At 40.5% G+C, this 118,465-nt stretch overlaps 5 protein-coding genes and 1 long non-coding RNA gene across 17 annotated transcripts; 4 read left to right on the plus strand and 2 right to left on the minus strand.

The window, feature by feature from the left end:
- The first annotated feature begins 7,429 nt into the window (after positions 1-7,429).
- On the plus strand, positions 7,430-18,143 carry hdr (hematopoietic death receptor). 3 transcript variants are annotated; one of them, XM_074637600.1, is made up of 10 exons: positions 7,430-7,661; positions 10,621-10,735; positions 10,906-11,034; positions 11,165-11,276; positions 11,439-11,536; positions 11,770-11,871; positions 16,053-16,093; positions 16,302-16,562; positions 17,497-17,533; positions 17,834-18,143. In XM_074637600.1, exons 1-10 carry the CDS (start codon positions 7,632-7,634, stop codon positions 18,121-18,123), a joined length of 1,215 nt encoding a protein of 404 aa, XP_074493701.1. In that variant the 5' UTR covers positions 7,430-7,631; the 3' UTR covers positions 18,124-18,143. The 3 variants fall into 3 exon arrangements, with proteins under 3 accessions (XP_074493701.1, XP_074493703.1, XP_074493702.1); XM_074637602.1 differs by having other exon boundaries at positions 16,302-16,391; XM_074637601.1 differs by lacking the exon at positions 10,906-11,034 and having other exon boundaries at positions 7,497-7,661.
- Positions 18,144-18,266: 123 nt separating this feature from the next.
- Positions 18,267-20,173, plus strand: LOC141768999 (uncharacterized). The gene is made up of 2 exons (XR_012594239.1): positions 18,267-18,332; positions 18,381-20,173. It is a non-coding gene; the product is annotated as an uncharacterized LOC141768999 (long non-coding RNA).
- Positions 20,174-28,959: 8,786 nt separating this feature from the next.
- cyb561a3a (cytochrome b561 family, member A3a) lies at positions 28,960-39,965 on the plus strand. 6 transcript variants are annotated; one of them, XM_074637607.1, is made up of 7 exons: positions 28,960-29,049; positions 30,683-30,812; positions 36,538-36,742; positions 38,047-38,255; positions 38,419-38,573; positions 39,465-39,627; positions 39,725-39,965. In XM_074637607.1, the coding sequence occupies exons 2-7, from the start codon at positions 30,690-30,692 to the stop codon at positions 39,749-39,751; spliced, it is 882 nt and encodes a 293-aa protein (XP_074493708.1). In that variant the 5' UTR covers positions 28,960-29,049; positions 30,683-30,689; the 3' UTR covers positions 39,752-39,965. The 6 variants fall into 6 exon arrangements, with proteins under 6 accessions (XP_074493708.1, XP_074493709.1, XP_074493710.1 ...); XM_074637608.1 differs by having other exon boundaries at positions 28,994-29,039; XM_074637609.1 differs by having other exon boundaries at positions 29,023-29,089.
- LOC141769000 (tripartite motif-containing protein 16-like) lies at positions 32,519-35,519 on the minus strand. The gene has a single exon (XM_074637603.1). It carries the CDS (start codon positions 35,405-35,407, stop codon positions 33,716-33,718), a length of 1,692 nt encoding a protein of 563 aa, XP_074493704.1. The 5' UTR covers positions 35,408-35,519; the 3' UTR covers positions 32,519-33,715.
- Positions 39,966-45,666: 5,701 nt separating the features above from the next.
- Positions 45,667-90,911, plus strand: loxl2b (lysyl oxidase-like 2b). The gene is made up of 14 exons (XM_074637618.1): positions 45,667-45,820; positions 49,449-49,808; positions 50,657-50,832; positions 66,711-66,922; positions 69,719-69,935; positions 75,493-75,676; positions 77,916-78,067; positions 78,653-78,820; positions 83,184-83,349; positions 83,839-84,079; positions 85,613-85,728; positions 86,290-86,426; positions 86,541-86,652; positions 87,805-90,911. Exons 2-14 carry the CDS (start codon positions 49,460-49,462, stop codon positions 87,873-87,875), a joined length of 2,301 nt encoding a protein of 766 aa, XP_074493719.1. The 5' UTR covers positions 45,667-45,820; positions 49,449-49,459; the 3' UTR covers positions 87,876-90,911.
- A 5,863-nt stretch (positions 90,912-96,774) lies between these two features.
- Positions 96,775-116,487, minus strand: LOC141769003 (golgin subfamily A member 7). Of its 5 annotated transcripts, none has more exons than XM_074637611.1 (6): positions 116,357-116,487; positions 114,112-114,237; positions 109,034-109,186; positions 107,010-107,111; positions 105,048-105,100; positions 96,775-99,353 (listed from the first exon to the last, which is right to left on the minus strand). In XM_074637611.1, the coding sequence occupies exons 1-5, from the start codon at positions 116,363-116,365 to the stop codon at positions 105,059-105,061; spliced, it is 432 nt and encodes a 143-aa protein (XP_074493712.1). In that variant the 5' UTR covers positions 116,366-116,487; the 3' UTR covers positions 96,775-99,353; positions 105,048-105,058. The 5 variants fall into 5 exon arrangements, 4 of the variants coding, with proteins under 4 accessions (XP_074493712.1, XP_074493713.1, XP_074493716.1 ...); XM_074637612.1 differs by having other exon boundaries at positions 96,775-99,356; XM_074637615.1 differs by lacking the exon at positions 116,357-116,487 and adding an exon at positions 115,758-115,910.
- Between the last annotated feature and the right edge of the window lie 1,978 nt (positions 116,488-118,465).

The following is a 118,465-nucleotide window of genomic DNA, read 5'->3' on the forward strand; positions in this document are numbered from 1 at the left end:
CAGCCAACACACTCAACCGCTCCACCTCTACCTGGCTGGCTTCGTAGCCTCATCATCATCATCATCTGGATTACAAAACTGTTGGATTATAGTGTTTCAGAACTCTCCACTCCATCATGTTGGGCATCAAACTCCTCATCTGGATCGCTCTGTGTTTCACCGTCACAAGCGCCACCCTGCCGCTGAAATACTCTGCAACAGAGCTGCTGTCTCTCCGATCCCACTACACGATCCCTCCAGCTCTGCTTCCACATCGGGACATCCTCAAACGACCCAGATACGTGCATCGTGGATCAAGACGGAACTTTCAGTCCACCAAGCACTACAACAACAACAACAACAACAACACAAGCATTCCCTCCTTCTGGTCCACTAAGCCCCGCCCCCCTCGCACTGCCACCCGTCCTGTCAATCATAGTGTGTTGTCCCCCCTGTACAAAGCAGCCACCTATGCACCACTTGTCTGTTTAAAACTGGCTCTTTTTAACATTAGATCCCTCACTAGCAAGGGTTTGCTGATTAATGAATTTATTATGGACAACAAACTGGACTTCTTATGCCTCACTGAGACCTGGCAACAGCTAGATGATTTCTCCCAGCTCAATGAAGCTGTCCCACCTGGCTTTAATTACACCAGCAAACCCCGTGCTTCAGGGAGGGGGGGGCGGTCTTGCTGTACTTTATCGTGACAGCATTAAAGTCTGTACAGTCACCGTGCCCCCTCATTCCACCTTTGAATGCTTAGCCATACAACTCACAGGCTCCACACCCATAATCATTATCACCATCTACAGACCCCCAAAGCCCTCTGCCCTCTTTATCACTGAACTGTCAGCATTATCAACCTCTGTGTGTGCCATGTCCCCTACTGTCATCCTTCTAGGAGACTTCAACATCCACATTGACAATTCTTCTGGTTTTACTAATGATTTCACCTCACTCCTTCAATGTCTAGATATCACCCAATATGTCAATTTCCCAACCCATAACAAAGGACACATACTTGATCTAATCTGCTGCACTGGTATCACCCCTCATAACCTCGCTAATGCTGACCTCCCCATCTCTGACCACAAAGTCATCCTGTTTGAAATCTACGCCCCCCTATCCAAAATAAAAGAGCAACGGACCATCTCCTTCAGAAACATCAAGCATATCAACCCCACAGATCTCATCACCCTTATTAACTCCTCCTCCAGTCCTCCCCCATCCTCCTCCCCTGCTGAACTGGTGAATCACTACAACAACTGTCTCTCCTCTTCCCTGGATACCCTGGCTCCCGTGAAAACCCGCACAGTCTCCTTCACCCACACCGCTCCCTGGTACACCCCTGACCTCCGCCATCTCAAAACCACCGGCCGTCAACTAGAGCGGTTATACAAAAAGACTGGACTTTCAGTGCACATCCAACTCTACACAGAACACCTCCACCGTTACAAGAACGCTCTCTCCACCGCCAAATCCTCCTACTACTCCAACCTCATCAGTACCGGTCAAGGTAACACCAGAACCCTCTTCTCAACAGTAAACCACCTTCTTCAGCCTCCGAGAACCCTCCCCCAAAATACCTCCACTGATCACTGCACTGCCTTTCTGGAATTCTTTGAAAACAAAATCAACACCATCCACCAACAGCTGGCCTCATCCTGCACCTCCCCATGTGACCCACCCTGGATGTCAACCTCCTGCCAACCACTCATCAGCACCCTCTCTAACTTCACACCCACAACGGAATTAACCATCACTGAGCTCATTCATAAAGCCAAACCCACCACCTGTCAGCTCGATCCCCTCCCCACCATCCTCGTCAAAGCCTGTCTGCCCTCCATCTCCCCCATGATCACAAGAATCATTAACTCCTCCCTCACCACTGGTATTGTACCCCCCACCCTCAAAACTGCTGCAATTACACCAACCCTCAAAAAACCCGGTGCTGACCCAGCTGATCTGAACAACTACAGGCCCATCTCCAACCTCACCTTCATCTCCAAAACCCTTGAGAGAGTGGTCGCCGCCCAACTTCAGTCCCACCTCAACTCAAACAACCTCCATGAACCCTTCCAATCTGGTTTCCGCCCCAAACACAGTACTGAAACAGCCCTGGTCAAAATCACCAACGACCTCCTCCGTGCAGCTGACTCTGGACTGCTCACCATCCTCATCCTCCTCGACCTCACTGCTGCCTTTGACACCATCTCCCACCCACTACTCATCACACGTCTGACTGATATTGGTATCACCGGTGTTGCACTCACATGGTTCTCCTCATACCTCACCGACAGACTACAATTTGTGAAACTGGGTAATCACATGTCAAGGTGCTCCGCTGTTTCACTGGGTGTCCCCCAGGTGTCAGTATTGGGTCCACTCCTGTTTATCATTTACCTCCTTCCCCCTGGCACTATCCTCCGTCATCACAATGTCCGATTCCACTGCTATGCCGATGACACACAGGTCTACATTTCAACTGCAGCCCTGCCACCCGCCTCCCTCACCACCTGCCTTCAACACATCAGGAGCTGGATGAGCAGGAACTTTTTAAAACTCAACAGCCATAAAACTGAGGCCCTGCTCATCGGCTCCAAGAACAACATCTCCAAAACTCAACACACCACTGCTCAAAACATCACCATTGATGGTTTCCCAGTACCGTTCTCCACCCATGTCAAGAGTCTTGGGGTCACCCTGGACAGCACACTCTCTTTTTCATCTCACATAAAAAACATCACCCGGACTGCCTTCTTCCACCTCCGCAACATCTCTAGACTCCGTCCATCACTATCCCACTCCAGCACTGAAATCCTGGTTCACGCTTTTGTTACATCCCGGATCGACTATTGCAACGCTGTCCTCTCTGGCATTCCCATCAAACTACTCAACAGACTCCAAATCATTCAGAACTCTGCCGCTCGGATCATCACCCGCACCAAATCCTCCGACCACATCACCCCCATCCTCATCCAGCTGCACTGGCTCCCTGTTAAATCCCGGATCGACTACAAAAACCTTCTGCTCACCTACAAAGCCCTCCATAACCTCGCCCCCACCTACCTCACAGACCTCCTCCAGGAGTACACTCCCTCCCGTTCCCTCCGTTCATCATCAGCCGGACTTCTGACCACCCCCACCTCACGCCTCAGCACCATGGGAGCCAGGGCATTCAGCTGCTCTGCTCCCAGGTTATGGAAGTCACTCCCCCCACACATCCGGCAGTCTGACAATATCACATCTTTCAAATCCCTCCTGAAAACCCACCTGTTTAAACTGGCCTACTCTCTCTAGAACTCATCATCACCCATCCTATGTGTTTGTACAAATATGTCTCTGTCATGTCCTGTTGTTTTTATATTGTTTTTTATCTGTCTATGTTTTAACAGATTTTTGTAAGGTGTCCTTGGGTGTCCAGAAAGGCGCCACTAAATAAAATGTATTATTATTATTTATTATTATTATTTTAAATTTGACAAGACAAGACCGTTTCAATTTGACAAGACAAGACATTTTAAATTTGAAAAGACAAGACATTTTAAATTTGACAAAACAAGACAGTTTCAATTTGACAAGGCATTTTAAATTTGACAAGACATTTTAAATTTGACAAGACAGTTGAAATTTGACAAAGACAAACAAAAAGAAAAGAAAAAAAAAAGAATAGACAAATAAATACCTAAACCTAAATAAGTAAACGTACCTTGTTTAGTTCAGTTGAATCGAACCCTGGTGCGTTTACCCTCTTGGTGCGGTTCGTTTGGGCAGGTCTGAACACAGCAATCGCACTCGGGTGCACACCAAAACAAGCGAACCGAGACCTCCTTGAAGGGGTGTTCTCGGTTCGCTTCCAAACCAACTGCGTTACGGTTTGGTACGCTTCATTTATGGTGAGAACATGATCCGACCTCGATCCGGCCCAACTGGAGAAAGCATTGCGCCTTTCTGGATTAAACCAGCTCCGGTAGCAAGCTGCGCTGTGCATGTCAACACCAGACACCAGACAACATTACTACAAAAAAGCCTACGCTTGCCCTCGCTATTCACATCAGTACTAAACAGTTGTAACGTCAGGCTGTGTTGAAGACCGTGGGCATACCTGATGGATCTTTGGAAATATTTTCGGCCAATGAGCATGTCAGAGTTTAGGAGGGTTAATGCACGCCTCCTCCTGAACTGTCTTGATATGCGCCTTTGGCGGCTCCAGTGCATCAATACGTTGTTTTCCAGTCGCAGCCGTGCCTCATTTTCAATCTGTATCATTTGCCTTGAGTGAAAAATTGCTACGAGGTAAAAAAAAATAAAAGATGACCAGGGCCAAGATCAAGCCGCGTAGTTGTCCCTCCATTGTTGCGTTCTGGGAGTCTGCTCTTCTTTGATTACTTCTGGGAGTTTTCCAGCATGGAAATTCTGACCAAAAGTTTGGTCCGCTCTTAAATGCTGTTGTGTGAACACAAACCAAACTCGAGGCAATATGCAACATGGTAACAATTTGGTCCCTGATTCAGACCAGAGCAAACAAACGGCCCTACTTTTATGTGGTTTGATGCCGTGTTCACATGGTGTTCAGGTTCTCTTTCCCTTTCGATAAAGGTTTGTACAATTCCAATGAAAAGGAGAGGAAACTGAATTAATGTTCACTATATCCCCTTGCACTGTGCATCAAAAAGATCCCCTTAACCCTACACAGCGTAGCTTTCCTCTCAGTATACACAGAGGACCCTGTAAGAGAAGGAAAAATGATATTTTTCCATATCATTAGAATTGATCTTGACCTCGGTGCAACAGATGAGCAGAAAGCAGCACAGTCAGCCTGAATGCAAAATTCATGTCTTATCTTAAAGGCTCAGAGGTTTCAGCCTCCTCCCTCCTTATCATCAGAAACACAAGTTGCAGCAGTGTGCCGGGGTAAACGGTGCAGAAATTCTTCCATATGCAGTAGACTCTGTGAGTCTGACACTGAATGACTGTGGAAATAAAATAGGTAAAAACAGAAATGCAGAGTTGTACTGTAAAATTTAGAACAAGTTGTCGATGAGCTGCAGTCTCTATTTCCCAGTCTGCTTAGCAGCCCATAAGGCCATCAGTCACCTCAACAACTGAGTCCATCGGACCCATCAAGTCTACGGCTTTCTCTCAAACTGCCTTCAAAATTGTAACACCATTTCATCTACAACTCCGAGTTAGCTTAGCATCACAACCGACAGACATCAACACTTTCCCAGTTGAGGTGAGCCCACTCCTTCCTGTTGGGCTGCATATCTGTGTGCTGCAGGCAACTGCTCATTAGATATTGTTAAACTGGCTCATACAGGAGGATGAGGTTAGCTAAAACACTGTGATGATGGCTGACTTCATGCAGTTTGTGATGAGAGGCTTTTCGCATTAGTTTTCCCCCATTATCCTGCCGCAGCGCCTCACAGCAGAGAGGACACTTGGAACTGTTATTCACGTTGCACTACAGCAGAACAAGTGGATCCGTCCTCATTCAGCCTGAAAGCACTTCTACTTGTGTATATCCAAAGTGACATGTGTGTAACAGCAGAAGAGGTTTTTATTTACATATTTTGCATTTGCAAATTAACTAGGGGCCCGACTTCATTTGGTCATGGAAAGGTGGAACTACTGCTTCAAATCAATCGGTTGAATGTTTCAGATCAAAACTACCCGGTAGATTTTTCAATGTGTTTCACGATAACTACTTTTGTTGGACGATATATTGTCCCAGAAATAATTACGATAAACAATATTATTGTAATTTGGAGACCACTGATATAATGATAATATAAAAGCATAATAATGCAAGTACACCCTTTCAAAGAGCAATGAACTTTTAACAACAAATACAATAAAACCACACAACCAAATCAATAAATAAATTGATTCTCAGGTTCTGGTAACAAAGATGTTCAATGCCCAAGTCTTCTAATGGTATGGAGGACTCTCGCTGTTTATTCTGGCATCATGTCGGCTGACATGTTGGAGACATTCCGGTGTAAACACAACGGGCAATATTGAGGTCAGCAAAAATGAACGAGGTCATGTCCATATATAGTGCGATAAGTGCAGTGACATAGGGTCTGGCTCACCAGGTACAGCGTGTACCTGTAAGGCTGAGTTCTCACCGCAGAGACCGGAGTTGGAGTCCGACCCGGGGCCCTGTGCTGCCTGTCATCCCCCCTCTCTCCCCTGCCTTTCCTGTCTGTCTCTCTCACTATCAAATAAAGCAGAACTGCCAAAAAATAATCCTGAAAAATGAGGGACTAAAGTCTTACCCAGCATGCACTGAGCGACAGCAAGGAAAAGCTTGGACAGGTTGTCTATTACAGAGGTAACACAGAGGCTTTACTGTATGAACAACCATTCACACACCTGTTTCGACCTATGACCTTATGCTGCCCTCCCATTTTAGTTTGTTCCATTTTGGTTTGGTCTTTCTTAACTTCCAGCCGCTAACGCTGACTATACATAATGAACACATTCAATCATCGTTAGGCTCATTTCACTCACACTACTATAAACTTCTCAAAAGTTGGAACACGTGTCCACATTTATAGGGAGGACTGAGGCCACCGACGGGTAGCATACTGTGTGTTGCTTTAGTTGCACTTAAAGGACAAATGAAAGAGAGATTGAGGCAGCCAGTGGTAACGTAGCAGGTTTTAAACATTAATAGAAATGCAAAGTTCAACAAAATTATTATAAAAACTCCATTACGGGACTTTTATGGGCTATTATCCAACTATTAATGTTGTTTTCAAGATTCAGGTGGTTCACAGCCACCTCTGTCTCTGTTGTTGTGGCTACGATCATGTCACTGATGTGACTTAATTGTGACCAAAAGTGTGCACACCTGGTTAAAACCTGTGATAAAACAGAGGCTCTATTTATTTACTTGAGTATTTCCAATGTATGCTACTTTATACTTTACTTCACTGCATTTATATTTGCATTCATTCATTTAATTTCAAAATTTATTTCGAACATGTAAAAGAAAAAAAAAGAAAAAAAAGAAAATTATCATAAAAACAAGTGGACAGCCAGAAAAAAAGTAATATTTACATACAATGGAAAACATAAGCAAAATAAATTGTCAAACACTTGATGCCTTGGTTTATATATTCGAAAAGGAGTGAGAAGAAGTACAAACTTATTTAATCCCAAGTACCCCTTCTCCATGAGTCATTCATTGATAATTAACCAGCTTCCTTATTGAGCTAAACAACATATACTCTAATTCATGTTCCTAAACTTGTCTAAATAAAATTATTATTATTACCTTTTATCTCTGTCATACAAAAATATAAATGAATTACTGATATAATTATCCTTATCGAAAATTATTTGAGGATTTGATAAGGATATAGCCTAATATATATACATATATATACATATAATTATCCTTATCAAAATAGGTATACTGTACTCCCACTGTATATATGGATGGTGTCTCTGACTGGGACATCAGCTGTGGCCCCGCCCACCTGATCCAGCCTACGTCACTGTCATTACCTCTAGTCGTCACACCTGCGCTACACTTTGAAAGAGAAGCACACGCGACGCCTGTCAACAGCATTTTGCCGCAAATAAGTGATTGTAATGATTGAGTTTAAGTCTGTGGAGTCAGTCATCTGTGCTAAAGCATGACCGGGTTCCAGACCCACGTCGTTATGGTAAGTTTTAAGCGTCTTTCTACAAGTTTGCCGACTCTTTATCCATCTGAACTTCCTTCATTAGTTGAGATCAGGTCTAACTCTCAGCCGGTGTTGGTTTTAAAGGCAGTAGCCTATATGACGTGATCTCTCTCACACAAGTCATTTAAAGGAGGATATATTACTGTAGGATTGGTGGCCACGTTTTGTCGAATTAGACTAAAATAAATTGGGTTTGGGATTTTCCGGATTGCTAGTTTGTGTCTATACAAGCCTGTTGGCAGAATGTCACATTTACCTGTCAAAGTCTCTGTTTGTGTGTCTGAGTCCAGGTGTGACATTCCTCAACAAGTAGCTCATTCATTGAAGCTCTTTTCCCCCTTCAGAGCTGCTCTGGTTTGTCATATGGACAACTGCTGGCTTTAAATGAACAATTAACATTGAATAATGAAACAAACAAAAAAACTAATAAAAGCTGCATTATGCCCTGATTAGGGTGTCTTCCTGGTGTATTGCCCCAATCTCAATGTAATATTGCGTCAATTTTAAGGTGCTCTTAGGAATTACCACACATACATTTCCTAAATTGGGGGGCAAACTGTATTTTATGAATTGTTAGTAATCTGTGTTCAATTCGGCTTGGTAGTAATCCGCCAAAAATGGCTTTTACTCACTTAACATGTCAGTTTTTAACACCTGACTTGCCGCACGTATCCCTCCACACGCTCTGATAGCGGAAGCGACAGAGAAAGTTGAAATTGTATCAAAATAAAATGCTGGGGTTGGGTTTTTTTGGAGGGGGGGATTTTACCCACTCATGTCTCCTAAATCCAATTCAATTCAAACTTTATTGCAGACTCAAGGTCCAGATAAGAAGAAAAAAACAACAACAACAATACATTACATATAAGACATTACAATACAGGAAGCACTATAAAAAGTCATGATTAAATGATTAAAAAAATCCTAAAGATTAAGAAAGTTTCTTAGATATTTCTGCTTCAGTTGTTGTGAATGGAGGTTTGTATGCTTTTTCCCATTCATGGAAGACACTATTTTAAGCACAAGGTTTTAATTTCATAATAAAGGCAGGGGAAGTAAAAGCAGGGACATGTGTGTGTGTGTGTGTGTGTGTGTGTGTGTGTGTGTGTTTGTGCTTGTTGGGAGATGTCCTGCATGTGATCTTTTAGCAAAGTAGGGCAGGGTGGATAATGGGTGTGGACAGCAATCTGGCCTGTGATTGCCTTATTTGGTTATTCAATCTGGCCAGGTAAGGCTACAGTAAGTGTGCTGTGTTTGTCCTCAGCTGACTTCCATGCTCAGAATATGGAGTTGAAGCATGTCTGAAGGAAATCCCCACCTGCCCCAGCCAGCCATGCTTGTTGCCTGATCAGAAGTGCATTTATTGGTCGGGCAAAGTCTTAAGAAATATTGCGACATCTTCACCTTATCCACAAATACAAAGGAAGAGAGAAATATGACTCATGATTGTGTTATTTGTTTGGAGTATTAAAACTTAAGATAAGTATTCCTCTATACACAAGTCATTTCCTCTAAGCGGAACTGAGTCATTGTAAGGAGCAGTCTATGAAAGATACAAATATTAATGATTAAAAACACAGTCAGGGGAAAACCAAATGAAGTAACTCTAATGCCTGCTACATTATTATGTAAAATACTAATATTTTATATAGTGGAGACAGCGGTATTGTTCCTCAAGTTTTGCTAAATCAAATAATGCAGTAATTATTTCTGAATGTAAAAAGGGATTTATAGCACCTTTTTATAGAACTGACAAGGAAATACAAACAAGTGGTTAGGGCTGCAACTAACGATTATTTTCATTACCTATGAATCTGCTGACTATTTTCTTAAATTGATTGGTAACGTGTTTAATCTGTGAAATGTCATAAAGTGGTGAAAAAAGCAGGGCTGCAACTGAGGATTATTGTCATTATTGATTAGTCTGCCGATATTTTCCTTGATTAATTGTTTAGTCTATAACATTTTAAACAGGAGTTGAGACATTTAAATGTCTTGCTCACAAAACCCCAAAAGGCTCAGCCTAAGAAAAACAGTATTCAGATTTTAGAGCTGGAGCCAAGACATTTACAGAAGTCTTTGCTTAAAATGTTTTTAATATCACCAGTGCTTGAAGTGGGAACAAAAATAGTGGCAGTAGTCCCCTTATTCGCATGATGGCGTATGCATCGGTCGGTATCAGCAATCATTATTACATCTGAATTTGTCAGTGCATAAAAGATACTAGGAGATATTGGGTTTGAAGCTCCTCCCCTAAGAAAATTTGAAGGTTTTTGACTTAAAACTACGCAATTTCACATCATTTTGGACAATTATTATTATTATGAAAGATAACGCCAAAAAAGCTTAAAGACAACACTTGCTATAGTGAGATAATTATTTTATTATTTACACACATTACAGTCTCCGCCTGGACATTTAATTCTTCTAGAAATATTTGCCCTGTAAAATCATATTCTGTAAATCAAAGGAGCAGATTTAGAAAACTTTGAAATAATGTTTCATTAATTGTATTTGTTCACAAATATAAAAAAGGTTATGAAGAACAGTTCACTAATTATTTTATAAAAAGGACGTGAATATTGTATTGATAAATTACAGCACCCTCGTCTGGCGTCTGCTCGTCCAGACGCTTCAGGTTCTTTTTATGTTCATACTACAGCAAAAACGCTGCCGTTATGAATCTCCCACAGAACCTGATATGGAGACATCCCGGTACCTCAAAGAGTAAAATGTATACCAGCCCAATTCGAGCACTGCATATTACTCATTTCTTCAAATTGTTGCTGATTCATTTTCTATCAGTTTGCGTATTGATTAATAATCGTTACAGCTCCGCAAATGGTCAATGAATTGATTCTAAAACCGAAATGGAGCAAACAATAACTACATTATTATGTTTTTAACACATTGACTGTCGTCGTCTTTTTTTCCAAAGGTTTTTTCGGTATTGATCTGGAACCTCAAACCCAGCAGGACACTGTCAGACGTCCACTGCAGAGATGACCTGGAGTACTCCAACGGCAACCTCTGCTGTTTAAAGTGTCCAGCTGGTAAGAGACACTGTGTTTAGTCCACTGAGACTGACGTTCTGTCACCACCACCAGAGCTATGAAGCATGTTGAGCTTGATCATGATTGGTTATTATTAAGCTAGAGTGACGGGTTCACTTGAAGGGTCAATTAAGTAAGTGTATGTGTGTATGTGTGTGTGTGTGTGTTAGGTACTCGTATGCTATCGGCCTGCACCAGATCGGGAGAGAAGGGAAAGTGTGTGGAATGCGATGATGGGACGTTCATTCAGCATGCCAGCGATCTAAAGCAGTGTTTCCCGTGCACACCGTGTCGCTTAGGTAATTCTGCTGGATGGCTTTACACTATCGATTGGAACCGCTGTGGAAGAGAAATCAATATTCAACCTTTTCAAAGTGCTCCAAGCATAAACTCAGACTTAACAAGGTGTTTTTCTTGTTGCTTTCTCAGATCAGGAAATTGTAAGGCCGTGCACTCACATTCAAAATGCTGAATGTCAGTGCAGATTGGGAAGATTTTGCGCTCCTGATGAAGCGTGTGAGGTGTGCAGGAAGTGTTCAAGGTGAGTCGATGCAAACCAAACAGAGAACACACCTGATGTTTGGTTCATTCAAAGTGAGTGATGGAAGAACAATTGGAGACCGTTGTTCCTAAGACAATTTCACTCATTTTTAATTCCTTCTTGCTTTCAATTATTTATTTTTTTTGCCTACCTCCAAACTAGGTGTAAACAAGATGAAGAGATAGTGAGGAACTGCACCCATGATGCCAACACGGAGTGTAAGAAAATGCAACCCAAAGATGGCTCTGGCTCAGCCTCAGGTACACGACTCAGTGGAAGCTAGAACCACTTGAAAAGACACCGGTCATCACTGGAGACATGAAAAAAAAAATATCCCACATATTCTTGTTTAAAAGGTCTGATTTCCAGGCCAAAAATGCATGACTTTACATACATGTGAAGCTGCAGCACCATGAAAGAAACAAAGTATGACATGTATTATTACCATGATATGGTGCTAATGGTTGTCATTGTGCTTCTTTTTTTTTATCAGCAAAAGCCTCTGTGATTGTGCCAACGGTGCTGGTTGCTGGCGGGATAATATTTGCGATAATTGTTGTGGTGGTCGCCGTGTACCGGCATCGCAGAGCAACAGGTAGGTCAACTATTTCTAGGAAATGGAAAAACAAAGTAGCAGTATCTTTGATGTACAAACACTACAAACTGGCTGGGAAATATTTAACATCCTTCATTTCCAAGTTCTTTAAGAATAGACTGTAGTTGAATTCCTGCCCTGCCTCCATCAGCACACACTGAAAGGAACAATGACAACATCAACAGGTGCAGGCCTAAAGGGCCTGGGCCCGCCCACTTGTACAACTGGCCCATCCTAAATGACTATTGTAGGAGAACATGAATTTTCTTTACTGGTATTTTTAATTATTAAAGTTAGCGTTTACATTCACAATAAAGACAAAAATAGTTTCCCTTTCTAAAGACGACATTTATTACACTACTATCATGTGTGAAGTCTGGACCAATCACAGCAGGCCACTGACGTTATGATTGGTTCTCCCAGCTTTTATGTTATTTTCTTGATGCAGTCACTGTCTAATGTCGTAGCTGCAAATGCACTGAGACCAGAAGAAGCTGGAGCAGACAAACGCAGGTAGAGCTGAATATTCCTGCCAGACATGATTGTGTCCATCTTACCTTGAAAACAATAGAAACATAGACAGTTTCTGTTGAGACAAGCTGATGGTTTGACACCGCATTGCGCCGCTCGCTCTCCTGTTAAGAGTCAACCCAGCTCACCCAGCAGTCCATCAAACTCAAACTGTCACGGGTAAATAATAAAGTTTTCTCGGCATTAAAAAAATATTTTGGAAAAGATTTAAAAAGTGTCATAATCAACCAGACGCGCTAGTCGCCTTCTACAGCATGTTATAAGTCATCTCTGTTGTAGCGAGAGGGAGGAAGGCAAAACACTATTAACTTCTGTAATTAAAAGGCCCCGCCAAAATTACTGTGGCCCGTCCAAAATTGAAATCCTGGCGCCGTGCCTGGTGTGACAAAACACATTTTCATTTCTGACAACCAAACTTTGGTGCACTATGGAACTGCCTGTCTTGCTTAAGAAACTCACATTCCTTTATAGCAGTAAATGAAGTGCCGTCTTGGGGCCTGATCTTTAAATCTAATGATATTCTTGTCAAGACACTAGGATGTACCAGTACACCCTGATTCATCCACCAATAGATGTTGTTCAGTTGGGACTATGAGGACATTTCAGGACACAGTCAAACATTTCTCCTGTGTCATAACTTTACATTATTTAAACCCAGTCTTAGAAAAGAAAAGTCTTATTCTTGATAAAACAAAAACTGAGTTGCATAAGGCAGTTAGTTAGTTAGTTAGTTAGTTAGTTGGTAGTTCTAGGGCTGCACCTAACCATTATTTTCACTATCTATTAATCCGTCGATTATTTTCTCGATTAATCATTTAGTCTATAAAATGTCAGAAAATAGTTAAAACTTCCTTCACACCTCCCAACATGATGTCATCAAGTTGCTCATTTTCCACGAACAAAAAGTCCAAAACGTTCAGCTTACACTCTAATCAAAGAAATACAGGAAATACTCACAACTGACCAGCTGGAACCTGTGAACGTTTACTTAATTACCTTAAGCAATTTATAAATTCTCAAAATAGTTGCTGAATAGTTTGTGTCAATCAACTAGTTGATTAATCAGACAATTATTTCAGCTGCAAATGGTTCCAGATTGATTTTAAAAAATGATGCCCATGTTGAAGGTTATTATGGAAGGGTTCAAGCACTTAAAGGGATAGTTTGGATGTTTTCAAGTGGGATTGTTTGAGATACTTCTCCATCGTTACCTACAGTAGATGGAGTTTATAGAAACAGACAGGAGTACTAGCACGGGAGCAAAGCAGTGTACTACTGTGGACGGGGGCAGCAGAAAAACAAATTTAACACACCTCCATCCATCATCTGCAACCGCTTATCCCGTTAGGGACACACCTAAAAAAATCCATTCAGTTTAAGTGTACGCTAAATTTACAATATTTTCACCACTTACCTCACCGTCAGACAGCTCTTAATATAGAGTACACTTCAACAGATTTTATTTTTTAGGTGTTTAAAATCCGTGCCCCCTGCCCCCGTCCACAGCAGTACATTGCTTTGCACCCGTGCTGCTACTCCTGTCTGTTTCTATAAACTCCTTCTTCTGTAACCCTTCTACCCTTTAAAGTAGACGCTTGAACTGTGTTTTTGGTCTCTTATCTGCAGCGATAAACTCCTCTATGGTACTTGTTACGGCTTTAACAGGTCTTCTGCTTCAATGCTGTGGGGAGCTCTTTGTGTTTCCTTCCTCCAGTAATCGATGCACTCAGGTGATACTGTTGCAAATCAGTTGGCATGTTTTATGCAGCTTGTGCTTCCAGAGACACAACATTAGCCGATGTCTACATACATACAGTTTTCATCCACTTTTCCAGTGAGGCATGTTGTCAAGCTCTGGCTAACAGGGCTAACAGGGTCAACTGCCAGAGCATTCCAGCATTCCAGGTGGAACGTTCCTTCTAAATTTGTCTTTTAATCGTCCGCAATTTATACAGTAATTAGACCTGCGAGACTAATTATTAGATTCTCAGGGCGTATCACACAGAAACGTGTTGTGTACTGAATGGTTCAGTATGAGAAGTGACGACCAGTGACGTCACTGCAGGCTTTGTGTCTTTGACACATACAGTAATGGGCAGAGCTCCACGCAGCCGTGCCAACCTACTGCATGTTTTAGCAGCAGAATGGGTGCAGAAACCTGCTGGACTGGACTGAAAGTGACTGGTATGACGTTGATGGTTTCCGCTGATGATCACACAGCAGCAGCAGCCAAGGTGTAGCAGATGATGTGCTAATCAAGCGACAACCTCCGAGGCCGAAGAGTGAAAAACTGCAGTTCCTGAAATGGCCACTTGATTCTCCATAGACCTCCATGTTAAATGAACCCACTTTACAGCAGAAATAAACATATTAATAATTAATAAATAATAATTAACATATAATTCACCAGTTTAAATTATATTAAGGCTTAAATGTATGCATAATTAAGGGCGTGGCCACTTTGAGTGACAGGTGGGTGCTGCTACATGTCACCTCAGCTAATTCCTCTCGACCGTGTTTGTGATGTTGGTGCTGCCTTTTGGAGATACTTTAATGCACATAATCGGACAAATGTTATGGCTGCTGTGTGGTTAATTGTACGACCGGCATCCTGCTGGCCTATGTGCCGGCGTTAGATGATGGGCTGCTGCTGGATGACCTTTGTGCCTTTTATGGTGAATAACATTGATGCACTAATTGAAGGAGCTGACGGGATTGCATTTCACTGGAGTTATAACGTTACCTTGTATGATTTCATGTGACAAATTAATTGCTTGATTGAAGAAATCTTTCCTGTTTTTTTTGGTGAGTGAAATTTTGACGTTAGTATTATTTTATTTATATGTTGGCACCGGTACCAACCGTCAACCAGGAGCAACAAGACCACTGAGTTAATGTTAGCCGGCTACATATAGCCTGGCTTGTTAGCCTTAGCTAGCTTGGTGAGGGTGTTTCAGAAACTAGGCTTCATTCAGCACCGCCTCAGCTCCATCCACGCTCCACCCCTTTTTCCCATTTTCCCTTTTTGGATTTGCAGCCAAGATGGCGGTGGCTGGAACCGCCCACTTTGAGCTTAATTTTGACTCTTCAGAAACCTATGGATGACGTCCAGGGGACTACGTCCATATTGTATACGGTCTATGGTGCTAACACTTCCTGCTGATGATGTTGGAATACGGTGTAGTGGGATAAACTGTTATTAGGTCGGCCTATAATCAACACGTTAAACCGCCATCTGTATCATCATTCAGACGAACTTTAAGCTGAACTGCTTCCAGTTGTTGGCAAGTACAATAAAACACCTTTCCATTTGGACTCAGCCACGACGAGCCCTGTGAAGATGGTTTTCCCAGTCTCCACTGTTTGCCATGCTGTTTGGTAAACTCCACCCAGCCCAGCACAAACTGGTGCTGCAGGGGTCAGGGGTCAGAGCTGACCTAAAATCCACTGCTTGTTGTGGTCAGAGTTGCTGCAACACATGTTAGAACCAACAGCGAGCAGCAGCAGTTTTCTACCTTTTACTGTTCTGTGTCGATTTATCCATTAAGATAAATTCAGGTCACACGTACTGTACATGCTGCCAAATAGCTGCTTGGCGCCTTTGGGGAATTCCTTTAAGTTGCATAATCCTCTCCACTTCCTTTCTTCAGACTCTCGGGGGAATCTACCTAACAGGCTGAAACCTGGACAGGTGAGTCACTAAGCAATAAAATACATTCATATATACTTTAGAATTAATTAAAACAAGTTTCCTCAGATTTTACGGATGGGTTTTAATCAAAGAGTAAAGATGAATACAGCAGCCGGTTCCTAATGTAAATACAAAGGTGTTTTAAAATGACCCTTTCTTCAGAAGGACGTAAAAGATGTCTGTTGTACATGTTCCCCGTCTTCTCCAGCATCCCTTCGACAGCTGTCCAACTGATGAAAGGAGTAACGGAGAAACCCGAAGGCCGAGCTGCTCCAATCTGATCCTGTCCCGGCAACTGGTGAGAGCCAAATCCTCCTTCGGCATGGAGGATGAGCGTAAAGTGCTGTGTGAAAGCCTCAGCAGCTCAGCCAGCAACTCCCAGCACAGTCTAACCGGCCTGCCCTCCTCTGCCTTCCCCGCACCTCCCCCCCAAGCCAGCATCGTGGTCCCCAGGCAGCCCGACAGGAGGGTGAGAGCAACAGCTGCTTCCATCCTTGCTTCCTTCCTTGCTTCCTCCCTTGCTTCCTTCCTTCTCACCTACTTACTCCTTGTGTGTTTCTATTTGGTAATGCTTTGCACTCTTAACAGCTGACCGGTTACACAGAGGCCTGTACTACGAAGCAGGATTTAGGGTTAGCGAGGTAACTTCAGGGTTAACCCTTCAGGGTTTTCAGTCCTACAACGGTGGTTCACTTCTTACCGGGGTAGATCGTCATGGTAACTCATGCTGAACACCTAACCTGCTCCGTGGCAGGTTATGTTCTGGACAAGAGTGACCTGTCAATCACAAGGTAGCCCCGCCCTAAAGCATCCCCTGCTTTATCGTTATTTTAGGGGGCTTTCACAAGCCATAGTCCAATTTGGCTAGTCCGAATCAGAGTGAAATTTATACTTTTGATACATTTTCTATGAGGTGCGAAGGAGCGAATTTATCTTTTTCATCAGCAGCTCTCGAGTGCTGCCACTTCTATACAGGGAATTGCGGACGATGAAATATTGCTGTCGAAAGTGTTTTCACTTTGACTCTGCACACGAATCCCCTCTCCAGTCTACCTCAAAGTACTTTATAAACGTCACTATATTTGTGGACTTTATTTAGCAGATTCTGTATGATCTGTTCAGCCAGCTTGTTGCACCTGTTAAAGGTTAACGTGAAGAGAGAGATCCTTATCGGCCTGCATTTCTTCCATTCAAGCCTGAAATACCTCTTTGCATTTTTTTTATACATTTATTTGACAAACACATGATTTATAATTAAAGCAAGGGAGCATGGGGTTTCTGGACATGTCACGTAACTGAATAAGAGATGAGTTATATTCGCCAGGAGTTACAATTTATGACTTCCTTTAATTTCAACAGACTTCTTTGGATATTAATGATTGTTTCTCTCATTTTTCATTCAGGAAGATGAGCAATTTCCCAAGCTTGTTCCTGTGAATGGTAAGGTGTTTTTATTCCCATTCCTTCTCTCAAACATTAGACCCTCCTGATGTCACTCAAGTGCACATGGAGCAGTGTGACATACTGGTACACTTCTGTTAAACCACAGTGGATAGTCAGCCTCAGTTGTTCATGATGCCACACTCTTGTTGGAGCCCTGCTTTGTGATTCAGTGTCTTAAGTCAGGTGTACTTAAGCACAAGTTCTTAATGTTTATAATAAATGCTATTCCTACAATGGTGACTACATACCTGAGTGAGGTCAGGGTGCTTGAATGAAGCTCTTTATCTTTGTTTGCAGGTGAAGAGTCTCTGAGGAAATGCTTTGAGTATTTTGAAGACATAGACTTCAACCACCACAAGAGATTCTTCCGTCACCTCGGGATCGTCGACAACGTGATCAAAAGCAAAGAGCACCTTCTCTACGAAGACAAGATCCATGAACTGCTGAATATTTGGGTGGAGAAAGAGGGCAGAGACGCCACCTTAAATGACCTGCTGAAGGCGTTACTCGATTTGAATCAAAGACGAACAGCTGAGACTGTGAAGGAGAAAGCTATTCTCAATGATCATTACTTCAGTGAGAACTAATGAGAGGTGAATTGTTTTTTAGAAAACATGGTCTTGCGAGTAGCACTTATGGTGTTGGTTCATTGTTGCTGAAAGCTTATGCACCATCCAGTACTGGTTGGAGTAGCATCACACACGGCTACTGCCCATAGTGGTGTTTTGGTATGAATAGTGAATCTGTTCAGCCATGGAAAAAAAAAAAAAAAAGTGAAAAAGAGAAAACATGAGTAGTGTAGTTGTTAGACTCACTTATGGTGTCAGGTCGTTGTTGGCGGTAGCTTGTTTATCGTCCAATACCGGGTGGATTAGCACCTCACAAGGCTACCTACCACCACAGTGGTGTTTTGGTAGTTAATTTATTTCAGCCAAAAAAAATCAGCGCTGGTACGCTGTTAGTGCATTCTACTTCAGTAAGGACATGTCACTGCACTTGTACAGCTCTGATGTGGAGATGCAGGGTCTTGTGTAGTCAAACCTGACTTCATTACTTTCCTGCTTGACCTTGCACACACTCCAACATGACGGCAAGTGATTGATTTCCTTCGGCTCTACATGGAGTGAAGTATTTAATTACAACAAGTGTTTGCTGTCTTGTGTACAAAGACTGCTTTTTACTTATATGAAAAATGAGCCCAAATCTCAAGACAGGCTGATTGTTTCACACAGTGACTGTGATGTTCATCACAGCTCATTGATGGTTTTGTTCCTTAAGTTGTGTTTTATTTATTCAGGGACAAATACAACTACCTGTCCTCAGGAATTAATGTATTCATGGTCACACTGATTGAGCAATGGAACAAATTACATTGAGATAAGTGTGATGACTACAAGTATATATGAAGTTATTATGGTTGAGAGAGCAGTTATGTCTGTTTTTTTATTATTTAAAAGTGTGTTGTGTGCCTGGCTCTATTGTATACGTGTTGATTGATCATGGTTCAGCTTGGCTGTTTGTTTACTAAAGCACCTGATCAAAAATAGATTCATGTGTTTTATCTCCTGTCTGTGTCGCATTTCTGGTCCGTTGTTACAATTCTGTCATAATCACTGACATGTTGGAGGTTCTAGTTCTCTAGGTTCTCTAAAGGTTCTACTGGGGGCCAATATAGCATTGTAGTACTGAGTGCCTTATCTAGTTTTTATAAAGTGGTTAGGTCAGGTCCTGTAGTTTGTGTCATATTTTTTCACATTTACTTTTGAACTGATTCTACAGACCTTTTTCAAAGTTGTTTTTTTACAGAATAATTACAACTTGGTGGGCTCTGAAATATAAAATTTAAACCAGGCTTTGATCAAATGTTTAAATATGACTTGAATGTGTAAAGAAAATAATAAAACACAATTCCAGTGAGTTCCATGTTTTTGTGGTATTCTTCCAACACAGTGGTACTGGTTGTTTTTTTGTGGGTAACTGCACTGATGCAAATTCACAGACTTGAATATAATTTAAATTTGCTGTTATATTGTTCACTGTAAATTGAGTTGACAAGTGAGCTAGCTAGAAAATTTAACCTGGCCCTTATTGGTGGATGAATAACCAAACAACATTTCCAAGGTTCATTTAAGATGACTACAAAATGAAGAACAGATGATCTACACGAGACATCCAAAGCATTATCAATTTATTTGAATGGGATATCAGTTTTCTGGTGACTTATTAATCAGCTGCCTTCATGGAGAATACAATAATAAATCAAGCTTATGGCGTATTACAAACATACAAAGACAAACTGAGTATGTGTTTTTTAAAAGATTTAGTGTTATGTGTTGTCATACTGGATATACTGTAAATATTATCTGTTAATGCGACATATTTGCAACAAATCTGTGTCGGGTAATTCAAGTCGAGCAATAGTGAAAGTGGAATCAATAACACCCCCCTCCCTCCACCAACATCCGTTATTTATTTGTCTCATTGTGTTTTTTTTGTTAGAATTGCCCTGTCCCGTTAATTCTGTTATGTCACCCGATGTATTTTATTTATTTATTTTTAACTTTTGTTTGTTTCTGTTTGTCTTGTCAAATTGTACCTGTTTTGTCTTGCTTCACTAAATAATAAAAAATTTAAAAATAGTGAATGTGGAAAAAGTGACCTTTTTCATGGCAGATGTTATGGCTCTGTTCCATTTAAGTGTCTTGGTTAAACATGACAGTGAAGCAGCATGCATCATGCCAGGGCCCTCAAGCTGCCTTAGCAATAATTAATTTCATTAATTACACCGGTGCTATGACATTTCAAAATGTCTGCCATGATAAAAGTCAATTAGTAATCTTTAGGATTGTTCTAATTATTGATAAATCTATTGAATATCTTTTAGATCGACTGTGCTGGTCTAAAACATGTCAGCAGGGAGACGTTGTCAGATGTCTTGTTTTGTCTGACTAATAGTCCAAAACCCAAAGAATAGAGCTTTAGCTCAGGTGTAAATAATAATGTTAACTCAGTTCTGTTGTTATTCCAGCATGCACAACACCAGGAGCTCCTCTGGAATACAGCCATCATTAATATAATGATTAACATATGTGCTTTTCCAGCTATGACATGGCAAAATGTCTGCTGTGAAAAAAAGGTCTATATAGAAGAGGAAGAACATATTTTATATCTGAGAAGTTGAAAGAAGTACATTTTTGCTTAAAAAACATTACTTAAACAATGACTTGATTATAAAAAAAACAGTTGCAGATTAATCGACTAATCTAAACTAAATAATCCAGTGTTTCCTATATTCTTTTAAATACTGATGAATAAAGTATAACAACACAGGACATGACTTTTAATTAATTAATTCTTGACTTCCGTATTTTGAAGCACCAAGTCAGATAGTTTGGAGCTTTCAGAAAAGTCAGAGTTTCCCAGTTGTAAGTAGGAGGACTTGAATGTTAACATGAACAATATACACAAGGTGGAAAAATGTAATAAATCGGCACAGCGCTGCTTTAATCTAAATGCCAAAGTCAGCATGTTAACATTATCACAATGACAACGCTAAGCAGGTATAATGTTTACCATGATCACACTGACATTACCATAATAATAAAAAAAAGTTATTACTATTTATCCTGCGTGGGTTATGAATATGTGTAACAACAACAATCTATCCAATAGTTTTTGAGACAGTTCGGTGTGGACTGTCGTCCCTGAAGCCATGCATGCCCCCATAGCGCGGACAAAAAGCTAGAGAACAACTAAATGGAACTTCGGGTGGGATTGTTTTGTCGTAGGTCGTGTTCTTCATTGCTCTGACTCCTGCTGTATAGTTTTGCTGTGAGCCTTATTTCGCCTCATGGTGTCCACAATGCCGTTTATCAGCAGCAGGAGCACAGTAGGCCTCAGAAACCTCTGTTCAGTAGCTTACTGCGCACCTTTGGCCCTGATAGCAGCTGCTCCTTGTTGTGACGGTGACTCAGCAGGCGACATGTAAAGCGTCCTGCTGAGCTCGTAGATATTAGCACTTCCTGCCACTGGCCAAGGTTGATGGGTGGGTGGATGCTGTGTTTGAGTTCATTCCAACGGCGTTCTGAGGGACAGGTATCAGAGGATTAGTCACATCTTTAACGCCATTTCATCTGACAAACATAAGTTCTGCATCAACACATTAATCTTTGTTCATGCTGCGCAGACTTCCCTTCATTTGCCAATCATTTCTGCTCGCCTCATTTTCTCATTCAGCACGCTGCGTTAGCTGTTCATTTACTCTGTGTCTTTGACTTACATTACCATTATGAATATTGATGGGATAACCATGTCCGTCAATTCAGATACTATAGCCCTACGGTGTGTACCTCGAAGCCACGGCGCATAATAGAGGTGTCGCGGAAACATTCAGCTAAATGATACCTCTGCTGTAACAAATCCGCTGTCTGACTCTCATGCATCAAACTAATGCTCACTGAGAAGAACATTATTAAACATTCTGTCGCGGCCGTCTCGTGTACCAGCCAAATTACCACTCAGGAAAAGGTGATTTGAAGGTACATATCTATTAAAGATCTGAGAGCTTGGCTGCTCAGCGGCCACATTACACTTTGTTACACGAAATACAAATGTGTTTGACTTTGAAAATTGAAATCAGTCTGCACTGTTAAAGAGCTCTTGCAATACAATGTATTTTTCAAAACAAATCTTTATCATCCAGTATGAATGCTGTTGGATGGTAGGGGGATGAGTGAAGGAAAAACACATAACTCTACTATTACTGTTCTCACTGAGTGGCTGTGAAATCAAAGCTGAGGAATCCAACCACATCTAAGAAAGCGCCCTCATCAAAACTTTTAATCCAAATCCCAAACAGATGCTATTAAAACCAGATGCAACTCCATATCTCAATCTGATACCACTAAAACGTGATTCATGATATGTGATTGTGGGTCGCAGCAAGGATAATGGAAATTTGAAGTTGCTCAACATAAAAGCTCTTCTGCTCTTCTGCCATGTTGACAGCTGTATGGAGGCAATAGAAATTCTCTGACTTTAGTATTAAGCACCTTTAATAAGCACTAAACACAAAGTACAGCTGAGGCTGATGGGAATGTCGTTAGTTCTGCAGGTATTTGGTCATAAAATAAAGTATTGGAGAAATTAAAATGTTGACCTGATGATATCAATCGTCCAGACATTTACAGCAAAACGAGCAGAAAAGTCAGAGGATCCCTATAGGCATAAGGATTCATCATCTGGGAACCATGAATTTGCCAATTCGTCCAGTAGGTGTTGAGATATTTCAGTGGGTAATTGATCAATTTGACCTGATTGATGGTGGACTAACAAAGTGACTATGAAGTCATCAACCAACAAACCAACTGACACCTATAGAGCCATGCCATTAGCATGGAAAAAAACTACTTTTATCCCTGCATTTTATGTGTGGTTTTGAAATCCCTCCAGCTGATTAATTAAGTCGTGATCACTCATGAATCCACTACTGCTTCCAGTATAGAACAAATGTTCATTTAGATGACTTCAGTCAGAATTGTTAGTATTTAGCTATGACCGTATCTATAGGAATCATCCTGATTTAATGATGCTAAAATGCTTTGATGCTTCAGAACCTCTGCTTGGGAGTATTTTAAGAGGATTGTTAGGTGTCTGATAACTGAAAATGATGGTAGAATGTTGGTATTCAGCACTTGGGCTCTACAAACAGTGTTTGTCAGATCAACATCAATATAAAGGCACTGTCAATGAAAAAAAAAATCAGAATGGAGCCTTTTAATGAATAGAAACCTCAGGATGTAATGTTCCAGCCTGCCAGTATGGTACTGTACAGTATTGTGACCAAAAGCAGCTGATTAACTTAAATGTCATGTCAGTGTTTCTCTTTCCTCAATGTGATCTTTACAACCAAACCCCGGTTTGAAAACATTGACCTCTGCTAGAGACCAGACACTGCTTCTCTGTGATATATACGCTCAGACACAAAGAGAGCCCAACAAATGGAAATAAGATGTGCATGTTGGCTACAGAGCTCAGGTGCAAAAATGAGATGAGGGATGAAGCACCTGCTGACCCGTCATCTCACAGAAAAAAATCCCTGCACAGGAAAATAAAGCAGAGACTGCGACTGTGAGAAAAGCACAAAGGAGTATAGATGTTGACGACTGAGTCATACGTTGATTCTGGCATGTTTACACGGATGTAATTCTGTTCAATTAAAAGGAACTGGATCACGTCACTGTAATAAAAGGGTTGAGTCATCATCTTAGGTATGCCTATTATGATTATGCTTTCAAATATTTGTAAGCTAATTGTGGGGAAACTACTTTTCTATTCTTTGTATGAGTTGTCATACTGAAATAAAACAAGGTGACGTATTTACAATATACATGTGCTTTAAACCACATTAAAAATATTGATTACAGCAGATTACTGCATACAGTATACAGTAAGATGTATGCTGCTGCAGTCATGTGTAGATGCTGTGTAGATGTGGAAAGGGTCGCTGGTGCTTTTTAGCGTATTTCAACACGTTATTTGGTTTTACAGCCCACAATGTCACTGTTTTGATTCAGTATCACCGCTCTCATCAGTGTTGTTTTCAGCAAAGAAGCTCGCACCAAACGGCTCCCAGACAGCGTTAGCAGCCAACTGGTGAACTTAGTGGAGCGTTTAGCAGCTAAAGAGTCAGATATTTCCCTCAGGAGTTGGTGGAGACCAAACACAGAGCTAAAAGGAGGGTGAATATTGGACTTAAATTCGTTGGGTGGACAGAAACATGACTCCAAATGAATTCTAATGTTGCTCAACGTGTAAATAAGCCACCGTTTGTCACATCAACTTTAGAAGGTGATGATATGTCACTGTTGCCAAACAATCATTTAATGCAGCTTTAATATTCGATTTTTATCAAGCCTTCAACAGGAACCTCATTCACCGAAACACCCTCTGACTCCTTTAGCATCGTTTGTCCCTGTTTTAGCAATTTGACTGCAGTTTCCTGTGATTACTGGTAAGACCCCAAGAAGCCCAGCTGCCACTCCAGAGAATCCATTCCCATTCTGTGATAACAGCTCCATTGGCTCTCCACAGCTGCCAAGGATTTCATGGAGCTGAAGGCAGAGAACCAAAACCTCTAGTGTGTGTGTGATCATGGACCAGAAGGCCCTGTGGGATCACATTGACATCCAGTGGCGATATTACTGCTGGATCCTTTTATTGAAGAAAACATCTCTCGGGTTGTTTCCCTGCTTCGCCACAACAACACTATACCTGTAATAAAGCCCTGTTCAGCTCGCATCCCCTCAATTTAAAATCACGTTTTCATGTACCTACGTTCATTTAAGAATAATAAATTCGATTTCCTCCAAAATGATCGTGCACAATTCCGGTCACATGCATGCAAGTGCTGTTCCAACAGGATGCTGGCTACTTCTTATGTGCAATTTTGAGTGAATAGGGCCTGATTCTGATGATCACTCCATTCAGGCCAAGTAAGAAGGCGATAAAACAGCCTGCCAGTCTTTATACTAAGAGCTCTGTTAATCAGTGTTGAGAAGGGAATAAAATGGCATTCAATCATACTTTTTTTTTGGCCTTCAGGGCTACTTCATAGGACATAAAGGACAATAGAAGTGTAATTCAGCGCTAAAATATGAAGCTACAAGAGAGAGTGTAACATACTACCTCCTTTGTCGGGAACAAGAGGGAAATTTGCCCCGTCCCCTACTCTGAATTTGTTATACTGATGTACAACACTGTGGAGGATAAATTGCAAAAAGGTAGAAAAGGTCACTGTGACAGAATTCAGGATGACTTTCTCAGAATAAGAAGGGGGTAATATCTTATTCACAAAGTCAGCCTTCTATTCACCACCATTAGAGCGGCTCCAGGCTGTAGATCAGTATGACATCACAGTTTTCAGAGTCTTGAGTTTGGTCCCGGGCAGAATCGCTCATTCCACTTATTCCACAGCATAATAACCCAAATGTCAGTATCAGTGGGATTCCCAGCGGGGGATAGTATATTTCCTCCACCTCGTCTGTGAGGACGCTGAGCTTTCTGACCTGAACTGCTGCAAAATCAAGTCAGCTGACGTGCGAATCAGCAGTTGACATAGCGTGCATTCAAGGACAAAAAAAAAAAGACGATTTGAATATGTAAATATGTGTAAACAAAACCAGCCATATGAAGGAGTCAGGAAGACTAGCTGGTGCCATTGGTATCAGCTAATGGGGATCCTTTTTAAATAAATAAATAAATAAATGTCACAGCTGGTAATTATCACCAGATGATGTGTGGTGTGACATCTTTTAACCAAATTTATTCCAAGTCATTATTACAAGTTCTTATTCTTTGGAATTTCTGCTGTATATGACCTCAGTTATCTGGAATAATACCACTCCATTTCCAGTAACTAAGTCCAGAGGAATACACATTGAGGGATTAGCACAGACTGGTCATTTTAGGGCGTGCCTCACAAATGTATAAGCATTGCATTTGTGGCAGGTGAGGCCAGTTTTGATGTCTGTTTGGACACAGATCTGGCATCTCTTCCTTTTAGCCCCTCTTTCTTGGGGGTTTGTAGGAAGCTGCTGGGGCTTTCATACTCCTCGCCTTGCTGGCACGAGAAAGAGATATGTTCCTGTTACTAATATTATATTGTTTCGTGTGGAAGGTTTGGTTCCTGTGGCATGACGAGGAGAGAAAGGGGGAATAGTTGTTATTAAAACTAATACGAGTTGACTGGAGACACCAAGCCTGATGTGCTCAAGTTCTGCATCTCTGGCTTCAGAAAACAGCGAGAGAGAGAGAAACCACCGCAGGACTGTAAGGATGAGACAAAGTCCATGCCATGCCAGAGTCCAAGAAGGAGTAAAAGGAAATACAGCACATTAACTCAGCCTAGAGCTGTCCCACCGTGTCACACAGCCAACTCTGCCCACTCGACTCAAGCCTCCTCATCCTCAACACTGCTGCTACTGCTGCTGCTGAGGCCGGTCACACTGAGGGGGGACCGAGAGAGGCATTTGAAAAAACATCACTTCAAGGAGTCTGTCAGAGGATCTGAGAGACTTTGATAATATAAAGCAGGGACGTGCACTGACAGCTTGATTCTTGTCTGTTTTAGAGAACAGTGCTGGAGGACAGGGCCTCTGTTTGGGAGATAATGTTGATGCACCTCCCCTGAACTGTTGTCAAACCATTAAATGATTCAACCTTGCCGTGTGGTTGGGGGTGAAACCAAATTGTGGTTAGATAAGTCACAATTTGGCTTTTGCAAATTTTGCAAGGTACTTGCTTTTTGCACACTCCTTTGCAGCAAAATGGGGTTAGATTTAGGTCAAGCTTGCTTTTATTTGAATGTATACCATCATCTTTATTGCTGCAACACAGAGTCTGCACACAACAGTACACATTACTCTGTACGCATACCTGCTACATCTGACTTATATGTGTGCTACTCTTTCAAATATATTTTCTTTTTATCTGTCATATTTCTTTTATATATATATATATATATATATATATATATATATGTGTGTGTGTTTTACTGATGAATGAATCTGCTTTGGTGTGTCTGTTTTTGCTGCAAGCCAAATTTCTCATACGGGACAATAAAGACTGAACTGAACTATACTGTGCATGCCATGTGCATGTGTTCCAAAAAATCACAATGCAATGTAATTATTGACTATTATAATACATTTAGCAAGTAGCAAGATAATACAGTCAGTAAAACAAATAGCCAATTTTCATATCCGTATATATGTGCTTCAAAAACTGAGCATATATATATATATATATCTTGCAGGTTTTTAGATGACACTGAGAGCAGCATATAGCCTAAGACCATTCAAATGCATGAAACATACTACTACACAGAGGAGCAAATGAGATAGTGACTAAAACTGCCTCCAGGTGGAGCTGGAAGACAACAGATCTTTAGGGGTCAGCCATCAGCAGGGTCCCTTTTACATTTCACACGTACAGTCATTGTAATCACAGCCAACTACCACACAGCCTGTTATTTGAGTAATTTCACCTGTATTAGCAATTCATATGTTCCTACAAGCCTAGACTTGTTTAGTGACTATACAGTTGAACCGTATTGTTTGTTTTAATATTGTATGTGTGTGCTTAAATTATATTTTCATTTTCCCTGCTGAGTCTTATTGCTTTAAACCTCATTTCATTTGTATCATTGGGCAAAAATCCCATAATAACCTTTCAGCATATTGTAATTCAAGTGTTCTGAGAGAAAACTAGACTTCTGCACCTCCTCATGGCTCTGTTTTCGGGCTTTAAAAAAGTTAGCCCGTGATGGGAGACTTTGGCCAATCACAGGTCATTTCAGAGAGAGTGTTCCTATTGAGCGTTCCTGTACTCCAGCTGGTGGGTGGTGCTTGCTATTTCCTCAACCGATCTCAACATGGCTGCCGGGTCACAAACTTTCTCATTTTACAGCTAAACAGTACACTACAAGATGATTCTGAAAACATTTGAGGAGAGAAATAGGCATTACAGTAACAGAATATTGATTCATATTTGATCAGCGCTGCCTGGCTTGACCGTTTGATCGCAGTTCGCGAGTGATTGACATAGACGGCAGCTGGACGGCAGGCTCCAGCTCGGCTCTGATTGGTTGTTTTTTTCTGGTCTGTGAAATCTTGCAGATGACATTAGGAGCACCGGACGACACCGGAGGACACAGAGGAACATCATTTTTTTTCAGATTACCTGTCTCATGCACCATTACGACGAGTATTAGGGCCACGTTGAGGAAAAAAAATAATTGAGATTTCGATAATAAAGTCATAATATTACGAGAGTAAATAGTTTACGAGAAAAAAAGTCGTAATATTTTGAGAATAAAGTCATGAATTTACGAGAAAAAAAAGTCATACGTTTATGAGAAAAAAAGTCGTAGTATTATGACAATAAAGTCATGATATTATAAAGTAGTAATTTGATGTGTAATAGAGTAGTGGGCTGCCTGTGTGAAAATGAAGAACGTGGAGCATCTTGTGAAGTTATACTTTAGTTTTGGTTTCACAAATCACCAAATACTTCATCTTTTGGCACATCAGCGCCATATTATCATCAGTATGAGGAACTTGAAAAGATTGTACAAGAAACTGTGTTTATTCTGAAGAAAGAACCACACGGACCTGGGGGAAATTAACTCTTTTGTGGAGGAGGAAATTCTTTTTTTTCTCGTAAAGTTATGACTTTATTCTTGTAATGTTTTTTCTTTTAAGGTTATGACTCTTTTTTCATTTAATTACGACTTTCTTCTCGTAATATTATGAATTTATTCTCGAAATGTCAGATTTTTCTTCCCTCAATGTGGCCCTAACACTCCGTCGTACACTCCTGTCAGGATATAGTGACCGTTGAATCGTGATCAGATAGTGTGGAGTGCTGCTGGGTAGGCTGGTGACAAATAAAACCACATTTCCCACAAGGCCTTGCGCTGTCAATAAGGAAATGGGTCAAGTAGGTAAATAGGGGTAAATATCGCTTCCTGAAATGAACGTGTTACCTGTTTACGTCGCTCTCGTCATATGGAGTATATGTAAATGAGGTACATTAATATGTGAATTACTCAGACTTTGTGTGAATGCTAGCAGCAGCAGCAGCAGCAGGCTGCGGGACTTATTGGGACTTTTACAAGAGTTGGTTTAAAAAGTGTGCTAATGTTGAGAGAGAAGAGACGACGTCAGGCTGCGGGATGTATTAATGTCACTCTTTAATTCTTTGCACGTCACATGTTGTCAGAATGTGAGCTGCAAAAGTTTAAATAGTTCGCTGCATTGCGTCATGTTGCAGATGTAACATTAGATAACAACCTGCCAGTGTTATAATACTGAGTCATGAGATGTGTCACTTTGCCAGAAAGCAGTTTCCTTTCCACTGACGTTTTATGACACTAACACGGTAACTTTATCACTTTTGAAAAGTCAGCAAAAAGTTTTCACTGCATTGTAATCTATTTATATTTTGTATCTTTGTTTTGGCAGAAGAAGATACGGCTTTTTGTTAGCTGGATGTTTCTTATTACTCTACACCCAAACTGGTTAAAGCAGCAGTGGGTAGAAATGGAGCAAATATGATTAAAAAAAAGTTACTTTTATAATATCCTGATAGTAGTGAATGAGATAGGTCATCTGAAAAAAATGAATGTGCGACCTTCGGTGGTGACCGCTGGTGTCCTCACAAGATGTTCCACGTTCCTAATTTTCACACAGGCAGCATGCTGCTCTATTTCCCCTCTAAAATAACACATTAAATTACTACTTTTTAATAAATATTGTGACTTTGTTCTCATAATACTACGACTTTTTTTCTCTTAAACTTATGGCTTTATTTTCATAATATTATTACTTTTTTCCCGTAAACTTATGACTTTATTCTCAGAATATTACGACTTTTTTTTTCTCGTAAACTATTTACTCTCATAATATTATGACTTTATTCCTTGAAATCTCAAATTTTTTTTTTTCTCCTCAATGTGGCCCTAATACTCAACGTAGTGGTGCATGAGACAGGTAATCTGAAAAAAAATCATGCTCCTCTGTGTCCTCCGGTGTCCTTCGGTGCTCCTATTGGCATCTGCAAGATTTCACAGACCGGAGGAAAACAACCAATCAGAGCCGAGCTGGAGCCTGCCGTCCAGTCTGCCGTCTCTGAGCAGCTGTCAATCACTCGCCAACTCCGATCAAACGGTCAAACTAGGCAGCGCTGATCAAATGAATCAATATTCTGTTACTGTAATGCCTATTTCTCTCCTCAAATGTTTTCAGATTCATCCAGTAGTGTACTGTTTAACTGTAAAATGAGAAAGTTTGTGACCCGGCAGCCATGTTGAGATCAGTTGAGGAAATACCAAGCACCGCCCACCAGCCGGAGCACAGACAATAGGAATGCTCTCTCTCTCTCTGAAATGACCTGTGATTGGTCAAAGTCTCCCGTCATGGACTATACTTTCTAAAGGCTGAAAACAGAACCATGAGGAGGTGCAGAAGTCTAGTTTTCTCTCAGAACACTTGAATTACAATATGCTGAAAGGTTATTATGGAAATTTTTGCCCAATGATGCCAAAAACTTGTTGTTTCCCACTCCCACTGTCCATCTTGTTTCTAGGCAGCAGATGCAGCAGGCTGGTCTTTCACCCACCTCTGACTGCTTCCCCCTCAGCCACCGCAGCTCAGCTCAATGTGGAAGTGAGACTGCAGCTGGAGTAGAGAAACACGAAGTGAGAGCACATAACACAGTGAGTATCAGTTAAAGAGTAACAGGGAAAATCACGAGATAAAGCCAATAACTTCTACCTGATTGGTGTTAAGTTCAGTATTAGTAGGAAGTGTTGTCGGTGTTGCAGCAGCTGCTTGACAAGGTAAGGCGAGCAACACTGGTGCACATTTCTGATGATTAATAAATGTCCAGCTTATGATAAAAGAGTTTGATTTTATGGATTTGATAGAAATAGCGGCAGTTTAAGGTTAGAAGAAAATATTGACAATGATTCAACCACTTCTGTTGCAATGTAGTATTTTCATCCAGTGGACAAGTTGACATTGTTTAAATGAATTAAAGTTAGTTTTTACACGCTTTTATATTTTTCTTTTTTCCTAATATTCGTTTCATTTAGTTAACATTCAACTGTGGCAGTTAGCTGCTGAATTGATCCTGAGGGTGAGCAAGAAGGTGTTTAACATTGATTTAGTGCATAAGCTTTTAAACAGGCTAGATCTGGTTGAAAAGTAAAAGTTTGTTTAGACATATTGCCTTTGTTTCAACACCAGTTCAATGGCAATGTGTCAATGTGAAGTTAGAATCTGTCCTATACAGAAATATAGTCTTTTAATTGCTTTTGAAACAGTGGCTGTATGTTACCCAGATGTCTAAAAACCTTTTTTCCAAAATTAGCCCAGTCTTAAAGGGATAGTTCAGATTGGGTTATATGAGGTCGGCTACTTATCTGGGCGTCACGCCTCCAGTTTGTAGAAACAGACGGGAGCAAACCAATGTACTGCTGTGGATGGGGGCAGCAGCAAAATGGATTTTACACACCTAAAAACATCAATATCAGTTTAAGTGTACGCCATATTTCGAATATTTTTCACGGCTTTACCTCGCCATCAGACAGTCCTTTCTGACGAGGAACTGAAGCCGTTATCTATGCTCACTTCTAAGCCACCAGACTCCATTGACAAAAATAGTAATTTGACCTCGCAGAAGACAGGTCTACACTGGTCTACCGCTGCCTCCATCGGTTGTTAGGGTTCAAGCCCCGACATGGTCATTATATTAAGACGGAGGTGCCGGGAGAGTGTGTATTGTCAGAACAGGGGGCCGACGTGTAGTCTGTCATGTGTCGCGGCCAAGTCACGACAAGAATTTATGGCTCTCAATCGTCTAATATGACATAATGACCATCGTATCCGTCAAAAATATTGTGTAGTCTGATCCTGGCATAAGTTAGGGTAAGACGTCATGGTTGAGCTAGAAAACCACTTAGTAGTTTCATATATCTGTAGCTTTAAAATTGAACCTGCTAGAGCCTCTGAAAGACAGTAAAGTCAGTCAGGATTGCGGGTCTCAGAGGGTTAAATAACAAATTTAATTTTAAGGACTTCTGAAGGCACAAATTATTATCTGCATAAAAGATGAAGTTATGAAATAAATGATCGGACAAAGAGCCAAATGGATTTCTTCCAAGAGAAATGCACAAAGAAAAAATGTTGGCTGTAAAACAGCAACAAGTGATTGAAAACTCTGCTCATTTCTGTGTGACGAAGCTGTTTTAGTGAGGAAAGCTGAAAGGACAGAGACTGACTGACAGGTGCTCTCCTGCTCTGAACATGAACACTGGACTTTGTGGTGTTTCAGAAGGCCTCAGTTATACTCTCATAGGAGTTTCACATTTTCTCCACCAGCTGTGTCTGATAGCCTGAAATGAAGACAGGAAGAAAAGACTTTGTTCATGTTAGTTTATTCATCATGTAAAGCGTCACTTTGTTCACACATCCCATCAGTAAAGTCTGTTAAATGATTATATGATCTCATGTTCACAATCTGTTGGTTTGACCAGAATCTCAGCCATGTGAAAGAGAATAATGAATGATCTCCTTATTGATTATGATCAGGATGATTACACTTCTAGAATACCTCAGAACAACAACAACATTTGGTCTGCCAAACACATCAATGTGATTATATATCTCTTTACAAAGAGAACAAAGTATCTACAGGATAAAGGAGGTCGTTCTCTCTTAAGAGCCATGCAGTGGAAGAGACACAACAACATACAAATACATCAATGCAAATATTCATCACACATTTAGAGCTCAGAGAGGTTTACATCTTCATGTAGAGAAACATCATCATCATGAGCAGTGAAACAGACAAAGGACGGAGCGCCACTTAAAGACACTCAAACATTTACAACTCATGAGACAATGTCAAAGTACTGCCCACAATGTTTGATTGACAGCTGATCTCTGTGCAGTGAAGACATGATGCAACAATCAGTGACGAACGTGGAGACTAAATGAGTTTCAGAGTTAAAACCAAGCAGGAACCTCCGGTGCTGAGCAGTAAAGCCAATGCAGAAGTGCCAACAAACTGCAGTTCCTCTTAACGTCCACTAAAGGCTTCAAAAGAGAGTCAATCCCCTTAGACTTCCATGTTAAAACAGTACAGCAGAAATAAACATGTTTACAGCCTGGTATAAAAAAATGTTCTGTTCATGACAACTCATTTCCCCGTTCATGATAACTGAATATTTATATAACTCACCCGTTTAAATGATATTAAAGTTATGCATAATTAAGGGCGTGACCTCTTTGAGTGACAGGTGGGCGCTGTCACAGCCGCTGTCTGCTGGGCATCGCATCAGCTAATTCCAGTCATTGAACTCGACCTCTCAGCCGTGTTTGTGGAGAATTTTTCATGCAATATCGGACGTAATAATCGCTTGCTCTGCGGGGCGTCGGATGACGGTCTGGATGACCTCCGTGTCCGCATCGGTTTCCAACAGGATATCAGAAACTCTCCTCGTTTCACGGAAACTTGGCTAAATGCTGGAATAACGTTACCGGACAGCGCAATTCGAGTCCTCGTTCAAATTAGCGATCTGACAATTTAACCCACTGTCCCTTAAATGACTTCTGTCTAGTTGAGTTTACAGAACTCAGCAGTGTCTCCACCATTAATATAATAAAACCGAAATCCAGCGTAGAGAGGCTCAGTGAATGTGGTCTGGACGCTGTGGAGGAGAGTCATGGTTTCAGAGACGCTGTAGAAGGACAGAATACCTGCACTGTAATCCAGGTACACTCCTATTCTGGAGGACAGAGGACCTGAGACGGGAGTTTTAACATCGTTGTACCGAAATGTATAACTGTTATTGTCACAATCTAACGCCCAAGATTCGTCATTGAATCCAAATCTACATTTACCCGGCAACTCTCCATCTTGGCAACACTCTCTTCTGATATTATTGTATGTGACTGCTACATAAACTCCCCATATCCCACTCCACTCCACCTCCCAGTAACAACGTCCGGTCAGAGTCTCTGTACTCAGGACCTGCAAACAATCAGCGAATCTGCCTGGGTGATTGGAATAAGCCTGACTTCGACCCACTAATGTTGCTTTTCTGTTCCCCTCAGTTAATAACAGCCATGTGTGTGCTGTGTTTGGATCCAGTGTGATTTCTCGTGAATATTTTAAGAATCCAGCTCTGGTCTTGGACTCTGGTAGTGGCAGTAAAACATCCACTTCAGTCCCTCTCAGAGAGACGGTTGTCCATTTCTCTCTCAGAACGTCCTTTAGTTTATCTCTGACTTCTGACAGAGCCGCCGTCACGTCCTCAAAGTAGCGCCGAGGATGGATATCGATGCTGGATGTAGACTCGCTGAGCGTCGACAGTGAGGCGTAGCTGTGTAGAAACTGGTTGTGATCCTCTGTGTGTGACAGCAGCTCCAGCTCAGCGTCTCTCCTCTTCAGCTCAGTGATCTCCTGCTCCAGCTTCTCCTGAAGCTCTTTGACTCGACTCACTTCGGTTTTCTGCTGGGATCTGACCTGCTGCTTCACATCACAGCTTCTTTTCTTCATGAGACGGATCAGCTCGGTGAAGATCTTCTCACTGTTCCTCACTGCTTTATCAGCAGAGTGATTGACAGCCTCCACCTCTTGCAGGAGCAGCTTCACATCATTCTGTCCGTCCTGGATCCTCTGCTGGATGTTGAGTCGACTCACCTCCAGCTCTCTCTGCCTCTCAGTCCTCTCTGCTGCAGCTGAGACGGTGTCATGGCCTTTATGTTCATCCACAGGGCAGAGATAACAGATACACTGCTGATCAGTACGACAGAACATCTTCATCACCTCGTGGTGACGAGAGCAGATGTTCTCCTGGAGCTTCTTGGAGGGCTCCACCAGCTTGTGTTTCTTTAATGGAGCCACATCATAATGAGGCTGGAGGTGTTTCTCACAGTAAGAGACCAGACACTCCAGACAGGACTTGAAGGCTTTCAGTTTCCTCCCAGTGCAGACATCGCAGGCCAAATCTTCAGGTCCAGCATAGCAGTGATCAGCAGGAGCAGCTTGGAGTCCAGTCTTCTCCAGCTGCTCCACTAAATCTGCCAACATAGTGTTTTTCATCAGGACAGGCCTCGGTGTGAAGGTCTGCCAACACTGAGGGCAGCTGTGGATTTGCCTCTGATCCTCTCCATCCCAGAAGCCTTTAATACAGTTCATGCAGTAGCTGTGTCCACAGGGAATAGCCACCGGATCCTTCAGTAGATCCAAACAGATGGAACAAGAGAACCTTTTGTGGTCCAGCTGATTTTCTTGCTGCGCCATTTCACCTCTCAGAGACAACGCTCGTCTGAGTCTCACTTCCCGAGAAGTGAAACTAGTTTGAGCTCTGATCTAAACAACATCTGCAGTGAATGGGGCCTATCAGCTTTCACTTCACCACCATTTAGGTTACACCCATCTTGAAACTGCAGATCTAAAGGGGAGGGAACAAGGAAATGGGAGCACAGAGTGCAGCTGCTGTGTTTGAGAGGAGGAAGAGGAGGGAGGGGTTATCAGGCTCTGCTTCATTACAGGAAGAGGAGCAGGACTTTGTATCCTAAGTTACAATAGACATTACAATAGTGCATAGTTGCACACTGTTAGCCCTGTAGCGGAGCTGAAAATAAATGCACTCACGAGCATGCATGACATCACATCCGTTGGATTTTCCCCAGAAGAAAACGTCCCACATTCTTCACATTAAAAGCAGTCTGCAGGCTGATCGAGGAAACCCAGAAAGCTGCTCATTTTTTGGGTTAGGTTACAACCTGTTCACATATTGGCAATAAAATATGATTAAAACATGTTTATATGTGTAAAAATGTACATACAGTCCCTTTTTAAAACACCAAAGTTACAAAATAACACAAACAAACTAACAGGCAGCAGTAGATCAGCAACTCCTGAGTTCTGCGATGTAAAATGATGACAATGACAATGTTTTTGTCAAAGGAGTCTGGTGGCTTTAAAGAGAGCATAGATTCCCCATCGGAACGGGCTGTCTGATGGTGGTCTGAAAGTCTGAAAGTGGTGAAAATATTCTAAATATAGCGTACACTTAAACTGATATTGATTTCTTTTAGGTGTCTAAAATCTGTTTTGCTGCTGCCCCCGTCCACGGCAGTACATTGCTTTGCTCCCGTGCTGGTGTGTTTCTCCAGAATCCATCTATTGTAGTAATTCACTGACCATGGAGAAGCACCTCATACAACCCCTTTTCAAAAACATCTGAACTATCCCTTCAATCCATCCATTTAGACATCCTTTGACCTGCAAATCACCAACTCAGTGCTTACTGGGCAGTGACTCCCTCATGTTGGGACTGAATCAGCAACATGTCCCTCTGTCTGTCTGACCACTTCACTGTCCTGCCACCACATCTGTTCTGATTTTGTTCGTTTGTATTGTTTTAGCCTCCAGGTCTCTCCAGGATGTTGTCCATTGTGAGCTTCTACATATGCTACCTGCTGTCCCTGGGCCTGGGCCTGGCCTGCGTGGTGTGCGTGTGTTTGTGGAATAGCCAGTGGCGTGGCGGTTTTGCGTGGGACGGTTCGGCCCTGCAGTTCAACTGGCACCCCGTCCTGATGGTAACGGGTCTGGTTGTGCTGTACGGCAATGGTGAGTGCCTTTTTTTATATTTTTGAATCGAACTGTTTCATTTCTGTTTCTCACTTCTGCTTTTCCTCGTAACAGTTGGCCTGTATTAAGATAATTACACATTACAGGTTTTATAGAGACCTAATGTATAATTAGATGCATAATTTCAGTTGCACAAATGTGAGCTAACGTCCACAGTGACTGTTTTGCTTTAAGTGCCACACCTCAGTGATTGCAGGCTCAGTTTCTTTCTGATGAAAAGTACAATTTTATCAATTTTCAGGAAGGAGCTGTAATGTGTCTCCACTGTGGTACATTATGTTGTAATGATGGCTACTGTTTGGATTTATGTGAACACAATCAGTCCATACAAGGTAGGAAGTAAAATCACAGTAGATTTGTTAGCACTTTGCTGCCTAAATGTCCATAGTAATGTGTGGAGAAAGGAATATTTGGTCATTGATGCATAATGCTTTCTGGTTGTCCATCTGTCCGTCCATCCGTCCCATCCTCGTGAACGTGATATCTCAGGAACACCTTGAGGGAATTTCTTGTCTGACTTGATTTTTGAAATTGTGTATCCCAGTATATAAACTGTGTTCACACTACTGATAACACTCGGCATTTAGACGTTTTACTGTAAACAAGAGGCACATTCACTTCATTTAGATTGTTAGGCATAGTTCATGTTTTTGTTTTATTTGTCATTTCAATTACAAAATATACAGTTGATATATATATGCAAATGTTCGTATTTGCTGAACGACGGTACTACAACTTCTGTGTCCGTCACATGATGCCATTGGGCCTAAAACGACTTTTTCCACTAGAGTTACATTGGGAAAGAGACGTCTGTAACTCAGAGGATAATTTATTTTGAGGTGAATCAACTTCCCAGTATGAACACTCTAATAGTTCTTATTTAAATCATTAGGTCCTAAAAGTTGTAAAATGCACTAATAGCTGTATCCAGAGTTATTTCCCTTCCTCCGTTCATGTGAATGAGACCCTGACCGAGGCTGGAGCGAGGGCTCGGAGGGGGAGTTAGCAAGCTGTGACGACAGCGTGACGGCTGTGACCCCGTGAACGAGCCATGTGACCTAGCGGACGCTACTGCGCCTGCTCCATGGGCTCAATGGATGCGGAAAATCGCTGGAAGATCCGGGTACTTTTCTACTCGGAAGTCGCGCGATTTTGTCTTCATGCACCACTTCATAGGAATGAACGGGGCACCGCCTCCAACGCTGTATCCAGTTCTCTTTATACATCTACGCAATATACAAATGAAACTTTGCATCTTTTCTGTTGTTGCCTCCTCCCTGCAGGAGCTGTGTTGTACCGCATCCCCCTGACCTGGGGCCAGAATAAACTCCCCTGGAAGCTGTTGCATGCTGCAGTGATGCTCACCGCCCTGGTCTTGTCAATTGTGGGGCTTTGTGCTGTGTTTGGCAATCACAATGCTCAAAACATTCCCAACCTCTACTCTTTGCACAGCTGGATTGGAATCGCTGCTACAGCTCTTTTTGCCATACAGGTATACGACTTTACATGCAGAAACTGAATCCCTGTATTAGTCAATGCAATAAGGTGGACATGATTTTTTTCTTTTTTTTCTTCATTTTTATCTCATTCTGAGACATGATTGGGCTTTGGTTATGTGCCTTTGTGTTCACTGTCCCTTGTATTCGTCCATCCAGTGGGTGGTGGGTATGGCTGGCTTCCTCCTGCCCTGGTCCCCCATATCACTACGAGCCCTCCTGAAACCCGTCCATGTGTGGATGGGAGGCAGCATATTAGTGCTCAGCATTGCTGCCTGCATCTCCGGAATCAACGAGAAACTCTTCTTTGTTCTGTGAGTGCCATATTTCCAAGTTAGGGATGTCACGATACCAGAAATCTAGTAGTCGATACCAATACCAGTGAATTTCCACGATTCTCGATACCAATTTGATACCACGCTAAAAAAAACAAAAAAACAACAACAATAAATCCCCTGTACTGTAATTCAACACGCACTCTTTTATCAAAAACATTTGAACATTACAAAAAACAGAGGCATGTAGCCTTTAAGTAATAAATACAAATAATTGACCCATTTTGTTCAATTGATAGTCAGACGACGGACACTACATACTGACCGTGAACGCATCTGGTCCGTCAGCTCAGAGTAGTAGGAGCAGGAGGCAGAGTGTTTATTGTTGAAGCAAAAAGCAAACGCACCTATTTGGCAATATTTCATGTTTAATCCCAATGCTATAAGGGAACCATAACGTTAATGAGGTAATCGCCGCGAGGTGGATGGAGCCATCACAGCCGGTGTGCACGGAGCAGCAGCGCCAGGTAGACCCCCGCAGCGGAGCCCCGCAGCAAAAGCGCTACCGGAGAGGCCAGACACACCGTCACACGACGGCAAAGATTAGAGTCAGCGCTCTGCACATATTGACCGTCATCTTTTCTTTTAAAATGTCCGGTGTAATCGGTGACACCGGTGTTGTCACAAGTTTATTAAACGGTGGGAAAATTTTCCTCACTGTCACATCCCTACCAATGACCATTACAGGCATCGTACGGTACCTTCAGTACTGTAGAAAAAGAGTACCGTCACTTTTTAAAAATTTTGGCATCGACTTGGTACCGAAGTATCGGTTCTCGTGACATCCCTATTCCAAGAGTTACTTTTTATTTATATTTTCCTTAAAGATAAAGTGATAAAATTGCCCTCTTGAATGTGTTTTTTCCACAGCAAAGGCAGTGGAGGTACGGCGTATTCTGCCCTTCCACCCGAGGCTGTGTTGGGAAACACATTGGGAGTTTTGATCGTAGCCTTCGGCTTGGTTGTCCTGAAGATTTTGTCCAACCCTAAATGGCAGCGACCAGACTCCACGCCTGAGGATCTGGTTTACACGGTGAGAATATCAGTGCAGTTGATATGCAATAAAAGAGATTAGAGGTTATATTTTAATCAAGTATTTAATAATCATCTTTATCTACTCTCTCTTACAGCCATTGCTTCAAGAAGAAAATGAATGAAAGGAATTAAAAAAAAAATGCTCACTGCATCAAATCCGTCCATGCAGAATCACTTCAACCATCACAAATCACAATCCAAAAGTTCCACTTTGAATGCACAAGCAGCTGTCTGAATCCTGTGAGAATTATCTAAGTCTGTTGTGGGTGTAAATATTTATTTGAAATTATATTTAAGATTGCTTTTTTGACAAAGAATAAAAATGTGTGCTTCATCAAAGTTGTGACATTTTTCCTTTTGCTCTGTATAAGCTCTCCCATGACGCACTCTAGCTAGCTAGCAACGGGAACCTTGAGTTTTAGAATAGTTTACCAGAGAGGTATGTTCTTCTTTGGTGAAGAATTAATCGCCAAGCTAAAAAATATCCAAAGCTGGTGTTGGTTCATATTGTGAGTTTAATTGCCTGACTAATGCCTCTGACCAAATATTAGTGACAGCGTACAGCAGTCCACTCCCTTCTGCAAAGAAATTTGCACAATCACTACATTATGAGTCACCCCGAGGTCCTGCAAGGTTACTACGAGACCTGCCCCAAGGCTGTCCATTAGAATAGTAGTTCTGAGTCGACACCCAGTGGTGTCCTGCTGTAACCCTCCTGTGTTGTACATATTACATTACATGCATTCGCTGTAGACTTCCCTGTGGGGTTTTCTCTACTTCTACCTTTTGTGGTTTTGTCTAACAGAGTACCTCAGCAATGATTTGTTATTAAAGTCGACCTATTGTGCATATTTTCAGGTTCATAATTGTATTTTGGGTTTCTTCTAGAACATGTTTACATGCTTTAATGTTTAAAAAAATAAATAATTTGACGTCTCTCATAGCGGCTCACTCTTGTGATTGGTCAACCGAATCAAACTCTTCGGACTCCGCTCCGCTCTAACTAGCTTTGTTTGGGGGTGGGCCAAACTAGCCACTAGCTAAAGTGTGTTACTTTATGACATCACCAAGTTACAGAAGAAAGGCAGGACTTTGTAACTTTGCAGACCTTTTACATGCACAAATACCTATATAACCCCCTAAAGGAAAGGGGAAAAAGCACGAAAACATAATAGTACCCCTTTAAGGTAAACTTTTACAGCAAACTCTTGTATGTACTGTATGTGTTCAGGTCAAGGGACCCCCTGATAATGGCTATGACAGTTTTTCCTTGCTAAAATTTAGCTTAACTTTGGAGCACTATCTAGCCTCCTTCGCGACAAGCTAGTATGACATGACAAGATCGATTGTGTTATGCGTTAAAGAAATTAGTGGCGTTAAAACAAATTTGCGTTAACACGTTACTATCGTGTTAACTTTGACAGCCCTAGTGTGTATATATATATATATATACAGTATATGTGTGTGTGTATGTATATATGTGTATATGCGTATGCATGTATAAATATATGTTTTTATGTATTTAAATGTGTATACAGTATATGTATATATTCCTATTGAAGGTGACAGCAGGATAGAAGCGACTCCAGCATACAATGGGTGGGTGGAAGTCATCTTTCTAGTCCAGGTGGTCTCCGTGTATCTGGATGCAGGAGAACAACCTAGCTCTTTGCCATTGAGTGACATCACTAATAACCCTGATTTGATTATAATGGCTGTGAAATGTGAAATTGAATGGCAAAGATGTGATGCAGATTTGTCTCACAGGTCCCCCCTCGACAGCTGAAGCTGCTCTCTGGGCTGCGTGACAACTCGGCCGAGCAGAAATGAAAGAGGGAGAAGATGAAGTGAGTTCATGCACCGCTGATCATGATCAGTCACTGCTTGATGTGTCTGTATCTTTGTCTCAGAAATGAAAGGACTGGCAGCGGTGCAGTAACAGTTTCCACTGATGCTGCAAAGGCGTGACAGTGAAAGTGGAGGAACACGGAATCACGATGCCACAAACACATGCAACGAAATCCACAAATGGTAAGAAACCTCCCTCATGAAAGACATGACAAGTGTTAGAGAAATCACACAACAAAGGCACAACAGAGCCCTCTGTCTTTCATGCCTCGTCTGAAACTTTCATTTGAATGATATGACTTCAGGACACTTCACACACACGAGCATTATGGAGGCCAAAAGATTGTGTAATTGTTCTGCATTCTCGATCTGTCTTGTCTTATTTCACACAATCACAGCTATCCTCACAACACACACTGATTCCCTCCAACAACAACAACAAAACAACACCCTGCCAAAGCTGCATCGCGGAGTCATCAATGGTTGGTCTGGTGGTCTGGTTCATGTTGAGAGGAAAAAAATCTTGGAAGAGAAGGTTGACCTAACACAACTAAGACATAAACACATCATTTTACAGCTACATGATGTGGAATATTAGCTGAAATTGTTGCACTCGTGTGCCACAAAGTTGTTGTTGTATAAGAACACAAATCCTCCGTCCTGTTTTACACAAGGTGGCAGCAGAGTAGAGTCCAGTCCAGTGAAGGGTTTTACACACCTTAAGGATACTTGTGCTGGACTCTTTTGATCAGTGCTAAATTAAAAGATTGGCAGGAAAAAAAGCCTCCTACACACAACAGGTCAAAGATGCCTTCATGGACTTTCGGCAAAATAAGGTGAGGGTGGTTAAAATGGAAAAAAGGAAGTGTGGCATACCGGCAGAGATGTGACATAACTGGAATATGGAGACAATTTGCTATTAATGTCACTATATATTAATGTGCCACATGTATAATAGTAAACAATAATACATGTTCATAATAAGTTAATTAAAATATCAATTAACTACATGCCTGATGGACATGTGTTCCTCTTCAGTACAGCACAGCTCTGTGCCTCTTATTTCCAGAATGAGAATAATAAGAACGTACTCCAATTAGTTTAATTATCATCTTCCAGCCAAAAGCACTTAAAGATCCGACAAAGCATATTCAGGGTTTTATTACTAATGAGTTTAGAGGAAGCAATGCTACATTTGAATGAGAACAAAAATTCACAATCTTACTTTGTTGTCTCTTTTTTTGTCTCTTGATTACTCTGCCTGTTTACACATCCAGTGGATATGAAGTAATAGAAGCATTCATTTGGAGTTGCATTTGTGGCTACCTGATGAATGGAAGTCCAATATTTTTAGCTCATTTTGGTCGCCACTCTTTCCCTTAGGACTCTTTAGCTTGTGTTGTTCACCTGCCGCTGCTTTTTTCAAAACAGCGGCCTGCTGCAGTGGACCCACAACACTATGAGAATAAACCACAACGAATTTGTGGGGGAAACCAAAACAATGAGCTGAAAGATGCTAAAACGCTCTGTAGAGCTGAGATGACTGCAGTCAGGTGATACATAGATACATCAGCGAGCCCTTTCATGGGCTGTCAGATTTTCACTACGCGATTATTGTGGCCTAATGAATTCACAATAACTATTATCACGATATCTATAGGAAAAAAAGGAAAATGGTATTAGTCAAATTAATCTTTAATTTTGTTTATTGTGCATTTTGTCTCTTTTTTTGGCAAATTAATTACACTGAAAATATGAGTGTAGGGAAGAGAGAGAGATAGTCTGCAACATAACTGTACAAAAGTGGGATTTAAGAGGCGCGGGATTATTTACATGATATCATATGTGTAGGCTATTATTAACATGATATCAGTATTTCATTTTTTAAATATCATGGTTATCGTCAATACCGGTATAGGGTATTGCGACCCCTTCACATCCAAGTACCAGTATTCATATGATCCATTGTTAATAGGCTAAAAATTTATTATATTTTGACCTTTTTTTAAAGATTTTAGTGTAAAATAAAAATGATTACCAACGAATACATGATTAGCAGTATTTACTGTAAGTAGTTACATAATTTTTTTGTAAGTTAAAGGGATATGAGGGTTGGAAGTAATACAAATTAATTGATAAAAAATGATATGATGAAAACAGAGTCATGTTTCATCATTTTCACCAGCTTACATTCATCATTCACAACACTATTAATTGCCATTTATCATTTAAGGAAAGTGGTCTCAATGGTGGAAGTAACAAAAAATAATTGAATAAAAGCCTCATCATATCGCGACTGCTTTAGTCAAATTGGCTTTAAATTAATCAAATCACTTGATAATTCATCACTCCATTTTTCAATTTACATGCATCTTCATCAGCTCCATTTTTATCAATTATTTTTGTTACTTCCGCCCCTCATAAAGGAACATCTTTAATGTAGGCTACTTTCTTATACTTCCTAGAACAGCGGTCAGCAACCTTTACTATCAAGAGCCCTTTTAGGCAAAGAAAAATAAAAAAAATCTGTCTGGAGCAGCAAAACATTTGAGCATTGTGATGAAGGTAACACAGTTTATAGCCTAAGTATATAGTATATAAGTCTAATGCAGTGAGGGCCAAAGTGCAAATGTACTATGGAGTATTGGGGCCACATTGAGGGGAAAAAAATCTGAGATTTCCAGAATAAAGTCATATCTTTACGAGAAAATAACACGTACAAATTACTACTTTATAATATTATGACTTTATTCTCATAATAGTACGACTTTTTTTTCTCGTAAACTTATGACCTTATTCTCGTAATATTCTGACTTTTTTTTCTCGTAAACTTCTGACTTTATTGTCATATTACGACTTTTTTTTCTCGTAAACTTCTGACTTTATTGTCATATTCTGACTTTTTTTTCTCGTAAACTTCTGACTTTATTCTCGTAATATTATGAATTTTTTCTCGTAAACTTCTGACTTTATTGTCATAATATTACAACTTCTTTTTTTTCGTAAACTTCTGACTTTATTCTCGTAATATTATGACTTTTTTTCTCGTAAACTTCTGACTTTATTCTCACAATATTATGACTTTTTCTCGTAGACGACTGACTTTATTGTCATAATATTACAACTTTTTTTTTCTCATAAACTTCTGACTTTATTCTCATAATATTACGACTTTTCTTTCTCGTAAACGTCTGACTTTATTGTCATAATATTACGACTTTTTTTTGTAAACTTCTGACTTTATTCTCATAATATTACGACTTTGTTTTCTCGTAAACTTCTGACTTTATTCTCACAATATTACGACTTTTTTTTCTCATAAACGTCTGACTTTATTGTCATAATATTATGACTTTTTTCTCATAAACTTCTGACTTTATTGTCATAATATTACGACTTTCTTTTCTCGTAAACTTCTGACTTTATTCTCATAATATTACAACTTTTTTCTCGTAAACTACTGACTTTATTCTCATATTACGACTTCTTTCTCGTAAACTTCTGACTTTATTCTCACAATATTACGACTTTTTTGTCTCCTAAACTTCTTACTTTATTCTCGTAAACTTCTGACTTTATTCTCACAATATTACGACTTTTTTGTCTCCTAAACTTCTTACTTTATTCTCGTAAACTTATGACTTTATTCTCATAATATTACGACTTTTTTTCTCGTAAATTTCTGACTTTATTCTCATAATATTATGACTTTTTTTTCTCGTAAACTTCTGACTTTATTTGCGTAATATTACAACTTACGATTTATTCTCGAAATCTCAGATTTATTTATTTTCCTCAATGTGGCCCTAATACTCTGTCGTACCGTCGTACCATAGACCTACAACAATAATAAATAAAATAAAAATGTAAACGAAAAACAGTTATTCATTTCCATTTTTAAAAATCCACAGGGAGCCACTGGAGAGGGGCTAAAGAGCTGCATGTGGCTCCTGAGCTTCAGGTTGCTGACCCGGCTCCTAGAACAACTATATTTAATGACCCCAACACGGGTGGTTTATTATTGCATATCACATTCCATCACCTGGTATTCCTCCAGTAAATAGATGTGGCCCCATTAAGTCTTCCACATGGTTGTTTAAACATCACTTCGGTGTCTTAAGCAGTTCATGTTGGTCCCATCATGGTCCCGGGACGTCTCCTGGTGAGGTCATCGTAAAGGTGGGCGTCAGGGGGCGGGGCCACCGCTGCCGGAGGTCTGAGATGAGGAGGAGTGAAAGTTGAGAGAGGAGGAGGAGAAGCAGCTGACACTCGGTTACTGCAGCCTGCAGGAGCGCTCAGCACCAGGACCAGGACGGACCAGGACCAGGACCAGGACCCGGACAGTAAGTTCAACTCCAGCCTGAAAACATGCAAAAGTTACCTCAACAATAATCCCAGCTAAAGGCCTGATGTTACTGAGACCTACTGTTACTGAGATCTACTGTTACTGAGATCTATAGTGTTTGTCTGATGGTCTGATGTCTGATGGTGTTGCTGCAGGTTTTGCATTGAGTGTGACCTGTTTACATCATGCTTTGTCCTGTTTTTCTAAAATCTGTGGTAATGCAAATGATAAAATGTGAGCTAGAATTATAGAAACAGTCTTTTTTTAGGTCAGTTTTTACTCCATTTAAACAAATCTGTATTGTGTTAATTGTGCTTTACCTCTGAGCAATTACATTAGTTATTAGTCAGTTATTAATTGGTCAATAGTCCGAAGATTTATTGTCAATAATTTTGAAAATTGTTGCTAATTGTTGAAGTCATTATCAAGAAATACCAGACATGTTGCTGTATTGTTCAGTATATCTTCAAAGTGAGGATTTGCTGCTTTTTTCTCTGTTTTGTATTATACATTTATAACAGCTTCATTTGGGCTTCCAGTTAGTTGTTGGTCAGACCCAATGTGAAGATGTCACTTTATAGCCTGTGGAACTGGTAATGAGCTTTTTTTTGGGTATTCTGACATTTACTTGATTTAACGATAGATTGATCTGAAAATAATCTATAATGAAAATAATCGACATGATCGGATAAAAAGTCTTATTATATCAACATGCACCTAAGAAACAACATTCTCCTCATATCAGTCAGGTTGTTTTTCTTGTTTTGGTCATAATGATTTTAAAAAAGGTCTGTCAAAAGACATTGTGCCATAGAGAAACTGTTCCAGTCCAAACTGGTCCTTACTGGTGTATTTCAGTGTCTCTGTGAAGCTAAGAGTGTTTCAGAACAGGGCATTCTTACTAAACTGACATTTGACCTTTTCAACCAAAGCATAGTCCCCTCCAGCAGGAGGTGGGACTCCTGTCTGACTTCCATGAAGGTGAAGTATACCTATATACACCTTCCTTACAGCACGATGCCACTGAGACTATAAGAGTTTTTTAAAGAGGATTTCATCTACATTTTGTTTGAGCATGATTTCTTCTCTCCAGAAACATCAGCCAGTGTTTCTTGAGCAGAAGGCAGCAGAGGTTTCAGATTTCGAGATCTCTGGTTCAGGGAAGTTTCAGGGAAGTTCTGGACATTATGTTTTGTGCTCGATGCAAAGAGGAGCCAGAACGTCCTGGATGTGTTCCTCTTGTTTTGATCCGATGTTGCTAAGTGGCTGCAGCTTTTGTCCAGTCCTCGTCCTGTCGTATAACGGATACTCTTACGCCTGAGAAATCATGAAAGGGATCATTCGTTGTTGTTGTTTTTATATCTTACATTCAGAAATGAGCTTGTCTGGAGACAAAGTTCACTTCTCCAAGCATTACCTGAACTGAACCTATAGTTTAGATGTTGACCATGTTTTTCTGATGACAGCATCGCTGTGAGGACTGACACATTGTACGCAGACCCAGAGGCTGTGGGCTTCATTCCATCTGTTCATTTTGTAATGTGTCTGTGTGTGTGTGTGTGTGTGTGTGTGTGCTGTTTCTAGCTTGTGTAACCACTGCCACGTTACAATGAGCAAAGTGGAAACCCTGCAGCTGAAGGATCATCTGTCTCCCGCCACATGTTGTTACACAAAAGCACAAGATTTTAGCTTTTTAAGCATTAAACATTTAATGAGTCGGGGAAACACAGCTGTTGACGAGTCTGCGGATGATTCAGCTGTGTGTAGATAGATATTGAGTCACGTTGTGTCCGACCATGAACTCTTGGGTTATATGATCCTGACTTGGAATTGTGATTTATTCTTCATCGTTTTTTAGAGGGGAGGTAGAGCAGAGGTGTTTTTCTGTGGGAGTTTGGCATGATGTCACCCTGCAGCTCTGCTTCAGGCTTGAGCCCAGCTGTTCCTGGACTCATTTTCTGAACTTATCACAAAAAAAACTATTGGATGATCATCTGTTGACACACAATAATTTGAATAATGGTGTTACTGTTTCACATAAATTCATATTTCTCTACTTTGTACCATCTACGTATTGACATATCACAATAATAATTCAAGCTGTAGCCGGTTATGACAATGTTTCCTTTCGCTGTCTTAAAGACCTAAGAGGGTGTGAAGAGTCCTCTGCTGCATAGGACATAATACTGTACCTTTACCATTTACTCAATCACAATGTGCAGTTTTTTGAAAAGGTATAAAAACACATGTTTGGACAGCGCCTTTTAAAGGCACTATATGTAACTTTCAGAAGATCCTTGTTATTAATGACACCTCTGGCCGTTAAGCGAACTGCAGTCAGCATCCTGACGTCACTCCACGTAGTCCATTAATTCCTGATAATGGACAGCTCGTCGGCCATTATCCCTTACATAATGTTCTGTAATGTTCCTATATTTTATTTGGACCACTGGCTCCATGATACTAACTAGCTTGCAGCTAGCAAAATTAGTTTATCAGCTAATGTTATGAAGCAACCAAGCAGATCCATGCAGCATAGCTACTGTAAGTTATAGCAAGCTGGCCAAACATAGCTTAAGACAGCACTCAAGACAGTATTTTAGCTGCACACTGTTGGCGCTTTAGGGGAGCTGAATAAACGCGAATAAACGTCATATTCTTTGGCATATGAATAATGAATAATAATTTCCCAGTAAAACAGTCCAGAGTCCTTTACATAGAAATCCGTCCACAGGCTGTTATTATAGGCAACCGAGAAAGTCGGGGAAGGTCTCCGTTTTTAAGTTCCGTTACAATCTGTACACACATTTGTGATATAAAGCGATCAAAACACGTAAATTGTTCAATATAGTACCTTTAACTGGCTGCAAATTAGTATTACATTTCAAAAATCATAAAAGCAAAGATTTAGCAGATAATTACTTTAAAGCTGCATTAACAGATTTTCAGTGACAGAGGCTGTAACACAACATTGACATATTGTCACTTTATGAAGTAGTGTTAGCAAACGTTAGCAAACAGTTGGGCTTTTATGCAGCCAGCAGAGTAACATCAGCATTTATTTGGTGCTGTTTAAGTCCAATATTCACTCTCCTTTTAGCTTTGTGGTTTTCCACCAACTCCTGTGAGAAATATCTGGCTTTTGAGATTCTAAATACCACCGGCTAGTTGCTAAAGTTGTCTGCTGTGTGGTGCTATACTGTAGGCAGGAAGCATACAGTAGGTTTATCAGAGCATTTTCATTAAAAACAGCTGCCGGCTCTTGCTGGAAATGATGTTGATGAGGGCGGAGAGGGGGAACAGTACAGAACAGTACATCTACAGACTCTTAAAACCAAAAATGAACACTACGGGAACTGCAGAGTCTTTTTCAGAGTACAACTTTCACATTACATAGTGATTTAATCTGTTGTTATTAAAAATAATAAAATAAAAAAAATAAAAGCAGCAGAGTCAGAAATAAACTCTATATCCCCAGTTAGTTACATATTAGTCCTCAGTGTGTAAAATCGGTGGAGTGCTCCTTTAATTAATTATTCTTCAGTCTGGTTCCTGTCAGATAAACAGAAGGCACCGTTGTGAAGAACCATCTGAAAGTGCTTTTCTCTTTTTCGTCTTTTCATCAGTTCCAACCAAAATGCTGCCCAGCCGGTGTCTGCCCTGCTGCACTGTCATCCTTTTAGTGCTGTTCGAGCTGGCTCTTGCCCAGTACGAACACCTTGGCTACCCGCCGGGCTTCCCCAACCCAGAACAGGAACAGTACTCCGCCCCCCAGCTGACGCCAGACACGCCCAGGATTCAGCTACGCTTGGCGGGCGACAAGAGGAAACACAACGAGGGTCGCGTGGAGGTTTTCTACAACAACGAATGGGGCACCGTCTGTGATGATGACTTCACCATCCACGCCGCTCAGGTGGTGTGCAGGGAGCTGGGCTACCTGGAAGCCATCTCGTGGTCACCATCCTCGAAATATGGGAAAGGAATAGGTAGGCAGAGTAAAGCACTGTTACATTAATGTTTTTCCTATTGTCAGAGTGGAAACACATGCAACACGTTTTCAATCCCTACGCGTCAAGTACGGCAGCTTGGCCAGTGGCCCTACGCTTCAAACCACAACGCTCTACGTACTCCTCTAACACCAGCTTTCCACGTGGCAATTTCTAATCGTTACATGGACACACTTCTCAAAATATATTTCCGTGTTCACAGGAAAGTACTTGGTTAGGTTAAGGAAAAGATCGTGGTTTGGGTTAAAATAAGTATGTTTGTTATGTAGTTAAGTACGTTACATGCACAACGTATTAATGTTACGTAACCTACGTAACGTCAAATTGGTTTCACACGGGCCATGAACTCTGGTCTCCTGGGTAAAAGTGCTGTACCATCCGTTACTCTTTATCGCTCTAAATTCTACGTAACCTGACTTCCTCCTTTACTCCCGCCATAACTACAGCCACGTACAGCGTCGTGGTTTGAAGCATAGGGCCACTGACCAAGCTACCATATTTTGACGAGTTGGGAGTGAGAAAGGCTCTAATATGATATGTACTCTAACAAATATCATCATATTCCTCACAATAAAAATGGGTAACATCTCATTTTATTATAAGGCCAATACTGCCTGAACCTGCAGTGTATTGATGGAACTGCAGTGCAGCATCTTTCAATGTACGACTTATTTTTATTCACTGGAAACTGGTTCATGATAAATGCTTTTTTTTTGTAGAAACCAGGTCAGCCTTCAAGAGAAATCCATTTTTCTGTTGTTTCCACTACTTAAAGGGAAAATCCCTCCCCACGGAAGCACTGATGAATTTCTCTTTTGTCTCATCAGGACCCATCTGGTTCGACAATCTCCACTGCACTGGCAAAGAAAAGACCTTGGCGCTTTGTCCTTCCAATGGGATCGGAGTTTCGGACTGCAAACACAGTGAAGACGTGGGCGTGGTGTGCAGCGACAAGAGAATCCCGGGATTTAAATTTGTCAACACGCTGCCCAACCACGTAGAGGTAAACAGCTCACATCTTACGCACAAAGGCTTTGTAGCCCTTTCGTTTAACTCGAGCTGTTTCTCGTGACATCTTTATTACCGTCTGCCCAAAAGACATTTGTTTGCTCACATCTTGCACGCTGGGTTTTATGATCTTTTTTTTTTTGTAACACCTGAAGTGTCAAAAACCCTGTTCAGATGTGGAATGTACGTAACATTACTGCCTTCATCTGACTGTTAAAGTTATGGGGTTTTGCCATTAAGACAAAGGTGTCTGTTACTACACAATATCAGCCTGATTATAGCCCGACACGGCCGTCGTAGGGTGTCGACTCGGATCGGGAACGATAAATGAGTGTGGTGTATTTCGATCGTTTTATCTCGTGTAGCGTGTAGTACACGAAAACCGACGCCCCGTCTGGGACGCCTCACTACGTCCCGACAGAAAGTTTAGCATGTTAGATTTTTTTTTTTTGCTTTCCACGACATGCTCCCTAATGGCCATGAATTTGACCGGCTGAGCACAGACTCACACAGCTGTAAACAGAAGCACATGGCTACTTATTATGCAGAATGATGTCATCGGACCTTCCCAGCGCAACTGCTGCCGGACCTCCAGTAGCATATTCAATCTAGGTTGTGTCATAGTAAAACACACCACCGCCATTGCGTCTTTGCGCATGGAGACCGGTATGGAAAAGGTCATAAGGTTCATACTTTATACAGCACCTGGTGCACGAGAGGGAGCCGTGCACAGCTGGAGAACAGTGGTATCACTGCCAGTCAATGCAGTCAAGTTCCAAAACCGCTACATTTCCCATTATACAACCCAATTTCATAAGACCCTTCTTGCATGGTAAATTCCCAACTCTCAAACTTCACACCCCCAGTTTGTAATGCATGCTTTCTATATCAATTTCTAGACTCTAAGATAACCCAACATAACCCTGATGACATCACTGGAGTTTTTCTTTCAGACTTGACAAAGCTCCTCCAGAGTCACAGAAAATATTATACGATTACGTTTTCACAGGCTTATAGTACTCCCGATTCCCCTTTTAAACAATAAATCCATCCTGGGGTTTGGCTCTGTGCACTTACTGTCAGTAACCCATAGTCACTCTTGTTTTAATAACAGTCTTTTCTAAATAGCCTGCAGTCAAAGAGTGTCGGCGAAAGTGAAATTAAGCTGGTAATTGTTAGGTGTTTGACTCATAACTGTCAGAGATGTCTGGTTGGACCTTTTGAAAGGCTCCGCGGAGCGTCTCTTTCTGGGCCGGCCAATAAGCTCCAACCTAATCACCACCAACAACAGAACGCTATCTCTCTGCTCGCTGTGCACGCCTCATGAATCCACATTCCAATGTTATGAGCAAACCGCAAACCAGAGCTAACTCTCTGCCTCTCTCTCTCTCTCTGACCCACTCCTCTTCCTCTTTAAAGACTAATCTATCATTTTCATAATGGCCTCAAAACATGTGAGTACATCTCAGCAGAGCACAGCTTTGCTTTCTTTTCCAACAGCAACTGTACGGTTGTAGAGTTTGTTGTGGTTGGCTTGAATTGAAAACAAGTGTATTCTAATTGAGTCCCTGAGCTTGTCAGACGTACTCTGACTGAAGACTTCATTAAAGCTTCTATAATCAATATTTTCATAATAACAAGGTATCAAATGACCATGAGAAAACAATGTGAAAGGGGTCACTGCAGCTCATCTCAAGCTTTATAGTGAGTTTCAGCTCATTGTTTATCTGTCTGTTTTCATTCACTCGCACCGCTCTCATATTGTTGTTTTCAGCTGCAGCAGGCAGCTGTTTTCAGCAAAAATCTATATCTATAATCTAATAACACTACCTGCTCAGCATCAAACATGTGACAGAGTTAGTGACTAGCTGGTGAACATAGTGGAGCATTTAGCAGCTGTTTGCTAATACGTTCACCATATCAACTTAAAGGACCAGTGTCCAACATCTGGCAGCATCTGGCAGCATCTGGCAGCATCTAGCGGTGAAGTTGGAGTGTGCCAAGCTTGTAGGAGAACTACGGTGGCCGATGTGAAAATGTGAAGGTAGATCATTTGGAGAATAGCACAGAGAGGGAGTTTTGGCGAATGTGTGTGAACAAACAAGTGAGTGGAGCAGAAGACAGAGTTAGTTTAGCTCTGAGAACAGCTCCTCCAGACCAACAGAGGTTTCCTGCGTCTTGTTTCCTGGCGGCCGAGTGGAGTGACGGCTGGGGTTAACTCCGGAGTGAGTAACGTCATCGACTCCGGCCCAAGCAGGGAAAGTTAACACAGTGGTTTGTCCGTTCTGGGCTACTGTAGAAACATGGCGGACCCGCTCCCTATGTAGATATAAATGACTCATTCTAAATTAACGAAAACACGACTCTTATTTTCTGGTGATTATACATTAGTCTTAATATTTTATTCCATTTCTGCTAATTGATTCCCCTAAATGTTACATACTCCTTTAAAAGGTGATAATATGTCAATGTGGTGTTCGCAACTTGTTTCTACTGCCCCCAAGTGGCCAAAAACAAATCAGTTAGTGCAGGTTTACAGTGTGAACCTACAGAGCACCGGTGTAGCACTGCACTCCTGTAACATTGTCAGACTCACAATGGATAGTGGATGCAGCAGAACCAGTCATATCGTCTTTTTTTATTCCACATATTCTTCTTCCATGTCAAAACCTGATGCATACATTACCCACAAAGCAACTCAATCGCTGACAGTTTGGGTCAGTGATTCGGGTGTGTCATATGGTAGCGGCTAATGTAGCCTGGAGCTGTGAGGAGTGGGCTACAGGTCTAGTGAGATCACTTCTCAAAGAGGCTTCATAGAACTGTTTTCACATGGTACAGTAGTTCTCCCCAATAGACCTGTGAATGAGTCCCCCTTTAAAGCCGTTATTGTGTGAGCAGATACATCCAGCTGACTTCCTGGGCAGAGGTTTACATGGACATATGGCAAAGATTGCGATTCTCCAGCAAGCACAGCTGGAGAGGTCTAGACGTCTGGAGTCGAGCGGGGATAGGGTCAGTGTATCTTTTGGTCATTCGATTTTCCTTTCACAAACTGATATTAAAAAACAAAAAATTAGTTAATTGATTTTCGTTTTAAAATACAAAAATTAATATTGAAATACAAGACGTTTTTCTTTATCAGGGTCAAAAAGGGGATGAACTAAACGTAAAAAACAGGTTGATTTTCATTTTCTATTTCTGAAAACAAAAAATAAAGACACAAAAAAACGCCCGTTTTTTCATACTCCGCGACCGGAAGTTGCACATTTTCAAAGTAAGAGCGCGTATGAGAACGGTGCTGTGTATGAGAGAGAAAAAGAAGCACGGTGCCGGCTGTGTAACTGAAGGTGATGGACATGGATCGGTACGTAGTTTTTTGAAACAATAAGAGAGTGTGTCTTAGGGAAGAAGACATGTCATGTCGCAGCACCGTCCTCATACACGCTCTTACTTTGTAAATGGCAACTTCCGGTTGCAGAATATGAAAAAACAGGCATTTTTTTTTCGTTTCTGTCTTCTAGTGATTTTATTTTTTGTTTTTAGAAATAGAAAATGAAAATCAATCCTTTTTTTAAGTTTAGTTCATCCCTTTTTGACCCCAATAAAGAAAAACGTCTTGTATTTCAATGTTAATTTTTGTATTTTAAAATGAAAATCAAATAACCACAATTTTGTTTGTTTTTTAATATCCGTTTGTGAAAGACAAAAAATCGAATAACCAAAAGATACACCGACCGGATAGTAGCTGGGAAAAAAAATAAAATCAGACCCACCTATCCCTTCACTTAAAGAAGTGATGTGAGCTCTGAGCACGTAAAGCACAGCCAGCCCCAGCCAGCCCCAGCCGGGCCCACGGGCCCCGCCTTGCCTTATCATCTGGAAGTGGTAATCTGGTGACTCACAAACACACATTCTGGTCTGTAATGGCAGCCATGACGGCATGTCGCAGGGTGTCGCGGGGAGTGTGGGTTGTGTGTGTGGTTAGTGCTTATGAGGCTGCATGTAGAGGCACCGCTGCCCTCTCCGGTGATGGTAACCTCAGTACCAGCCAGTCCACCCAGAGGAAATACTCAGAGAGTGAGCTAAGAAGTGGGAGGTGAAACGTGAACCCCTTTGCATGCACGTGTTGCTGACCTTTGACATCTGTGGTCAGATTCCTCTCTGTGACCGCTTTGTCTTGCCAGTGTTTTTTTTTTTTTTAACCGACTGCAGAAAACAAACATCTCGTTCCATGAATCTGTTCTGCGGTGGTGTCAAGTGGCTGTATATTTAGCATTGTGTCTCAGTCAGCTGCACAGTAAACAACACAGATTGACATCCAGTGTTCAGTTCTGCATCTCTGGAACATTTACAGTCACATCTCTCCGATGTTTATTTCTGTAATTCCTGTAATGCTTTGAGGAAGTCTGCTGCCTCGCCTCAACATTTCACTTTAAATGCAGAAATGGCTTCAGAGAATTACTGAGGTCGGACCTGTGATCACGTGCGTTCATTCCATTCCATTTCAAACCTATTTCAACATGAAGAAATTCCAGGGTTTATGAAATGTGATGTTTGGCAGTGCCCGTTTCCACGCCGGTCCAACAGGCTGCCTCATTTATCCAAATTACGTGAACAGGGATGCAGTCAGATTTCTCAACCTGAGTTATTCAAGTCAACACCCAGAAAGGGACAAAAAACAACAGTTAGAAATGTCTGAGCAGCTGCCATGTGAAAGAGGAATATTCTTAGTCATTTCACTTTATGGGGAAATGTCAACTGATGTGGGTACTGGCTACACAATGGAGCATTATAGAAATGTCTGTCAGCAGTGGAGAGAAGCTGCAGAGATGTAATTAAGGCTGAGTATTGTAATCGTTGTAGCCATTTTTGGTGCAAACGTCCTCAATTATAAGTCATCAAAAGCTTTTGAAAATGGGTCATAATGTTGGACTCTTTCGATGTGTTCACACAAACAGAGACATCTGCCTTGTGAATTATACTACCACCCTCGACTTTCACTGGGGAACGTGTCCCAGTCGCTCTTTTCTCTTAGCAGTGTCCTCTTGTTGTCCAGCCGACATAAATAGTCATCAACTATTTTGATACTCAAATGATCTCTTACGCAAACAGACATTACGTCGCTCCATCTGCGCCGATGTTCTCGTCTTTATCAGAAGTCATAATGAACTGAATATCTTTACAGTTTGAAGTATTGATTGGATAAAACAAACCACTCGATGACATCACCTTGGGCTATAGGACATTGCGTAGCATAGCATCATTATCAATTCTTACATTCTAAACGATTAATTGATCAATCAAGAAAATAATTTGCAGATGAACGAATGTAAATAATTGTTAGTCGCAGCCCTGTAGATGAGATTAGAGTAATCTCCAGTTGTTGCTGTGCACTCGTAGACATGTTATTAGAGATAGCGCTGCTTATTTTATTGTATTTTATTCTCTCCGCCAGGCGTAAACCTGAGGGGAGATCATGTGTTTGGTCGTGTGTGTATCTGTCTGTCTGTCCGTGGCTAACCTATTCTGACCTACCTATTTGAAAGGTTAATATGAATGTATATAAATGAATGGAGCCGCCGCCCCTACACTTAAAGGACCAGTGTGTAACATTTAGGGGGATCTATTGGCAGAAATGGAATATAATATATAAAAAGTATGTTTTTCTTTAGTGTTTAATCACCTGATAATAAGAATCTTTGTGTTTTCGTTACCTTAGAATGAGCCGGGTCCTCTCCACGGAGTCCGCCATGTTGCACAGCCATGTTTCTACAGTAGCCCAGAACGACTTGGGTCAGAGTCGATAACGTTATTCACTCCCGTCGCCACCGCTGCTCTCTCTCGCTTCACCACTCACTTCCCACGTACACACACTCTATGCACTGACTCTGCTCCAGATGACCTACGTTACTTTTACAACAGCTGGCTCCAGAGAGAGTCATCCATGTTTTCACGTCGGCCTCCTACACGCTTGGCACATGGGAGAAGTTTCAGTTGGTTGAAATCTCAACCTCACCGCTTAGATACTGTATAGCCAGATCCTGAACACTGGTCCGTTAATAGAACTAAAACTCTCCTCTCTATTTGCATTTTCATCTTTACCTCTTTTCTTATTTTCCTGCAGCTTTTCTCCCCCTCTCCCCCGTCCTCTTTCTCCGCTGCTCTCCCTCTCGTAAGTAGATTACAAGCAGCCATGAAGTCACCCCTAGCAGAGTTTACAACTCCCATTTTCCTCTCTTTAGTCATTTTTTCCCCTCTGAGGCCTTAAGGTCAAATCTTCCACTTTCCTCCCTGTAAATCTCCAACCATGTCGTGGTTGGGCGCCATAAATTGCCTTGTCAGCCCTTCAGCACGTTTCCACCGTGAACGTGGATTAATACACGTCTGCCCTTTGTGTCACAAGCTTAAAATGCTTTTAACTATTTAATTATTTTTCACATAGCTGCTAGATGTTTCTGCAGCTATGTGAAAGCTTTCGCCCCGAGGCATCACATTCCCACAGTGCAACGCAGGCGGATGTTTTGCCTCTGGAGACTCTAAAATGAAGAATCCATCTGACATGAGTGTGAATAGATGATCTCACTCGGGGCAGAGCGAGCTTTCTTAGGCAATGTGATTTTTTTTTATGTTAAAGTAAGAAACGTCCAATCTGTTCTTTAAGGCTGACAAATGTGTCTTTATGTCTGCCTTTGATTATTCTGACTGTTGATGTTTTTCTAGTCATGTGCAGAACAGATTTGTCACGTTTAATCCGCTGTGTTGTTGAAGAGGAGTGAAATATTGTCTGCTAGTTTTTTTATTTGGCACTTCTCCACAGCTTTTCTTCTTTTCTTTTCTCTGTCACAATGTGTAACATGTGTCACATGTGCTGACAGGAAAATACACTTGTTATCCGACCAGCGTGTTTAAGTTTAACTCACATTTAAAACTAAGCATCGAAGCTCAATCTTGACCTTGTAAACAGTAGTTTGACAAAACATTTCCTACTCAAGGTCCAGTTACCAGCATTTTATGGATCTTTCAAACGTGCCACACGATCATACTTGCCAACCCTCCCAATTTTCACAGGAGACTCTTGTTTTTTCATCACCCTCTCCCGGTTTCCTCCCGGGGTCACAAGTCTCCCGTTTTTCTCCCAATTTTCACACCTTTTTTTTCCCTTTTCGTTATCACAACCTATTTCTGGCGCTGTACAGAATGTATAAGCCTTACTGTTTCCAGCCGGATGACAGCACAGCTACATCAAATGTCGTTTCCCCGGTGGAAGAGAGCTGCTCGCGACACAACGCGGTTTGAGCTCGCTGCACATCACAGCGTGCAGCGCCCAAAGTTGGGTTTCGCTAGACCCAGCGAAAAGCCGTCGTGGTGCAGCGCAAAACAAATAACGGGTTTCAGAGCGCAGTTGGTGATGTTGTCTTGTTGTGTCTGAAAGGACCTTCAGTGAGGGAGAGACGGAGAGAGAAAATACTCAAGCAGGAGCAAAAATAAATAAAACCTGATGAATATTAGTTTATGCTAGAAATTCACACACCAGAGGGACGAATTATCCAGGTTTCTTTCCTGAAAATTAAAAGTGAAATTAAATTAGGCCTGTTTAACATTAAATGCAGTTGCAGTGTACTTAATATTTGGTTATTTTCACTCTTTTAAAGTCGCCAGAATGCAGGAAACAAATTCCCTGAAACTCCCAGATCCCCCCGCGTTGGGTTAAAAATATTATATATTACTTTAAATTATATTTTTAAAGTTTAAGCATCAAATTTATTCTTTAAAGGTCACATATTATGCTCATTTCCAGGTTCATAGATGTATTTTAATGTTGCACTAGAACATGTTTACATGCTGCAATGTTCAAAAAAACCTTTATTCTTCTCATACTGCAGCCTGAGTCTGCCTGCCTCAGAGCCTAATTCAGCCTCTGTCTGAAAACCACTGATTCACGGCCTGTCTCCTCCCACTCTGCTCTGATTGGTCAGCGTTTTCTGTCAATCAAACTTCCTCAACAACAACAGCGTCACCCTCCCCCTCCCTCCCGGAGAAGCTCTCTCGAGAGAGACGAGTGGAGAGAGAGGAGTGGAGGGAGAGGCAGCTAGAATAGAGCTTATAAACCACTTTAAAGTTTATAAACCAGAAACTTCACCCAGCGCACGTTACCGGAGGAATCTGATCAGAAATCGGCGACACATGATGAACATCTGCGGTCCAGATTCCAGGTTTTCCTGACGGTTTCTCTCAGGTAAATAATACTATTTATATCTCTGTTAGTTAGCTCAGTGTTTACCTCATGCATCAACTCTGTAAACCGTAAACATACACTCTGTTTTACGTCTGTCTTTACAGATCCATCTGTGAGAAATGACCGACAGAATCATCCCAGAGGAGAGCAGATAGCTGAAAGCAGATGGGAGATACAGAGCTAACCCGTTAGCATGTAGATACATGCTAACGGGTTAGCTACATGCTACCGCTATGAGACGGTGTGTAAACACAGCGACCATCAGGGTGGAAAATAGAAGATGTGAAACAGTAGTCAGTTCATTATTTCTGCTAAAAGATAAATGTATGGAAGATCAGAGTAATGGTATATTATTTACAGTAGTAGCTGTCTCTGTGTTACCATGACTACAGACCACCGGAGCTTAGTTTACCATAGTTTACCAGAGCTGAAGACTTTCTCCTGTACCATGTTAACATAACTAACTAACAGGTGAGATGATTACAAATGCTGTGAATAATTAATATTGTCATCTGTCAACTCAAATAAAGTTTGACTGTGAAACAGAAATGTGTTGTGTTGCTTACAAGTCACTATTTACTACCTGTACTCTGCTACATGCATGACATCAAATATATATAATATATAAATATCATCTGTTTAAACAGTGTAATTACATAAAGCCTTTGTGAATGAACATGTTATATTTAGATGATGGGAGTACATGAAGCCTGTTCTGCTGGTTCTTGCAGACTAACAGTAGGAGCTACTTTGCTCAAGTTAGGTTGAGGAGGAGAGACAGTGACGTGCTGTGGGGCGGGGTCAGCTACTGAAGGTTCTCTCTGGTTCGACCAGGAAACCCTTACATGGCTTGCATTTCTCTAATGACGTCAGAAGAGAAGGAAAAAAAGCGATTTTTTTTTTCTGCACCCATTTCCGGACAAACGGAGGAGGAGAAAAAGAGAGAGGATGGTCTTTTATGATACTATGGTGGCCTGTAGACACACTGGGGACAGATATTGATGTTTAAAAGACATGGAAAAGTGCATTTTGCATAATAGGTGACCTTTAACTTGGAAATAGGATTTTGACAAAACAATCCCAACTCAATGTCCACTCACTGAGCAGCTGTAAGTGTGTCAGTGTGCTGACTTGACTGTGACTTGCCCCAAACTGTATGTGATTATCATAAAGTGGGCATGTCTGTAAAGGGGAGACTCGTGGGTACCAATAGAACCCATTTTCATTCACATATCTTGAGGTCAGAGGTCAAGGGAGCCCTTTGAAATTGGCCACGCCAGTTTTTCTTCGCCAAAATTTAGCGTAACTTTGGAGCGTTATTTAACCTCCTTTGCAACAAGCATGACATGATTAGTGCCAATGGATTCTTTAGGTTTTCTAGTTTCATATGATACCAGTATCTTCACTTTAGCTTGAACACTGAGCCGCTACACCTCAAAAATCACATGGTGTGTTAATGTGTTTAAGAAATTTGTGGCATTAAAACAAATTTGCGTTAACGTGTTATTATCCTGTTAAGTTTGACAGCCCTAGACAGGAATTACATTTGAAAGGACTAAATACAACATTGCAAACAAGAGGTCTTTGTGTCTGCAGTTTTTATGCAAATGGAACTCTGTTTTTATACCTCAGTGTGTGCACAAAGGTTTTGTGTTTGTGCTCTGTCTCCATACACAGAGGAGCGATGAGAAAAACACAACAGCATTGTGGATTTCTGAATATTGCTACATCTGTCTAATCTGCTGTTGTTTATTTAGTAGGATTGTCACCCTGTCAACTTTGTAAGCTCTAATAATGATTTACTTGGCTGTCAAAAGAACAATGCTAATAACTTTTGCTTTGAAATACAAAATGAGACTACAGCAGGACCACCAGCCAAATCCCCGCACCCTGAAATCACTCCCAAGTGTGTCTTTATTTTCCATGTGTTAATGTCACTTGAACTTTAATGCCATATAAAAGCAGTTCATTTCCATTCAATCATTATAACCTTGTAATTTACGCTCCGGTTCGGGGTTTGTCCCGACTTTGTGAAACATCTGCTTTCGGTTTGTTAACAAAAGCTCCTTTAATGGATTTTTAAAGGAGGGAACTGCAAACTGCGACACTCTGCGTTCTGTAAACACCCTCTCCGAAAACACGTCATTTTCAATTTACGTTGCAGCTGGTGGAATAATCAGCCCTCAAGAAAGACTGGGTATTAATTAGACATGTTTTCACTTGTTGAAGTCCAGATAGGACTTATACAAATGTTGACAACTGACATATCTGAAAATGGCGTGCAGCTCATTCAAATTCTCAGAAAGAGACATGAATATCCCACGGCATGTGAACCCAGTGTCTTCTGGTATTTTGCTGTGGATGTGAGGTGATTTCTGCTGGCAGAGAGACTTGTTGAAGCCCTCTATTGGAACCATATGTTCCCAAGTTCTTTGCCCTTTGTTTTTTTTCTGGTAAGTCTTTGCTCCACTCTGGACTGCATATTCTAAGTTCACTCTTCCTCTAGTAGTCACAGATGACTGTAGGCAATATAAGGAAGCTGAAACAACAGTCCATAACTATGGAGGTATTTCCTATTTTAGACGTTGAGCTGTGGTTTGTGACTTGTTAGGAGTGAGAGAGAAATGACTCGGACTAATGATTGTTGATGGGTCTTTGGCCGTCTCCCTTTCCCTCATCCAACAGTAATAGCGGCTCCGTTGAATATTCTTGCAAGCCTTATTTTACCGCGTTGTCCTGCTGCTTTCATGTTTGGTAATTTTCTCAGAAAGATACTGAGAGATCATGATAGCCTGTTGTTGACCAGGTTACATCCCCTCGGGAAGCAAACCAGCGTCTTCTCTGACGAGCTAACAGTTAGTCATTTTTTTTCCTGGAGAACCACTCGACATTAAATCTGCAATTGTTTATATACCAGCTGTTTGCTTTAGAAAAATATCCTGCGGCTAGTGGGCACCGAGGTGTTTAATCTCTAGTTTTTCTTCAAAGGGCAGACTTTAAAAGAAATACTAACTTCTGCCAATGATGTCAGCAGTACTTGGCAAATAACCAGTCCATTTTTTATTATTTATTATATTTGCACATATATAAAACTGCGCAAAATCCAGTCAACGAAAACAAAAAAGAAAAAGAAATGTGTCAAGAGAGGTGGAAAACAATCCAATAAAAACAATGAAATACATACAAAGAACAGTGCAGAAAAAAAAGAAAATATAGCTAAACCTATCAAAAGATAATTAGACATCATGAATTAAATGTGATGATAATTTTCTTTTAAACTTGCAAATTGTGAACTGGAAATTACAACAGGCAATCAGCCCCACTTGGCATAGGATTTGTGCAATCTGCTGTCATTAGCAAAGGCTTTGGGTATGCTTACTGTATGGTTGTTTTCACACACTCGGGACACTTGACATTGCGAGTGAGGGGCTTTCCTGTTAAAAACTATTCTATCCAGCTGTTGACCGTAGATTGTAGAATAATGATAAATAACAGCGGCAACTGTGAATTGTTTCATGTCAAGCATTAATCCAGAATTATGTCGTTTCATAAGTTATTCAGTACCACTAAAAACCACACAGGTCAGGTTTTGCCCCACTTGCCACCAAATTACCCGTCGCCTCTAATTCCCTGACCAGAGTGAAGTGGTATTGGTATTCCAAATCGAGAAGTTAAGACTTGAAGCAATAAAAGGAGCATTTGAAATAGCAACAAAATGTATTACAACCTGGAAGTTTAGCCTCTGTGAATCAGAGCTGAGTTGCAACAGACCGAGGCCCCTTTCACCTTCTCCCTTAACTACTTATCCCATTAATGGCTTTTCCATCTGTGCCACTTTTCCTCCTGGACAAGCAACGGCTCCGGAAAGGCCCCCTTCCCCGGAGTGTGCCGAAACAAGACACACATGTTAGAAATCTGTTTTTTTTTCTGCGGTCAAATCTCCCATTTTTGTCCACGTGAGGAACTCTCAACAGAGGGTGGGGGAGGGGGGCACCCAAGGAACAAGTTGGGTGTCGAAATAAAGTAGAAAAGTGTTTTCAGACTTTTGTATAAGTTCTCTTATACAGTATGCTCAGACAAGGGGTTTGGCACAGGTGTTGTTTAGGGTCGATCTGTTGGAGGGAGACGGTAGAGTATTTTGTTTCTGTGGTTATCACTCATTCAATCTCGATATTTAAGCAGCATCAGCATGCTCATAGCAACCACCGAGTCATGTACTCTACATCCTGTAAAGCCAGACAAGGTCACCATCACCATATTTCCATGATTTCAACCTTTATCCACTTCTATACCCTCTGCCGTCCAGACCTCGTTGCCTCTGACCACAATGATTAATGTGGTTATCTTTGGGAGAAAATAGCAGAGGGTTAGAGAGACTGGTGGTTTGTACCTTTCACTGCGGTGGCCTCTGCCCTTCCCTGGAGGCAGATGCCAATTTAGGAAACCCTACTTTCTCATTATCTGATGTCTAGGTTCTTCTTGGCTGTATATGAGAGGAGTCTGTACCGGCCTATCTGTTGAGCAAAGCAGCATATTCTCCCCCAAGCCCCCCCACAGCCAGACAGAGCTCCCTCCCCTCAGCCTGCACTGTCACGTAGCACAAGAATGTGGGTTTGGTCTACTGGAGAGGAAAATGTTTATTTAATCCCTGCAAATAGTCTGAGAGGAAAAGCTCTGAGCCTCACACTGCCAGCGAGCTGACAGGCCACTGACTGGGTTCTGCTGCTCAGAGGACTCAAACACATCATTCCTGATGGAAAACTGTTGAATCGATCAGTGAACCTAATCCAAACTAAAATCATCCGTTAGTAGACTGATGGGTCATTCCGTGTCAAATCAGATAGAGGTTTTTGTTTACATGTTAGGTTTTGTTCAAACCATATGTTTATAGTATTTGAGACTAGTAAATTTGATGTAAAAAGTTCTGTAAAATATTTTAGCAGGATTTTGAATTGTATAATTTTTTGTCCCTAAAAAAAGTTTGAAGCGGGAAACCATTTTTAGGGTTCAACATCTTCAAACATGTAACTCCTACAGCCATGAATTTTAGTTTAGGCACAGACCAAATGGCGTCCAGCAGACCCAAATGATTGAAAGGCACAAGCAGATGTCATATTTTTCATTACTGGCCCTTGAAAATGGAAAAAAAAAGAAAGTGGCAAATGGGTGGTTTTGGGGCCCCAGGCAGTCCCCCAAAGTATATATGGACGTTTCAATATTTTCTGCTGAAAATACAGCATTTGATTGGGGTTGTGTGAAATTTTAGCTGCTCTAACATAAACAGAATCAGACATATGGTATGTGGTATATGTATAACAAGCCAGTTGGTGTGTGTTGCCGTTTTGAGGTGCCAAAATGGTGATGTGGACTCATTTCTAGGACCAAAAAAATGAACAAGATATAAAGATTATTAATGCCCAACTGATTACCCATGCACTCAAAATAAAATGTTACAACTGTAGACTTACAGTTTGAACTTAAACTTTATAACATGCGTCTTATACATACAGGTACATCCATGAAATTTGATGCCTGCATTAGGATGTGAAGCGCCCGTCAACATAAATTCAGCACCCTCCGTCAACGGAAGGCGACAAATAGTAAACGGAGTGCCGTGAGAATTATTGCTGAAATAGCGTCGGTCCGATATAATCATATAAACGGTTTCACCAAATCAATTTCTTTATTTTTTATTTCCATCGTTATTCTAGTAACTACCTGATGGGAAATCATCCTCCATCTGTCTTTTCGTGCAGATTTGTGGTGATGTGTGTTCATGTCGTAACGCTCTGAACCATCCACACATTTCTTGAGGTAAATAGTTCCGTTCACTGAGCTGGCGTTATCACGTTTAACTGTGATTGGCTCAGGCGAGACGGTGATGTGACTGGCTGAGAGAGTATTTAATAATCACCACACCCGCTGATTTATATTCACCTTCGACCAGCCCTTTTGCTGCACATACATGAACCAAAACAGAAGGTGCGCAAAGAGAAGCCCCCATGCACCTATAGACCTACCACCGTGTGCTTGGCATTTATTATTCAAATTTCAACTGAGGGTAAAAAATCTTAAACTGAGGGTGCAATGCATGTCTTTGCACCCTGGTAGAACCTGCAGCATCATCATAAGAACAGTCAGGCAGTAACCACAATATGCGGTGAACTACAACCGCTCCTTGCAGTAACTTATACCCTGTCACATGTAGTGGAGGTGGTGGATGATACACAGAAGATTTCATACACTTAAAGCAGCATCAATTTATTTATTTCTGGTCACTTAGCAACAGCAGAACAAGCTGTAAACAGAGAGCTGACATAATGTCCCCTTATAAAGTCGACTAACGTGTAAGTAAACGGTTGCTATACACATATATAGCACACACGGCATTCATTTGGAGACGTGTTTCCGCCACATACTCACTCTCCTCGTAGCGCTCAATCAACTCCTGAGGGAAGATTCTGGCTCTTTTACTACTAGATGCACTGTTTTCACCTTACAGACCACACCTTACTAACTTTGTCTGTCTGCTGTTTGGTGTTGGAAATGTAGTGGACCGTTATTAGAGCTTTTTTTTGCTGGAAACAGCTGTTTTCTTCTGCAGGAAACAGAAATAATAACAGCAGTAATTCAACCCAACAAAAATAAACACTGAGCTGACAGATGCTAAAAAGCCCAACAGAACTAAGAGGAACTGATTATTCTCTGTGGGTACATTATTACAAGCCACTCCTCACTCACATCAAATATATTCATTTGATCCATTGTTAATATGAAATATTGACAAGAGCAGCTTTAATTACACAGCAGACAGTTTACCTGGGTCTAGTTTAACCCTGGGTTGCTTATTGCTCAAAGGGGGATGTGGAGCAACAGAACTAGTGAAAGTTAAACCTTTAACAACACCAACACAAACTAACCTCTGGGTGCTGAATGTGTCTGGTAGTCTGGGACTGTCCAGGGCCTGGACCGCTCCAGTCTCTGGTTGATGATGATGATGATGTAGACGTAAGGCATCTGGAAAGAAGTGGCAGTCTCCTAATTGCCTCCTATGGGCTCACAATGCTGATTTTGTGCATTTTTCCTTTACTGACACTAAAACGTGTTGCACGTGTTACCATGGAAACCCCTTGATACTTTTGGCTTTTAAAGCCCAAAACAGTTGCTGGCCAGCCGGTCGTGGTGTTAGGCAGTAATAAGGTGCTTTGCTGTAAAAATGTTTTGAGCAACCTGGAGAAGATTTACAAGCAGCGCACACCGAGCTGAGCGGCTGGTTGCAGCATGGACCTGAGGTTGATTGCATGTTATGTAACTCAGGAAATGCTGTTCGTAGACAGATGTATAGCCTTTTTACATCACACACAGACTGCAGAGGGAAACACAAGAGCCTTTATGGCCCCCCTGAGCAAAACTAATATATTTTTCACGTGAACATGTATAGTTACAGTTACAACTATAAAGAAATGGACCAAACCATGTTTGGAAATGGATTACACATAAACACATGTACATACTTTCTATGCCAGTAAGATAAACAGCTTAATTTGTTGCTAAAAATGATTTAGATTTTTACGTCTGTGATTAAAATAAGTTACTTTACTTATGAGTGCATTTCTCAATGTTTTTGTCCACAGAACCTTGATATTCAAGTGGAGGACGTGCGCATACGAGCCATCCTGTCATCGTACCGTAAGCGGATTCCTGTGACAGAGGGCTACGTGGAGGTCAAAGATGGCGGTAAATGGAAGCAGATCTGTAACTCGGAGTGGACGGAGATGAACGGCAGAGTCATCTGTGGCATATTTGGCTTCCCAGGGGAGAGGAAGTACAATGCCAGAGTCTACAAGTGAGTACTCCACTGCTGAATGTGTGGTCCCGGGTCACTCAGAGAGCAGAGGAGGATTTGGGGGCAGGGATACTCAACTTGCTTTGCCCGAGGGCCACTTTTTGCAAAATGACAGAAGGCAAGGGGCCAGTTCATAAACAAACACAGATAGTATTTATCAGATAAAATGAATAAACATTAACCCGATGAGACCCGTACAAAAACAAAACGGCTGCCTGCTTTGCATGTTGGGTAGTCAAGCCTTGGTTAGCAGCCTTTCCTGTAGACCTCATGTCAGTTCACTGAAACTCAACATTTCACCTGACAGTTAAACTCTACTGAGGGACGGGCAGTTACGAAGTGGGAATGTGGTGGGTTACTTTTCCGACTTCAAGCTGACACTTAAAACTTCTTCATTAGCTCATCAGGGCCCTGGCCTAAATTAGATTATTATAGTGTGTAGTGTATCATTTGTTACCACCTTCTGTTCTGCCATCAGGACGCTAGCACCAACACTTCTATGGACTGCTAGTTTTTGTTCATTTTGGTCAAAAGAGACCTTTAACTAAAATAATCCAAATTCACAGCAAAGTATACAACTGAAACCTTAAAAGCCTCCTTACCTTCTGGCAGTCCTAACTTTGTAAAAACTAATGATTGAACAGTCCATTTGATATGATTTAAGAACACTACCACCAAAGGTTGATATTAAAGGGTTAAAAACACATTGGAATAACCCCAAATACTACATGAATATTCAATAATACATTGAACCCAATGTGACTCCTGTATATCCAACATCAGCACGTTCCACAAAGCTGTCGTAATGTGTGAGCTACCACTGAGGGATCTAAATCTTGCTTACACGAGGAAGCGTGCAGCCAAGCGGCCACAGGTTAATCACGGCCGACCATAAACCATCCAACAGTTAACCTTGAATTTACTGTCTGTTCCTGGGCTGGAAGTTTCCTCTGCGTTAGGTAACCACAGCAGAGCCCGAAGGCTCCCTAACTTTCCATCTACGTGTCAGTCCGCTCTCATTTTCAGCCTTACGAAACATGTGTTTTTACAGGCTGGCGTTTTGAAACGGCCGTGACACAGAGCCAAGCGCTGCCGCTGTTTCATAATCCTGAGTTTTGTAACTGTGTAGTTTAGCTTCACAATGGCCGGCTTTAAATCCAAATGTCTAAACATGGATGTGGACAATTTGTGGTTCCCTGTATTGTGTGTGTGCAGTAGAGCTTTCTAAGTTGGAGATTGTCATGTTGTTTCATGCCACAAAAAGTATTCAGTGCTTTAACCCAGAATATTATTATAGTAGTGTCAATTATTATATAAATTACTATTATTAATTATTGTGATGATGCACTTCCATAAAGTTGGGGAGACTTGTGAGAGTCACTTTGAATAACGATCAAATAGTTCTCAGTGATTATCGACTAGTATTTTTGCTTGAAATGCTCGTCCCTCCTGCATAAAGTGCTCCAGAAGACACAATGAAGCCACGAGGTTCACACCCTCTCCAAAAGTGACGTACCAGTAGCTAATGTTAGCAAGTCAGCTAAGAGGACATTAGTCTCCGTGTCATTAGTCGTGGATCGCTTCCAGTCTGCAGCTTCCCTCTCGCCAGCTCCCAAATGAAAAACAAATGCTGCTTGTCCCATTTTATTCCATTTTTTTTTTTTTTCACGTACACCTCAGACATGAGACACAAGGATAGAGCATGCTGCTCTGCAAATGAGGCTCATTAAATACATAATACGGCCGCACTAATAAACGGGGAAGAAGAGATTAGAATCCCCAGCAGGCCTGAAAGAGTGTCATTAACCCCAGTTTGTTCAAGTTCATATGGAAGAGTGTGAACTCTCCAGCTGTTAGCTAACCTTTCACTTTTGGTATTAATTATACAATGTGCTAATGGCATTGCCCTCGTCTGGTTTTATGGTGTCGAGATAAAGCATTGTGATAAGTTTAATAAGTTCACTCCAAATCTTGATAAATGTCTCGAACGGTAGATCTTTATAGAATTTCAACCGCAGGTCTGTTAATGAAGTGCCCTTTAGCAAGTTAATGTAATCCTATTTTCTCAGGGTACTTGCCTGAAATGACAAAAAAAAGTATTAAAATGATTTGAGAAAAGACTACAGACATAAACCTTCATGTGCATTACATTACTTTTTGCCACTTGGTCACAGAACTCCATTACAAAATGAACATCACACACTTGATTGCCATACGGCCTTATAAATTATCACGCTAACGTGTTAGACATGTGTTGCACATCCCGCAGACACAAGTCCAATATTCTCTCTCTTTTAGCTCGGTTTTGGTCTCCACCATCTCCTGATGAAAATATCTGGCTCTTCAGCGACTCACTTTGTTTGCCAGCTGTGCTCGGAAAGTTGTGCACATTCGGTTTATCAGCTTTTTTTGCTAAAAGGTGAAGATGAGTTGGATTACACTGAACCCATCAATAAAGTTGCTTTGCACTTAAAATGTAGACTATTATTATTATTATTACGATTATAAAGCTGCAAGCCCTGAAACCAAAACAATTAGCTGAATAATGCTTAAAAATGTCTGCTGATCATTTTCTCTGGATTCCGCAACATCTCATACATTACACATGTTCAATTGACCGATTGTACATGTGAAAAATATAAATTAGTGGAGCTTTAACTTGGACCTTTTCCAATGGAAGTTGTCTCATTTTGAAAAAAAATAATTTTGTGTGTGTTTGATATACCCAGTTGAAAATGAAATAACCTCTCAACCGCTCAAAGACTTTATTAATATCCTTTACTTCTCCGTTTTTAGGATGTTTGCTCGTCGGAGGAAGCCCTCATACTGGGACTACGCTGTCAATTGCACTGGTAATGAAGCCCATTTGTCCAGCTGTAAACTGGGCCAGGCTACGGCAACGAAGTCCAATGGGACCTGTGATGGAGGGTTGCCTGTGGTGGTGAGCTGCGTGCCCGGCAAGGACTTCGCCCCAACGCCCATGGCGGGATTCAGGAAGGCATTTAGACAAGAGGTAACGTCTACTCTAAAGTTCATCTACACACACCCGACTAGTGATACAACACAATGATTCATTTACTATTGTACTCCACTAGGGCTGGGTTTTGGGGCTTTTACAGTTTTTACTCAGACATGAAAAAGAATTGAACTTTCAGTACACTCGTCCAGGGCTCGGACGATACACCTATCTCCCGATTCGATACTATTACGATACTTGGGTGCCGATTCGATATGTATTGTGATTTTTAAATAATTCGATATTGCGATTTATTGTGATTTTCATTAACTTTTTTAATACTAGACCGTCGGAAAAAGTTGAATTATACACATCCAGGGACTTTTACTTTGGAAAATCTCTAAATGAATCCAATAAAAATGTTTGATTTTCAGCATATATGTAGTCAGAGATGTCCTGAAGTCAAATATATCAGTCATTGTCAGGAATTATTTATTAATTTTTTTCCAGCAGTCCAAAAATCAAAGAATAAAGACATTTCCCTCACAAATTAGTGGTATTTTCTCTTTTTAATTTATAAGGGACATGCATTGTTTTATACTTCTGGTGAATATAATCCAATCAATCTTATTTCCATATATGTATTTTGTATATATACTATAGTTCTCTTTGTTAAAACCTAATTTTGAAAACCACACATAGTCACACATGTATACTTCCTCTAACTTCTCCAAGGTGGTCTCTAGCTCTCCCTTCAGCTCCGTTCTCTTTATACATCCATGGTCAGCTCCATCGGGGCCGTTTGAATGCGTTTAACATAAATGTCAGTATATGGGTGCTCTACAGTTGTAGCGTCGAACCATTTGACCTCGGAGATGAGAGGGGCGGCTGGCTTGACGCACGTTACCGCGATACGATAACGTTTCCTGTCGGTGACGGAGCTAGCATGCAGCTTTAGCCGTGATGTCTAGCTTGGCTTTTCCTGCAATGTATGAAACCCAAAGTGTTTCCATACTTTACTGTATATGTATTGTTTACCATTTTGGATTTGAAATGGGGGGTTGCAGGTCATACCCACGCAGACCCTCCAACGTTTTTTCACTTTTTCGTTTCGACTCACGGCGGCCGGCTGGTTTGTTTTGGTTGACAGAGTTGGAATGGATACAACGTATGGCTGACCTACACTCGTCCTCGTATAATGAGCCACTGTAACTGTCTTCTGTCTGGATGGTGTCAATAAACTGAAATGGTAAACAAAGCTGATAGAAGAAATAGCTGCACTGCTTCAGTTCAGTTCTCTGGCTCTAACGTAGATGGGAGGACCACTCTAGTGTTTTGGTTAGACAACGAGCCAACGCTGGCGTTCGGTGTCACTTTGTGAACTGCAGCTGTAGCTGCTGTGGACACTCCGTTCTCATCATAATGAATTACAGCTATCTTGGGGTTTCAAAGATGACGTGATGTAGTAAAATTCTTGGGACAGGGCAAGGAAAAACATTTTCACATTTTACACTATATAGGTTTATAGGGTCTATATTCACTAAAAAATCGGGAAAATCAAGATGTGGTGCAAACAAGCCCTCCAAAAGAGCACTGTGAGGTAGATAGTTGACAGCTCAGACTGAGTTCATGAGTTATTGTAATTCACATTCTCTGGAGGGACTTACTCTTCACAAAAAGTCTTAACATCACATCTGAAACTACCTCAAACATGCTAAAGTTATTTGGGGATTTGGTGCTGTGCCAGTTATGTGTCTGCTATTTGTACATATAAGTAAATATACTATGTGGCCAGAAGTGTTTCGACACCCACATACTTTTATTTGTGTTCTTTTGGTCTAGGGATGTTGAAAAAAGAGTTTATTAGAGACACAGCATTTTCAGCCATATAACTTTGTCAGACATTATCTGATGATGTTTCAACCTTCCTTCCACATTAATTCATTTCCTGTTCAGCTGTTCATCAGATGTGCATTAGATAACAGTTTGGTCTGGTTTGGACAAGAGGACCTCATTACAAGATAAGGGAAGCATGCTATTTCAAACAAATAGTGTGCTTTCAACTTTGAGGCAATAGTTTGAGGAAGACTGCACTGTCAGGTCCAGAAGGAAATGGTTTCCCTGTTTGGAACCCCATCCAACTTGCCCGGTCACACCTTTGAATCCGCCCACTCCACCGAGTTCACTGATCCGTCTGGCATCCTGACACGAAACAGCGAATTCTCAGTTGAACAAGCAGTCGATCCAATGAACGTCGAGGGCGACAGTGTGACGCCATTGTCAAGCTGTTAGACGCCATGTCTTCTGAATATTGCCCGACATCATAGTTTGTTTTTACTTCACTCCGCTCCAAACTCCGGCAAAAGCAGTATGTTGGCATGGCTACCCATCAGTGTCGACTTAAGCTGACTTTAGATGCTGGCGGATACTTTGGTCTTGAGATTGTTTAGATTGTTCTTTTGGATGAACTGGAACCTTATCGCCCAGTTTCAGTGTTGGACCTCCATGGTGCTCTTGTGACTGACTGAATGGTGAAAAAACCTGGTGGAAAGCCTGAAAGCAGAAGAAAGTGGAGGATGTTCTAGTAGCAGATTAATGCCCATGGTTTTGGAATGACCTGTGCAGCAGTCATGTGTGGGTGTAATGCTTGGATGTATGTGTGCAAAAATAATCACATTTATGCATGAGGCTCAAAGATAGCCTTTGGATTTTGTCAAACAGAAACTTTTTCTTAGTAAGTCTTCACTTCTTCGACTTCCTACTGGCTCTACAGGTGCTGTTGTCTTCCTGATTCTGACCTTTGACCTCCCCAGTGGCTAAAAGAGGGGAGTTTTCTCACTCCCACCGATAGCAGACTAAAATAGGCTTTATTTTGTCTCGGGGATATGAAACTCACTCAGTCTGTAAACAACCACACCAACTTTCAAATGAAGCTGGGAGATACTTACAATGTTTAAAGCTCCGCTACACTGACATGAAGCTCTGTCTGTGACTCTGTTCACATTCCAGTGTGAGGTTTGAGCTTGCCTGCTCTCTGTCACGTTCCACAGCCAGCTGGGAGCAGCGTGCCGGACGACACGTCCCAAATCTTCCATCACACTCAACAAGTCTGACTCGAAGGAATTATATCCTGAAACCAGATATTTACCATTTGGAAAAAAAGAAACAAAGCTGACTCCTCCTGTCTGATAAAAGTACCTGATAGCTGGAGTGAAAGTACATCCATGTCTTTGACTTTTACACTGATTACACATTAAATACAATACACCGCTCAGATCATATTTTATAATTTTCTCTCATTGTTACATTACATTTACCTCACTGAATCTTGATAGTCCTTATATTTATTATGTTTTTGGTGTATTTTCTTTTCACATCCATTAAATTAATGAACATTAAGCTGATAACTAAAGATTATTTTTTTAAATCTGTTGATCTGTCCATAATTGTTATAATTAATCCATTTATTGTTTAGACTATAACACATTATTTATACTTTTCAAAACCAGAATTACAAATTTCTTCACAGTAACAAATGAAAGAGTAAAAAAAATGCCTTGGAAAGAAAGGATGTCTCACAGGTTTTCAGCATTAGTGCCACTGTTTTATTATTAGAAAATGAGTAGCACTGTTTTCGTCTTTCTTCTTGAGATGAAGCCACGCTTTAGACCGTTTCCTTCCTCTCCGCCATGACACCTGTTTGTTGCAGGAGTTTGACATCAGACCTCCGGCCAAAGCTTAAAATATTCGCTGTTGATTACTGCCAAAGGTCCCGTGGCAGCCCTACACGCAACTGTCAGAAAAACATGCCGGCATCAATAAAAGAAATTGGAGGCATACTGTTCCACTGGATCAGACAATTTGGAACCGGTTCTCAACTGGAACCGGTTCTGTTTTCCCATCCCTGCTGATATATGGTGGAGTCAAGATGTTGAAGGCATAGGGAGTAATTAGAAGGATTTGGATTTCAATCCTAAACAGGAATCCTTAACGGAAAGCCAGAGATTTAACAAAGCCAGCAACAGGGAAGTCTGCAGAGTAAAGTTCTTAAAATACAAGAATATAGTCCCTCGCAATAGTGAAGACAAGAGGAGACTTAGCGGTGCTGAAGTGAGTTTTGAAGTAGTGGGTTGGAGGTAGCGTTGGATGACGTAATACGGTGTTTCCCACAGGATTTTTTAGAGACTGTGGTGTGGTGCTCCCCTGAAAAAAAATTCTGACACCCTCCATTCTGGACATGCACGGGGTGGAATGATTGAAATGTCTTTTTTACCGTTACTCAATATAGGGGCATTTGCAGGGAAACAGTGATTCTCGACCTTAAAGGTCCAATATCGTGCTCATTTTCTGGTTCACACTTGTATTTTGTGTTTCTACTAGAACATGTTTACATGCTGTAATGTTAAAAAAAAACTTTATTTTCCTCATACTGTCGGCCTGAATAAACCTGTATTTACCCTCTGTCTGAAATGCTCCGTTTTAGTGCATTTCAACGGAATTGCAATGGAATTACAATAGAATTGCGTTGCCTGGCAACAGTTTGGGTCCATGTTTACTTCCTGTCAGCTGATGTTATTTACATACACTGCAACCAGGAAATAAACTGGGACACATTTAGAATGTTTACGTTTAAAACCGTGTAATGGTCTAAATATTGTATATTTGTGACATCACAAATGGACAGAAATTCTATAACGGCTTGTTTCAAACGCACAATTTCTGAATACGAGCTGTGTGTATTTCTCTGTATATTGAGCGCTTCGATACTTTCACAGTATTTATAAAGCACTTAAACCTGCTTTATAATATAAAAGACATTAAAATCTTACTTTTACAACATGGGACCTTTAAAAAGAAAGTGGTATAGGGCCGTAAAGTGAGGGGGTCAATGGCCTCTTGGCCTCTTGGCCCCTTGGCCCCCCTACTTCTGGCGCCTATGACTGGACTTTATAACTAAGTTCATGACTAGAGTTGGTTGCCAAAGAAAAGCTGTATTTGTAGATTTGATAAAGTAGTGAAAATGCCCGTTACAAAGGTGATTTTCTGAAATTACTGTCTAAAACAATACATTGGATTCATTATCAGAATGATTTTTTTTTAAAAGCCAGAAAAGCAGTGAAAAGTTAGAATCAGAAATGACTTATTCAGTAGAGATATCTCTGCAACACATCAACACTGTAACCTCTTCACATTCTGCTGATAATGTTAGTTCATTATTTGAATGTTTTAAACTAAAAGAGTGTCCAGATCTTCCACACTGCACCTTTCCTGTTAATGCCAGTATGTGGAGGATGTGTACAGCGGGAGTTAAGGACTGTATTACAAAAGCGCACACATTAAGACATCTGGGCTTTACTGTGTGAATACCAACAGCCGTGCGTCAGATTAAACTGCTACTAATGTGTTTACTTGTAAAATTAAACACTTCCAGTTTGTCTAAACAGTTCATGGTAGAACCACATTTATAGCATGTTGTATAAAACAGGAAGCCACCCAGTCTGCTGCCTCGGCTTTCACCTGAGTCTGTTATTTTATAAAGAACCAGACTGTGGTTTTACTATTTGAACATTTCAGCTTTTTAACAGTGACGTGTTTTACTCTTTTTCCTCTGCAGCAACCGTTGGTTCGTCTTCGCGGTGGGGCCATCGTAGGCGAGGGCCGAGTGGAGGTGTTGAAAAATGGAGAGTGGGGCACCATATGTGATGATCACTGGACCCTGCTGTCTGCCACCGTGGTGTGTCGAGAGCTGGGCTTCGGTACCGCCATAGAGGCCCTGTCAGGAGGTCGCCTGGGACAAGGTATGCTTTACATTTTCTCTGTTATTTGTGCAAGAAAGGTTAACTGAGTCTTTTTTCAAGGGAATATGGATTTTAAAGTGTTTATTGATTGAAACTACGGCATTAAAATGTGCCTAATTTAGGCTAGTGCTGCAATGGGAAAAAAAGCCATAAAGAAATGGGTTGTGAGCAGCAACAGCCTGGACTAAGTACACAGTAGACCTGAAACAGTCCCTATGAGCTCACAATGACAGTCTTTATAGCTGGAACAACTGTGCATATATAGGCCTATTGCCTACATGGCACAGGATGGAAGGTTATGACTGGGTAGCAAAACCACATATACCAAACATTTCAGGCAGTAATTCTATCCTTAAAGCGTTCCTCCTCATGTCACCGCAGTGTGCCACTGAGCAGAGTCTCATGAACTCCCAGACCCGATGGTAAACGTGATTTAGCTCGGTGGAACAGGATTAGTTACGTTATGCAGGTCTGTGAGGATAAGGAATCCGTTCCTGAGCTGGTATGAAGTCAGATATCTTTCTCACTGGGGAAAAAGGAGATAAGTCAAGCCCCTATAGCTCAGCTGGACTGTGGACACAGCCCGTAGAGAACAGTGTCTGTACTGAAACTTAAACCTCTATCCCATTACTTTGTGTAGATCATAGACTGTATAATAAGAAGTGGATGTAGTCAGCGTGACGTCACCTGTTGGTTTTTGGACTACCGTTTTGAAGCCTCCAGTTCGGCCTTTTGGCCGTTGCCATCTTGGTTCTTTGGAACCAGTAGTGACACGAGAGGATGGAACTGGAGAGGGGCGCCCCGGGGTTACTGCAAATATTCTGACAAAACACTTCTTGACACCATTTGTTGGACTGTTTTATACTTTTAAGGATAACTCTATTTTCTTACGTATTGAGTCGTATGACTTATAGCAGTAATTCCTCTTAGTAGACCACTCGTGTTTCCTGCCCTTGTTGGGCTTTGCTGTAGTCATGTTGCCATGTTTCTGCTAGAAAAGATGGTCCAAAACTACAAAACTAAGACCCAAACTGTAATAAACCGGAATTACTCTTTAATCTGCCAGATTAGGCGTCACAATTTGTATAGGTCTGTATTTGATTTGAAAGTGTCCATGGCAAAGATTGTGCTTCCTGAGGGGTTGGAGAAGAGGAAGAAGACCCCTCCTTGTATTGACTAGTTATTTTCTAATGGAGGCCTTCACTTCGAGCAGTCTCTCTTTATAGTCTCCACTTTATGGTCTCCACTTTATGGTCTCCAGCAGGGTTCTAACAACGGCTGCATGGAGAGTTTTACAAGTTTGGAAGCAATGTGCCACTGACCCTCTTCTAAATTACACACTCAGCAGATATCTACCCTGTGGTATATGGTGTTTTTAAAGCCCTAGCTCATCTGTTATCAGGATGTATTATGGAAAAAGTACATTTTTTCTCTACCAATAACTGGTAAAAAAGAATCCCCATACAGCATGGCACTTCTGTATAAGAGCTGTTTCCCTTTTCATAAACAGAGACATGCTGCACATTCCAGTAACATTAGACATGGAAAATGTTGAAACGGAGGGTTTCCTTCTCCAAAAATCATTTTTCCATCATGATTTCTCATCAGTGGCTCTCTCTAACCCTTCATGGAGAAAAACAAACTTCAGATGGAAGTAGTACACCCTGATAAAACAGTGAAACCTTTCACAAAAAGATCATTATAGATGAAGGTATGTCTTATTAGCACATAGTAGACATGAAGCATTAATCAGAGCGGTTTTGAATCTCCCCATATGTATGAGCCTCTCTGTTCATGTGTAGTCTACAGTAAATTGCTATCCTTTCGTTCCCTAAATGGACCGTATTTCATGTGTCATCCTGATTATTTTAAAGGAATAGTTATTTGGGGAAATACACTTACTCGCTTTCTTGAAGAGAGTTAGACGAATAGAGTTACACCACTGTCATGTCTGCATGCTAGATGTGAAGCTACAGCTGCTTAGCTTATACCATGACATGACTCCTGGTGCTGGTAGCCAGGTTAGCTGATTTTCCTTACTTCCGAATTTTATACTAAGCTAAGCTAATTTAACTATTCCTTTAATTTTTTTAGATTGTACACCAGAGCTGTATTTTTAGTGAAATTACATGAAATCAAGACACAACACGGACATCTCTCGGCCATAATAACCGTTTGCTTTTCACTCTCGGTTTCAGTGAGCAAGCATCTTTTGGAAACAGTTCCTTCTGTCTTTCAGGTATGGGCCCGGTCCATATGAATGAAGTGCAGTGCTCTGGATTTGAGAAGTCCATCACAGAGTGTTTCTTCAACAAGGAGGCTCTCGGTTGCAGCCACGAGGAGGATGCAGCCGTCAGATGTAACGTTCCTGCGATGGGCTTCCAGGAGAGGGTGAGCCTCAGTGTTTGTTTCAGTAAAAAAAACTCTACAGCAACAAACTCACCAAGAAACACTAACTGTGTAGTTTAGAGGCTACATTTGTCTCTCCATATCTTTAATGCACGTGTATGGCCTTCTGCAGACACCTTAATGTTAACATACGTGAGGATATTTTGCACATCATATACAGTATATCTCTATCACAATCATAATAGCTGATTGTTGAGCTGCTTTATGTTTATTTTGTTCATTTTTAATAATGCATTGTAAATTTCTTTAATACTGATCTGATCTACTTTCATTTTTTCAGCATTCTTTACTGCATTTATTTTCCGCATCCTCGTAGTGCTCCAAGTCATAATCTTGTTTTATTATACCAATCATGCATTAGTACCTTTTCAAGTTTTTTCCAAAACCTTAGAATCATTGGTTGCATTCAATTCGATCGCCCTCTTGCAAGTTGTCTTGTCATGTATGCTGTTTGTTACTTTGCAGTAACATGTTACTATTACCTGATACCAAATGTATCTTTATTTTAAAAAAAGTGAGGGTTTCGCCTTTAAATCGGCGCCTCTGTTGTGTTTTTCATGTCCATAGCTGCGTCTGAGTGGAGGTCGTAACCCCTATGAGGGCCGTGTGGAGGTGCTGGCGGAGAGGAATGGGTCTCTGGTGTGGGGGACGGTGTGCAGTGAGAGTTGGGGAACCATGGAGGCCATGGTGGTCTGCAGACAGCTGGGCCTGGGCTTTGCCAGCAACGCTTTCCAGGTACGTTTTCCGTTTTTTTTTTTTTTAGCTCCTTCAGTTCAAAAGTTACAACCTTTTAAAGTAATTATCTAAGAACAAAACCAACGAATGGCGTGCGTTGTGTTAATGTTCTTCCAGTCTGTCAAATCTAGACTGTACAAATCTTAACACAGGATCTTCAGCAGGGAAAATCCCATTTAACCCTGATTTTCATTGCAGCTCACATGTCAAAATTACTAATTTTTTTTTCTAGATCTCCAAAGTCTTGATGAATGTAATGCTGAGTGCACACAATTTCTCACTAATTATAGGAATTTACTTGGAAAGAACTATGCAATTTGTTAACAATAGGTGAAATAAAGACAAAGTCCTGTGACAGTTATTTGAGTTCAGTTAGTTGTATTGAGTTTACAAACAGTTATTGATTTCCTTAAAACACTTCTGTATTGAAACTGAATCAAATATTGATTTATACTTTTGACTCATTGTTGTAAAATTCATTCTCTGTGTCTCCATTTTCCTTAAAGGTAATCCAGTCATTTCCTACCAATTATATAGCTATATATCAGCTGAAAGCATCCAGCATACCATAGATGCTACGCTAGACATGTTTCTACAAAACATTTAATAACTTTGGAATCAAGAAGGCCAACTTTGAAGACAGGTGTGGTGTGTAACTCACCTAATACAACGTTTGACATTTTGAAAAAAGGTGTTTTTTTTCATGTCAAATATGCTATGCTCACACAAAGGTAATGCGTGATGGTGACTTATCACTGCACCTGAAAGAAAGAATAGTTTACCCTGAATCATATGATGTATAACACTTGACACTGACTCAAAGAATCAGCTCAGAATTGACAAAAATATAAAAAACTCTGTCCAGGTGTTTCTTTGTCTATGTAGGCTTTAGAGGGTTAAACGTAATACAATCATTTCTTACAGATGATATAGCTGTGTATCAGTCAAAAGCACTTTGGCATTTAAATTTGAATTATGTCCTGATTTTGAGCTCATTTCTAGTGAAAATGAAATGAAAATGACCTTAATCATGGTCACTTTTTATAGTGGTGGAATTTGAAAGATTTCACAGCAGAGGCCTGACATAATTGCGGGATTATGAAAAAACAAATTAATTTTCATTAGAAACGAGTTAAAATCAGGACATAACTCAAATTCAATTGCAAAAGTACAGTTTGCAATTTATTTTTCAAGGTTAGGTTGCACATTGTCTGCCAGTCTGAAAACTACAACTATTTTATTGTCATCATTGCCGTGTTATGTTTAAAAGTACACTAAAAAGTATTGCAATAACAGGAATCATACTTTGAAAGAGTTTGCAGAGCTGAAGAATGAAGAGCAGAGCTTTATGAGTGGAAATTGAAAAAAATAATGTTTTTCTGTCTGATTATGGGATGTCAGGTTTACCTTGAGACAGAGGTGAGACGGACTGTCTGTTGTCATACGGGGGCATTTACTGTGTTACTTCCTGTATTATGTGTATTATGTCAGGCTCACATCTTCATCTGGCAGCAACATTACTCATTAATATATTATAGGAACATAAGTTGCACAGCCCTTATATGGTAAAACAAAATAAAATCATATATCAATACAATATAATGGCCCATCCATGAGGATATAGATTCCAGATTCAATCATTTCTGGCCAGAGTTAATTAGGAATCCGTTTTGGTGCTCAACAACAAAATATATAATCACATAACACACGCAACAAAACATGCTGCCACAATAACAATACAGTAACCACACAATAAATACAAAAGTGCACCCAGATGACTCATGCCCTCAAAGTGACAAGTTAAAGTGCATGTGCTTATCCAGCCGGTGAAGCATTTAGGATGTGGCTATAAAAGGATCGGGTGTGCCCTCTAGTTGTCAATGTAGAGAATCACCTTTCCTTCACAACAACTCATGGTAGCACTGTGAACACTATCCTCAAAAACATGGCATCATCACAGTGATACATCCAGACAGTATAGAGCTTTTCTTTGGTAGCAGAAGGTTCTGTGTGTAGGTTTGTTATCCTATTGGATTTCAAAATCACTACATGTATTTCACAATAATTTACAGATTTTCATCAATCATCATCTACAACATATAGATCAGCCTATATATAATCTGCTGTAATATGATGCCCCGTTAGAGATTAAACTTCTCAATAGACATCATTATAGTCAGTTCCATATTAATGCATTAGTAATGATAATCCATTGATGTGATTTATAATAATAAAGACACACTAAAGGGTTTATTTAGCATAATGAGGACATTTACTTTACTTTTATAAGCACATTATACAGATTACTCCTCAGTACTTTACATTTTAAATGCAGGACTGTTACTTATAATGGAGTATTTTCAGATGCTGGTATAAAATACCTGAAATATTTCTTCTAACACTACTGGAGAAATAATACATACAGACGTAGGCAAAGTTGTTGGTAATGTTCCGTTAAAGAGAGAAAAACCCACAATGGTCACTGAAATAACTTGAAACTGACAAAAGTCATAATAAATAAAAATTTACTGAAAATTAACTAATGAAAATCAGATATTGTTTTTGAATTGTGGTTCAACAGAATCATTTTAAAAAACAAACTGATGAAACTGGCCTAGACAAAAATGATGGTAGCCCTAGAAAAGATGGAAAATAATGTGACCATAGGGACATGTTAAACTAAGGTGTGTCCTGTAATTAGCATCACAGGTGTCTTCAAACTTGTAATCAGTCAGTCTGCCTATTTAAAGGGTGAAAAGTAGTCACTGTGCTGTTTGGTATCATGGTGTGTACCACACTGAACATGGACCACAGAAAGCTAAGGAGAGAGTTGTCTCAGGAGATCAGAAAGAACATTATAGACCTTCATGTTAAAGGTAAAGGCTATAAGACCATCTCCAAGCAGCTTGATGTTCCTGTGACTACAGCTGCACATATTATTCAGAAGTTTAAGGTCCATGGGACTGTAGCCAACCTCCATGGACGTGGCCGCAAGAGGAAAATTGATGACATATTGAAGAGACGGATAATACGAATGGTAACCAAAGAGCCCAGAACAACTTCCAAAGAGATTAGAGGTGAACTCCAAGGTCAAGGTACATCAGTGTCCGATCGCACCATCCGTCACTGTTTGAGCCAAAGTGGACTTAATGGAAGACGACCCAGGAGGACACCAAATCATAAAAAAGCGAGACTGGAATTTTCCAAAATGCATATTGACAAGCCACAAAGCTTCTGGGAGAATGTCCTTTGGACAGATGAGACAAAACTGGAGCTTTTTGGCAAGTCACATCAGCTCTATGTTCACAGACGAAGAGATGAAGCATCCAAAGAAAAGAACACTGTACCTAATGTGAAACATGGAGGAGGCTCGGTTATGTTATGGGGCTGCTTTGTTGCATCTGGCACAGGGTGTCTTGAATCTGTGCAGGGTGCAATGAAATCTCAAGACTATCAAGGCATTCTGGAGCGAAATGTGCTGCCCAGTGTCAGAAAGCTTGGTCTCAGTTGCAGGTCATGGGTCCTCCAACAGGATAATGACCCAAAACACAGCTAAAAACACCCAAGAATGGCTAAGAACAAAACATTGGACTATTCTGAAGTGGCCTTCTATGAGCCCGGATCTAAATCCTATTGAACATCTGTGGAAGGAGCTGAAACATGCTGTCTGGAGAAGGCACCCTTCAAACCTGAGACAGCTGGAGCAGTTTGCTCACGAGGAGTGGGCCAACATACCTGTCGACAGGTGCAGAAGTCTCATTGAGAGTTACAGAAATCACTTGATTGCAGTGATTGCCTCAAAAGGTTGTGCAACAAAATATTAAGTTAATGTTACCATCATTTTTGTCTAGGCCAGTTTCATTAGTTTGTTTTTTTAAATGATTCTGCTGAACCATAATTCAAAAACAATATCTGATTTTCATTAGTTAATTTTCAGTGAATTTTTATTTATTATTACTTTTGTCAGTTTCAAGTTATTTCAGTGACCATTGTGGGTTTTTCTCTCTTTAACGGAACGTTACCAACAACTTTGCCTACGTCTGTAAGTATAAGCATGGAGCTTAAATAAGGTTTCACTGCAGGCATCTGTTGAGTGAAATCCTCCCACACGTTTATGTTGCAGCATCTTCTAACTGTTCACCTCTAAATTAGGCATCGACTAGCTGCAATCATATCTGAAGTGAATGGATTTTAGTATATCTATGTTTTTTCTAGGTCGGTATCATATGTGATATCAAACATAAGTGTTCATGGTCAAAAAAGTTGCATTACAATTCAGCTTAAAGGCATCATAGTGCATTATACCAGAAGTGGATGTCGCCCTTATGTCAGTTGTGAACCATGACTCATGTTTTCTCAACAGGAGACTTGGTATTGGCCGGGAGCGGTGAGTGCTGACCCCGTGGTGATGAGCGGCGTTCGCTGTTCTGGTACTGAGATGTCTCTGTCCCACTGCCTGCACCACGGAGCCCACCTCAGCTGTGCTAAAGGAGGCGGACGCAACGCCGCCGGAGTCTCCTGCTCCGAGAGTAAGATCACCCTAATTCATATGTTGTTGTTTGGTGAATGCTTTTGAGTAGTAAGTGTCAGAAACGAGCCCACAAATCAGTAAAATGTGATATGGTCATGACTGGAAAAAGGAAAGAAAGAAGAAAAGACATTTCCAATTTTTAATTATACTTTGACGAGAGCCTTTGGCTTCAATTTGTCAGTTCACACGTTCAAGCTTCGACTCTCCTGCTCTCCTGTTCACATTGAGTTTTAATTCAACAAATGAAATGATCTCTGCCTCTTGAGAGGCTCTGCCTCGTGGAGAAAGGTTTGCATAACCGGCACTCCAATATCCCTCCTGAATCACAAGAGTGCTCTGCAGTTTGAAACAGAAACACCTCATTTACTTTAGAGCTTTTTTTTTTTGCTTTTTTTTTGCCAATGACTGAGCCATTTCTCTTTGTTTCTAAATGGGGTTTGTCTCTGTCTTCTTCTCCGTGGTTTCTCTTTCATCCTCCTGTCCACAGCGGCTCCTGACCTGGTGTTGAACCCTCAGGCGGTGGAGCAGACCACCTACATGGAGGACCGGCCCATGTTCATGCTACAGTGTGCGCACGAGGAGAACTGTCTGTCCTCCACCGCCAGCCAGGCGCCGGCCAACACATACCGCCGCCTGCTGCGCTTCTCCTCCCAAATCCACAACAACGGCCAGTCGGACTTCCGGCCCAAAGCTGGCAGACACTCCTGGGTGTGGCACGAGTGTCACAGGTCAGTGTTACACGTTTTCATTATGTCCTTTGAGCTTCATCCCAGATTTCACCATAATGATAATTCCACAGTAGCAATCTTTTTTTTTTATTTAATGGACACCAGAGCCAGACCATGTGTTTGCTAATACAAAGTGTTGAAATTGTGTGTGCCAAAACTCAAAATATTCAACATTTTGGGATATATGATTATGGAAATAGGAGTGCTTTCTCTCCGAGAGTTGGATGATAAAACTGTCTGTTTGTTAAGTACAGAGCTGGAGCCAGGAGGCGATTAGCCTGCCTTAACATAAAGATCCTGGCTTTCTACAAAGTTCAAAATGACGCCTACCAGCATCTCTAAAGCTCACTAATGAACATGTTATATCTTGTTAATTTCAATGGGACATATCATGAAAAACTCACATTTTCAGTGCTTGTGCACCAACCTAACAAACGGTGAAATAAGACAACCCAGTTAGTTTATTGTGGGCTGTCTAGATCAGAAAACACGTGATTCAACAAGCCGTTCAGATGTGGCTCCCCTTCCAATGTCACATGCAGGATCATTAGAATATATCGCCCACAGCTTGAGAACTACCTGTGCAAAGGTGCACCATATTTTTCTCGCAAGCTAATCAGACAGACTGGGCTTTTTTGGGAGGGGATCTTAAAGAGACAGGCGCTATAACGAAGCATTTCAGACGGATGGTGAATACAGGTACATTCAGACACCGTCCCGTGGTTATGTTTATTCTTTTCTACAGTCACCAGAAAGGAAATCTGGTGGTGTGGGGGATAATAAAAACTACTCACTATTAATAAAATATTTCCATTATATACTTGGATGGATAGGATAATTTAATGGACACTAGTGCAATCCTTTTCACAGAACAATAAGCCTACTGAAATGCATGGGACATTTATCATGCAGGATGCAGTTATAACGAGTTTGTATTCCAGGAACATATAAATCAAAATTCAATTATAAATCACAAGCATAAAGTCTTTTGTAAACCACATAGCAGAAGAGGACATTTGACTGATTCAGAAATGATGTCTCAAATTAAACTTATTAAGTGACAGAAAGAGAGATGACTCAGCCCCCCATCAGGTTTCTGGAGTATTTTTTTTTTTTTCCTTCCATACATTCTGCTGCCCTGTAATTGGCTGTGTGCTGTTAAGCTATAGCTACCGTACAAAAAAGACCCACATTTTTGTGGTTCCTGTGTTGGCTGAAGGAACAGTTCACTGTTGGCAGCTTCACACAGCTACCAGCCTTCAACACGTCAGACCTTTGAGTGGCAGAACCTGAAGAAGCACATCGGGCCAAAATCCAGTTAAAAGAAATGTTGTGATTGCAGATGCCAATTTGAGATTTTCTTTTTTTAATATATATATATTAAAAAAAGAAAATCACAATAGGGATATATATATATATATATATATAAAATGATTGTGCTCTTTCTTCAGCAACAAGAAGTGCCGTTCTTGTACTTTTGTTTGACATTTTGAGCCTGATTTGTAAAACTACCACTTCTATCTGTGTGCGCAGGCATTATCATAGCATGGAGGTGTTTACAACCTATGACCTGTTCACCCTCAATGGAACCAAAGTGGCAGAAGGACACAAAGCAAGTTTTTGCCTGGAGGACTCAGAGTGTGATGAAGGTAAGAACCAAATAGGATTCCTACTTTGATTTCATAAAAATACACTTATTACACCTGGAGGGAGCTTCTTCAGATTTGGCGCAAACGTCCACTTGGACTCAAGGATGAACTGATTAGAATTTGGTGGTCAAAGGGTCACTGTGACGTCACAAAACACGCTTTTGGCTATAACTTAATAATTAATATGCTAATTATGACAATTCAACACAAATTTCTAACAGGATAAAATAATGAAGTGATGATATTTTGAACAAACATGGATGTAAACTGTAATCTGACTGGTTGGCGGAGGGGATACAACCGTGAGGTGGTAATTCTAGTTATTTTAAGAATAGATCAGATCACTCATCGGTTGGTCAGAAACAGGATTACAAATAAATGCAAATGTTGCTCTGTGTCTGCAGGTATGCATATTGTTGTTATGGTGAACACCCGTTCACCGATAATAATTTACAGCTCGTTCTGTTGCCCCCAATTGTGCACAAAAATCAATTAATGCAGCGTTATCATTTTAAGAATGGTTCTCAACATTTTCTTTTTTCATGTCGTCATGTCTTGCAGGTATTGAAAAGAGGTATGAATGCGCTAACTTTGGAGAGCAGGGTATCACTGTGGGCTGCTGGGATACCTACAGGCACGACATCGACTGCCAGTGGATCGACATAACTGACCTCAAACCTGGAGATTACATTTTCCAGGTAATGTTTCCCACATTCCATTGTTCTTTTGTTCTCTAAATAAAGAGTGAAGTTATCTACACACTGCAGCCATATTAGGCAATCCCTGACTTGTTCATGTTCTTCCTCTCACAGATAGTAATTAATCCAAACTATGAGGTAGCTGAGTCAGACTACACCAATAACATCCTGAAATGCAGATGTCGATACGATGGCCATCGTGTGTGGACGTACAGCTGCCATAATGGTAGGACCTCGCAATTATTTGGAGGAATATCTGTAACATCTACTGTCCTTTTAATGTTGATGATCTTAGAATGTAAAGGTGAAATGTGTAACATCTGGACAGACTTTTAGTTTAAAACATTCAAAATTTGAATTTAATCCAATAAATACACTTTCAAAACATACACAGTCCGTACAGTAATGTCACAGTAAACACAAAGATGGCTAACTGTAGGTAAAGATTATAAGATAGCAGTGTTATTTTGACCATCTCTCAGAGTTTCAGCAGTTCGGTTGGATTTTGTGTATTCCTGCTGTTAGTAGTTTTTATAACTGATGACCATAAGTTTAGGTTGCATGGACCCACTAGTAGAGGTAAAATGCTGCCCCCTATTTGATTGGAGCAGGTGGCCAGTAATTACACATTGCACCTTTATGCTTATTATACTGTTATTCTGCCTCAAACTGTAAATGTAACATGCTGTACATCATCATTGATTAGCTCATGTAGTTGCTACATTGATTTTGATATCACTGAATGCAATTTTAATGCATTATAGTCATGTGGAAACATTGAGTTTTAAGAAACGCAAAATATCCACCATCGCTTTGGTCATGATTCCTATCAGTAGGATAAACTGTCAAAGTGAATCACTGAGATACGTCATATGTTTTTGATCACTATTTAATTTCACTAAGTTATTTGAAATGATATAATATGACAAAAGATTACGGTCCATCCATGCACTAGATTTTTCTGAAGCTTTCGGGCCCCATCTCATGGTCTTCATCAGCAGATGGGAGTTAGCTCAGTTATCATGGAGTCGGATTAATTATCATCACATGACCCGTATGAAACGTTGGTCACGCGAGAGCAGGTGGTCCTATGGGAGGGATGTAGTAAACCCTGTCTTAGTATGTCTCCATGTTCTTTTTATTTAAAAATAAATATAATACTAGAGCGTAGTTTCAACAATAATATGCCATGAGACACTATACAAAATGTACTTGATTTTCTGATTCATTATCTAATGTACTCATTATGCTAATTGAAGACTAGTCCAAGCACTTGGCAGCGCTTACATCCATCACTGGAGCAGATTAAAGCTGTTAGTATCAGATGTGAAACAAGGACAACGTGTGGAGGTGGTAACTCTGTGTGTCTCTGCTATAGGTGGCTCATTAAGCACAGAAACAGAAGAGACGTTCCCAGGCCTCCTCAACAACCAGGTGACTCACAGGTAAAGACGACGCAGAGCAGACGGACCATCTGCAGCCAACCAACCACTACACATCTCCATCTGTATAGTGGATTCACCCTGCCAGCCCTGCTCTGGTCAAACCATCTTTTTATGTTCTCCCTAATCCACGAGGCAGCAGCGTTCTTCGACCCCACCCTAAAGAATATTTGATTCCCCTGCTGTCCGAACAGAGGCAGCTACAGCCTTAGTGACACTTCCAACCTCCTTGGTCAAGATCAAGAGAAAGGCAAAAGCTCTCCTTGTGCCCTCTGACGTTTTTATTATTTTTGAATGAGTGATAAAAATAAGCTGGCAGGTACCTTCCACAAGGTGCTGCACTGGGGAATGACATCACGAATGTGTCTTCTCTGAAGTGCAGCACTTTAACTGAACCCTGCTACAACACTTTTTGTTTACCCTGGAGAGGTTGGATGTCAGCGAACAGGTGGTCTCACGATTGAGAGGAATCACCGATAACAACAGCAGCAGTGGTCTGTCTTTTGGAATTAAATGCAGTATTCTTCCACTTTTCTCAAGTTTCATAAAAGTGCCTTTTACACACTAAAGTCCACACACACTGAGTTTGATGTTACACAGGTGAACTGAGCATTTCTTTTGCATGTCACTTATTTAGTTTCACATCCTCATTGAGGATTTTTTTTGCATATCAAGCTGTAGAACAAAGCAAGTCCTCAAAAAGCAAACAGCCCATTCATCACAAATTACTAGTGCCTGATTCAGCTGTAAAACTAATCCACTAAGACTGAAATGTTACATGCTGAAGAGCCTCAAACTACACCAAAGCTTTCTTTTAAATAACTGGAGCATACATATATCATTTTCTGAATTAAGTCGTATTTCAAAGAGGAGTTGCACAACAATCTTTTGTGGGCGTTGGTGTCACAATGTGTGTTGGTATAGCAATCTCAGTTAGTCCAGAAGTTGTTATTTAAAAAATGATTTGAGGAAACATTTGCTCACAGATTTGCTTATAATTTACATTATAGTATGCATAACCTAAGAGCAGCCCTGTTAGAAAGCTGTCCAGTTATTGTGCACAATTATCCAAACAAATATTGATTTTAAAAGTTGTTAAAAGTCTTAAAAGTTTTTAACTTGGGGTCTTTTCAAACTGACTGAGATCAATTTCAGCTCCCAGACATTATCTTGTTGTTGTGATATATTATTCATTACTCTTTCATTTTATGATAGGCCTACAGTGTGTAGCAGTATTTTGCTTTTGAAGCTAACATAGGACCTCATGTTTCCTTTTTTTCCCTTTTTGGCATCTCTTCGTTTTATTGATAGTGAAAGGAGAGAGACAGGAAAGGCAGGAGAGAGAGAGGCTTTTCAAAATGCTCACATTTATCCCACCTACCATCTTTAAAGAGCAATTTAACACCAACTTGAAATCTTGTTTTTGCTCACACTCAGTGGTTTAACACTCTGAGCAAATGACAGATTTGTTCTCAAATGAATAAAAGTGAAGTTAAATAGCAAATAGCTCTACAGCCTACAGGTGCACTCTGTAAGTCCATATTTTCTAGTCTGTCGGCTTAGGACGACACCGCATTGGTTCTTCGTCTGTGTATACAGAGAACCTATTCACATAGCCAGTGAAATCATTGTAAAGGTGCGACCACACCAGCATTTCAAAATGGCAAAATTTTGCTGCAATTTCAATTAATTTCTAATGCAATCACAGAAATGAGTGGAATCGCTCGTGAGGTCAAAGTAAATCAGAGCAAAATGCTTTGCGTCAAGTTCAACTTTGGGGAACTTTGACTCACAAATTTGCGCCGTTGAACTATAGCAAGCCATATTGATAGTACTGAACTGTGTGAAGTTATTATGCTATTATTAAGCTTTTTTTATTGATCGAAATGTCAGGGGGAGTAAACAGAGCAGTATAGAGACGATAGCGATAATCTGTGGGAGCTATGACTGACTATAGACTATAGTTATCTCACCAGGCAGCTACAGCAGTTCACCAACTAGCCCTGAGACTACAGTCACTACGTCACTTAAACTTCTAGAACCAGATATTTCACAAAAAATACATTTTGCTGTTCCACTTTCTGGTCTGACCTTAAAGCAGTAACACCACTGTTCTATCACAGGCTGGATAGCAGCCTGCAGACTCAACATAAAGGAAGACAAACTTTGAACAATCTCACATTAACTTTCTAGCTATCTTATTCTAATGTCTTCTTCGCATCTACTGTACGACAATAAAGCTATATCCTAACTGAACAAGCTACTAACTACCTGGGCAGTTTGCAGGGTCATCTATGTTATTACCTATCTGCAGCACATTCTACCAACACGACTGCTTAAAAAAACTGCTGTCTGACGACCTCATAGCTTGTTAACTGCCGTTACCGTTTACATGTGTCCCTGTCAGCTGTCAATCAAACATGTAAACACCCAGGCATTTTCTAATGTTTCTCCAAAGAGCTTTTTTTTTTCTTCCTTTGAATAATAAAAATATTAATGATACATTAAAAAAATTAATTGTTCTTTAAGACACTTAAATGTTACTAAAGTGAGTCCTAAGTCTTCCACAGCCAGTGGCACTGGGCTGGCTCAACAGGAGGATCATAGGACTGTTCTACAGGAACTATGCTTTCAAATCAAGGAGGGTTTCAGTCATTTCCTCTCCCTGCGACGTATGTTGCCTTTACAAGGACACAGAAGAGCACAGATAGGCTATCATCTTCTCACAGGAAGCAGGAGTAGCATCTCTCCCTGTTTAGACAGTCAGAGTTGCAGATATGTACTGTTATTGAAGATTTTTTTTTTACAGTTTTATTCCTTGTTTGAAAAAAAAAAAAAATGTTACGTACAATAATGTGTGTGAATCCTATTTTTATTGTACTTTTTATAATGGTGCTATCGAACTGGTCCTCTGTTTTCTGAGGGTACAGTAAGGCTACATGTTGAACAGCTACATTATGTATACTAACTGTATACTTGAACTGAGCGTAATTTGCTTTGTGTGTTAAACTATAATAAAGGTCTGAGTTATGGGGCAACCAAATCTTTGTAATTAATTCATTATCATTATTTTTTGTGCATGTATTCATTTTTCAGCATCACTCTGCTTGGCATACTGTTTCCATTACAAGAACTGTAATCTGAGGCGGCAGTGGCTCCGAGGTAGAGCGGGTCGACCACCAATTCTCCAGTCACTTGTCAAAGTAACGAGATAAACTGCTCCTGAAGGCTGAACCATCAGTGTGTGAATGAGTATTTAGATTAGATCTTTGATGGGCATGTTGGCTCCCTGCATGGCAGACTCTGCCATCAGTGTATGAATGTGTGTGGGAATGTTGACATGTAGTGTAAAACGCTTTGGGTGTTCGGAAGACTAGAAAGGCACTATAGAAATGAAAGTCCATTTACCATTTGCAATCCACAGCTGCTGTGTGCTGGAATTTTATTTTAGCTTGATATATTTTCTTCATCAACTTTCTTTTACATCTTTCCCTGACTGCATTTAAACCATTGTGTTACACTAAAAAAAAAAAGATTACAATAGAGAGGAAATCATTAAAATGCACAGAGGGACTTCAGCTCTCCACGCTGCCATCAGCTGGTGTCTCTGAAACAGACTGTGAGCTAAAAGATTCTCTGTCTTGTTGCAGTCGATTTCCCAAGAGTCCTTTTGTGTTTTCTCCACATCATGTTAAGCTGAGGTAGGAGAAACAATCAGTCATCTCTGGCAGCATTTTGCTGCAACAGTTAACTCCTTCTGGTTCTGACTTCTTCTTCTATGCACATTATAAAAATGCATCATAATAAACATTCTGCTCCAAAACTTTTCAGACTTTGTACCCAAGTAGTAAAAATAGAACATTATTTTACTTAACTAAACTTAAAGAGACGCTGAACAGTTTATCAATCACATAAACATGGCAAGCAGACACATTTAACTTAAAGCTAGAATCTTCTTCAAACACATTTTTGTTGTTATATTAGTTGAAATTCTCATTACATCCCGACAGCAATCAATAAATCAAATGCTCTGACAAAAAAGAAAAAAATCCAGTATCTGTGGCAGGACTGTAATAAACAGTCCTATATATATATATAATAATAATAATAATACATATATATGTATTATTATATTATTATTATAATATATATATTATAATAATACATATATATGTATTATTATATTATATATATATTATTATATATATATATTATATTATTATATTATATTATATACATATATATATAAATAGGATTGTTTATTATATTTATTATTATATTATTATATTATTATTATATATATATATTATATATTATATATATATTATTATATATATATTATATTATTATATTATATATATATTATTATATATATATATTATATTATTATATTATATTTTATAAATATATATATAAATAGGACTGTTTATTATATTTATTATTATATTATTATTATTATATTATTATATTATATTATTATATATACTATATACATATATATATACATATATATATATATATATATATATATATATATAGGACTGTTTATTACAGTCCTGCCACAGATACTGGATTTTTTCTTTTTTGTCAGAGCATTTGATTTATTGATTGCTGTCGGGATGTAATGAGAATTTCAACTAACATATACAAACCTATGATGTGGAATTTTAAATTATAAAATGTAAACTGCAAAAAATCTGTATCACAATTCATCAGAAGCCTAAAATGATGCAGCACTGACCACTTGTGGTTTAAAGCGAACATTGCACTTTCTTCTCTGCAGAAGAAGTGAGTTCCAGTAAACTGTTATTTGTGACCCAATCATCTTGTAATTAGGGTACTGGAGCCGATCCCAGCATACATTGGGATAGAAACAAGGTCCACCTAACTAGTCGCAGCGCTTTCAGAGAAATCTACAGTCACAATCTCACCTCGTCAGGAGTTTCTAATCCACCTAATGTGTTTCTGCACTAAAGCACGCAGGCATGAGAGAAGATACAGCTGTGAGGAAAAAACAATAGGACATAGCTCGTCTTCATACCAGAAAGTCTTCTGTTTGCCCGTCTGCCACAGACAGATCTCATTTCAAAGCTCACTGGCAGAGGGGAGGATGTTTACAGTAAAGTCCAATTATATTTTTTTCTGCCAGAGTACATCCAATAAACCATAAAGCCCCATGAATTACAGTTGTCATAAGCACAGTCATTTAGAAGTGGGGCAGTAAGCTGCCCAAAATCTTTATGTGGTCTTTAAATTACGGCTGCTTTCTCTGTATGAGAACACTAACTGTGGATGCTGGAGGGAAGCCAGACATTGCTCTGTTGTGTGTGCTGCAAATGTGCAGTGTTTCATCTTTAAATGCAGCATTCACACAGGAAGGATTGTGATTCATATCTGATTTTTTTGTTCATTCATGGCTTTTAAAAATAAACTACTTGGAGTTTGTGCAACCGCAGCCCTAGATGCGTCAAATACAGTATGTAGGCTTAACCATGCGTGCAGCAAAATGCTATCAGAGGGAATTATATGAATTATTCTGTTATGGTGTACTTTATTGTTGAGAATCCCAAAGACTACATCAGCCACTACTAAGCATAACACAGCTAAATCTCTGACTCAACTTTTGCATTGTGGGTAATGTAGGCGCTAGAAGATTAAAACAGACACGTTATCTCTCCTTTCAATGCATCGATTTTGATCTTCTTTTTTTTTAATTGTCCATCAAAAGTTCTGAAGTGCAATGCTAAATTTGTGGACTACTCCTTTAATTCGGATTATAATCAGCAGATTAATAAATTACAATTATAAAATTGTAAGTTCCAGCCCTAAATGTGTATTGTCAACCTCATAGCAGAGCCCTATGTGGATGTGACCCTTATCTTTGTGGACTTGTTGTGCTATGCTCATGTTGCCATTATAGTTTCTGCTAACTACATTTAGGACAAACACGTGTGTATACAGACATGCACATATTTAGATATATCTCTATATATGTGAATTATTTTGAATAATGAAAATGTCAAAAAATTGTAATAATATAAAGAACAGCAAATGTAGTAAACTAAAACTGCGTACATTTCTTTTACATGTATCACACTTGGATATGAAATTGTATACATTGACCCTAAATACACCTGAAAAGCATTTACTACTTCTTTTTTTTTGTCAATGTGTAAGCATTATTTCTATGTTATGGTCTTGGAGCAGTGAAAAAAAGGGGGATCTTGCATACCGTTATATCCAAAGGACTGTGATCATGTTTTATATGTGTATGGCTGGCAGTAAACAGAGGGCAGGGGGTCCCACTGTGGCCCATTTTTATGAGTTTTTAAAATAAAGTTGGTATGCTTCCATATCCTAAAAGTGCTGTTTCTTCCTGCTTTTCATCTCCAAAAAAGTAACAAAAGCTTACTCATTTTAGGCTCCACCACAGTCAGCCTTTCTGTGGAGATAAACAGCTGAAAACCACTATTTATTGCAGTGAATGTATGAGAATAATTGTAAAATACATTATATTTCTTGTAATATAAATCATTTCCAGGATGATTTATTAAATTCTCCCATTTCCTCTGTGGCATTCCTGAAAAACACTGACGAGATCAATATAAATGAAATTTTTTCATTCTCCAGTTATTTAAAAACTAACTACACATTTTATTTTTAACCTTCAGTGGGATCAATCATAGTACAGTATGTTATAAAAATATAATTAAATAGTTATAGCATAGTATGTAATAAAAATGTCATTTAAATTCATAGTATAGTATGTCATCAAAATGTCATAAAACTCAGAGTATAGTATGTTGAAAAAAGTAAAAAAAAAAAAAAAAAAATCCTACTATGGTATGTCGAAAAAAGTCACATTATAGTATGTAAAATAAAAAAAAAAAATAAGTCAGTAAAGTATATCGAAAAAAGTTAGTGTATAGTTTGTCGAAAATAAGTCATAGTTTAGTGTATCATAAAAAGTCATAGTAAAGTATGATAAAAAAGAAAAAAATATATAGTATAGTATGTCAAAAGAAAGTCATCAAAAGGATATAGTATAGCATGTCGAAAAATAAAAAAGTCATAGTATTTAGAAACAAGTTTAAAATGTCGAAAAAAGTGAGAAAAAAGTCATACATAAAAAAAAAGATAAAAAAGCCATAGTATAGTATGTCTTCTTTTTTACCTGAGGCTTTTTGTTGGATGATTATGTGACATATTTTGAGGTCCTCAAAGTCTTTTTGAAGCACCTTCTTCTGCTTCGTTTTGATATTATTTTGAACCTCAGCGGCGATCCTCGTGTTGATGATGGTCTCTGAGTCACTGACCCTCTTCAGCCTCTCCAGTTCATCACGTCTGTCCTTCCATTTTTTAAATGAACATTTATTTCAGGCTCTTTTGATGAGCCAGCTGTTTTTTAGTCCAGTCCAGTTCTTTGCTGAGCCACAGCCTTGTATTATACTCCCAGATGTTGTTGGCTCGTTCGTGCCTCAACAAATCATTCAGCTCCCTCACTCGGTCCTGCAGGGTGCTCGGGCCCCGGGGCCTCCTGCTGTACTTCCCCTGCTCCATTTTGTATCTGGTAGATCCTCCAAATGTCTTGTGTATATGTAGTCTGTCACTGATGAACAGATCTATCTCTATCTGTGGTTTGTCTCAGTTGAAAATCCATTCTCTCTCACAATGTGTGTCTCTATCGGAAAGTTGTTTCTACAATTGTACAATTTCATTTAGCAGACGCTTTTGTCCAAAGCAATATATATGTATATCTGAGAGTTCGTACAACACAAGCAAGGATCTAGATAGGAGGGAACAACGTGAGTAAGTGCCAACAAAAGCTTCAAGTGCAATCCGACACAGGTGCTGACAGGCAGTGGCACGGAGGCAATGCACAGGGTGGATAGAAGCAGATATTGTTTTTGTCATCACCATCATTAACAACATTAGCAACAATGTCAATATCATCATCGTCATGAATATCCTCATCAACATCAACAACATCCTCAATATCATCATCACCACCATCAGTGTCATTAGGTTCCAGAGGTGTTCATGAAAGAGCTGGGTCTTTAGCTCTTTCTTAAAGGTGGAAAGGGACTCTGCGGATTGAATGGAGTTCGGTAACTCATCCCACCACCAGGGGACTACTCAAGACACAAAGGACATAATGACCTGCTGATGTCACAATGTCATCATGACACTCAGAACATTCTGAAAACAGAATCTCTGAACGACTGCATGTTGCTCCTGCTCCACCTCATCTTTAGTGATTTGCACTGGCCATAAACTACCAACCTCTCCGACCCTCCCAGTGTCAACACACACACACACACACACACACACAGGCACACACATGTACTTCCATGAGGCTTTTCCTTCTACAAACATGCATGTGGTTTTCATCTCTTTAGGATAAGATCTCTGGCATAATGGGTCAAAGTTCAAATGTATATCATCTTTGTTTAAAAAGCACACTGAGGAATGTTGTACATGTTATGTAACGCAACTTTACTGATCCTTGATAGGATTTTTTTTCTCCATCTTGCTTTCCCCCTACAAAAAGGTCAGAGGTCAGAAAAATACACACAAGTCACTGAGGAGGAATGGAAATCTTCTGCAGATACAACAGCTTAAACTGTGGTTCACAGAGTGAAGGATGGTTCTCCTCCTGTTCCTGTGAGAACAGAACCGCTGGGAGAAATAGAAATGCAGCTCTGCTGGATTTGGGAGAACTTTCCTGTGCAAACTGAAAACAAACCAAGTTGAAATGAAGCCCCTGGAATTGGGTCAGCTCTCGGTTCTCCTCGGCTCTAAATCACAACAAACACCAGGAAACTTTGTGCCTTGTTGCGAGGGTGTATTGTAAAATCTGAAATGTGCATTAACTAACTCAACACCACTAACACAAGAAGCCAGCATGGCGTAAAATATATACACATTTTATTTGTTAGCATACAAGTTTTAGATTAATAAAACATTGGATTTCAACTGAAAAAAAAAACATAGAAAAGTTCAATTAACCGAACTCCAGATAAATAAAGTACGAGCTAAATCAAAAAATTATGAATGAAATTGTATTTACATATTTAGAAATCAAGATAATTGGATCAATAATAACTGATCTTTAAGCTATGGCATTCAGAAATCTATACTTGTGCATGTAGTTATTTCATAAATCAACATGACCAGCCATACGTACTACAGTAATATTCAACCTTTGTTAAGGTGTCGATAACATTAGATCACAACCTTAGGTTTTGAAATGCTTGTGAGCAATAAGTGAACAAAGCCCAAGATCTGACTGACAGTATTTCACAGTTAAGGTCTGGTCACACCAGAACGTGGTGCAGTGAAATTAATCTGCTCATCTTTGTTTATGGCTTGGTGACATAGTGGCTACTTGCAGGGCTAGCTGGTGAACTGCTGTAGCTAGCGAGCTAACTTCTAACTTTGGCCCAGTTGCTAACAGGATAATAAGTTCACACAGTTTAATCAAAGTAATATTATATTTGTACCATCGATTCCCGTCTCTGTTCATACTTCATCAAAGCAGGTTAAACTAAAGGTGATGGTGCATCACAGCTAATTAGCTAAAGGTGAGCACTGTCGAGATGGCTTGGTATCGGTAAACAACGCACATTTTAGGGTGAAATTCACCAAAATTGAACTTGACGTGAAACATTTGAGCTTTCCCCCCCATGAGCAAATCCACTAGTAGCTGCAATTCCATTGGAATGAATTGAAATCTCTGTAAAAAAAAAATGTACTGTTTTAAATCCTGGTGCAACCAGCCCTTTTAGACTTTAACAAAGGCAACATTCAATATAATTACAGGCACTGTCAACTAACAAGAGCACTTTCAATACTTCGGTCAAAGGCAATCTTAACATATGAATATATGCTTATTTGAAATGAGTCAAAAAACAGTAGTCACCAAACACTATGCATAGCACAGTTTACAAAAACAAAAACAAAATTGAGGAGTAGCATTAACAATAGTACATGCTAAAATACAGAGCGAGCACAGGTTTTGGCTTTTCTTCTTCTTCTTAAATCACAGATGTACATTAATCTGTCAGAATCTGTTACGGTTTGACTGGAATGTTCGGATCCTGACGGAGATCAAGTATGAGGTCAAACGCTACAAAGTAAACATGCAGGTAAGACGATAAACTACCGAGCACCCTTCGCAAGAATACATGAATACAAAATAAAGCAAACGAACCATGAGGTGCGGCACATGCAGCAAAATCACACTAATAACCAGAGTTTCTTGATTAAATGATATCCTCAGTTCGGCCGAGACGATCACGTAAAGCATGGGTGTGGATGAGCTCCATATAGTCCTTTATAAAAAAATACGTTACCCTGTCTGTTGGCTTCATTATTCAAAACCGGAGTGTCCGAAAAGAAATATACAAAAGTTCAAGTTGTTTTTTTTAGTCCAAATTAAAAGATGAAATTACTCGTGGTTCAAAAAATTTCAATAAATGGTGTAAGTGAGTTAGTTTTCTCCAACCAAATAGTAACCCTCAATTAAAGGGACTGTTTGTAAGAATCAGAAATGCTTGTTAACAGCGACACCTGTGGCCGTTAAGTCAACGAAAGTCAGCGTCGGGCTTGTGCTCGCTCTAAATAGACATGAACGAGCATCGCTCAAAACAGTGAGGCGACACACGTCAGCTAAAACCACAATCACTCTATATTTCACCTGCTTGGCAGTAATGTTAGCTGACCAGACGAAGGTCTCTCCATGAATCACTGCTGATCCTAGTGTTGGCTTTTCCTGCTTCAGCCTCCCGACCGCGGCCGGGGAGGGAACAGGTGAGACGCCGGCACCCGGTCGGAGACGATAACGTTTCTCGCTGCGGAGCCCCGTCACTTCACAAGACACGGGAAACCTCTGTTGGTCTGGAGGAGCTGCAGCAGTTATTTCTGCACAAACGTCCACTGTACATTCACTAGATATTCTCAGAGCTACGAAGTCTTCTGCAGTGTGTAGTGAGCGCACATGCACGTGAGGTGGAGCGAGCTGAGTGAAGGCAGGCAAGCAGAGGAGCAGAGTACAGCAGAGACTCCGGTCCTGGAGACCGAAGCTACGGTCTCCCCCGCGTCCTCCGACCGCGGCCAACACTGTTTTGCAAGACGGGCTTCTCTAGATATAACTTTGCGGTTTTGGTGCTTCCGTGTAGTTTGTGTTGGAGTCTTGTCTGAACAGCGTAGCCACACGCGAGCGCGCATATGAGAGCGCGCATGGGAAACCGACCCGGGTGATTTATACGTGTTAGAAGTTACAAACAGTCCCTTTAATGCACAGGGAAAGGGACGTCTCAAATAATGATCAAATAATAGATGAATAAGTGAACTTGGTCACAAAGGATACTCTGAATGGGACATGCACATGAAAGTTAGTGGACAGGGATATAGATTGTAGAGACGCAGTATTAGGGGTACAGGTCTGGGGGTCCTCCTCAGCAAGGTGGGCTCTGGTGCTGGGCTGCTGCCAAAGAAACACAAAGATTCATTAGTGACCTGACAATGAGTGAGCATTAAATAAAACCTTTTTCACAAGATACATTCTGTAGCAATGCAGTCATTAATAATGTTATTAAGTACTAAATTAGGCAGAGAGACACACTTGAACTGACAGTTCTATTGCTGTCATCTCTTACTCATCAGCTGATAGTTCATCTGTTTTTAAATCTCATACTTTACGAGAGTTCAACGACTTTCAGTGATTAGATTTTAAAACTTCAACAGTTTTTAGCTCTTTCACTTCACCAAAATCTTCAACCTCCAACTGACACTTTGATTCCTTTCAATGCTACACTTCAACGGACACTTCAAACCCTTTCAGTGACATTTAAAATCATTTAATGCTTCAAATGTAACTCATCTACTTCTACTGCGTATTAGAGCGACTGTAAGTAAAAAAAAAAAGAATTACGGAGCTGGGGGAGAGGGGTAATATATATATATATATATATATCCAAGAAAATCATAAATTTAAGAGAAAAAATCTTGGACATTCTCTGAGATTAAAGTCGTAAATTTACGAGAAAAAAGCTCTGAAAAACAGTGGTAACGACAGCCACCATCTGAATTTTGTTGTTCCTAAAATAGTGTTCTTATAGTAAGGATGGCCTCTGAGCGAGGCAAAGGTCCTGAAAGATACATATACGTATGTTCTTTGTGTGCTCTTTTATAATCATAAGTAAATACTGCTATTACAGAACATACAGGAAAGTAGAGACAAACAACTTCTACCTTTGACTACACAAAGACATGCGTCTTTTATTTCAGCACAGATAAAACACAAAAAATCAACCGTTGTGAACACATTACTCCAAACGCACTGCGTTACCATAGTTACGCACTGACATGCCCAACTGTCACGGTGTCAGTGTGAAGGGAAAACGACACAGAAAAAGCTCATAACATAACCGCTTGTGTTGAAACCTCCTACGGCTTCGTAACTTTTTTTTTTTTTTTTTTTTACCAACAATGGCGCTAATACAGCGTCGTACGCATCACTTGCACCGCCGGCACTGAATGAACAAATGAAACATCAAGTACTTTTAAGGCTTACCCACTGACTGACACCTATGTGTGTTCATTTAAAGGCTTAATTTTTCCAGGTGTGCCTAAATGTTCAACAAATAGTCAGGATTGAAGTAATAGGACTACAAATGTGGATTATTCACATAATTGTGATGGTTGAGACTTTCGGTCACACTAGCATGAGATTTAGCTCAATTAATATAACATTAATTAACATTAATGATAATGTATCATTAATTAATATAACATTAATTAATGCTACCATTTTCCCCCATTTTCATCCACAGGAACTTTTTTATTTGGTGTATTTTACCTTTACGCTGAAGATTAACTGCCTCTGCCCTGACTGACAGTGATAGTTATTGAGGATTTGGTCTAATTCACAGATCTGTTTGCTGGCTCACCACAAGCGGAGCACTCTTTGAGTTGGCATAGATTATACAACTATTAAACTAAGCCATCTCTATCACACATGCATTGCAAAACACTGCATTTGAGGCTTGGTTTGTTGAAACAAGCCTCAAATGCAGAGAGCATTTGTCTGTGTTGACCAAAGTGGTGTAAAATCCTCAGAATGCTTTATCACATGTGTTAAAAAAGAAAGAAAAAAGACCGTATTTCAATGAAAAGTCTCTATTAGTTTGGCATGTAAAAAGTATTCTTGGCAGGTACGAATTTACACTTTTACAGACAATGAAAAGAACAACAAATTAATGATGAACACCATTTATGCATTTGCCTTGTCCAACATTCCCCACTGACACTAAATGCTCTCAGGTGTGCAGCCTCATTTGCAGATTTTTTTTTTTGGCGTGCTGTGGCCAAGCATCGAGTTTGTACGCGGAGCCAAACAACACCTTATCAGGAGCAGAATGTCTTTTGGACGAGATGCCAGGACACCGACTTGGCGCCATCTGCCTCTCAATGAATGCTCGGCAGTCAGGAGCTGTGCGGGCCAAGTTTGGTTTTCCTACAGTGCAGTCATCCCACTAGAGGCTGATCCATCATGCTGTTCAGCCCTTCACCTGGGAGGCTACCCGCCAAACTAAAAGCCCTGCTTTAAGCCAGCTAGGCCTTCATCCACAACGGGGGAAGGAAGAGAGGACGGCTCGAGAGATATGTGATGATGATTTTTTTTTAAATAAATACAACACTCAATTAAAACAACATAAATAATCATTTTGAAAACAAAAAAAGGTTGTAATTTATCCCAGAGTGATATTTTTGAGTGGAAAAACGGAAGTGGAAATCTCTCCAAAACTCTCCAGATCATAGGACACTTAAAACTGCCCTATTAATATTTTCTATACGATGGATCAAATGCGTAGTGTAAAGAGATTTGTAGTGATGAAAACACAGAATTATCATCCACCTCTGTAGTTCCCTTCAGCTCTATAATGTTTTTCAGCCCATTGGTTTTCTGGCCTGCAACTTTACTGCTTTAGTTTAGTCTGTTTAGTCTCACTGCTCTAAACAACCTCATTTCCAGGCAGCTGTTCTCAGTGAAAAAGCTTCTAAACACAATATACGCTACTTGCTCAGCACCAAACGACAGACAAAGTAAGCTACTTGCTGGTAAACATTGAGCGAACTAAAAAGCCAGATAATTGTCAGGAGTTGGTGGAGACAAAAACAGAGCTAAAAACAGGCAATTGACAGGATTCACCTCAAAACATTATAAGGTGATAATATATATCAGTTGTAAAATGCTGATTATAGCTGTTTAAAAAAACAACAACAACATACTATTGAACTATAGGTATCCTTATAGTAAAGACTGAGGTTTCTTTGTAACGGCAGCAACACAAAGTTTGCTGACCCGGCAGGGAGTCGGGGCGGTCCGGGATCAGATCCCCGGCTCTGGGTTTGGACTGGCTGAATTCCAGGGGCTACAGCCGCTAACGTTAACTGATGGTCTGTCTCCAGAGCTGCCGTCCGCTCACCTCACGGCAAGGTGGTCTCCAGCAGCGGGGAGTGAGGTATAGACAGAGGGATCGCCGGGTGCTCCAGCTCGCTAATTCTTGTCTCATTTGTGAACAGTAAATTCATCAAATTCAGTGCCTCATATCGCTATATAAACAAACTATAAAAAACGTACGCTACACGGACCGGAGTTCTGTGAATCTGCACTCGATTGCTCTTCCTCGACGACCGGATATGTGGCTCAGTAAACTGAAATTGAATTACGAGAACTGAATTTGAAATGTGAGAACTACTGTGTGAGTAATGTGAGAGACGGTACTTCATTTAGTAGTTAGCTTGAATTCAGCCAGCACAAACTATAGATCAACTATCAAAACGTACACAGACCGTACAGCCTTCAGTTAAGTGTCACAGCAAACACACAGATAGCTAACGTAAACTACAGGCCGACGCCACACGTGAAGATTATAAGACAGCGGTGTTATTTTAACCGAGTTTCAGCAGTTTGGACGTTTGTATTTGTTACAAAGTTTGGATTGAATGGACCCAGTAGTAGAGGTGAAACACTGCCCCCTATTTGTTTGGAGCATTTGGCCAAGCATTAAACACCTTTGATGATGACTTAATGACCAACATGAATTTTAATAAAAGGCTGATGTTGGATTGATATGCTGGTGTATCGGTCTAAGCTTTCAGGAGACAGAGAAGAAGAGACCCTGGCAGGATAAAGAGACTTAAACACTGGGATATATGGATGGATATACTGCATGTGTGTGCTCAGTCTGCTTGCTGGCTGTGGGTTTATCCTCTTTGACCATTGCAAAGCTCCAACGAACTCTTCTCTCAACAGCTACTTATAAAAAGTCCTGGGTTTACATTCCTCTATAAGACATGTTTATGTATCGAGGAGCTCAGCAGGAATTTCAAACGAGGAGATTAATCCCTGTATGCTTCTGTACGGTAATAGGGCAATGGTTTATCCATCCACAGTGTCTTATGGTCTGAATAACTGTTGCCAAACACAACATTCCCCATAGGTTAAATATTTATTAATATGTCTTACTCTGCCTGATGGCAGTGACCACGCTACAGTGCAGACTGGGCTCTGTCCAGCTTCCATACAAAGTACTTTTCTGTATGATTTCCTAGGACGACGCCGTGAAAACGAACTTCCCGGTCTTTTTCGGTACACAACAGGAAAAGAGTGGATTTACTGTGACAAAGATTGAAAGAATTTATGGGATGAGATGTTCTCTTCTGGGCGTCTGCCAGGGCAACCCGTTCTCACTCCCAACTCATCAAGGACCGCAGCTTGGGCATTGTCCCTTGGCATCGAATACCAATGCATGGAGGCCCGCCGTTATCGACTGTATGAGACGCACCAGGCTTTCAGCTAACTCCAATGTAAACACCCCCGTGGCATTTTTTAGACGGTAGGAAAGGACAATGCCATCACCAGATAATCAGCCACTACACTGATTCACCAGATTTGGTAATGTGCCGATGGCTAAATTGAGAAAAGAGAGAAAAGGCTTGTGCTGTGCTGTCACTGTGATGCTACACTGGTTACGGAAAATGAGCCAGACGATAGACGCGACTGGGCGTGTATTAGCCATCCTCCCAGCCTATGTTGATACTTTAAATCACTTTCTAGAGGCATTTTTCTTCAGCCAAAACAAGGGTATAATACAGTAATTATCACGATACATTCGGACAGCACTACAAAACGGCAAACTCACTATATAGGTGATTATATAGTGAGTAGAGAGTAATTTTGGTCTTTTCCAATAACCTCACAATAGGCAAGAACAACATTGTAACCATGGGAACTGTACACTGAAGACTTAAAAATTACAAGTAACCAAAATTTGCCTAATATTACATTTTACATTTTTGTCAAATAACTTAAGACTACAACTACATCAGGAGCCAAAAAGTGCAGAAGCAGTGTGGCACAGCGGAGAAGTCACCATGACTCACCACAGCCACTGACTCTAAGGTGCTCGTGGATGAAAAACATCTCACAAACTGAGGCCGACTCTCCCACTTCCTCCCACACGACATGAATGTGGTAGAAGCCTGGCAAGCCAGCAAAGTAAACAATGTGATAATTGTTTGATTACAGCTTCTTAAAGACATATAACTGACTGATGTGTGCTGCTATGGTGAAAGGACACTTAATCACTTTTTGGATTCAGCTGCTGGGTTTGGCTCGTTCTCGAGCTCTGGATAGCAGCACTCTAATAAGAGTACTTCATGTACATACTGTATAGCCTTCGGTGAAGTAAGTGACAAAACACTGAGCGCTAGATATGCAACATGAAGTCGTGAAGCAGAATAATCCTTTAAATGCTTTATGAAACAGCCCTCCTGACTGTAAAGCAGTTAACTAATATTACTCACAGATGAAGAGGCTTTAAACTTTGATGTGGGATTTTGCTTTGAATGCAGAGGAGGCATTCTGCATGAAAGCGATGGTACATATAAAGAGTGAGCCCTTTTTTATTACTGCTCTTTGACTCAAGCTCTTTTCTTTGCATTACTGTGTGGAAAATGTGAGTTTCATAATTGGAAAAATTTATTTTGTACACTTTTAAAATGTTTGTGTGTCTGTGTTTTTTACATTCTTAACAGCCCAGCATCAAATCGGTATTAGAAAGAAAGTGTAAGTCCTCGTTATACATGAAATATTGATTATGAGACTCACCGTGGCAGCTTTTATCTAGTCAGGCTTCTGTCTTCAAAGATGGTGACCTCAATCTTAACAGGATTCAGTCAAGGAAAAGCATTTGAAGTGAAGTTGGGTTCATTGTACATTCAATTAAAACCCACTGAATTGAATTTTCATTGCTTTTTACATAAGAAAATATTAACTATAATGATACAGATTCAGATTTGGTAATGCAATATGACCTTTAATTGGGAGAAAATGCTGCATTTGGTTATTTCAAAATTTGAAGGTGCTCTATACAATCAGCATTAATATAGCAGCAAACAACTATTTGCTATGTAAGATATAGAGTAATGTCTACCTGAGTCTATGATATCAGCATTAATATATCCTGTAGAGCTTGACAGGAACGCTCACATAGAGCATTGGTTTACGTAGAACAGGAACGCCCAGTAGCTGCGACTTTTTTTTTGCCCAGTAACTTTATAGTCCCACTCGCATCAGTCATTCAGTAGGTAGTAGCTACTTACCATAGAAGTCAACGAAGCCAAGTTAGCTCCTGTTAGCATGACCTCAGCTTAATCAGCAATGATCGTTTTAAGTAGCAGACAATTCTTGTAGCTGGCTAGTTGACATGTTGGGTTGCCATCCGTATAGTCTTAAAATGCTACATATTAGACAAAAGTATACTTACATTTGGATTTTTGGTTAGTGCTACCACTTACCTGCTCCTTTCCTTATTTTTATATAGCATCAAATCATAACAGAAGTTATCTCAAGACGCTTTTCAGACTATACTCTATAGAGACCCAACAAGAGATCCCCCATGAGCATGAATGGTCTGCTATGTTTATTTTTTTCTGTTCAGATCCAGGGGTTGGGAGTCGAGATTTGGCGAAACCTATGCCATATCGAGATCATCATGATCCAACCTGCTAATGTTTAGAAATACTCGGACCAAGTCATTTTGATCCCTGACTGAGAAAAGAGATTTCATATCCGGATCATTCTGATCCAGATTATTAGTTTTGGCCCCAGATAATGAAACCGTTTTTGGACATGTTTGTCATGAGGCCTTCAAGCCTCTCGGTGGGTGTTTCCTGTGGCAGTAGCTGACTGACATTTGACTAGATTAGATTCTTGGCATGATTTTCTTAAAAAATAAATAAAATCGGGCTGCGCCATCATTAGCAAAATTAGAGTTTATGTTTTACATAAGGAGGAAGGACTAGTATGTGATTAAAAAGAAAACTTTGAACCCATCAGACTTGAAGGGTAATGTAAACACTCAAGATGGTAGTATAAAGCAGTCAAATCGGTTCAGGTGAGACATTCCTGTCAATCTCCAAGCGCCCCCATGCTGAAGTCAGCACAGCAGCCCCGACAGTGTCGGAGAAATAATCCAGATCACTGCCAAAGCTACACAATCACAGGGCAGAGAAGGAACAAAGCTCAGCTGTGAACAATTTCAGTCATATTTTGTTATCCCTAATCCCCCATTGCTGCTCAGTCACAATTAATTGAGATGTTGAGTCAACCCACACACACACATGCTGGTACAGCCAGGATGTTGGTGCAGCCGCTGATTTTATGCAGATGCTATGGATTACATACTCACTTTTATCTGGTGCTTTTACAGGGTATTCCTACATAGCGCTGGATTTCCTGTAAGCTGCCCGGACTGCTGCTTTCCATTTTCATCCAGCAGTTAGAGGCAAAGACATGGTGGGGGCAGAAGGCCTGTAAATCACTTCATCTATTAGGTCATTGTGAAAGCTCCTTGTTCTACTTAAAGCTGTGGTGTGATTACGTTCACGTCTCCTGATCTCAGGGTATATTTAGCAAGTTAAAGTTACCCAAACTATTCAACTCATTGTTCCTTTTTCCCGTACAACAACAATAGCTTTGACAGTTAGAGTTGAGGTCAAATTCCACCTGAGCGAAGAGAACTATCTGTATTTTCTGGCTACAACACTACAGCACTGAAGGGTAGGATACGACTCGCAAGCCTCTCTCGATGGGGTCGGTGAGCAGGAGGCCTCGCGGTGCGTAGATCTTGTCGTTCTGCTCCTGAATGTACTTTGCAATCTTCTTCAAAACCTAAAAGGGCACAGCAATGACAAAATTTCAGATACATTTCTCCTGGATGGCAATCCACTAGTGTAATTGTAACAGAGCATGTGCAGCATACATGTTGTTTTTTTCAATAATTTCAATATCTTACTTTAGTATTTACACTGTAATTTTCTGTCGATTGACTTATCAGTGAATCAACTTGTATTTTCAACTCTAGGGATCCTCTAAAACGTCAGAAAATGGTGAAAAAAGCCTGTCATAATTTCCTGGAGCCCATAGTGTCGTCTTCAAAATATCTTGCTTTTTCCGAATGACAGCCCCAAACCCAAAGATATTCAACTTACAATTATATAAAACAGAGAAAATCAGCAAATCCTCAGTTTTAAAATGCCAGATCCAGACAATGTTGGGCATTTTTGCTTAATAATTGACTTAAATGATTAATAAAAAGCTGATTTTCTGTCAATCAACTAATCAAGTAATCAACTGATTATGTCAGCTCCACGTTGTCCAGTTAAGTATTAGTGATCTTGTTGTTTTTCTGTAGTAGGTACTGTTGCTACCTAGAATCAAACTAGCAAATCATTCTCTGACTAAGTAGGCGGGCAGAGGATCCATCTCGCCAACCCACCACATTCTTGAGCTGAAAAGCTGAATAACAGACTCCATCTTTACTTTAGTAAAGACCAGTCAATTTAAACTGCTTGACTTTATGAGTGCTCATAAAACCCAAACCAAGCCAAATGTTGTTTTATATTTTATCCCAGTTCACTCCTGTCCACTAAAAGACAAATTCTTAGAACAGGAAAAGACCACTGACATACTGATCCATTTATTACATTCAACATGAACTGGGCCAAAAGAGATTTTAGATGAACACAAATCATTCAACTTATTTGCTAGCTCTCAGGAGGTCATCAGATTATTGATTTACAGTCAAGCTAAAAGGTTCCACACAGCAGCAACATGACTTCTTATACTACTAACCCACTTTACACATCTCCAGTGTCTACATGCAGTAGTCAATGCATGATTCAGGATCTCTACACTCTGCATCTGAAATGTTTATTATTAGAGCTGGGTATGATTTGAAATTTTAGTAGTGCCCATATGATATATATTATTACTATTATATGTTGTCTGCATGTATGTTGTGTATGTATGTAGTCTAACTGTTTAGCTTAGTTTGCCACGTATCTTTAAATTTGGCAAACTCTTGTAAACTTATCAAGTTTGCTGAGACACAGCAGCCCTTCCTCTCTCTACCTGCGGTACTTGCAGACAGTGATTCACATCAGCAGAGAGAGGAGGACAGAGGACAGAAGACAGGAGGAAGGACTGATGTCTGTGTTCTTCATTCATTTTATTGATATTTTAGATTTGTTTCCGTCAGGGTTGACCTGAATGCTTCGAAGCTTCCACCATTACCATGGTATTCAATCTCCAAATTAGTATTTGAATGCTTCGGTTTTTATATATATGTACAGTATGTAATAATAATAATAATGTATAAATCCCAAAATAGCCCATGAAACAAGGAATAATCCCACAACATTATTCATTATTCATATATTGCACACGTCCATATTTGTTTATTTATGCCAAGTCATATCGTCATCGTAATATTGGACATTGTTATCGCACATCGCATATATTCCTCATATCATGCAGGCCTAATAAATATGTCATACAACGCCATTTCAAAACATCCAAACATTCCCTTTAAGTGTTTTCGTTGACGAAAATTTAGTAAAATGACTAAACTTTTTCCCACCATCAAAAATGACTCCAGACAAGAAGGACGATGCTGACTAAATATGACTCCAAACTAACTCTAAAAACAAAAAGACCTAATGTTTTATGTTACCAAAAAAGAGCATTGCGGTTCAATCTCCAGTCCAGTTCATTCTTACTGTATGCATCTAAGCTGGAGAAATGTCTCTCACCTTCTCATAGTGAGTCTCCATGCACAGGAAGATGGTGTACGCTGTGAGGCAGGCCAGACAGCCTTCGATATACGACTGGCTTCCCAGCTTCTCCGCCTCAGCGTACAGGTTATTAAGTGTCCGTACGGTCTCTTCAAACTGCTGTTTGTCAATCTGAAATACATGGAAACATAAACAAAGGGTTAAAATCATTAGACAAGGCACGGAGCCACGGGGAGATTTCGACAGAAGTGTGTGAGGGCTTTCTGCCTTTGGGGATATTCGAGTGGAAACTCGTCTTACTAGCACCAGATAGTTTTTCTCCCATTCTTTCCATCTCTAGATAAATGAGGAGCTGTATTTTCTTGGACTAGTCATACATCGGGAGATTGCTGGGCCACCTTCCCACACTGGAAACACCTCCTGAAATGATTAGGGGGGCCTTGGCCAAATGCTCTGTGAATGTTTTCACTTAATAACTGACAGGACAAACGTGCTGAAAGCAGAACACACACAGTGACAATCCAGGAAGGAATCTTGATGGTTTCTCCTTCTCCAATGGCACAGACACACCTTGAATAAGATAAAGACATGTCTCAGCTGTTCTGTAGACTGCAGACAGCTTCTGGGATACAAACTGTAACCAAGACTGGCTGATGATCCAAACAGTGTTTCTCAAGCATCCCTCAAATGAAGGCTTGCTGCGGGGAAGACTGATGGAGGGTGGAGAACTGCTGGACTCTGAGGCTGTTTTGACTGGGGTGTCGACACTAGGCCCTGTCCAGAATGGATCTGGAGATGATACTGAGGGGAAAACGAGGAGCCTCCAGACCAGACATGGAGCCTGCCAGGGCCTCCTGAGCCTCTGTAAACCCTCCAATGTTCTGCTTCCTTGTGCCCGAGGAATGCAACAACAAGCTCCAACACATCAGTGGTCTTAGGCGTGTTTCATTACTGCCATTGACAGCCTTTGTTCTCCTTCTAATTTTCCAATTCAGAGGCTGCGATTCAAACCACATTTCTCCGACCGTGCGTCTTTCCATTATGTCTGACGCAGCCATATTAGCATTCCAAAAATGTTAGATGAAAGTGCAAGGCTGAACAGGGCTTACAAATTCAAGTGAGGAAGAGAATATTCTATCTTAAAGCTTGTGTAGGTAACATTGGAGAAACCAGAAAGGAGTACGCTAGATTTCAAAAGTGATCCAACTAAAAAACCCAGCCCAGTGTTGCCAACTCTTCTCCAATGAAAGTAGCTGGCAGCACAAGCTCCAAAAGCCCCTAAATCTAGAGAGGAAGTCGCCAAGTCAGCAACACTGACAGAACGTCCCTTCAGGTCTCCCTCCAAAGACACTCCCCCAACATTATCATTAGGTAGGTAGACAGGTAGACAGTCCGTCCCTTAAGGTCTCCCTCCAATGGAGGAAGATACTGGTGACAAGCAATGAGTGCACGCAGGTAGATAGGTAGGTAGACAGGCAGGCAGTTAGGTAGACACGCAGGTAGGGCGGCATTTCCCTCGGGCCGATTGAAATGATTTGACGGTTTTATTACAGTCCTGCGACAGCCACAGATAGCAGATTTCTTTTCTTTTTTTGTCCGAGTATTTCGTTTATTGATTGCTGTCGGGATGTAATGAGAATTTCAACGAATATAACAGAAATGTTTCCAAAATCTTTACCAAACCTAGCTTTATTGTAACTCTCACTAAATATGATGTGAACCGAGGAAATACATATTAGACAGAGGTCAGTGAAAACTGTCGGATCCCCAATTAATGAAACCCTCTTGAATGGTTTGGCAATCTAGCTGCCAAATACATTTAGAACAGTGAGTGCCTTCCAAGTTATTTGGTAAAGTTCTCCTAAAGCATTATAAAAGGAAAGAACTACCAGAAATAATAGAGCACACAGCCTAAGATAATTATCTGCAAGAATGTGATGTTACAGTGTGTAAACATCTGCAAATCAAGACTTGAACTGCATGGCAAAAATCAAACACGGGACTAAAAAATGTTGGCTGCAACACACACCCCACAACATTAGGTTCTGCGAACACCGTCACAAAGTGACATAAATGGATATCCTATAAATGGAAGCCACTGAACAACTTGGCATTATGCTGCCCGTTTCATAAACTGGGATTACAGTAAAACATTAAATAAATATACATGGGATGATATTTTGATAGGGGGCTTAAGCTTTAACCACCCAGGGGGGGGGGAAGCATTCTTCATTTGTCCAGCAGTGCAGTGTGTCTGTGTGAACTGAATCCTGAAAACATGGGAGACCACCCAATCAAGATGGAAGTGCCAATAAACCGCCAGTGAGCGGTTTAAGTGTTGAGAAGCTGCTCTTTTCATGTGGTGCATGCATTTCAAAACTGAAGCTTTCTGTCCTTCGATCTCTGAACTGTTTGGCTGGCACCGTCTTTATTGTGGCATTGGAGGCTGTTCAGTGTCAGCGACCTGTTCTTCATCTACCACATCATTACCGGTGTCTGCTCTTAACCCACTTCCACCGTGGTTCACATAAGGACAAAGTCCAGCAGGGTTTTCTCTGGAGAAGTTGCTGACAGTAGTTTTTCACTTTTGGCTCCATGATTTCAGCCGCCTTTTTGGTTCCAGTGTCAAAACAGTGACTGTGCATCTATTCTGATAAGGCTAGCAGTGTTTCTCACATGATTTTGAGAGACTGTGGTCACCTCAGCCCTTCTAGGGGGAAGCGGGGGCATGCTCCCCCGCAAGAAAATTTAGTACATTAGTTAAATGCATCAATCTGATGCTCTTTGAGAGCAAAATTAAGAGGCTCGATCTATGAAGAACTTTGTGCTCTGGTAAACAATATTGTGCTCTAGTAAACAATTCAATCATAAACACATTGGTTGTATAGATAGAAATTGTGAAGACGCAGCAAAGAAGTCACACCCACAAAGCATGGTGAACGAAGACTGTCCTCGGGTCTGCGGCAATGTCGGTAACCCGACCCGTCTTGAAACACAGTGCCCGTCTTGGGACACATTATGCAAAATGTCCCATTTCAGAATAACATATATTATATCATTGGATTATAATTATTGATGCATTAATGTGTTCATCCCTTTAATGTTGCAGCTGGTGAAGGTGAAACAAATTTTAACTTCTTTACATAATTAATAATTCTATACTACTAAATAATACACCACTGTTGATTTATATTTTGTATTATTATTATATTATGCTGCAAATTTCCCCACTGTGGGACTAATAAAGGAATATATTATCTTATCTTATGAATCTGAATCTGATTATAGCTAGTAAATAATATTGTAAAATAAATGTACTGAAGTTAAAAGTACAATATTTCCCTCTAAAATGTAGCCCAGTGGAGTAGAGGTATAAAGTTACATAAAATGGGAATACTAAAGTTAAGTACATGTACCTCAAAAGTGTACTTAAGTACAGTACTTGAGTAAATGGACTTAGTTACTTTCCACCACTGTTAGAGCACACAATTGTTCACTAGAGCACAACGTTCTTCATAGATCTAGCCTTTAATTTGTGCCCCAGATTCATTCATTTAACTTTAAAATTATAAAATATTCTAATTTTTTTATACAGCGTCAAATCATAACAGAAGTTATCTCAAGATACTTTTGATATAGAGCAGGACTAGACTATACTCTATAATTTAGAGGCCCAATAAGAGATCCCTGATGAGCATTGCACTTGGCGCGACAGTGGCAAAGAAAAAACGCCCCTTTAACGGGTAGAAACCTTGGACAGAACCAGGCTCTGGGTGGGCGGCCATCTGCCTCGCCCGGTTAGGTTGGGAGAGAGAGAGAGAGAAGCACAGCACAGCACAGCACAGCACAGCACAGCACAGCACAGCACAGCACAGCACAGCACAGCACAGCACAGCACAGCACAGCTAGAAGTAGTAATACAAATAGGACTAATAACAATAACAGTTCAGAGTAGGTTGGGTCTGTACTGAAGCACAGTGCAGTAAAGTGATCACACTGGGTGGTTCAGAGGGTCACACTTCTGCCTCACAGTTAAAAGCTCCTGGGTTCCACAATGCTTCTCTCTTTATTCTTAGAAAATTTACATTACCACCTCTTTGGCTAGACTTCAATTCATTTCAATCATTTCTATGGCTACAGTATAAAAAGTAAAGATGAAATGTGATGTTTCATTTCATTGAAATGAATTGCAACAGGACTGGTTACATAATACCTACAGGTAATAAAATCCTTAATGCTGACGGTCTTTCCATCAGTAGGGTTGTAAAAAGACTTGACTTAAACTGCCACCCTGAAGCCACATAACCATATGTCTGTGTGAGTGCCCCATTGGCTGATATGTATGTGTATGATTGGTTGTCTAACAATAACGTTCTCCTGCATATTACAAGTGTCAATTGAGTTTTTGACCACTTCATACTTTTTCCCTTCTCTGTGCACCTTGGAAGTAGTTGAAGTCATGCCAGAAAATCTACTCTGCCACTATAGTTCTCTCTCCCAAGAGAGAGAGAGAGGTGAAGACAAGGGAGTCGATGGAACAGTGTGCAGATTTTATTCTGTTAGCTAACATTAATGTCAGCTCGTCAGTTGTCTGTAGATATCAGGATGATATCAAGAGACACAAACATCAGAAGCAAATTAATTAGTGCAGACTTTTCTGTTCTATCCGTGCTGAAAATGGTTATTAAAGTGGATGTCCTGTTAGGTGTTCAGCTGTTTAGGATAACCCATATTTTCTGAATATGCATAACAATCAAAGTCCTGCAGGCGGCGCATGTCTTATATAATTATTTCTTAACAATCTTTCACACCAAGGCCCAAAAAATATTATGTTTCAATCATGTTGTAAACTCCCTGCATTTTGATGGGGGAAAAAAATTTATGAAAATTGTGAATCGTTCCCAGGAGATTTTATATGTTGGTCATATCACCTACCAGGGTAGTCCTTAAATCAGTCTGAACACCAGTATCAGCTCATCCACAAGACAAGGGAGTGTCTTATGGATGTCGTGGAAACATGAGGCCACCATTTCACCAATTCAGTGTTTTACTGTGATTGAAGTCATTCTGAGGAACAGTGAAGAGGTGTATCCTACCCGGGTCTCCAGCTCAGAGGGGAACTTGGTTTGGAAGTGGCACACAGTGCCGTTGGTATAATCTCTCTGAATGAAGACTTTGGCAGCGATGGCTGCCTGTTGCCTCATGTCCTGCAGGCTGTGGGTCTGTGAAAACAGGAGGTTACAATTAATACATGATCACACGTTGATACAAGACCCCTCTGGAGTCTGTCTATTCATCAGTGAATACACTACTGAGCAGGTTTTATTTATAATAACGGTATTTTATATTACAGCTGTATAATTAATTGATGTTCAATTACAGCTTCCGACGATTATGAAAACAAGATGATCGACACAAAAAGATTATTGTGCCACATTCCATTTCGCAATGACGCTCAAGTTTTATCTTGTGTCAGTGCGGGATAAGTTTTTTTAGAGGTGTCATCACTATTCATATATATACAACCAATGTGTTTATGATTAAATTGTTTACAAGAACACAAAGTTCTTCATAGACCTAGCCTCTTAATTTAGCTCTCAAAGTGGGTGGTGATGTTAGTCCCCATATTAGCCATTTCATTGTAGTGAGAAACTTGACCTCCCTGTATAAAATGACCTATTGTGCCCGCTAGGATAATCACAGCCTTGTGAAACTTTACAGCCACAAACAACAGACCTAGAGCATTCATAGGATGGATGGCTTTCCTAGCTAGATCGACAACAAAAGGGTTTCTGAGCAGTTTACACAACAGAATTGCTCGCCATCCAATCGCCGAAAAATGCAATTCTTGCAGAGATTTCCAAATCACAGCATGGCTTTTTTTCTCTGGTGTTCCTCAAGGTCTTGGTGTCTTAATGTTGTATTTTAGAGGGATTATTGATCGTATCAATTCGCCAGTGGTAAAAAAATTGTTAAATTTAGCACCAAATCTTTGTAACAAATGGTACCAAACCCAAAATTGATGCAAAAACGTATGAGACATAATAGAGCATGGGGATGACCATCATATACTTTGATAATAATGTAATCTAAACCCTTATAGACTGTCACAATTCATTTTGAATAATTCATTCATTCATATTTATTTCTGATTTATAACAACTAGACACACAGTGCTGAGCTGCACCTCAAATGAATCTTCCGGTTCCCAGCTTTCAGATGATGTACACCACTACTATGTGACATCTACTGTTGAGCTTCTATCTCCCCCTAAAGACCCCCTGTACCCCCCTAAAAAAGACTAAAAATGGGTCTGTTGTGGGTCTCAGAGGGGATATGACTAACAGGATTATATAAGTGTCTTTTGGTTTTCTGGAGTTGCATCTAAACCTTCAGCTACAGACTCATCCCCCCTCGGCACAAAACAAAGCGCCTGGGTCAGTCCTCCATGCTGGTAGCCATCAGGCTCCACAACCAAGGCTGAACCCCTTATGAGAACTAGGAGGACTTTAAGTACTTTAAACATGCACTATCTGCAACCATCTTGGACTCTAACCACTGGCTTTACACTTACTTTACACTATACATCCTATATACCACTTTATAGACTGCACATATGTACATATTACATGTATTTATTGCACATACCACATGTATTTATTGACGGACTGTACACACTATGTTCACCCATTCACTCTGTATCTTTTACATCTCTATTATTGTTTTCATAATTTCTGTATACCTTTATACCTCTCCTGTGTTTCACTCTGTTTGCTGATGTTTGCTGATGTTGCTGCTTTGACACCTGAATTTCCCTCCGGGGATTAATAAAGGTTCATCTTATCTTATCTTAAACGCTGTTTTGTTCTGCTCTAGTGAACTGTTGTGAACTTCTATCAGAAGACCATGACGTCACACGACTAACGTTACTGTCACCAAACTATCCTCACTAGCGTTACCATGGTTACCTCGTCAGAAGTATATGGTCTAGTTGTGTAGCCAGATATGTAGCTAACGTTAGCACATTGATAACTGCTTATTAAAACCCAACTAGCTGATAAAACCACCCAGCTTCGCTCCTCGTTGAGATAAAAACACGTTGCACCCTAACGTGTTAGCACTGATACAACAACTAGCTACTAACGCTGCTGGTAAACATGAGCTACCGGCTGAGCGGTGAGCTAACATGCTAACGCTGCTCTTCTCCTTTCAACCACATATTAAACATTAATACACATATTCAATCATAATAATAAACACATAAAGCGTCACATTAGAGAATACACTGCTCACACACCACTGACATACTAATAAAGATAAGGTTTATCGTAGTTATCTTACCTCTGCCATGTTGAACTAGATCTCTGTTTATGTTCCACTGACAGCTCTTAGCATGTGCTACGAAATAACACATCCGGGTGGGGAACTTGTGTGTAATAACAAAGGTTCCGCTTGTAGAGAGGACCGCTCCAACACGATTCAAGATTCAAGATTCAAGATGTTTATTGTCACTCCGGTTATACAGGTACAAACGTGTGAAATACTTTTTGCTGGTAAGCTCCATCAAAATAATAAGTTATATTACATTTACATTACAATTACATTTACATTACAATTATAAAAGGAAATACTTTGTACAAGGGCATATTAAGAACATATACATTAAGAAACATATACAGTATAAGATATATTTTTGTGTGAGAAGGTGTCGTATGAATTATCTATATCTTTAAAAGTCTGATGACCTGGGGGTAAAAACTGTTCCTCAGTCTGCTAGTGAGAGTCCTGGGGGTCCTGTATCTTCTACCAGAGGGCAGGAGGGAGAACAGGCTGTTGTGGGGGTGTGTGTTGTCCTTAATGAATTAATCATTAATTAACCAAGGAAGTCCTTAAAGGTCCCATGTTGTAAAAAGTAAGATTTTCATGTTTTTTATATTATGAAAGATCATGCACCGGTGCAGTGTTAAAATGTAAAATGTGTCCATACTTAACAATTAAATAACAACAACCGTTTTGGAAGTTGACTGAGGTTGAAGGCACTGAAATGAATGAGCACCAATGGTTGCCTGGAAGATGCAGCATCCTTTTAAAATGGTTGGGAATTGGCCGGGTTATTTGTAGTAAAACATGAACAAACACTGCTATTGTTCTTTTAATAATGCATAACCTTTTCTATGTAACTCAGATGTTTTTTTGTTTAAAAATCAAGTCGGAGTCTCAGTTTGGGTTTCTGTTTCCACAACAGCATTAAGCCTTAATACCCAAGAGGGGCAGATGTTTCTGTCCTTTCCTTGGACCATCGCAAACCCAACAGCTGCAGTTGTGCAAGCAGACATATTTGCAATTTTGAGTAAAAATCCATCTTTAAAAAGGGCTCTGGGCCTAGAAATAAACTGTGTTTGAGAAAATACAGACACACAACAAAATGACTTTCATATTTGGAAGACATATTGGGACCATCCAGATAGTTTGATAAGTTCAACAGCTAGCAGCAGAAAAGCTACCCTCACTACATGCCTCTTGGGGAATTAGAGCAGTAGTATAACATCCTTGGCAAAGTCAAGACAGATTTTCAGCCTGTCAGGAGCTGTTGTTCAGTTTGGAGATCTGAGTTACTTACCCGTGAGGAATGCGTTTTTCACAGCCTGCCATCCCATGCATCACGAGGCCTGATCCCGGCTTTCAGGGGGTAATTAGTGGATCTGTATAAATGTAAAAATCCAACTATTGCTCCTGCACTGGGTTTGTTTGTCTCCTGGCAAGGGGGTGGGCCTTTAAAGCCCCTCTCCTGTGTGGTGGCGGGTGTGGGAGAGACCACTAATGAGCACCATTTGGGCCATTCATTTACAACACATGCTGGTTAATAGCCCACGACAATAGTTTTACTACTGCTCAGGCCGCTCTTGCTGAAGTGGTTCTCTAATGGAAATACTACATCCTCAATAGAACCGCAGCTGGATCATTCAGCTCAGTAAATGTCACTCTTATTGGACTACATATACTGTATATATAAATTTATATACAAACAAATGGCAGGGAGAACAGGTTTTCCAAAATGGAGAGCATATCACTGAAGGTGTTTTCCACTGGGGCGTTGCAACAAAACATGCACTGTCATACTGTAAAGTGGAATAAAATTGGCCACCAAATAGCGTTCTGTGAACGTTAGTGAACGTTAGGGGTAGAGTTTAACCTGTGAAGTCTGTGAAGGGAAAATCTGCTCAATTATGCTTTTATGTTTTTCTGGTGATTTTTTAGTTTTGATGACTTTGCCTGAAGCACCTGTGTTTAACCGTAATGACTCACATCTCGACTCAAGCATTAAGCATTTATCGCCAAAGGTAGAGACAAATTAAATAGAACACATCAGAGTAGATGAAGCACCAAAGATGAAAAAAAGGGGATTTTCGCATCACCATTTTAAAGCAGAGCACCCCCGTGTCCAGACTC

This window comes from Sebastes fasciatus, chromosome 6, assembly GCF_043250625.1.
Source record: "Sebastes fasciatus isolate fSebFas1 chromosome 6, fSebFas1.pri, whole genome shotgun sequence".
Classification (NCBI taxonomy): domain Eukaryota; kingdom Metazoa; phylum Chordata; class Actinopteri; order Perciformes; family Sebastidae; genus Sebastes; species Sebastes fasciatus.

Coding starts and splice junctions, on each gene's coding strand:
- hdr (XM_074637600.1), top strand. CDS start 7,632: ATGACCGGGTTCCAGACCCACGTCGTTATG. Junction 11,537..11,769: donor TGGCTCTGGCTCAGCCTCAG/GTACACGACTCA, acceptor TTTTTTTATCAG/CAAAAGCCTCTGTGATTGTG. Junction 16,094..16,301: donor ACAGGCTGAAACCTGGACAG/GTGAGTCACTAA, acceptor CGTCTTCTCCAG/CATCCCTTCGACAGCTGTCC.
- LOC141769003 (XM_074637611.1), bottom strand. Junction 107,112..109,033: donor TGGAGACTCACTATGAGAAG/GTGAGAGACATT, acceptor GTGCCCTTTTAG/GTTTTGAAGAAGATTGCAAA. Junction 105,101..107,009: donor TCGAGAGAGGCTTGCGAGTC/GTATCCTACCCT, acceptor AATCCTGTTAAG/ATTGAGGTCACCATCTTTGA.
- LOC141769000 (XM_074637603.1), bottom strand. CDS start 35,407: ATGGCGCAGCAAGAAAATCAGCTGGACCACAAAAGGTTCTCTTGTTCC.
- cyb561a3a (XM_074637605.1), top strand. Junction 38,574..39,464: donor GAGAAACTCTTCTTTGTTCT/GTGAGTGCCATA, acceptor TTTTTTCCACAG/CAAAGGCAGTGGAGGTACGG. Junction 39,628..39,724: donor CTGAGGATCTGGTTTACACG/GTGAGAATATCA, acceptor TCTCTCTTACAG/CCATTGCTTCAAGAAGAAAA.
- loxl2b (XM_074637618.1), top strand. CDS start 49,460: ATGCTGCCCAGCCGGTGTCTGCCCTGCTGCACTGTCATCCTTTTAGTG. Junction 85,729..86,289: donor GGACTCAGAGTGTGATGAAG/GTAAGAACCAAA, acceptor CATGTCTTGCAG/GTATTGAAAAGAGGTATGAA. Junction 86,427..86,540: donor CTGGAGATTACATTTTCCAG/GTAATGTTTCCC, acceptor TTCCTCTCACAG/ATAGTAATTAATCCAAACTA.